Source organism: Bos mutus, chromosome 23 (assembly GCF_027580195.1).
Source record: "Bos mutus isolate GX-2022 chromosome 23, NWIPB_WYAK_1.1, whole genome shotgun sequence".
Lineage (NCBI taxonomy): Eukaryota > Metazoa > Chordata > Mammalia > Artiodactyla > Bovidae > Bos > Bos mutus.
In genome coordinates, this window is record NC_091639.1 from 20,846,977 (window position 1) to 20,990,004 (window position 143,028).

The following is a 143,028-nucleotide window of genomic DNA, read 5'->3' on the forward strand; positions in this document are numbered from 1 at the left end:
GCTCAGATGGTAAAGAATCTGCCTGCAATTCAAGAGACACGGGTTCAATCCCTGGGTTGGGAAGATCCCCTGGAGAACAGAATGGCAACCCACTCCAGTATTCTTGCCTGTAGAAATTCATGGACAAAGAAGCCTGGCAGGCCACAGTCCATGAGGTCACAAAGAGTCGGACATGACTGTGACTAACACACAAAGTCCACTGAGGCTTGGTAGAGAGCATCAGAGAGGAAATAGGATGGCCTAAAGAGAAAATATTTAGTAAATGAGACAAGACTAGGTGAGTATGTAAAAAATGAGAAGGGAACTTTTTTTTTCTGTCAGAAATATTTCATCCTCTAGGACTCCCCTGGTGGTCCAGTTGCAGGGGGCACGGGTTTGATCTCTGTCGGGGAAGTCCACATGCCGCAAGTTGCAGCCCCCAAAAAAGTCATCCTCTGGTCTTCATGCAGACACATTCAAGTAATGGAAAGGGAAAACCAAACTAGCATCTCTGAATTTCTCCTCCTGGGTTTCTCAAGTTGGCCAGAGCAACAAGAGCTGCTTTTTGCACTTTTCCTGTGTCTCTACTTAGCAGGGCTGTTTGGAAACATATTCATCTTGCTGGCCATTTCCTCAGACCATCGCCTCCACACTCCCATGTATTTCTTCCTCGCCACTTTGTCTGTGGTGGACCTCTGCCTTCCTTCATCTACAGTACCCAAGATGCTCCTGGACATCCAAACACAGACTCAGTCCATCTCCTATCCTGGCTGCCTGGTTCAGATGTATTTCTGTATGATGTTTGCCAACATGGACAATTTCCTTCTCACGGTGATGGCCTATGACCGTTATGTGGCCATCTGTCACCCTTTGCGTTACTCCACCATTATGACCCAGCACCTCTGCATCTCCCTCGTGGGTGGACCTTGGGTGATTGCCTTTTTGAACCCCCTCTTGCATACCCTTATGATGACCCGTCTGCATTTCTGCTCTAACAATGTCATCCACCATTTCTTCTGTGATATCAATGCTCTCCTCCCTCTATCCTGTTCTGACACCAGTCTTAATCAGTTCTTGGTTCTTGCTGTGGTGGGGCTAATCTTTGTGGTACCCTCAGTGTGTATCCTGGCATCCTACAGCCTCATTATCTCTGCTGTGATGAAAATTCCTTCTGTCAAAGGAAAATTCAAGGTGTTCTCCACCTGTGGATCTCACCTTGCCTTGGTCATTCTTTTCTATGGAGCAATCACAGGGGTCTATATGAGTTCCTCATCTAACAGTTCAACTGAAAAAGACACAGCAGCATCAATAATCTTCATGGTCATAGTCCCTGTGGTCAATCCCTTCATTTACAGTCTAAGGAACAATGAGCTAAAGGGGGCTTTAAAGAAGATTTTAGGCCAGAGCAAAATCTTCTCCCAGTGATTCATTCTGGCTGAGTTCAACAGGTGGTAAATCCTAATGAGATCATTATTTTCATTCTCATAATTGAAAAGCTGTTACAAAATACCTACTTTTGCTTTATTGACTACACCAAAGCCTTTGACTGTGTGGATCACAACAAACTGGGAAATTCTTCAAGAGATGAAAATACCAGACCACCTGACCTGCATCCTGAGAAATCTGTGTGCAGGTCAAGAAGCAACAGTTAGAACTGAACATGGAACAATAGACTGGTTCCAAATCAGGAAAGGAGTATGTCAAGGCTGTATATTGTCACCCTGCTTATTTAACTTATATGAAGAGTATATCATGCAAAATGCTGGGCTGGATGAAGCACAAGCTGGCATCAAGATTGCCAGGAGAAATATCAATAACCTCAGATATGTAGTTGACACCACCCTTATGGCAGAAAGCAAAGAAGAACTAAAGAGCCTCTTGATGAAAGTGGAAGAGAAAAGTGAAAAAGTTGGCTTAAAACCCAACATTTAGAAAACTAAGATCATGGTATCTGGTCCCATCACTTCATGGCAAATAGATGGGGAAAGAGTGGAAACAGTGACAGACTATTTTGGGGGGCTCCAAAATCACTGCAGATGGTGACTGCATCCATGAAGTTAAAAGATGCTTGCTCCTTGGAAGAAAAGTTATGACCAACCTAGACGGCATATTAAAAAGCAGAGACATTTCTTTACCAACAAAGGTCCATCTAGTCAAAGCTATAGCTTTTCCAGTAGTCATGTATGGATGTGAGAGTTGGACTATAAAAAAAGCTGAGCACTGAAGAACTGATGCTTTTAAACTGTGGTGTTGGAGAAGACTCTTGAGGGTCCCTTGGACTGCAAGGAGATCCAACCTGTAAATCCTAGAGGAAATCAGTCCTGAATATTCATTGGAAGGACTGATGCTGAAGCTGAAACTCTCAATACTTTGGCCACCTGATGCAAAGAACTGACTCATTTAAAAAGGCCCTGATGCTGGGAAAAATTGATGGCAGGAGGAGAAGGGGTCGACAGAGGATTAGATGTTTGGATGGCATCACCGATGCAATGGACAAGAGTTTGAGGAGGATCCGGGAGTTGGTGATGGACAGGGAAGCCTGGTGCGCTGAAGTCCATGGGATTGCAGAGAGTCAGACACAACTGAGCGACTGAAATGAACTGAACTACAGAATACCTAATTAAACTTGACACCTACCTCACTTTGCTACAAACTCTAGGAATGACATGATCATAGGACTTATCCACTTGAGTTCCCTAAGATATTAATAATGTTGGCAAATATTTAAGTCTCTGAAGATCACAATACAAATATGCAATCAGCATTAAAATGAATCATTAAGACATCCCATATGTCTAGGATTAATGCAGGAATATACCATGGGGAAAACATAAAATTTCCCTAGGACTGCCCTAGAGTAGACAGGAATAGGTAATTACATTGTCATTCATGAAAAACAGTAGAGAATAAATGGGCTATGTAATGAAAGTTTCAAACCATGACTACAAGTTGAGGTAAGAAAAACAAAGATATTAATAAAGAGGTCAAGTAAGGCTTCAGTGAAAAGACAGTACTTTAATCTGGGTCTTAACCACAGATGAGTTTTACAAAGGAATAATGAAAATATTCAAAATATATGAGGAAGAACTTTAGGTAAGGAGGACCACGGTGTGTATGAGCAAATGTATTGAATAAATTAACCTTAATGCAGTGTAGGGTCCATATTGGGATTGGTGAGAATGGGGGATGGATTATTTCTCATCCCAATGTTTTATTCATGTTTTACAGCTATATTGCATGCATTTCCTATAATCAGTCTTTATTCCTTTGTGTTAAAAGTAAGATTTATATCTGTTGTCTACATGTATACCTATATATCTTCATGATGCTCTACAAAAAATTACCTGGGTGGCTATTAATTATCAATTTAAATTTTAAAACTTTGTGTGGTTATTAACTCTGATATGCATAGAGTTGCCTATATGAGTAGACCCTGCCAGTAATAGAAAGCATATGCCCTTGTGAATTTTGATTTAAAAATCATATCTGATTTAACATTTTCTGTGTACATAATGTTCCCCAAAGCCCTGCAAAGAGCATTGTTCCATAGGCCATAAGTCCCATATTTTAAGTCATACCATCCAAAATATTTCCTCAAAGCTGGTTTTTAAAAATGTTCAATCATTTTTATGATGTGATCACTGAGAGACAGAAATAAAGATAAAAAGATAAAGATGAGCTAAAGATACAGGTTTTTTTCTTAAAAGACATCCTGCTATAAACATGTATTTACTTATGATAAGAAGACCTTCTATAAATTACCTTTGTCATTTTTACTCCTTTATGATGAGAGATAGATCAGAAAAATTTGTTGGAGCATGTAAAGATCAATGCAAATAGCACTCATGCAAAGACAGAAGCAACAGCAAAAATCAACCAGTTTACAATTCCCTGTCTCTTGAGAGATCTTTGTGGGTACCAGATATACTGGTTGCAAATAAGAAATCAATTATTCTTAATTAAATAGAAAGCTTAATGAAGAAGTACTGTTCATTATGAACTCATCAGGAATTCATAAAATTGCTGGAAGGGTTGGAGAAGCAGACTATCAATATAGGAAACTGAAAGAAATGGAAACATATGCTCTTGGATTGGAAGAATTAATATTATTAAAATGGTCACACCACCCAAAGCAATCTACAGATTTAATGTGATCCCTATCAAATTACCCATGAAATTTTTCATATAAATAGAACAAATAATCCTAAAATGTATATGGAGCCATAAAAGACCCGGAAGTGCCAAAGCAATGCTGAGAAAAAGAACAAAGCTGGAGGCATAACCCTCTCAGACTTCAGAAAAAACTACAAAGCTGCAGAAATCAAAAGAATGTGGTATTGCACAAAAACCATGAGGATGCGGAGAAAACAAAACCCTTGTACACTGTTGGTGGTGTAAATGTAAACTGGTGCAGGCACTGTGGGAAAGAGTATGGAGGCGTCTCAAAAATCTAAAAATTGCCATATGACCCAGTAATTCCACTTCTGGATTTATATACAAACAAATCAAAAAAAAAAAAAAACACTAATTAGAAAAGATACATGCACCTCAATATTCATAGCAGCATTATTTATAATTGCCAAGATGTGGAATCAACCTAAGTGCACATCAATCAGATCAGATCAGTCGCTCAGTCGTGTCCGACTCTTTGTGACCCCATGAATCGCAGCACGCCAGGCCTCCCTGTCCATCACCAACTCCCGGAGTTCACTCAGACTCATGTCCATCGAGTCAGTAATGCCATCCAGCCATCTCATCCTCTGTCGTCCCCTTCTCCTCCTGCCCCCAATCCCTCCCAGCATCAGAGTCTTTTCCAATGAGTCAACTCTTCACATGAGGTGGCCAAAGTGCTGGAGTTTCAGCTTTAGCATCATTCCTTCTAAAGAAATCCCAGGGCTGATCTCCTTCAGAATGGACTGGCTGGATCTCCTTGCAGTCCAAGGGACTCTCAAGAGTCTTCTCCAACACTACAGTTCAAAAGCATCAATTCTTCGGCACTCAGCCTTCTTCACAGTCCAACTCTCACATCCATACATGACCACAGGAAAAACCCTAGCCTTGACTAGACGAACCTTTGCTGGCAAAGTAATGTCTCTGCTTTTGAGGTTGGTCATAACTTTCCTTCCAAGGAGTAAGCGTCTTTTAATTTCATGGCTGCAGTCACCATCTGTAGTGATTTTGAAGCCCAGAAAAATTAAGTCTGACACTGTTTCCACTGTTTGCCCATCTATTTCCCATGAAGTGGTGGGACTGGATGCCATGATCTTTGTTTTCTGAATGTTGAGCTTTAAGCCAACTTTTTCACTCTCCACTTTCACTTTCATCAAGAGGCTTTTGAGTTCCTCTTCACTTTCTGCCATAAGGGTGGTGTCATCTGCATATCTGAGGTTATTGATATTTCTCCCGGCAATCTTGATTCCAGCTTGTGTTTCTTCCAGTCCAGCATTTCTCATGATGTACTCTGCATAGAAGTTAAATAAACAGGGTGACATTATACAGCCTTGATATACTTCTTTTCCTATTTGGAACCAGTCTGTTGTTCCATGTCCAGGTCTAACTGTTGCTTCCTGACCTGCATACAAATTTCTCAAGAGGCCGATCAGGTGGTCTGGTATTCCCATCTCTTTCAGAATTTTCCACAGTTTATTGTGATCCACACAGTCAAAGGCTTTGGCATAGTTAATAAAGCAGAAGTAGATGTTTTTCTGGAACTCTCTTGCTTTTTCAATGATCCAGTGGATGTTGGCAATTTGATCTCTGGTTCCTCTGCCTTTTCTAAAACCAGCTTGAACATCAGGAAATTCACGGTTCACGTATTGCTGAAGCCTGACTTGGAGAATTTTGAGCATTACTTTACTAGCATGTGAGATGAGTGCAATTGTGCAGTAGTTTGAGCATTCTTTGGCATTGCCTTTCTTTGGGATGGGAATGAAAACTGACCTTTTCCAGTCCTGTGGCCACTGCTGAGTTTTCCAAATTTGCTGGCATATTGAGTGCAGCACTTTCACAGCATCATCTTTCAGGATGTGGAATAGTTCAACTGGAATTCCATCACCTCCACTAGCTTTGTTTGTAGTGATGCTTTCTAAGTGCACATCAATAGATAAATATATAAAGACTATACAAATACAATGGAATACTACTCAACCATAGAAAAGAATGAAATTTTTTTATCATTTGCAGTAAGGTAGATAGACTTGGAGAGAACTATGCTAGCAAAATAAGTCAGACAGAGAAAGACAATATATATCTTTTATCAGAGAAAGATAATATATAATATGTATGCAAAATATACATCTGTATATATCACACATGTAAAATCTAAAAAATAAAACGAACTTGTTACTATTGTCATAGCATATATTTATATATATATATATATATATATATATATATATATACACACAATGCTATCCTCACAACTGGAATATTATATAGTAATGAATATGACTTTAACTCAACAATATGGTTATATCTTAATAACATATTGAATGAAAAGAAACAAATATCAGAGTATCTTTGAGACAATGCCTTTTAGATCAAAACCAACTAAAATTAAAAGCATATACTTTTCGTTCATGAGTATGCACCAAACAGAACTATCTTTTCAATAAATCAGATCAGATCAGTCGCTCAGTCGTGTCTGACTCTCTGCGACCCCATGAATCGCAGCACGCCAGGCCTCCTTGTCCATCACCAACTCCCGGAGTTCACTGAGACTAGACACAAAATTTGTAATAGTGATTAACTCAGATCACAGGAGATACAGAAGGAAACAAGAGAAAGAGTTGTTGTAAAAGTTAAGTTACTGTCATATTCTAGTTCTTATAGACTTGATGTATCTGCGTTGCACCCAGGGGGATAAAACAAGGATTCGGAAAAAAGGTTTCCTGTAAATCCAAAGTTTGAACCGTTTGAACCGTTTCCCTGCTGCGTGAGCTTTCATTTCGGGGTCTAGACTGAAATGTCCTAAAGGAGATCAGTCCTGGGTATTCATTGGAAGGACTGATGCTAAAGCTGAAACTCCAGTACTTTGGCCACCTAATGCGAAGAGCTGACTCATATGAAAAGACCCTGATGCTGGGAAAGATTGAGGGCAGGAGGAGAAGGGGACGACAGAGGATGAGATGGTTGGATGGGGCATCACAGACTCAATGGACATGGGTTTGGGTAGACTCCTTAGTTATGGACAGGGAGGCCTGGCGTGCTGCGGTTCATGGGGTCGCAAAGAGTCGGACACGACTGAGCGACTGAACTGAACTGAGACTGAAATGGGCCCATTAAAAAGTTAAGGATGAGGCTCACATGAGATGTAAAGGCAAGCTTACTGCTACAGAAAGGAGAAAAAACATCCCCTCCAAGCTCCGAGAGCTCCAAGACTGGCGAAGACGCCTGGGAAATGGAGTCCCAGACCCTGAGGATACCCGAAGGCTTCTGGGAAGTGCAGTCCAAAGTCAGCCCGTCTCCTTCTGCGCAGCCTCAAAAGTCTCTGTGAAAGGAAGCCTTGAGAAGTCGTGCAGCGCCGTCCTTCCACCGGAAGTGTCCGATCGGAACCAGCCCTGTGGAAGAGGTGAGTCCGGGTCTGGGGACCCAGGTGTCCGGTCCTTTGTCTCCTTTAAACACCCAGTCCCTATCATGTTCCCTTCGGGATTGCAACAGCCCTGTGACACTCTGGGCCTGGGACCTTAGAGGAATCCCGAGGAAATGTGGAACTAGGTTTGGCGTTGGGAAAGCGTTTGCGCCGGCCTATATCTGGAATGGATAGGGGTTTCCATAGTTACCTCGCCGCGCGTGACGTCATCGTGAGCGCTGCGAAGGCGTGGTCTGGGGGACTGCGGGCCTTCCGGCTGGCTGAGATTTTGGGGTCACTGGGAAAAGAAGTGGCTTGACCCAGTTGGGCGAGGCGGGGAAGGGTGGCATCTGTCTCGGGTCGACTGCGTTCTGCCAGAAGAAACTGTCCCAGGGTCCGCCCCAGACTCCTGCTCTCCTTCTGGGAGAAGTAACCCGCCTTTTTGTACGAAAAGTGGGACAGCTCCGGCATCCTCAAGAAATTTATTCACACAGTAAATATTTAGTATTTCCTGTGCATTTCCTGTGTGCTGGGGATGCCTAGAAACTAATATTGAAACGAGTATCGCGTTTTCGAATGAGAGACCAGACAGCAAAACAGGAAAGTTAGTTGGAAGACCGGAAAGTGCCTCAGTGTGAGAAACATAAGGGGCTGTGAGAGCCTTCGTCATTACGCACTGTGAATCCCCTGTTCCACTCTGTGACCTCTACTGGAGGTATAGCCCCCCACACCTCATACTTATAACTCATCGTACACACCCGGAAGCTACCCATCCAACAAGAACCTACTATTCATCCAGCAGGAAACCTCCACTTTACCAGTTCTCCAACGTAACTAATTACTCCTTACTCTCTTTACCAAACCTCCAATGTAACTAATTACTCCTTGAAGTGAAGTCAGTCAGTCGTGTCCGACTCTTAGCGACCCCATGGACTGTAGCGTACCAGGCTCCTCAGTTCACGGAATTTTCCAGGCAAGAGTACTGAAGTGGGTTGCCATTTCCTTCTCCAGGGGTCTTCCCAACCCAGAACGAACCCGGGTGTCCGGCAGGGCAGGCAGACACTTTACCGTCTGAGCCACCAGGGAAGCCTAAATTACTCCTTACTCTGTTGTAATATTTGTTTATATATTTACTTAGCTCCTCTAGGCTGCCGCCCCTGACCTTGGGCGTGGGGTAGTTCCCATCTATTTCTGCTTTATTGACTATGCCAAAGCCTTTAACTGTATGGATCACAATAAACTGTGGAAAATTCTGAAAGAGATGGGAATACCAGACCACCTGACCTGCCTCTTGAGAAACCTATATGCAGGTCAGGAAGCAACAGTTAGAACTGGACATGGAACAACAGACTGGTTCCAAATAGGAAAAGGAGTACGTTAAGGCTATATATGGTCACCCTGCTTATTTAACTTCTATGCAGAGTACATCATGAGAAACGCTGGACTGGAAGAAGTACAAGCTGGCATCCAGATTGCCGGGAGAAATACCAATAACCTCAGATATGCAGATGACACCACCCTTATGGCAGAAAGTGAAGAAAAATTAAAAAGCGTCTTGATGAAAGTCAAAGAGGAAAAAAAAAAGTGAAAGAGGAGAGTGAAAAAGTTGGCTTAAAGCTCAACATTCAGAAAACAAAGATCATGGCATCTGGTCCCATCACTTCATGGGAAATAGATGGGGAAACAGTGGAAACAGTATCAGACTTTATTTTGGGGGGCTCCAAAATCACTGCAGATGGTGATTGCAGCCATGAAATTAAAAGATGCTTACTCCTTGGAAGGAAAGTTATGACCAACCTAGATAGCATATTCAAAAGCAGATTACTTTGCCAACATACAAACATACATACAACATATAACATACATAGTCCATCTAGTCAAGGCTATGGTTTTTCCAGTAGTCATGTATGGATGTTAGAGTTGGACTGTGAAGAAAGCTGAGCACCTAAGAATTGATGCTTTTGAGCTGTGGTATTGGAGAAGACTCTTGAGAGTCCCTTGGACTGCAAGGAGATTTACCCAGTCCATTCTAAAGGAAATCAGTCCTGAGTGTTCTTTGGAAGGACTGATGCTAAGGCTGAAACTCCAATACTTTGGCCACCTCATGTGAAGAGTTGACTCATTGGAAAAGACTGATGCTGGGAGGGATTGGGGGCATGAGGAAAAGGGGATGACAGAGGATGAGATAGCTGGCTGGCATCACCGGCTCGGTGGACATGAGTTTTGGTGAACTCCAGGAGTTGGTGATGGACAGGGAGGCCTGGCGTGCTGTGATTCATGGGGTTGCAAAGAGTCGGACACGACTGAGCAACTGAACTGAACTGAACTTGCTTAGCTAGTCTTTGTAACGCTCCTCCTACACAGTGATTGTAAAGCACTAGATGCTCAAAAAATGTTTACTAGTTTGAGGTTATTAAGACATTTGAAACCCAGCTTTAGGGAGAATATATAAAATCCTTGCAAATTAGATTATTTTTATCTAGAGTTGTGGGCTGTTTTAAGTGGATAAGAAGTGATTAAACATCTGAAGACAAAACTTTCAGCTATCTGAAGGGGTAACATATGTTGTAGAATGAGATAATGCCCATAAAGTATTAGGCCAGTTCAGTTCAGTTGCTCCGTCGTGTCCGACTCTTTGCGACCCCATGAATCACAGCACACCAGGCCTCCCTGTCCATCACCAACTCCCAGAGTTCACTCAAACTCATGTCCATCGAGTCGGTGATGCCAGCCAGCCATCTCATCTTCTGTCATCCCCTTCTCCTCCTGCCCCTAATCCCTCCCAGCATCAGGGTCTTTTCCAATGAGTCAACTTTTCGCATGAGGTGGCCAAAGTATTGGAGTTTCAGCTTTAGCATCAGTCCTTCCAGTGAACACCCAGGACTGATCTCCTTTAGGATGGACTGGTTGGACCTCCTTGCAGTCCAAGGGACTCTCAAGAGTCTTCTCCAACACCACAGTTCAAAAGCATCAATTCTTCGGCCCTCAGCTTTCTTCACAGTCCAACTCTCACATCCATACATGACCACTGGAAAAACCATAGCCTTGACTAGACAGACCATTATTGGCAAAGTAATATCTCCGCTTTTGAATATGCTATCTAGGTTGGTCATAACTTTCCTTCCAAGGAATAAGCGTCTTTTAATTTCATGGCTGCAGTCATCATCTGCAGTGATTTTGGAGCCCAAAAAAATAAAGTCTGACACTGTTTCCACTGTTTCCCCATCGATTTGCCATGAAGTGATGGGACCAGATGCCATGATCTTCATTTTCTGAATGTTGAGCTTTAAGCCAACTTTTTCACTCTCCTCTTTCACTTTCATCAAGAGGCTTTTTAGTTCTTCTTCACTTTCTGCCATAAGGGTGGTGTCATCTGCATATCTGAGGTTATTGATATTTCTCCCAGCAATCTTGATACCAGCTTGTACTTCTTCCAGCTGAGCATTTCTCATGATGTACTCTGCATAGAAGTTAAATATGCAGGGTGACCATATACAGCCTTGACGTACTTCTTTTCCTATTTGGAACCAGTCTGTTGTTCCATGTCCAGTTCTAACTGTTGCTTCCCTACCTGCATATAAGTTTCTCAAGAGGCAGGTCAGGTGGTCTGGTATTCCCATCTCTTTCAGAATTTTCCACAGTTTATTGTGATCCACACAGTTAAAGGCTTTGGCATAGTCAGTAAAGCAGAAATAGATGTTTTTCTAGAACTCTTTTCCTTTTTTGATGATCCAGCACTAGCTGGTAAACAGTTAACACGTCTAGAAAACATAACAAGAAGTTAAATTAGCTCTCTATATCAAAAGAATGTCCCAATAAATTAATAAGAATTGAAACATACATCATAGCTCCAAACCCCACTCCCACTTTCCTCCTCTGTCATTGCTAAATTTTTACCTCATTTACACCCACTCAGACTCTTGTTTTCCAAGATTCAGTCTGAGCCTGTGAGCCTCATTTCATACTCTCGGAGAATTATCCTCAATTTTTATGTTTAACTTCCCTTTCCATGGATCTTATCTAAACTTGTATTTCCATTCCTAACTTCTTTCCATTAAATCTCTTAATATCTTTTGGAAATGTTTTTGTAAGTGGACGTCTCATTAGCATCTAAAATATGCAATATACAAAGCAATAGGAAACTCAAACTTCTTAATTTCCCCTTTTATCCAATAAATCAACAAAAGTGAGAACTTAAGAATAAATATTAATAATGCATGGTCCTTCACTTCATGGGGCTCCAATCCATAAAAAAACATTGAAAATAATACAAGATGATATGTGTTTTATCCACAGATGTTATGTGTTAGGAACCTAGAACTCAAAGTCAAGTTAATGAATTCTTTCTCAGAGGTTTTAGAATTCTTAGTCACTCCAGTTACACCCTGTAAGCTGGTCTCACTATCAATCTGCTGTTCATTCACACTTTCTCAGCTCTTTACTCTCCCTTCCTTTTTGCCTTTCTGGATTTTTCTTATCCTTTATTGTTACAGGTTAAGCCCCACTACCTGTAGGAAATATTTGCACACATACACACACATTCTCCCTCTACCTCGGAACTATTAAGCTATTCAGTGTCTCTACCATACAATCTGTTCAGTACATCAGCTTTCAACATTTATCAAACATTTTCAGTGTGTGTCATGTGAAGCAGGTTTTGTTATTTAAATGTTGCATATCCATATGTGTTTTGTGTCATTTCTTTCCAACTCTTTTGCAAACTCCTTGGAAACTCAAACACTATTTTTAAAATTCCTTATATCTGTACATCAGAATACAGAAAATCCTGGCATATCCCGTATTAACCAGATCAGCATCACCATAGGCAGAAGGCCAAGGAATCTGTTTCTAACAAAGTTCTCACATGACAGGCAGTGAGCCCAGTTCTGAATTCAGACTTTCTTAGAAATCACTGCCATATAACTTCTAGCCCAATGCTTTGCCGTTATAAGGTCTTAATAAAGTATATGTTTGTGCAACAATCAGTAGTCAGCTTGGTGAAATGTTTAGTAGAAGGACCTGAAAGATGGATATTTGCCTTTCACTAGGGCTTCACTTCTGAATTACTTTATTCAGTTTTTCAGTTCAGATGCAAAACAGACCATTCCCAAGTGCTGCTAGGACTTGAGGAACTGATATCTAACGATAAGATTCACAAAAGATTGATAAGCAGGTCTTGGTGCAGTTTATTATGCTTTATTGGTAATCTAATAGGCCTCAATATCTAGGACATGGACTGAGCCATTAAACTCAGAAGGCAGAGAGAATTGTTGAGACAAAAGGAAACAGATTTATCTAAGAACTTGAGAGAAGAAGCTCATTACACTGAAATTGTTAACCTCGGCCTTTAAGGAAAGTTGCCTGATTTTTATTATTTAAGAAATGTCTTAGTAATCCTAGTTCAGTGTTCTGAATAATTATAACATTCTAAGCCTGTGTTTTCCCCACACTTTGAGGGCAGTTGCCTCTTTATATTTCTGTCCTATTATGGTCCATCCTAAAGATGAACAATATATTTATCTCCACAAACAGCGTTTATCAGGCCATTCTGCTCAGAAGCTTTCACTGGCTCCCCAGTGCGTAAAAGATAAACTGAATTCATGAGCTTGACATTTGAATCTTCCTTCAACAGAACCTTTGTCTCTATAATTTATTTATGCAAACCTACTGACATTTTGCCTTCCCACTTGTGTTCCTACCATTAACCAGTTGTTCAAGGTGTTCCTTGCTTGTAATTTCCTGTTTCTCTCTCCCAACATCCTAGTCAAATTCTATCCATTCATCAGAAGTTAGTTTTTTAATTAAGCTTTTGCTGACCATTGAAACCTACTGTGCTGTTTTCCATCCCCAACTTACTGAGCACTTCTGTCATTTTTCTCTTTTTTGATGGTTATTTTCTTTATGAGTAATATATAATTTAATTGCATGTGACAAAGTTGCCTTATATTTATACTGTCTTATATTTAATGTCTGTAATTTAAATTATCTTATTTTTAAAATTAAATTTTAAGCTGGTTTTAGGTGGAAATTATGTAACAGTTGTAAGTCCACAAAACAGGTATTTCAGTGCTTTTAAATGCCCAGCCAATTTTTGTATAATGGAGAATGACTGTTTCTATGATGTGATCTTTTGTCTTCCTGAACAGTAATAGTAATCTTTTTAATCCCTCAGGAGAGTTCTTAAAACTAAAAAAGGCTCTTCACAGAGCAGAAGCGGGATTCTGATAATACAGTTTATTTCAAGATGGCAACTGAATCAAAGAAAGCTACAGCTCAGAACCTTCAGGAGGATGAAGGACTTCTGATAGTGAAGATGGAAGAGGAAGATTTTGTCTGGAGGCAGGGTGCTTGCTTACAGAGGAATGATCCCCTCAGGCAGGAGCTCTGCCGGCGGCTGTTCCGGCAGTTCTGCTACCAGGATTCTCCCGGGCCCCGAGACGCACTGAGCCAGCTCCGGCAGCTCTGCTGTCAGTGGCTGAAGCCAGAAACCCAGACCAAGGAGCAGATCCTGGAGCTGCTAATTCTGGAACAGTTCCTGGCTATCCTGCCAGGGGATCTGCAGGCTTGGGTGCGTGAACGTTATCCAGAGAGTGGAGAGGAAGCAGTGACCCTACTGGAAGATTTAGAGAGAGGCACTGATGAAGCTGTACTCCAGGTACAAAGGGGTTGGGGGATCTAAGACCTCCAGGATGGATGGAGTCCCACATAGGGAGAAAAGGACCTGAGACTGAATATCTAGTGAGCTTTATGAAAAAGAAGTGAAAGTGAAGTCCCTCAGTTGTGTCCGACTCTTTGCGACCCCATGAACTGTAGCCTATCAGGCTCTTCTGTCCATGGGGTTTTCCAGGCAAGGGTACTGGAGTGGGTTGCCATTTCCTTCTCCAGGGGATCTTCCAACCCAGAGATTGAACCCGGGTCTCCTGCATTGCAGGCAGACCCTTTACCATCTGAGGCACCAGGCTCCCAAAGTGAGCTTTGTAGGAACTCTTATTTAGTTTAGTGTTTATTTATGGCTCCTTCCCTCTCTGCTAGATACTATGCTACCTTTTACAATTGAGGCAGACTTAATTCTTCCTTCCCCAGTTTTGTATAACTCTGCAAGATTCTCTTTGGTTTGGGAAGATGTTTAATTCCAACTGGGATTCTCTCATAAGCCCAAATGTACTTTGTTTTTCTCAGATTCCAGTCTGTGGACATGGACAAGAACCATTCAGGAGAAAAGTGGCATCTCCTGGGCCAGCACTTAGTGTCCCGTTCCAGCCAGTGGACACCACGGCCCTTCATGGTTCTTCAGAACCCCAGCTCCTACTGGACTGTGGTAAGGAGCAATACTCTATGTGGTGCATGTCCCTGAAGTGCTAGGACAGTAAACCTCCCTTCTCAGACTATTTTTAGTAACTGTAGATGGTCCTTTCCTTTATTACTTAATAAGAAATAGAGAACTCTTTTCCTTTTGTGTCATTGGCCATCCAAAATAAGAGAGAGAGAACTTTGTTTTTTATCCAGAATGTCTCCTTTTTCATTTGTTCTTTTAGAATATTTCTAAAACATGAGATGTTTTCATGTTATGAGCTAATTAACGGAAAGAAAATGAATGGGTTGAGAAAATGTCAGGGAATGAAAAAAGAAGCAAAATTGAAAGAAACACATGCATAGAAATAAACATGTTAATAGGAAAGCAGATATAATGATAGGAAAAAAGACAAATATGTGATAATACACTCATAAATAGAATATAATTCACAGATACATAAAACAAGATCCATATTATTGCCTTTTTATTTTACTTTTGGTTTCATGAAGCCCTCATGCTTTTATAGAAAGTTGGCCATACTTGAGCTGACTACCTCCATAGACTCCTCTTTGCTGTTCTAAAACTCATTGTTTAAAAGGTTCAAGGACTCAGTATCACTTTAGGTGCATATGGTCCCAAAAATAAACCTAAGAATAAATTACAGTAATTTTTAAGATTACCCAATTTCTGCTTTCGAGTTTGTTCTGGAAACATTTCCATCCATCTCATCTAAAACTGTAAATTTTCCCATCCTAAGACCAGTACTGCCTAACCCCTTCTCCTATCCTAGCTTATTCTAGACAAAGGAAACCCTATAAAAAGAGGGGCAGCTTTAATTCCAGTTTAATATGGTTTAATATAGAGTCATGAGTACAGTATAGATTGATGAGCTAGAAGGTAGGATTTGTGAGAACTAGATCATAAATGAGTCTGAAGAGCTCAGATGTGTTGTAGAGGAGATTAGGATTTCTAAGTAGGGTGTAAGAATGACAAGGTTTAGTGATGATTAGTCTGGTGAGGGTATTTAGGATGACTAGGAAGAATAGCCAGAGAAGGCAATGGCACCCCACTCCAGTACTTTTGCCTGGAAAATCCCATGGACGGAGGAGCCTGGTAGGCTGCAGTCCATGGGGTCGCTAGAGTCAGACACGACTGAGCAACTTCACTTTCACTTTTCACTTTCCTGCATTGGAGAAGGAAATGGCAACCCACTCCAGTGTTCTTGCCTGGAGAATCCCAGGGACGGGGGAGCCTAGTGGGCTGCCATCTATGGGGTCGTACAAAGTTGGACACGACTGAAGCAACTTAGCAATTAACAAGGAAGAATAGCTCTGAGTGAAACAAAAGGAGGCTGTTACAGTTATCTGAATCGGAAGTGGTGAGGTTCTGGAGTAACAGAAATGTAAAGAAAGGGAGGTATATAGGGGACATTTAGCAGAAATGAAAGAATTTGACTATCCATGAAAGATGAAGAAGAAATGCAAAGATGGATTGGATAATAGATGGATGGAGGTTTTCCCCACCACATATGCATACCTCAGAGTCTTTATAATTTTATTTTTCTCTATGCATCTATGTCCTCATATACCTTCTTTAATATGGTGCCTCCCTTTCACCCTCTAACAGTAGAAATATAGACCTAAAGTTCCCCAAGATCCTTCTCAGTCACATTTCATAGTTCTCCTTACTTTGTTCCCCCCACCTCCATTCTTGCTGGTGATGATCCTCTTCCTGGCCTTCTCTACTGTTGTCTGCTCATCTCACATGTCTGTTTCCTCTCTCTGCCAACTACTGCATACATATGCTTTTACCAATTATTCTTTCTCTTCTATCCTCATCCATCACTCCTCTCATTTGAAAGGTCACATTTTTAGAGTAGCCAAATAATGGCTACTATGTAACTATGATTATTTGGCTCCTATGATTATTGTCACTATCTTGGGTGTATCTCCAAGTTTTACCTTCTTTTAGTTCAGCAAACAGGTATTTTCCTCTTTATTTTTTCATCATTTTTTTAGATAACAAGAGTGAAAACAGTGAATCCATGCCAAAGCTGGACATTTATGAGAAAATGGAATCGCAGAAAATTGTATCAGGAAGAATTTCAGAATTTGTGTCAGAAGGATCTGCTGAGCCTCAAGACATCTGTAAGTCTGCAGGCAAGATAAAGAGGCAGCAGGAAAAAGACTCAGGGGAGTCTCAGAAATCATCATCTGCTCAGGATGCTGCTTTCATTAAAATCCTCACCCACAAAAATACACTTAGAGGCGAAATAATAAGCCATGATGGCTGTGAGAGAAACTTAAATCTGAACTCAAATGAATTTACACACCAAAAATCTTGTAAACACAGTACCTGTGACCAAAGTTTCAAATGGAATTCAGATTTTATTAAGCATCAGAGAATTTATGCTGGAGAAAAAATTCACCCATATGGGAAGTCTCTCAAGAACCCAAACCTTATTAAACATGCAGCAGTTTTCACTGGCGAGAAGACCCATCAGTGTAATGAGTGTGGAAAAGCTTTCAGACACAGCTCAAAGCTCATTAGGCATCAGAGAATCCACACTGGAGAGAGACCCTATGAATGTAATGAGTGTGGAAAAGGCTTTGGGGGGAGCTCAGATCTTATTAGACACCAGAGGATTCACACTGGGGAGAGACCCTTTGAATGCAAAGAATGTGGGAGAGCATTCAGCCTGAACTCACATCTTATCCTGCATCAGAGAATTCATACCAGGGAGAAACCCTATGAATGTAGTGAATGTGGGAAAACCTTCAGAGTGAGCTCACACCTTATTCGACACTTGAGAACCCACACTGGAGAGAAACCCTATGAATGCAGTGAGTGTGGAAGAGCCTTCAGTCAGAGCTCACACCTTAGTCAACATCAGAGAATTCACAAGAGGGAAAACCTATTCATGTAAAGAACTTAAATTCATAAGGAAATAGAACAGGAAAAATATTGAGTAAATAATAAATATCAGTTGAGATGAATGACTGAAAGACCAGTATCTCTTTATTTTCTCTCTCATTTTCAGCTTGCTGTTCTGCATATAATCTTTACTGCCATGTGTCTGCTTGCTAAAGTCAAACCAGAAGAGCAAAATTTGGGGGAGGCTAATAAATAAGTCAGGCTTCCCTGGTGGCTCAGTAATAAAGAATCTTTCTGCCAGTGCAGGAGACACAGGTTCAATCTCTGGGTCAGGAAGATCCCCTGGAGAAGGAAATGGCAACCCATTCCAGTATTCTTACCTGGGAAATCCCATGGATAGCGGAGTGTGGTGGGCTAGTGTACATGGGGTCGCAAAAGGGTCAAATACAACTTAGAGACAAAACAATAACAAATAAATTAGTTTGTCTATGGCAATGAAAATAGAAAAAGAGGACTCTTGGGAAATAACCAGAATTACAGTGTGGGGGAAAGAAGATTCAGGTAAAGAGAGCCTGATCATTATTATTAACTCTAGTTAATGATTCTCCATGAGAAGAGGTAGGCCAAGCCTCAAAGTGGAATAGTTTGAGCAAGGTACTGCAGAACAGTGCTTTTAAAGTATTCCTTTAAAAAATGAAGATACAACAAAACTAAATTAGTCATGTCAAAAACGAGGAGGTATGCAATGGTGGCATTCCAATATGTAAGCCAGACTCTATGTCCAGTGGTCATACCAGGAAGCACACAACCAGAAGAGCACTTAAAGCAAGAGGCCATAATCCTGAGATTGAAGGAACACAGGGAGGAAGTAGAAACAAATTAGGCAAGAGCTGGGGTTAGAGGTAAGGAAAGGTGCTCAAATTGAACTAAACCTTTGAATTTGGAGGACAGAGGCCATAATCCTGAGATTGAAGGAAGACAGGGAGGGAGTAGAAACAAATTAGGCAAGAGCTGGGGTTAGAGGTAAGGAAAGGTGCTCAAATTGAACTAAACCTTCGAATTTGGAGGACATACACAGTAGCATAACCAGGACTTTACTGCCATGCTGTGGAGGTTTGGGGCACCTTCCTGGAGTGGGAGGATAGTGTAGTTCTGGGGAGCTCTCTTGGCAGAAATAGGGTTTTCTGGCTACTAACAACTGTGGAAGAGGGCTGAGGAAGTTAATACTACAAAACTAAGTCCTGAAACTATTTCATTGCAGCTAGCTGCTCTCTCCAGAAAAGCCCGGGAGGAGAGTATAGAAAGGGTTGGTATCTGAGAAAAGAGTGGAGAGGAATCTGCAACAAGTTGGAGCTCTATCAATGATTTCAGGATATAAAGGTGAATCCTGCTTTACTTATTTTACCTGTTTGATGAGGTACCTTTTCACTAATGTGAGAAATAAAAACATTTGAGGTCTAAATATTAAATTTCATGTTTTTATATGAAAACTAACTAGAAACAGAACCTTTACATTAGAAATATGATAATCTAAAGAACAAAATTTTCCATAAAGAGGCTTTATAAGAATAGCAATTGTGTTTCAATGACCTTGAACTATAGGATCTAGATAACCCAGTATTTTGTTTTAAGGTAATGTTGAACTCATAATTTCTTTTTACAGGCACTATGCTGATGCATCCTATCACATGACTGTACATGTGGTTATATTTTCTATTTTATTTCCCATTTTATAGTTGAGAAAACTGAGCTGTAAAGTAGCAGACACAGGAATACATAGTAAACAGTGGAAGCAGGATATAAACATATATATTATTCCAGAGCCCTAGTTCTTAACCTTGACTATGTCAATGACAATATGACTATGGATATAAAATCAGAAAATACAGTACTGGGGGATTACCTGGCTGTCCAGTGGTTAGGGCTGGGAGCTGTCACTTGGGGCAGCCTCATTCAGTCACTGGTCAGGGAACTATGATCCCACAAGTCTTGCCGCATAGCAACACAACTTCAAAGCTGGGGGAAGGGGTTTCTATATCATCCTTTTAGAAGACTAATTGGTGATACATTTCAAAATCATGGTGGCAGTGGGGACCTGGTAGCCTGGGCTGACTTTGCCCTGGAGGCCCCAGGAAACAACCACCAAGAGCTTCTTCCTACAGAGGCCAGGCAGTAGCCACTGTGCCCAGGGTTAGCAGGCTTCTGGCGGGCTTGCCAGGCCCAGGCCTGGAAAGGGGTAAGAGCCTGTTTCCCAAGGTTTAACTTCCCTCAGGGCTGCTATAAGATGCTTTGAGATGAGGCCAGCAGCTGTAGGTAGGGGCCGAAACTTTGAATACACAGCCGCTTTCCCACCCACCACCCCAAATCACACACACACACACACACACACACACACACACACACACATACACACATGCACACGTGCAGAGGCTCCTGGGAGAGGAAGGAAAGAAGACCCTCCTCCTTTGCTTCTGTCCTCCTCTCCCTCCAGCAATGGCTATAGGAAGTTCTGTCTTCCAGTGATGTTGGCAGAGGCACCTTGTCAGTGGGGAGTGTGTATTCACACACAAGCATGCAGACCTGTTTATGTTGCTAGCAAACATCTGGACATAATTTGATCACTTACTGATCATGATCAGAAATCTTATCTGTAGATTTATTTGTAGTGGAGAACATCAACATGCTTGATTTGGTATTTTTAATCTCATCACTTGTGGCCAAGCTTCACATTGTTTCCATATTACAAGTTGTAGTGTCTGTCTTACCTAGTTTATGCTTTCTGTCACATGTGACAGTTCACCAGAATTGTCAGTTTTCCTTTTGAATTTACATTTTAATGGTTCACTGAATTAACATTTTAGTGGTTCATTCGGTGGTTTTCAAGATGACTAGTCTTTCACCTCAGCTAAAGATTTCAGTAGGCATTTCTCTAAATTAATAATGATGTATTTCACCTTAGAAATGGCACCAGGGCTTCCCTGATGGTCCTGTGGTTAAGAATCCACCTTGCAATGCAAGAGACACCAGTTCAATCCCTGGTCTGGGAAGGTCCCACATGCCACGGAACAACTAAGCCTGTGCCCCACAACTACCAATCCTACATGCTACAGCTACTGAAGCCTATATGCCCTAGAGCCTGTGCAATAAGAGAAGCTGCATTGGCTGCAGTCTTCTCTATTAAATATCAAAGGGAACAGAAAAGTCTCCGACAGTGAAAGAAGAGGGCAACACTCGGGGCCATGAATATAGGCAACATGGGAGGAAATGTAACAACCAGGAGGTAGCTGCTAGTCAGAACTTAGGCATTTCTGTTACCTGGAGGCACCTTAACACTGTGAGGCTCTGAACCAACTCTGGAAACTTTGCCATCAATGAATGATGCCACACCAGGGAACAGATCCTGGAGCTGCTACTGCTGGAGCAGTTCTAATCAGCCTGCCCCAGGAGCACCAGGCCTGGATGTCAGAACATCAGCCAAAGGATGACAAGGAGCCAGTGATCATATTGGAGGATTTAAAGAAAGAACTTGATGAAACAGGACCGCAAGTGTGATTAAATAGGGGAACATGAGGGAATGAAAGTCCTAGCCAGAGAGAGAAGCATCCATACTACCATGGAAGCAGGTTGCAGAATGCAAGTCTCTACTCACCCTGACTGGATATGATAGTCACTGTGTTTTTACTTCCTCTTGAGGATGGAATAAGACTGTGTTCACTCTTTCTCTATTCTGTGCCCTGGGAATTGTTCTCTAAGATGCCTTTCAACGGTATTAACTCTAGTTCATTCATTAAGTCTGTCACAATCCTACCATATCTTGTTTCCAGGCTGTAACCAGAACCTGTGAATTCCAGGTGAAATTTTTCCCACATTTGTCACCCATCTCTTTGAAGCCTGCTCCACAATTTTCTCCCTTGTAAGGTTCCCCACTGTGTCTGCTAGATGTGTGGTACTAGCTTCAAAGCTGACTTATGCAGTCACACAGTGCCTTAGAGCTCAGAAATATCCTGCTTTCAGAAAGTCATGAGCTTGGTTTAATGCCCTGTTGTCACAGTCTTGAAATTCTTAACTTTATCTTTTAACTTGTAGGACAACAGAGCATGTGCCTGAGCAGAGGATTTGCCCCCATTCACATGTAGCATTTGTAATCCCCCATGAGCACAGAATTCCAGTGGACCCATAATTTGTGGGAATTCAGCAAGACTCAAAGTGAGTATGAACGAGAGAACAAGACTACTCTGAAATGTGCCACTTTGTTGCTGCTGCTAAGTTGCTTCAGTCTTGTCCGACTCTGTGCGACCCCATAGACGGCAGCCCACCAGGCTCCCCTGTACCTGGGATTCTCCAGGCAAGAACACTGGAGTGGGTTTCCATTTCCTTCTCCAATACATGAAAGTGAAAAGTGAAAGTGAAGTCGCTCAGTCATGTCCGACTCTTAGTGACCCCATGGACTGTAGCCTACCAGGCTCCTCTGTCCATGGGATTCTCTAGGCAAGAGTACTGGAGTGGGTTGCCATTGCCTTCTCCTGTGCCACTTTGGAATGTGAATTATTTTGAGTTGAAATCTATCAACCTGGAAGACTCAGGAAATACTTTTACCTCTCCCTTAACTACTTGAAAGAATTTAGATAGGGAGCTTATGCTAAAAAAAAAAAAAAAAAAGAGTTATTACCAGAGATGAGTTTTTAAATCAGAAAGACCTATATATATATGGCACAGCAAACACCGAGTTACCAAACATCTGCTTTTCTTATCCTGTAAATTACCCTCCTGCCCTTTGAAGCCCAGACCCCTATTCCATTCATTAAGTCAGGATGGCATATAAACCCCTCTTATTTTCAGGGCTCCTATACATACAAAATTTGATTTTTCTCCTGAGAATGTTTTATGTCAAGTATAAGACCAACCAAAGAACTTAGAAATGTAGAAAGAAAAAATTTCCCCTCAACACTTATTTCCTACTCCATTTACCAACTGAAAAAGCCTGCAGAGTGGAAGCATTCTGTACAAGTTACATCCCATCAGCTGTTGGATTTTTCCAGAAGATTCTGTTCTCTCCCTGGGGTCCTAATTTTCTTAAAGAAACCTTTTGTGTTGTCTACCAAAGAAGTTTTGAAGCACTCATTCTCTGTGCCACTCACAACAATTAAACTTTATTGTGCAACAAATGAATTGCCACTCTGTTTAAGACAAGGGTGCAGGAATAACAAAAATGAAGAGTCTGACTTTTTTCCAGTAGTTTCAAGGAGTTCACTCACTCACTGCCTAGAATAAAATAATAAGGATTCTTGCCTAAAGGTAAGAAATCAAATTACTAAATGGTTTTTATTGTAATTCTTATGAAAACAGCATGTTACTACATGTTGCATTGTAACATTGCAGTGTAATATTTCCTAATTCGTGACAGGAGGGTTGCCCTTGCTGAAAAGGATACAAACTAGTATCCTGTTCAGTTCAGTTAAGTATCCTGTAGAGACCTCTAAACCCCTTCCCAGACACACCCAGGAGAGCTCCAGATATGCTACAAAATAACCACAGAGATTTTTCCAATTCCTGCACAGTGCCCTAGGTATACAGTGGATACAAACTAACCATAAAGACTTCCTTGAGAAACTTTATGCAGTTAGGGGCCCATTCAGTTCAGTTCAGTTCAGTGGCTCAGTCCTGTCCGACTCTTTGGGGCCCCATGAATCGCAGCACGCCAGGGCTCCCTGTCCATCACCAACTCCGGGAGTTCACCAAAACTCATGCCCATCGAGTTGGTGATGCCATCCAGCCATCTCATCTTCTGTCATCCCCTTCTCCTCCCGCCCTCATTCCTTTCCAGCATCAGGGTCTTTTCCAATGAGTCAACTCTTTGCCTGAGGTAGCCAAAGTACTGGAGTTTCAGCTTCAACATCAGTTCTTCCAATGAACACCCAGGAATGATCTTTAGGATGGACTGGTTGGATCTCCTTGCAGTACAAGGGACTCTCAAGAGTCTTCTCCAACACCACAGTTCAAAAGCATCAATTCTTCAGTGCTCAGCTTTCTTCACAGTCCAACTCACATCCATACATCACGACTGGGAAAACCATAACCTTGACTAGACAGACTTTTGTTGGCAAAGTAATGTCTCTGCTTTTTAATATGCTGTCTAGATTGGTCATAACTTTCCTTCCAAGGAGTAAGCGTCTTTTAATTTCATGGCTGCAGTCACCATCTGCAGTGATCTTGGAGCCCCCAAAAATAAAGTCTGACACTGTTTCCACTGTTTCCCCATCGATTTGCCATGAAGTGATGGGACCAGATGCCATGATCTTCATTTTCTGAATGTTGAGCTTTAAGCCATTTTTTTCACTCTCCACTTTCACTTTCATCAAGAGGCTTTTGAGTTCCTCTTCACTTTCTGCCATAAGGGTGGTGTCATCTGCATATCTGAGGTTATTGATATTTCTCCCAGCAATCTTGATTCCAGCTTGTGCTTCTTCCAGCCCAGCATTTCTCATGATGTACTCTGCATATAAGTTAAATAAGGAGGGTGACAATATACAGCCCATTAAGGGTTCATAAATATTCTGCACATATATACATCTGATTATAACAGACTGAATTATGGGAAGACAGATAAAACAGATGTACTGTTATATAACTTGCAAATGTCAATTGACCTTGAGCATATGCCTATTTGCATTCCTTTTCATTGATTGGTGGCAGGTACAAGTCCTATTTTGCACAGGGCATAACCAAAAGAAGAGACAGGAAATACAAAAGAGGGGAAGCCAAGGAATATGCACTTCCCTAATGGCACAGATGGTAGAGAATCTACCTGCCGTGCAGATTCCTGAGTTAGATCCTTGGGTCTGGGAGATCTCCTGGAGAAGGGAGTGGCAACTCACTCCATTATTCTTGCCTGGAGAATTCCATAGACAGAGGAGCCTGGCAGGTACAGTCCATGGGGTTGCAAAGAGTCAGACATGACTGAACAGCTAATACATAAGGAGTATGTGGAGGCGACCTGCTCCTGTGTTTTGAGAGTTTGTGTCTAATAAAACATCTATCTGCTTGAGCTGAACTGAGCTGTAACTTGCCTGTTGCTTTGAACTCTTTAGTCCGTCCAGAGAAAGAAACCAACCTGACAACAGTACTCCTGCGAATTACTAGTATCTCTAATTTGAGAAGAAATGGGTTTATTAAAGTTCAGCTAATAATCCGGAGAACATAGGATTCCAATACAACTTGCCCAACTCTATATCAGAGGTTTCTAAGCACTAGCTAGTCCGTGTCCCCAGTTGGACTGTAAGCTTCTTAGGCCAAGAACCATCTCCTTCATATACTTTCGCTGTACTCCTGGTGCCTATTATAGTACTGAACAGCTCCTAAGCAACATTACATTGCATACAGCTGAAAGAGCCCTGTAACAGCTTCATTTTTAAATGTCACACATTAAGCCTGAAAACTGTCATTTTAATTTGAGCAGCAGTGGTCTCTGGCTTTGCAGCCCTCACTGTGGCCACGTTGTAGGGATCCCAAGACAGGTCTGGGTCACGCATGCGTGGTGCGCATCCTGTCCCTGGCTGTGCAAACTTGGGCAGATCACTTTGCTCTTTGCTTGTTTCCGGGTTGTAAATTGAACGAACAACACTGTATTCATCAATCAGCCTTAATCCTTCTTTCCTTTCCTCTCCTTGCGGGTCAAGACTGAGCGATTGTGCTGATGGCAATGCTGCGGACACATTCTGGTTGAGCGATGTGTCTGCCTGGTAAATATATTCAAGTTGATGGAGGTCGGGACGGAGTGGCGGATGCTGTCGAGAGAGGTAGGCTGGCAGGGAGGACGCGAGTACTCGGGTCAGTGAATAGGAACCGAGAAGTGGTGGTCGGAGGGGAAGCACGCCTGGAAATGTCCCCGCCCGCCGCCCCGAACAGGACAGGGCCTAGGAACTCAAAGCCGCGGAGCTGGCGTTAAGATCCTCTTTTTAAGAGGAGGAGAGTTATGAATCAAAACGCCACAGACATGGGTGTCCCCATGTGCAGACCTCGCGCGGGTCTCGGCCACACTAAACGGCTCGGACCTTTCCTCCGAAGCCGCCGGAAGCGGGGGCGCACGGCCGGGCAGGGTTCGCGGACGCACTTCCGCTGGCGGCAGGTCTGAGGCTCCGAGGTGCAGGATCGGTAAGTGCGGCCGCCTCCCTTGGGCCGGGATAAGACTGGCGGGAAGACAGCCGGACGTCGCGGCGGGACCCCCAGGTCGGTCGGGCGCGGGTCGGGGGAGTCACTGCCTTGCTCTGCCGGCGCTGGAAGTGCCGGCGGAGACTCCACAGGAGCCCGCCCCGCTGCCGGCCGGCGCTCCAGAAAGTTTGTAAGACTCGGACTTCTGGCTCACTGATGTTAACACGAGTTCTATGGGGGCCATCCGTTTGTCCAACTCGGCCGCCTACTCCCGGAAGCCTTTTATGATCAGCCAGGTCCTTGTGGCTTAAAGGATACACAGACAGTCAACACTTTCCGAGGCTGGGCCACCGTGATGTGCCGGTGCGGTAAACTGGAAAGGGGTTTGTAGTCTGGCTGGTTAACTTACTATATTGTCTTATTCGCTCGAAGATTTAAACTAGTAGAAGACAACAGTTGTAAGCGGGCTCCATATCCTTTATCTTGAGTTATTCCTGAAACAGTCTTTCTCCTATGGCTGGGAAAGTGGAGGTGTTTACCAAAGCTGCCCAGTGAGTAAAAGATGCTAGGTGCAGAGAAGGCACTAGAGGGCCTCCTTGCGTGGTTCTCTGTTATGTGTCCTGAACCCTAGAAGTGTACCTCAGCTCGAGGCGTCATGCCTGGAGCCAGCGGCTGGGTGACCAAGTCACAGTGGTAACTCCAGCACTCTAAACTGAGGTCTTACCAAGTGCCAGGCACTGAATTTAATTTATTCTCAAAAAGACGCTATATAATAAGGTCTGCTGTTTAGTTAATCGCATTGTAACATTTTTCTGGTTTTGGAATTGTGCTGTGGTTATATAAGATGTTAATATTAGGGGAAGCTGAATGAGGGTTATAGGGACCGTTGTGTACCTTTTTTGAAAAATTTTTAGTTAAGTTTAACATTTCAAAATAAAACATTGTTTAAAAGCTTCTAAGGTATTTTTACAGAAGGGAAAAATTTGGAGATGTTAAGCTACCACATATTAGAAAACATGACAGGATTCAAGCCGAGGTCTTTTGGAATCCAAAGCCTATGCTCTTAATCACTGCCCACCATGCTAATCAAGTGTTAGTCCACATTTCCCTAAACCCATAGGCCCTGCTTAAGTCTATTACATGAAAAACTGAAAGCGTCTACACCCACACAGCCTGCTACCTACACTAACATAATTTTAGTATTCAACTGTCTTCCCTAAGTGTGACTTCACTATTCTGTTTCTTTATCAACATAACTTTACTTGCCCGAAAAGAGTTGCTGATAATTATGTGTTTTAACAACTTGCCCCTCAGTCCATTTATGTGAACATCAAACACTTCAACTTTCAATATATAGGATTTAGACTTTTCAAAACCTTCAACTGAAAATCTTCACCTATACTACTTTATTACTATCCTTGCCCAATCCTTATCCTGCCTTGAAAGATCTGCTGTAAGCCCCCCAAACCTCATAAATATTCTGCATTGCCTTCTCCCCTAGGAGGTACTAGCAAGACTATCAAAGTGCTCTCCATCTCTCATAAGAATAAACTTAGCTTGGTCATATCAACTAATTGTTTTGCTGTTATTTGGAGGATATAAGGCATCCAACAATATTCCCAGTATTGTCAAAAATGTTGTCTCTTGACAAACATTCCTTCTCCTATTTAGAAAAAGGTATGAATTGCCTTAAACTTTTATTTTTTACATTTTCTTTATTGAATTCTCTTTAATTTGGGGTTGAGCTTCCTTTTTCTTCTAGAACAGAAAGATTAAACTTAGTGTGTGAGCTCAAATGTTGAATCAGCCTTCCTATTTTTCTTTTTAATTGTGGTTTCTGTAACCCCAGGAGTGTGCCCTAAAGGATAACACTTGTAGCAACAATCCTCCTCTTGGCCCATTGGAGCAATAATGGCCACTGTTTTCCTTCTAGAGGTTCCTGAAGAGTCAGTAAGGGCTCTTTGAAGTAACTAATAAAAAAGGGCATGCTGGGAATAAGAGATCTGGCCCAAAAGAGAGCAGCCAAAACAACCAGGAGTTATTCCACCACCGCTTCCCATAGTTCTGCTACCAAGAGACTCCTTGGCCCTTTGCGGTCTTGTGCCAGCTCTGGGTATTCTGCTATGAGCGGTTAAGGCCTGAGATACCCACCAAGGAGCAGACGTTGGACTTGGTGGTGCTGGCACAGCTCAACCATACTGCCTGAGGAACTGCAGGACTGGATACAGAAGCAGTCCAGAGAGTGGGGAGGAGACAGTTGCTATGCTGGAAAATCTGGAGAGGAAGTTAGATTAATCAGGCCAGCAGATAGGAAAGGGCCCTATGCTCAGTGGGGACAGAGTTGGGAAGTGGGCATCCAGGCTGGTCCCTTTTGGGATCTCTGGGGATCATTTACTCTTTGGGCCCTTCAGTTGCCTAAATGAGCTTGCTTATCCTCAGGTTTCAACCCACACCTGGACACAGGAAGTGCTTTCTGAGACATCGGGTGCCTCTGGATCCAGCTAAGAAAGCAGCATATCTCCAGCCTCACACCATGGAAATCCAGCTTCAGGACCCTCAACACCAACAGGATTGTGGTTAGTGTTGACACATAGGTCATATAGCTCCCCTGAAGACCATAGAATTGTTCATTATTCAGCAGATGTATATTAAGTACCTGTTATATTCCAGGCACTGTACAAAGCACTGGGTGTAATAAACAAAGTGGACATGATCTGTTTTCATGGAGCTTACAACAATCTGATGACAGAGGCATTAAACAAATAACCACACAAATAACTATGCTGTGATAGATTGTATATGGGGAGAGAAGTCAGAGGTCTCTTTAAGAAAATAACACAGTAACTAATCCTAAAAGTAGAATAGGAATCAACCAAGTGAATAGTAGAGGTAGAAAGCATTATAGGCCAGAAGAGCATGTGCAAAATCAAGTGGGAAGGAAATTGGTGGGTTTGAAAGATGGCCAGTGTGACTGTCTCCAAGCTGTCCTTTCCTCCATTTAGCACCTTTGTCACACAAAGCAAACCACTTTTCCCTGCATCATTTCTACATGGTTATAAATTCTGCCCTTTACTCTGGGCCCTAAAAATGTGATTACTGCAGGGAGAACATGGCTTGAATGGGATAATCTCTCACCTATTTTTCAGAAACTATTGATCATTGAGGAAGTGGCCACATCTCTCACCCTGAAAGAGTAGGGGTTGTTGGGACTCTACTCAGAGGAACTTCTGTAGTAAAGACAGGCAAAGGAATTATGGGATCATGCTTTCCTTAGATAAGGTCAGATGGGAGGCTAGGGTCTGCTAAAGAACCTTCTCTGTGTTAGTGCTGTTTTCTTGAGAATCTCAGTCTCAAATAACCCATAGAGTGTAGTTTCAGGTTTGACAGATTCCAGTGTTCTTTGTAAGAAGAGTAATAATGTCTCTGGGAGCTAAAGCAATTTCTGTCTCTTTTACCCTGTGTGTCTAAAGTCTAATCTCCTTGTTCTGCATGTTTGGATGTGTGATACTTCTCTTTGGCTGATCTCTCGTGTTTTAATATTCCTAAAGGTCTTCCCATTATTCCTCAGCACACTCTGCACAAAGTTGTTTCATGGTTTCATCTTGATACCTGCCACTGCTGGCTTCCTGTCTTGTTTTGTTACTGCCACAGTTTCTGCTCTTTCATCCCTCTCTACCCAACTTGTGGCCTCCCTGATGAACCCACTCTTATCTGAGATCTTCTTCTACTGTTTACAGTGATTATTCATTGGATCCTTCTTCATCCTCCCTGATTTTTCTCCACTCTTTTCTTGAATCACTCCCTCCCCATCCAGTGGCTGCTAATCTTCCTTTGCCATCTCCCAATTTCCTCTTCAAATGTTGTGAAATCATTTTGTTAGTATATTGAAGCTGTGTATGTCTAATAAATGTTTCATTTTATTTCCTATATATTTCAGTGACATTTGAATACCGTGTTTTTTACTTCAGGTGATATGATAAGAATAAAGAAAGAAGAACTGGATATAAAGCAGGAACTTACTGTAGATACGGAATCCCAAGAAAAGTTATCAGACCAAATCAATGGAGAGGCTTTTGAATGTGGAGAAACCCAAGAACATAAAGGATGGATGGAAAGATATCAGAGAAACACTTCAAATGAGAGGAAATACAAGTGTGATGAATGTGGGAAAAGATTCACTCTAAAGTCAAGCCTCATTAGACATAAAAGAATCCACCCTGGAGAGAGATCCTATTCGTGTAATGTATGTGGCAAAACTTTCATTCAGAGCTCACAGCTTACTGACCATCAGAGAATACATAGCCAGTTAAAACCACATCAGTGTAATGAGTGTGAGAAAGGCTTTTATTACAGGGCACATCTTGTTCAGCATCAAAGGATCCACTCTGGAGAAAAACCTTTCCAATGTAATGAGTGTGGGAAAGCTTTTCATTACAGCGCAGGCCTTATTCGACACCAGAGGACCCACACAGAAGAGAAACCATACCAGTGTAATGACTGTGGGAAAGCTTTTCATTACAACTCGGGCCTTATTCGACACCAGAGGACCCACACAGGAGAGAAGCCATACCAGTGCAACGACTGTGGGAAAGCTTTCTGTCTGAGCTCACATCTGATACAACATCAGAGAGTTCATACTGGAGAGAAGCCATACCAGTGTAATGAGTGTGGGAAAAGCTTCAGCCAGAGCTCAGGCCTCTTCCATCACCAGAGAAGCCACAGTGGGGAGAAACCATATGAATGTGATGAGTGTGGAAAGGCTTTCAGTCATAGTTCAGCTCTTGTTGGACACCAGAGAATGCACAGTGGAGAGAGGCCCTATGAGTGTGATGTGTGTGGGAAAGCTTTCGGCTATAGCTCGCATCTTCTGGGACACCGAAGAATCCACACTGGAGAGAAGCCATATGAATGCCATGTGTGTGGAAAAGCTTTCCGGCAGAGCTCACACCTCATTGTACATCAGCAAATCCACACTGAAGAGAAGCCCTGGTAATGTCCAGAGTTATGTAGAATTTTCCATCTACGCTCATTCCTATGGGACATCAAAAAAGCACAGCTAGATGTAGGGAACTCTGTGATCACTATTCAATTTCAGCAGTCACTCGGAAATACTTATAGAAGCTGCAATAGACAAGCACCTGACGGTTTACCAAACAAGACACTGATGTTCTGCCACTAAGCACATCATGTGATGAACTAGGACATTGGAAGGGTTCATTTCATTATTCTGAAACTTTTCTTCTCTGAAGCAAGTGGCTCCAGCAATCTAAATGTTCTGTTAGACATATAACGAGATTTTAGAGATTACTACTGTTTCTTTTCTCCTTCCCTTTCCATTCTTCCCCTTTTTTTTGGCTAAAGTATGAATTTAGAATTAATATCTGATCTACACTTTAAAAAAAAATGAGTTTTTTGTTAGCTTGATAAAATGTATTAGCCTATGAATTATATACACTAAAAATATTGTGTACTACAAAAGCCATTTTGTGATATTAGAATGAACTATGACTTGCATGGGTAGTATAGGTTAGGGGTGGTGGAGCAAGATTTATCTTGCAATTTCCCAGTGACCTTTCACATCTTAAACCAGAGAGAGCAAACAAGCCAATGAGTTCTATTTAGCCTGTGCATGGATTTTTCTCACAAAGTATGATTATCTCTTGGTAATATAAAATTATTGCCACTACTTAAAGAGATTTTACATAAAATCTGACTTTCCAGATTCTCTTAGAAAAATGCATGATGTGGCAACACAGGCACCAGATTCCCATGTGAGAACAGTTGACTAAAGCTGACTATTGTCTAGCGAGACATGGTCCCCACTGCCGCACAGCTTCCTGCTGTCTTACATACCTCCCTTCATTCATTTTGCCTGTGTGACCCCTACCACTGCCTTAAGGGTTTCTCAAGGAGGCTTCAGGGCTCTAGGTCCCTTACCAACAAAACAGCTTCACTTTAATTAGTTTTATATATTGGCCTCCCAAATAAGATTTCTCTGAAGATTTTCTGCTAACAGTTTGAAGATTTAGATTAAATAATAAATTTTAAAATGTAACTTTTGAGCACCTGAAGGTAGAGGAAAGCCACTTTAAATTTTTCTTTAGATAGAATTTATAGGTAATCTCAGAGAAGGCAATGGCAACCCACTCCAGTACTCTTGCCTAGAAAATGGACAGAGGAAATGAAAATGCTTCTCCTGCCATGGACAGAGGAGCCTGGTAGGCTGCAGTCCATGGGGTCACTAAGAGTCAAACACGACTGAGCGACTTCACTTTCACTTTTCACTTTCATGCATTGGAGGAGGAAATGGCAACCCACTCCAGCGTTCTTGCCTGGAGAATCCCAGGGACGGCGGGGCCTGGTGGGCTGCCGTCTATGGAGTCGCACAGAGTTGGACACAACTGAAGCAACTTAGCAGCAGCGGCATAGGTAATCTATTGAAAGTCAATAATCATAGCTTCTAAAGAAAAGCTATCACAAACCTAGGCAGCATATAAAAAAGCAGAGACATTACTTTGCTGACAAAGGTCCGTCTAGTCAAAGCTATGGTTTTTCCAGTAGTCATGTATGGATGTAAGAGTTGGACCATAAGGAAGGCTGAGTGCCGAAGAATTGATGATGCTTTTGAACTGTGGTGTTGGAGAAGACTCTTGTAAGAGTCCCTTGGACTGCAAGGAGATCAAACCAGTCAATCCTAAAGGAAATCACCCCTGAATATTCATTGGAAGGACTGATACTGAAACTCCAACTATTTTGGCCACCTGATGCAAAGAGCTGACTCAGAAAAGACCCTGATGCTGGGAAAGATTGAAGGCAGGAGGAGAAGGGGATGACAGGATGAGATGATTGGATGTCTTCACCGACTCAATGGACATGAGTTTGAGCAAGCTCCAGGAGATGGTAAAAGACAGAGAGGCCTTGTGTGCTGCAGCCCATGGGGTCGCAGAGTCAGGCACAACTGAGCGACTGAACAACAAAAACAACAAACCAAATTCTTAGAGACCAGTTAATCAGGTGAGATGAAAAACAAAAACACATATGAAGAGAATCGACATTTAAGTGAAAAACTGAAAAAATGCAGGTCCAAAAGTAGAGATCATTTGGGGAAGAGAACTGTTGAAATGTGAAGCATTCAGTAATAGAAGCAGCTGTGGGAAAGCAGTGGGTTAAGGTCTGAATGGGCAAGTGGGGAGGGGTGAAAAGAAAAAGCAGTTAAAGGAAAAGACAGGGATAAACTGAGAGAAGGAAAGCAGCAAAGAGAAGTTACGGGAAAAGAGGAAAGGTCAGAGACTTTACAAAAATTTCAAACAGGAAATGGAAGCAATGAAAACATAAGTGAAAAAGCAATCTGTAAAGAAACATGAAGGGGAGATTGAGGATTTGCAGAGGCTGGTATACTTGCTTTGATCATGGATCTCCCAGTGACTTTAGAGTAATAATCAATCCTTTATTTCCATGCCATGTAGGCCAAATCCCTCATATGAAAGAACTGAACCTGTATTCACTAATGTCTTTACGAATCACTCAGGATCCTGGCCCTGTGTGGGTCTCTGAGATATGAGACATGAGACACTTCTCTTTTCTTTACCACACTCTAAGCCCCAACTTGTTGAACTCTGCTCAGCCTGTACTGTACTTTCTTAGCAAAACCAACAAAGCAGAAGGATTCTCTTGAAGACCAATAATAAATACTTGGCCTCTCTGGGATGCATTGTTGTTCAGTCACTAAGTCGTATCCAAGTCTTTGGGACCCCATGGACTGTAACCTGCCAGGCTGCTCTCGTCTCTGGGGTTTTTCCAGGCAGTAATTCTGGAGTGGATTGCCATTTCTCCAGAGGATCATCCCAGTTCAGGGGTCAAACCTGCATCTCCTGCATTGGCAGGCTGATTCTTTAGCTCTGAGCCACCAGGGGAGCCCCCCCTCACCTAACCAACCACAAATCATTATCTTGACTCTATTTTCAGACAATATCCAGGATCTTGCCACTTAACACTCCTACTGCCTCCAGGCTTGCCTATTCCATTAAGGAGGAAAAAGCATGTTGAGAGTAATACCCATTATGAATTAAATAATATCTGGAAAAGGAAAAGCCCTTCACAAACTGTAACGATAGTAGCTACCATTTGTTGAACGCCAGTGTCCCAGACACTGTACCAGGCACCTTATTATATATCTCATGTAAACTTTCCATCTCTTCTATAAGCACTATTATATCTCAAACAATGTCTACATATAATTTTTTAAATGAAAAGTTTTATTACAGTTAAGCAGCCTACTAAAATGTTTATAGAATAAGATCACACAACTATTTTAAACATTTAAAATAGCAAAAATTGGAAGTAAATGACAACAAAATGTCAACAGTAACTGCATATAGGTGATGAAAATAGATTCCTTTTCTTTCTATTTCTTTATATTCCAAATGGAAAAGTTAGAATTCATCTATACATGTAAACTTTTAAAAAATTAAAGTGCTACAGAATATCTGAGCCTTCCTGGAGATGATTCTTTAATAGTTTTGTGTTTGTGTTTTTGTTTGTTTGTTTGTTTGTTTTTCAGTTATTTAGTATTGACTTATATTTATAAATTTCTTGAATGAATTTTGGAACTAATGGTTTTTCATTAAGATTTTTAAAAATTTCAGTAGCATACTTATTTCCTCACCTGCTATTATTTGATGAGGAGATACTGATATTATCTGATGAGGAAACATTGATAATTTTTCTCTCAGTTGGATTTACCATGGGTTTGTTGTTTTTATGGGCTTGTTTACAATGATTTCATTCTTAGATTTATTTATTAACATGACTTTTTTCTATTTTCTAATTGATTTACTTCTCCTTTTATTTTGATTTCTTCTCTAACCTTTTCCTTCGGGGTTTCTTCCTCATTCTTTTTCTGATTTCTTGAGTTGAATTCTTAGTTCATTTTGTTTCTGTTTAAACAATGAAAGCAAGTGAGTGTATATATCTACCAAGTACTGATTTTTTTTAGTTGTCAACTATTGTTTTCTCTGGGTTTTTATTTTGCTTTGTTTTGTTTGTTAGTCTTTCTGGGAGATAAACTAGAGGGGGAAGAGGGAAGGCTCTCCTTGTCATACAGAAACTGTCTGCTTATGTCTTGGTAAAGAGGTCAGAGAGGCTTTATCCCAATAGAGGAAGGACATACCTAAGCCAACAGCAGAGACAGGATTTTAACAGGATATCGGTGACAATGGATGGAAGCCTCATTTTGGTGTTCAACCACTCAACCACAGCCAGTGCTCCAAAGGACTGGTGAGTTGATTCTCTGAAGCTGACGAGTGACTGAAGCCAGGGGTATCTGAAGAATACTCAGACCTACTCAGGAAGTTCATGGCCTGAGGTGAGGTTTGTGTTTGAAAACCTGGTAAAAGAATTTGATAGAACAAACATTAAATAAGGAAGGAGAGACATGCTAATAGTCTGTCATGCACTGAAGGGGAAACAAAAATACTTAAGCATTTTCTAGGTTTTCTACTTGCTCAATTGGCTATGCGAGACATATTATGCAGAGCAAGGGTTATCCTTTGTCTAAATTTTATAAAGCTTACCTGATAATTCATTTTACACCCTTTCTAAATGTTCCACCTAGGTTTACTTGATTACTTATATTTACCCTTCAGAAGCACAGGGAAGTTGGATCTGATTTTCATCTTAAAGGAGTTAACGTTCTTTTACAGAATAACTTATCAGACAAAGAGTTTCAGAGAAAAGAGATATTGCAAACAGGAAAATTATTTGTAAGTTGTGAAAAATAAGGTTTTAAAAAATTATCTTTTTCTGTTTACACTAGTATTAGGCTTTTATAAAAAAATTAAATATAGTGTATAAAAAAAAAGTGCTGGTTCTCTGTAAGTTTATCCCAAGTGATAATCATTGAGAACACATTTAAGATGATTATTTTACAAAAATGATCAGATCATATACTGTTTGTTTACTCATATGCCTTTAGCATCTTGTAGTTTTTACTTTTAAAAATGATTGAGCATGTAGAAATTAAAATTCCCAAATGTTAGATGTTTGGGTTTTCCAATATAAAAAATGTTTGTGTACATGTTCAAACATTTGTAAAACTATTTTATATGGATAATTCAAAGCTAAGTTGCTGGATCAAGAGGTATGGACATACTAATTTTAACAGCTCTTGCCTTCCAAAAATATACAACTGACAGTGCCTCTATTTCCACATACTTCTCAATATTGAATATTATCAATCTTTGTCTTTCATAATCTTCAGGATTTTAGAAATCTCATTGTTTTAATGTAAATTCTTTATCAATTTTGAATACGTTTTAACAGTCATTGTTGTCGATCAAAAACTGTTATAAAAATGCTGACTTATGTCCTTTGCCAATTTTTCTATTGGCTTGTTTTCTTTTCTTTTTCAGGGATCTTTGCTTATTAGGAAAATCAGCCCTGTGTCTTTTGAGATGTGTGGCATATTATATTTTATATATATATGTGTGTGTGTGTACACACACACACTGAGCTTATATTTTAGGGGGTTTTTTTCCCCCATTCAAAAATTCTAAATTTTTACATCACCAGTTCTATTTATCTTTCTCTTCGTGACTTTTCAGTTATGTCTTTAGGGTCTTTATGCCACACTTCCCCACTCCAAGGTAGCAGTAGTTTCACACTTACAAGTTCATCTTTAAGACAGCAGGCAGAGAAATCTTTTTAATGCCTAAGTCTGATCATGCTACTCCTCTGCTCAGAAATTCTGAATGGCTTCTCCTTTTGGAGTACAAAGTAATATCCTTAGACTCACCGACAATCACATTTCTCTCTCTTTACTCCCAACACCCTTTTGTTCCTTCAGCTCCAGACACAGAAATCTCCTTCCTGTTCTTAGATTATTTCAAACACAGTTCACTCTCAGCCTTTGCATTTTCTAACCCTCTCCCAGAAACACCTTTGCCTCTGATGGCTCATTTACTCATCTTCCTGAGTCTTTGCTCAGAAGTCAGTGTACTGGTGAGGTCCTTGGTGACCACCCTATTAGAATTGCATTACTACTTCATTCTCATCCCAAACTCCATATTTTCTTTATTTTCTCCTGAGTACTAACATCTACCACCTAACAATATATTTTTCTTGTTTATTGCCTGCCTCACTCCCCATCCTTTCTGCCGCCCCCCCAACCCCCCAAATTATAAATTCCATGAAGTCAAAGGCATTGTTCTGCTTTAAACTAAAGTTCCAGCTTGCAGAACATTGCCTGGTGTGGTAGGTGAATAAGCAATATTTGTGAAAGAAAGAGAAGAAGGAAAAAAAAACACCTAAGCTTTCTTACCCATCATATTAGTAAAGATCAAAATATTTTGTAACATTATGTTGACAAGTATAGGTTAACATCACAAGTGGGTTCCAAGATTAGTAATTTGGCAGTAACAAAAATACAAATGCTCCAACTCTGTGCTCTAGTAAATTCTTAGCTCTAGAAATATATACTATGGATATACCCTTATACACAAGAAGTTATGTGCAGAGTAATTTATTGAAAAAGAAAACAACCTACATAACCACCAACAGGGTCATTATTAATAAATTATGGCATAGTTGAACCCTATGTGATTATTTTTCTTTAAAAGAAAAAAGAGCAAAATGAAAGAAGTCTTTTATGTACAAAATCCAGAATCAATTAGTAGAAGGAAAAAAAGTTGCAGAACTGCTACTGTGTGTGTGTGTGTGTGTGTGTGTGTGTAATTTACAATGTATTAATTTTAGGTGTATAGCAGTGATTCAGTTATTTACATATATATATATATACACACACACACATTTTTCAGATTCGTTTCCACTATAGGTCATAATTCTTTATAAATATTGAACCCCTGTGAATGCATTACATATTCATATTGTTTAATAATTGAGTCAAAAAATTTGAGAGGGAATTTTTTTTTTTTTTTAAAGCGAAGAAAACTTCAGCCAGCGCTGAAGTCCCATAAATCAAATGTTCACAAGTGGGGTCCTCCGCGAGCTAAAACTGACTAGCTCCACCGAGGCGAGGCTTCCTAGAGCGGCCCGGAAGTGCCTGGCTGAAAGCAGCGGAGCGTCGATTGGTCAGTCAGTCTTTGTTCGTGCCGCCCCAAAGAACGCTAGCTGTTCTCCAGGCGTGAGGTGAGTCTCTCCCGGCTCCTGAGGAGGGGACAGGGCACAGTTGTAGGCAGCAACCCCCTCCCCACACCTCCCCCTTCCAGGCTGCCTCTTCAAACAGCTACGAGGGAGGACTAGGGCTTACATGCCCGGAGGACGGAGCTAAAGGGGAACACTGATTGTGAGCTGCTCTGCGAGGGTACTCTTATAACCCTCTTCCTAAATTGGAGCATGTACCCCCACAACCACTGAATCCTACGGACCGGTCCACCTCAGGTTGTGGAATGAAAAAGCTTCTTAACAAATACTCAGCGTTTACTCAATGCTTGCTGCCAGGCCAAGGGCTTTGCCTACTTATTTACACATCAACCCTATGAGAAACCTGAGAATTTTTACAGATGAGGATCTAGTAACTTGCTTTAAATTACACAACAGCCCAGATTCAAATTCATGCTCCTGCTTCAGTGTTCTTATTTACAGCCTCATATCAGACTGTTTGGGCTTCTCTGGTGGCTCAGACGGTAAAGAATTTGCCTGCAATGCAGGAGATCCAGGTTCAATCCTTTGGTAGGGAAGATCCCCTGGAGAAGGGAATGGCAACCCACTCCAGTATTCTTGCCCGGAGAATCTCATGGACAGAAGAGCCTGGTGGGCTACAGTCCATGGGATTGAAAAGAGTCGGACATGACTGAGCAACAGATTGTTTACTCAGTTCTGGTAGCTTCCTTTTATTAGTGTTTGTGTTCACAGCAGTTATTGTCATTTCTCTATGGCAATAGGTTTTTCTCTGAGACAAGATTCTGAGAGATTCCCCTTGACTCAGTCCCAGATAGAGGATTAATCTCCTGAAAAACAGCCCAGAATGACCACATTTCTGGAACTTGAAGAACAAAAAAGACTTCTAATAGTTAAAGCAGAAGACCATTACAGGGGACAGGACTCCATCTCACAAAAGTCCAGTCCTCACAGAAGGGAACTCTTCAGGCAGCACTTCAGGAAGCTCTGCTATCGGGATGCACCTGGACCCCGTGAAGCTCTTATCCAGCTCTGGGACCTTTGCCGCCAGTGGCTGAGGCCAGAATGCCACACAAAAGAGCAGATTTTAGACCTGCTGGTGCTTGAACAATTCCTGAGCATTCTCCCCAGGGACCTGCAAGCATGGGTGCAGGCACACCATCCAGAGACTGGAGAGGAGGCGGTGATTGTGCTGGAGGATCTGGAGAGAGAGCTTGATGAACCTCGAAAGCAGGTGGGAAGGCGGTAATCATTTGCCTATGAGTTTTCAGGGTATATGCACCCAGCGGAGGCAAAAGGCATATGCAAGAATACCTGAAAATATTTTAATATGTTACCCTAGGGAAGAACAAGGCTTAGGGACTGGCACTACCCGTGTCAAATAACTAAAGTGTGACTGAGTAAAAAGAGACACTAGGCCAATTCTGTCAGTTTGGAAGGCTAGGATCAGTGAGAAGCTATAGGAAGGCAAATAGGTGTCAGAGGAAAACAAAGAATTTTCTAATATTCATGGTTACCTATACACAAAATGCTTCCCTGGTGGCTCAGATGGTAAAGAATCTGCCTGCAATGCAGGAGAGACCTGGGTTCAGTCCCTGAGTTGGGAAGATTCTCTGGAGGATGGCATGGCAACCCACTCCAGTATTCTTGCCTGGAGAATCCCCATGGACAGAGATGCCTGGTGGGCTACAGTCCACGGGGTAGCAAACAGTGGAACATGACTGAGCGACTAAGCACAACACATACATAAAATAGGCTACCTTGTAATAAAAAACTCCCCTTTGAGGAGGGGTTCAAGTAGATAACAAGGATATTGCAGAACAGCACTGTCTGTGACCCATTCACATTTAATACCTATAATTAAATATACATTTAATATATGGTAATTAAATATGAGCATATATGTAATTTAAATTTTTAGTACCCACATTTGTGAAATATATTTACCAAAAATATGTAATCATGCAATCAATATTAAACATGAGGTATTTTACATTCTTTTTTTTCAGTTTTCAAAATTTGTATGTATTTTATATATCTCAATTTGTATTAGCTATATTTCAGGTGCTCAGTAACCACATTTGACTAGTGGCTATCATCCTGGACCACACAGTTATAGAAGCTGCTGCTGCTGCTAAGTTGCTTCAGTCGTGTCCGATCCTGTGCAACCCCATAGACAGCAGCCCACCAGGCTCCTCTCTCCCTGGGATTCTCCAGGCAAGAACACTGGAGTGGGTTTGCCATTTCCTTCTCCAATGCATGAGAGTGAAAAGTGAAAGTGAAGTCACTCAGTCGTGTCCGACTCTTCGCGACCCCATGGACTGTAGCCAACCAGGCTCCTCCATCCATGGGATTTTCCAGGCAAGAGTACTGGAGTGGGTTGCCATTTCCTTCTCCTAGTTTTAGAAGGAATGCCCCCATTTGGTGGAAGTTGAGTTCAATGATATTTAAGGTATCTCAAGTCCCAAGACTATGATTCTGGGCCTCTGCAGATCACTGTTAGAGACACTGAATTTTACTCTCCAGTGTCCTGAAGTGTAGATTAGCCTCTGTCTCGTTTTTAGTCATTATTGCCATTTGCAGTTAAATGACAATTTGTCCTCTTTTCTGTGGCCCTGGTTCCTGGCACATTTCTTCTGATCTAGCTCTGAAGTTCTTTCTGTTCTTTCACAAAATCTACTTTACACACCAAACATACTTCATTTTTCCCAGGTTCCAGGCAATTCAGAAAGACAGGACACACTTTTGGACAAGTTGGCCCCCTTGAGAAGGCCACATGAGTCATTGACTATCCAGCTTCATCCCAAGAAGACCTGTCAGGAGCAGAAATCTGGGGAGGCCCAAAGGAATGGTAATGTACAGGCGTTTGTATATATGAAGGAAGAGCTGGTTCCTTAGAGATGAGCTTCTTCATTTTCTTCTTCTCCTTTTTAAGTTTTTCTGCTTGTCCTTCACTTCATTGTGGAAGATTTTATCTCCCTTCCTCCCTTGACCTTATCATTAGACTTAGGTGCTATTTTTTAATGAGTCTTATGGGCAGGGGTTTCAGGAGGTAGAAGCTGAAAGATTCAGACCATTTTAATAAGCTTTAGTAAGCTTAACTTTATGGAATCTTCACTTATGTTCTGTAAGAAGCCATATAATAAGTTTCTCTCCTCACCTTTGGGAGATGACAGGACATGCACTTATAAAATAGTACACAATAATAATTAACATGTCAACATGCTAAATTCTATTGTGTATAACACAGGTTATTATTATGATGATTAATGGCTTGTCTGTGCAAAACTTTAAATTCTAGATGGTCTTTCCTTATGTTTTTATACAAATACTTCTGGACAGTTTCACTCTGCTTCTCATTAGTGTTAAGTCCAGAAAAATACACACTTACTATACCTAAAATTGTAGAGGTTTACGTATGTGCTGCTACCAAAATATTCCATTTCAAGAGAATACTATGCAGTTAAAATATGAATTGTATTTTCTAATTCTAATCAGCTGAAAGATGCCTCATAAAATCTAGCTATCCTGTGAGGCCTGTGGATTCTTAGGGAAGTCCATTTTGTCTGCATTGAACAGTGTGAATATGACTTTTTTCTAAAGTACCACCCTGGCAACTTTTTTAATCTATATACCCCCCAACCAGGCTCCCCACCAAAAAACAGACAAGGGAAGAACAAAACAACTATCACACACACACACACACAAACCCTGTAGAAATCACAGGAAATACATTTGAAGAAATGCCTCTCAACTTTATTAAAATAATATAATATCTGGTCCAAATCCTCATTTTACAGTTGAACAGATATACCCACAGTGGCTATGACTTTTCCAAGTTTCCATAGGAGTCACAGGGAGAGCTGGGGCTCCTGCCTACTAGTCCAGAACAATATTTTAAAACCATCATAGTAATAACCCAATAAAGCCAGTGTCTTTTAAAATAAATTTATTATTAAATAGACCTTTTTATGCAGGATCTTGTTTTAAAATTTTCATTCTATCCATATCAGCAAGATTATGAATATTATCTGTTGGCTAGGATAATGAAACTCAGCTCTGTAAACATAACTTGGAATTATAAGTGAGGTCATTTAATACAGAATTATCTTCATATATGAGAGAACTTGGAGAACTGAGTGTCTTGCAGTTCTTTCTAACACATTGTCAGGTATTTCAAAGGAAACTTTTTGGATATGCTATTAACCCACAACACTGACTCTCTGGTAGAAGTGATAGTCTCCCTAACTTTGTTCCTGTTTCACTTCACTCAGCATTTAACCTTGTCCTTTCCCTCTATACTGTCAACCAAGTTGTACATATGGTAATCAGATGATTTTTATGGACATATCCTCATCCCAGTGACCAGCAGGACTGGGCTCATCTGGAGTGATAAGGCAATTCATGGATGTACCAAAATAAAATTGGAAGAATAGCCCTGGCAGAAGATGCAAAAATGAAATAGTCCTAATCTTGTCTCTGAAACAGGATCACCTTATATCATATTAGCCTGGGATTAGCTGGCAATTAGAAAAGATACATCAACAGAGCCCTGAAATTCCAGTTGGCCAAGTAAACTGCAGGTCCCTGAGATGAGTAAAGTTCACATTTGACAGTTTCCATACAATTTTCTTTACATTGTTTAATTGCAGATATAATGGAGAGGGTTATAATTTGAATTGCTAACCCTATATATTTTTTTGTAATTCTTTTGAAGTCTTGGTGAGGGATTTTCTCCAGACTTTTCTTGAAGTCATGGGAGAGAGATTCATCCTAAAGACTGGTAGATTCCTCTGAAGGTAGTAACTGACCACAGGTGCAAACTCTTTGTGTTCTTTAAAAAAAAAAAAAAAAAAACTCATCTTCATCAGTAAGCCACCAAAAACCAACTGTCAGTGCCTCCAGTATGTAAAAGCAGCAACTGAGCCAAGGTGTTGATGTTTGAAAACACTTTCTTAATGGTATGGTGGTATCTCTAATTTCCATGATTTGTTTAATGATCATTAACCTACTAACTTAGCAATACTTCTGCCACACATTATAATTTTCCACATGCTTTATCATACATTTCCTCATCTAATCAAACAATAGGTAAGGAGGAGGGTACAGAGATGATATGGAACCAAATGGTTATGATCTGCCAACATTTAAAGAGTTTTCAGTAGAGCCAGGACTGAAATCTTGACCTTCTGGCTCTAATCCAGTCCTTTTATTCTAGCCAGAGATAAAATGGTATTTAGATTCCAAAACAATATTATTTTAGAGCAAATAATCAAACTTAAAAAAAAAAATCTATTGCCTGATTAAAAATATGTATTGTAAAGAAGAAGGTAAAATTTGAGGAAGATTTGGTAGCAAGAGGATATTGTGATGACAGTGAAAAGTGGAGTTCACTCAGTCCAGAGCCAGTGTTTTCCATACCCAGCCCAGGCATTGAAATGTTCTGGTAGTTCTTGCTGTTTCTCCCGTCATGCCGAGTGGACCACTGTAAACCATGTGATTAAATGATTGTTGCACAGTTGGGATTCCTAGACCTGTTGAGATGGAGGTTTCAGCATAACCAAACAGATGACATCCAACATTAGACCACATAGGATTACCCCCTCCAAATCATTAAAACACCTACTTACTTATAAAATTTATTGACTACTTGCTGTGTGTCAAGTTCCATGCTAAGCTTGGGATTGAGGATATGGGATTGGGAAGAGGGAAAAGAGCACATCCAATTTAGGAGGTTAGGGAAGACTTCCTGGAGGAGACAGCATTTGAGATGGACCTTGAATAATAGGTAGGTCAGTGGCTCTCAAAGTGTGGTCTCTAGACCAGCAGTATCTATCATACCAAGAACTGCAAATTCCTGGGCTGCACTCCAGCCTTATCAGATCAGAAGCCCTGGTGGTAGGGAGCCCAGCGATCTGTTTTGTTAAGCCATCCAGATGATTCTGATGCACAATAAAGTTTGAGAACCACCAAGCTAGGATTTAGACAAGACGAGATGATAGCGAGGACATCAGTTTCAGAAGAAAGGATTCAACCCAGAACATATGCCAGACCATCTACTGTCACTTCCTGCTTATCTTCCTCCCTCTATTTATCCTGACCATGTTTTCTCTCCGCTTTTAGCTATTATTTATGCACACTTTGCTCCCTCGGTGGTTCCTACTCAGTACATTCCTCTCAAATCCCTCATCCCATTACCCTCTCCAATCACTTTTACTTGGTTTTACTCCCACTTACTACCTATGTTTCAGACTCCTTAAATTTCTCCCAAAGTACCTCCCTCACCTTCTTTGTTTTCTAATCTGTTTATCCTTCTTAATTATCATTGGTGTATCTGGAGTTCCCATTTACCACTCTGCGTTTGCATGTGATTGCCTTGTCCACATTTTTGCTTTTTCTTTTCCTCCTAGTTTATTCCCAAATAATAATTCTGATGTCATTCTTAGTGGCCTCTTTGTAAATTTCTTCCCTATATTGCCCATATATGTTTTGATGGTGCCATTTATCTAATTTGTGCATTGTATGTGATTTTTCATTTTTATAACATTTTTAATATTTACATGTTCTTTATTCCATGGGTTTCTTGCTTCTCAAACCTAGAATAGGACCTATTTGTATACTGTACATTTGTTACAGGTGATGAAACCAAGACTAACACTGAAGAGTTGTCCCAGAAGGAAGATAAATCCAAAGACATGGAATTCTTTGGGAAGATAAATGACAGACTTAACAAAGATATTCTTCAGTATCCTGAATCCAAAGATGCTTTTGAAAGTGAGGGCATTTTCAAGTGGCAACAGAGGAAAAGAAGATGCTATAAATGTGATGACTGTGGAAAAAGTTTCAGTCATAGCTCAGACCTTAGTAAACACAGGAGAACACACACTGGAGAAAAGCCCTATAAATGTGATGAATGTGGAAAATCTTTCATTCAACGCTCACATCTCATTGGACATCATAGAGTACACAGTGGGGTGAAACCCTATAAATGTAAAGAATGTGGGAAAGATTTCAGTGGGCGCACAGGTCTCATTCAGCATCAGAGAATCCACACAGGTGAAAAACCCTATGAATGTGATGAGTGTGGGAGGCCCTTCCGTGTAAGTTCAGCCCTTATTAGACATCAAAGAATTCATACAGCAAATAAACTCTACTAATATGGTGTAAGTAACAAAAGTTCTTTAGCCACTCAGGCCAAATTAGTTATCAGAGAAATCTACCTTGGAGACCTTGAGTATCCTAAATGTAGGCAAAGCTTCAATCATCATTAAAAATTGCTCTGGCATCAAAGAATCTACCTGAGTAAAATTTCCTTTTATTTCTAAATTTGTCTTAGAGTTGTACACCCTCAAAGTCTTAACATGAAAAGTAGTTTGGAGCATTGAGACCATGCTACCCTTTTTCAGTCTGATGCTGATTCCAGATTGTTACCACAGTGTCTACATCTGATCTTGACCAGAGGGCAAGGATAAGAGTCAGGGAGGTACAGAAAGATTTCAGGGCAGAGACAGCCTGGAGTGATAGTGGCAATAAAAGAAAGTCCAGTGGGACCTGAGATAACTGCTGCCATAAGGCAAAGGAGGCATGGTATTAAAGGAGATCTAAGTTGTTAGTACCATGAAGGATTAGTCAGTGCCCTAGTAAGTCTGTAGAAACCCACAAAAAATTGATGAGAGACGACCATTTGGAAAGAAGAGCTCTGAGTCCAATCACAGCCACAGTTTCTGGAAATGAAGATGTTATATGTTAGACACTGTAATCCAGAATCACTGGGTTCTAGCAGAAAGCCATCGTGGAATGATGGCACCTCTTCTAAAAGAACCCTAAACATGGAAGGCAGTTTCTCAAATTGTTGTGAAACATGTATCACTTCTCCCATCATTTTTGGAGGGAGGCAAGAACTTGTAGTTTTCATGAACTAGTAGAACAGACAGTGACAGTTAAGAGGCACCTAAAGGGAATATGGGGACAGTTCTTTCAGACACAGGTGGGGGTGGTGGTTAAACTGGTGATTCTGAATGGGGAAGCAATAGCTATGAAGGGAAGAAATGGTTGACGGTTGGGGAGGAGGAGATGTCAGAGGTATGCACAGGCATTGGTGAAGAGAGAGGAAACAAGATAGAACAGAAAGGGATGGAATGAAAAGAGAATGATAAAAAAGGAATAAAGGTATAAGGAAAGGAACAAAGATAAGAGATGGTGATGGGGAAGAGAAAAGGGTGACAATTCTAATATTGACATCAATTATATTTGAAACTGTGGGGCACATGTCACAAGTCATGCAAAGGTGAACAGATAGCTTATCCCAAGGTCATTGAGTCATACATGCACATGTTATTTATGTTATCTTTATTGAGTCCACAGTCTCATCCTGAGCATGAAATTATTTATAGTCTAACCAAAAAGTCCATCAACAGTGAAAACCTACTAGAAACTTTGAAATGCTTCAAAACAACCTGTTCTCCTCTTAGTAATATCGCAAGAGAGATTAAGGTTCTAAAAGAATAGATCTCTCAGTCTTTCTTACTCAAATCCTCTAGAGCACAGTTTCTCAACCTTGGTTTTACTGACATTTTCACCCAGACGATTCCTTGTGAATTTGTCTCTGCACTATGGGATGTTTAGCAGTTTGCCTGGCCTCTACCCCTAGAGGCCACCAGCAGCCCCAACTTGTGACAAGCAAAAACTTAAGAGATGCAAATATTCCCTGAAAGGCAAAACCTTTCCCCTACCCCACCAGCCTAGTTGAAGAATCACTGCTGTGTAGGAAAATAATCTGATTTCCATGACTGTCCCACATCATATAAGATTCAATTTAGAAATATATATGACCAGCACTGCTAGACCATTTTTCTACCCCACAAAATGATTCCCAGAATACCTAAAATCTATGCAGCACACATGCTAAAGTAGTCTACTTTAGGAAGCCATACCTCACTTAGTTTTGAGCATCAGAGGAATCTCCTCAAATATGACCTGTATAAAGAGCTTACAATTGCATTTTTCTAGACCTTCTTCCCTCTACCATACTTCTGATACTACCCTCTCCTTTGCCCCTTTTGATCCAACAATGAACAGACATTTTATCCTTTAACTATCTGTGCTGTCCAATACATTAGCCACTACGTACATGTGGCTATTTAGCACTTGAAAGATGGCTATGCAACTGAGGAACTAAATTTTTTTTCACTTTAATTTAAATTTAAAAACTGATACTCAATTCAGATATTGGAAAACCTTTAAGTATGTTTAGAGTAATTTGTGTATAGGAATCTATTTTTTCCACTGAATTTTATGCCATCTCAATATAGATCAAGTAGTTCCAATGAAAATTTAATAACAATTGAGATGTGTAATAAGTGTAAACACTGGCTTTCAAAGACTTAGAATGAAAAAAGGTATTAACTTTCATTTATAAGTTTAGATTTTAAAATAATATTTTGGACATACTGGTTTAAATAAAATATAATAAAATTAATTTCATCTGTCTTTTAACATTTTTAATGTGGCTACTAGAAAACTTAAAATTACATAGGTGGATCACATTACATTCCTATTTATTGGAAAACACTGATCAAGATCTCATTCTCAGGGCAGGTCCAATTCACTACTGTATTCCAAACCACCTCAATTCTGTACAGCTAAGTTCTGCTGTGCCAAAGACTATACCTATTTCTTTTTATTCGTTAATCTAATAAGTATTTGCTTAGTGCATGCTGTGTTCCAACCCTCTCTTCTAGGTATTGGGGCTATAGCAAGATAAGATCCCTACTTATATAAGCCTACATTACAGTAAAGGGAGACAAGACATATCAAAGAGCATTAATGGTATGTGGAATATATAACAATGAACTGAAACAGAGTGACTGACTACTACAAGTAATCAGAAAAGGCTTTTCCGGACAGCTGACATTTTAACTGAAATATAAATGTCCAGCCTTGGGAAGTTCTGCAGAAGACCATGCCAGGAAAAGTGAATAACTAATACAGCCTGTATGGTAGGAATGAATCTGATGTGTTTACAGGAAATGAAAGAAAGTCACTGGGTCTAAAGCACTAGCTTATAAGAAATGTATAAAGTTAGGCTAAAGAGGTGAGCAGGGGATATGTATTCTAAGCATGGGGCACCACTGGAAGGGAAAGACATGATCTGATTTATCTTTTTAAAAAACCCTTCTGGCCCTTTAGGGAACCAAGAGTGAGGAAAGAGAAGAAGTAAGAAAACCAGTCAAGAGCCTACTGCAGTAACCCAGATGAGAGAAGGCAGTGGCACTGACCAAAGTGGACATGAAGAGAAATAAACAGATTCAAGGTATATTTTGGAGATAAAGCCAGAACAATTTGCTAAAAGAAAAGAATGGTATACACCCCCTAAATTCTCACACAAGAAGATGTTTAAATACTGGGTTAAACATTTGAAATTCCATTTTTGTACAGTCAAATATCAGCAATTTCAAATGATTTAACTTAGTAGAAACAAAATAAGAACAGAGAAGAATCTAGAGAGAAATGGAACAGGAAAAAGGACTCTGAAATTGTGTAGGGGCCTAATTAATTTGTGAAATGAAAATCTGTATACTTTTCTCCTTAAAACTCTCTGTGGAAGGCACCCTTTGTTAAGCTCTTTGTCTAGACAGAAACTGTCAACAAACCTGATTCAGAACACTGCTATAATAACATGTCTCAGTACAAACTTTCTTCTGGATTGCACATTTCCTAAACTGGTAAAATCAGGTTATCAGTGAAAGGCAGTAGAGCAGAGGTTAAGAGAAGACTGCCTGGGTATGAATCTTTGCTTTTCCTGTTTCTAATTATATGACCTTGGCATATCCATTTTCTGTGCCTCATATCCCCCATCTGTAAAACAGTGGTAACATGCTGTCTACCTCAAAAAGTAGGAATTACACAAGGGACCAAATGTCTTGGGTTTAGAACAGTACCTGCACATAGTAAATACTGTTAGTATTAGGCTAGGCCAATAATACTTAAGTATTCTTAACTATTGTTAAGTCTTTTTGTTCATCAAAATGCATCATGTTCAGCATTTCTTCCCCTCAAAGCTGCTTAAACTAGTTGAGTGGTATTTTATCTTCATGAATTCACTGCAGCAACTGTTGCTGTTGTGTATGTGTTTTCCCGTAATGCTAACAATTACCCTAATTCTGAACTGCTCCTTAAACACCTAACCCAATTCCAGCCCGGACGGTCCCACCCAACGGAGAACATCATCCGCGTCGCCCTCACTTGGGCACTCACCCGCCAGCCCTCGTCTCCCGGCTGTTTCCAGCCCCTGGCACTGGGCCCAGCTCACAGTGCCGTTTACCTGGCCGCAGAAGCCGGCCCCGGGAGCTCTGGAACCTTTAGCTACCGGAAGTGGCCAGGACGCGTGAGAGCTCGAGGAAAGGGGCCGGTCTTTCCCGGATCCAGAAGCACTGAGGGTGGCCTGGGAAGGAGCTTAGGACCCCGGGTGGAGGAAGCGGAGAACTGTCTGAGGGATCCAAGAACTCCGTCATTTAAGTGGGTTCTTGAGAGGGAAAGGAAGTAGGTCATCTTTCCAACATGAACTTGAAATAAGTAATGTTCTTCTATTCCGTACCTTCTCTCATTTTCGCTGTTTTACACACCTCATTTTTGGATTCCTAGAGAAGGCTTTCTGATTAAAGTAAAATCTGAGCCAGACCTTGAAGAATGGACAGAGTTTAGTTAAGTGCAGAGTAGTAGGAAATGTACTTCTACCAGAAGGGTCAGTATGAGCAAAAGTGTGATACTGAGTGAAATAGCAGATAGAATCAAGCCATCTTCTATTAAGTCAGACATTAAAGAGATTTGCAGAAATGTCAAATGATTCCACCCCTTTTACTTTTTTGGAAAATACAGATAAACTTCATAAAATATTAAAGTAACATAAAATATGTTACCTAACATGTAATGGGTACCTTACTGTTACTTTAAAGAAAAACTTTAATTCCTCAGCTTTAATTTCCAACACAGCAAAATCTTGTTTTATATGACCCATGTAAACAAACTCTTTGGAGTCCTCACTAGTTTTTAAGAATATAAAAGGAGTCATGAGACCAAAATATTTGAGAATATGCTATTCCGTACACTATATGAAGTGATGCTTCTGAAACTAAAATGTAGAACAACTATGGAAAATGCAGGAACACCTTGAGGCCCTAGGTGTGGAAAATGTTTGGAGTCTTATTAGAAACATGTCATCTGCTTATACAAACAAGGAAAGTATGAGTGACCAGAGTCTTAACATTTTTTTGTGTTCTGGTGGGTCTTTCATTGCTGTTGGACCTAGTGACTCAGGAAGTTTAAAATATGTTCTAAACCCTGGTGTGGCTAATTCTAGTAGTGATTTAAAAGGGTTAAAAGTTTATTTTTCATAGTCAATAGATAATATATCTGTACCTGAAAAATTCAAGAAATGGTAGTGTTATGTTATTTTTAAATGTGGAGGTTAATAAAAAAGTAAACGGAAGGAGTTAAAGTGGTTGCCTCTGGGGAATAGATATTGATAACAAAAGGGAAGAGTGAGGCCTTGTGTTTATCACACCGTAAGCCTCAGAGTACTATTAATTTTATTTACTTTTTTAAAATGTCTTTTTATTAGCAAAATCCACAAATCAGATGTGCAACTCAATGAATTTTTATAATATGTGCAACCATGTAACTACAACGCCAACCCATAATAAACATTTTTTTATCTTCTGTCACCACAGATATTAATCTTGATATTAATTTTACTTAAATGCTCACACAAGGCTACTTTTATTCAACATGATAGGTAGGAAGTTAGACATGAGTAACTGGAGGGGAGGCCTGGCTGAAAGGGATGCAATCTGATCTCTAAACTCCATCCCAGACACATCCAGGAGAGTTCACAGATATGCTACAAAATAACCACAGAGACATTTCAACTCCTGTACATGGGTCCTAGGTACACAGTGGATACAAATGACCAGAGACTTCCCCAAGTAACCTTAGGCCATTCAGTTCAGTTCAGTCTCTCAGTCAGGTCGGACTCTTTGCGACCCCATGAATCGCAACATGCCAGACCTCCCTGTCCATCACCAACTCCTGGAATTCACTCAAACTCAACATCTATCAAGTCGGTGATGCCATCCAGCCATCTCATCTGCTGTTGTCCCCTTTTCCTCCTGCCCCCAATCCCTCCCAGCATCAGAGTCTTTTCCAATGAGTCAACTCTTCGCATGAGGTGGCCAAAGTACTGGAGTTTCAGCTTTAGCATCATTCCTTCCAAAGAACACCCAGGGCTGATCTCCTTTACAATGGACTGGTTGGATCTCCTTGCAGTCCAAGGGACTCTCAAGAGTCTTCTCCAACACCACAGTTCAAAAGCATCAATTCTTCAGTGCTCAGCTTTCTTCACAGTCCAACTCTCACATCCAAAAACATGACTACTGGAAAAACCATAGCCTTGACTAGACAGACCTTTGTTGGCAAGGTAATGTCTCTGCTTTTGAATATGCTATCTAGGTTGGTCATAACTTTCCTTCCAAGGAATAAGCGTCTTTTAATTTCATGGCTGCAATCACCATCTGCAGTGATTTTGGAGCCCCAAAAAATAAAGTCTGACACTGTTTCCCCATCGATTTGCCATGAAGTGATGGGACCAGATGCCATGATCTTATTTTTCTGAATGTTGAGCTTTAAGCCAACTTTTTCACTGTCCTCTTTCACTTTCATCAAGAGGCTTTTTAGTTCCTCTTCACTTTCTGCCATAAGGGTGGTGTCATCTGCATATCTGAGGTTGTTGATATTTCTCCCGGCAATCTTGATGCCAGCTTGTGCTTCTTCCAGCCCAATGTTTCTCATGATGTACTATGCATATAAGTTAAATAAGCAGGGTGACAATATACAGCCTTGACGTACTCCTTTTCCTATTTGGAACCAGTCTGTTGTTCCATGTCCAATTCTGTCACGACCAAGATAATCATGATGGTGTGATCACTCACCTAGAGCCAGACATCCTGGAATGTGAAGTCAAGTGGGCCTTAGAAAGTATCTCTATGAACAAAGCTAGTGGAGGTGATGGAATTCCAGTTGAGCTATTTCAAATCCTGAAAGATGATGCTGTGAAAGTGCTGCACTCAATAAGTCAGCAAATTTGGAAAACTCAGCAGTGGCCACAGGACTGGAAAAGCTCCATTTTCATTCCAATCCCAAAAAAGCCAATGCCAAAGAATGCTCAAACTACCGCACAATTGCACTCATCTCACACGCTAGTAAAGTAATGCTCAAAATTCTCCAAGCCAGGCTGCAGCAATACATGAACCGTGAACTTCCAGATGTTCAAGCTGCTTTTAGAAAAGGCAGAGGAACCAGAGATCAAATTGCCAACATCCGCTGGATCATGGAAAAAGCAAGAGAGTTCCAGAAAAACATCTATTTCTGCTTTATTGACTATGCCAAAGCCTTTGACTGTGTGGATCACAAAAAACTGTGGAAAATTCTGAAAGAGATGGGAATACCAGACCACCTGACCTGCCTCTTGGGAGCCAATTAAGGATTCATGAATATTCTGCATCTGATTATAACAGATAGAATTATGGGAAGACATAAACAACAGAACTTACTGTCATATAACATAATTGTCACTCAGCCTTGAGTATATGCCCAATGGCATTCCCTTTCATTTATTGGTGGTGGGTACAAGCCCTACTTTGCACTGGGTATAACCAAAAGGAGGAGCCTGGAAGTATAAAATAGGGAAGCCAAGAGGGCTCAAAAGGAAGGATGAGGAGGGTTCCTTTAGGAGTGTTGGACTAATGGAAGGTCTATCTTCCTTTGTCTGTTGTTCTACTTTTTTTGGTCCATTGCTCCAAAAAAAGAAATAAACCAACATAACAAATATTTTTGGATTTATCCATGTTGTTCATCTATCAGTGCTGTACTTAGTTGCTGAGTTGTATCTGACTCTTTGTGACCCCTTGGACTATAGCCCACCAGGCTCCTCTTTCCATGGGGATTGTCCAGACAAGAATACTGGAGTGGGTTGCTACGCCCTCCTCCAAGGGATCTTCCCAACCCAGGGATTAAACCCAGGTCTCCCTCATTGCAGGCAGATTCTTTACCATCTGAGCCACCAGGAAAGCCTTATCTATCAGTAGCTGCTTTCAGTTTCTGACTGTATGATCAGTTTAGTTTCTGTTGTATGATCATAACAGTATTTGATTTTCTGTTCTCCTTTTGATGAACTAATTTGGGCCTACTATGAATAATTATGAATTATGAATAAAGCTGCTATGGACTTATGGTTTTATGTCTTAGGTAAAAACACCCAGGGGTGAAATTACTGGGCTATAATGTAGGCATTATTTAACTTTATTAAAAATTGCTATTTTTCAAACTAGTTGTACCATTTTACATTCTCACTAGCAGTGTATAAGAGTTCAGTTGCTTCATATCCTCACTTCAGTTTAGTTGCTCAGTCGTGTCTGACTCTTTGCGACCCCATGGACTGCAGCATGCCAGCCCTCCCTGTCCATCACCAACTCCTGGAGTTTACTCAAACTCATGTCCATTGAGTCAGTGATGCCGTCCAACCATCTCATCCTCTGTTGTCCCCTTCTCCTACCTTCAATCTTTCTTCAGTGTCTTTTCCAATGAGTCAGTTCTTCACATCAGGTGGCCAAAGTATTGGAGTTTCAGCTTCAGCATCAGTCCTTCCAATGAATATTCAGGACTGATTTCCTTTAGGATGGACTGGTTGGATTTCCTTGCTGTCCTATATCCTTTTTAGCACTCAGTATTGTCAGTCATTTTCATTTTAGCCATTCTAATGGATGTTGACTCATTGGAAAAGACTCTGATGCTGGGAGGGATTGGGGGCAGGAGGAGAAGGAGCAACTGAGCTGAACTGAATCGATGTGTGGTGGTCTTAATTTTATATTCCCTTGATGAATAATGATTTTGAGTACCTTTTCATGAACTTATTGATAATTCATATATCTTCTTTGGTAAAGTGTGTGTCCATAACTTTTGCCTATTTACCATTGTTTTCTTATGATTGAGCTGTAAGAGTTCTTTATATATTCTGAATACCAGTTGTCAGAAATATGTATTGAAAAAATATTTTCCATTCTAAATGGAATATTTTCATCCTAAATATTTTCCATTCCATTTTTCATTTCTAAATGGTGCTTTTTGCTGAGCAGAAAATTTAAATTTTGATGAAGTCAAATTTAGCAATTTTATCTGTTATTATTAGTGCCTTATGAGAAATCTTTGCTTAGGTTACAACACTGTTTCATTTCTACTACCTATGTGTACAACTTTTATTTTAAAAAATTGTTTTTTAATGTAAAAACGAACAGCATAGTTCTAATCTGTTGACAGTTATTTTCAGTTTTCATCTCTGGTGGGAAGCAAAAACTATGAAATAACCAAAGTGTTTTGAAAGAGTTGAAACACTGTAACTTCTGTGTTTATTGTTATTTGTTTTATTGTGATGATTAGCTGACAAAACTCTTACAAGCAAATCAAAACTACTAAGGCTTAGTCTTGAGGACAGACAAGATATTTTTAAGTTAAGGTTGGAGACTGGATAGAAACATTGGTGGTGGTGGCTATCAGCAGGATCAGATAAGGAGGGAAAATTAAGATGAAGATTGGAGGGGCACCTGAAAACCCAGCATAAATGGATAGTTAGAAAAAAATGTTAAAGGAATAAAAGCGGGGGACCAAAACAGCAACAAAAGTAAGACATTTTTCATGTGAAAATAAATCAAGGAAAACCTCCTTTAAAATGGAGTCAGGAAGCCCTGAAGGAGAGCTCTCACCCATGTACTAGTATTACAGCCTGCATAACCAGTAAGAATAAGGAAAATAAATATTTAACAAGGTCCATTTCAGCTTATATGGAATTCTTTGTATAAAAGTCTGTCTGTCGCAACTTATTTATGACAAGAATATAACTTTTCTTCTGATACGAGAGGACATTTTTCACAAGGGAATTTCATCACCTGCTTTTAAGAAGAGCCCTCCCTGCCCCAGTGGCAATGCAGTGACCACCGCTTGAAGCTAATAAGAAACGGCCATAACCTCCTTCTTCTCCAGCGAACTTTTATTCAAGACAGCCCTCCCCCAAACTAATAAAGTTGATCTTCCCTTTGTTTCTTGATCTTGCCTCTGAAACACCACGCTTTGCGTGACCCAAATAGCAATTCTCTGCTTTTCCTGCACAAACCCATTTTGCTGTTAAAATAATTGGCTGTTTGATTTTTTAGGCCAGCATCCACAACCACCGCCCCCAAATCCTATGTAGTCTAAAAAGTTAAAATTGTAAGGGTGTATAAGGAAAGAACATAGATTTGAATTTGGGTTTTTCTAAATTTGTGGTATTGGAAATAGGGTCTACAACTTAAGTTTATGTCATAGATTACGTCATAATCCTAAACTTAAGTGAAGTCGCTCAGTCGTGTCTGACTCTTTGCGACCCCATGGGCTGTAGCCTGCCAGGCTCCTCCGTCCATGGAATTTTCCAGGCAAGAATACTGGAATGGGTTGCCATTTCCTTCTCCAGGGGATCTTCCCAACCCAGGGATTGAACCCAAGTCTCCTGAATTGTAGGCAGATGCTTTTACCGTCTGAACCACCAGGGAAGTCCCCTAAAGTTAATCCTAAACTTAACTCAGTACTAAAAAAGCTAAACTGCAAAGCAGATTTTGTAAGAGACTGTAGTTCATTAAAATAGGAAAGGGTGGAACATACGTAAAGACTCGAAAGAATTCATATTTACTATGAACCATGATAAACTGGAATTCCTCAAGAAATTTGCAGTCTACGTGGGAGGGTTGGATATGTTTATGGAGAGAGAACAATAAAGTGCAGGGATATCTAACCCGGCCAAACGCAAGTCTAGTTACTTAGCATCATAAGGATCCTTGACGTGCATCCTCCACCGCTACCCCAGCTACCGCCTGCTCCCAGCCCTGGCCTCCGCAAGCCCTCGGATCAGCTCTCCGGGGGACCTTTACGTCCCCAGCGAGTGTGCGGAGCGGGGTCGTTGGCCCCAGTGCGCGAGGCGGAAGTGATGCCACAGTCCGTTATTTATCACAACTTTCCCGGCGCCTTAGAGCCGCGGGCAATCCTGCGACGCGTAGACGCAAAAAGACAGCGAGGCCTAGCGTTCGGTTGTGAGGGGCGTGGTGGCCCAGTTGGCTCATTGGTCCGACCATAGAGCTTTCAGACCTCCAGGATTCCTAGAGAGCTCCCGGAAGTGGCTTGGGGCAACATGCATGTTGGCCGGCGGTGTGCCTCTTCACGTCTGGAAGTTAGGGGCTGGAGGGTCCTGGGCCGGCTGCTGCTTTCTCACCTCTCTTCTTGCAGCTGTTCCTGTGGGTCTGTCCACCGTTTGTAGCATCCTTCCCCACCGCGGGCCGCCCCTGGAACTCACGGTGAGTACAGTCCGGCCTTGGGCCGGAGGAAACAGGAACGCTTTGTGGCCAGACCAGGCCGCAGCTGAGGACAAGCCTGAGGGGTCTGGAGAGGGGCCCTGAGCCGAGGTCTGCGCCCCGGGGTGATTCGGTCGGTTAAGGGTCGCTTTGCTTGCCAGCGCAGGCCGAGTCCGCGTGCCCAAACTTTTTCCTAAGGAACCTTCAGTGAAGATACGCTTTCTTCATCGCTAATCGTTTGTGGTGTTATTTGCAGTCAGTCTTATTTGTCTTAAAGTAGAAAACTGTCCCTTTGTTATCTTTTATTGACCACTGTCCACTATTTGAATTGTTTTTATTTAACAGTTTTGCATTTCCGTCACAATTGTCATTAAAAATATATATATATATATTGTTTTTGAAACCCCAGTTGTCCTTGGAAACCTGTTTTTCCTGCTTAGTTTGTTTTGCTTTCTGTAGTGTATTCAGAAAATGACAGTGTGTTGACTGGATAATGTACAATGAAACAGTTTTTGACAACTTTGCGGTAATATAAAATTCAACCTTATTCAGAATACTTTGTTTATTAAAGCTAGTTGAAGCAGATGCCTGAAAACTCTTTAGGAGGGGCCCCATTTCTGAAATTCAGGTGACTCATGAATAACTTTTGTCACTACCACCTCTAAAAAATACATATTTCTGTTGTTTGATTAGTTCAAGTTAAGTATACTTATGCAGTAATCATAGTTTTAGCAAATGCATACATATTTTGAATTTCTGCTGTAGTTAAGTGTAAAATGTGGATGTTAAAATATTCAACTTACACAGTTTGAGATACCTATAAAACACAGTGTTTGCTTCACCTTGATTTTTAAAGCCTGGAAAATACCTTTGCTTGGTTTTATTTCAGCTCCCAAACATCCCAAATTAGACAAATTAGTCTAAAGGAAGAAAGCATTCTTTCTTCATCTATTAAAAAGGTAATGGTGTTAAAACATGTCTTCAGTAGTTCACAATATTATTGCATTAAAAATGAGAAGAAGCTTTAAAGATTTTTTTAATTTCCTAAATCAATAAAGTTGATGAAGTATTCTTAAAAGAGGATGTAAGAAGCAGTCTTTATCCACACGGTGCTTACCAACTTAATTTAAGTACAGGGGCATATACACAAAACTGAGAGAAGGTGTTATATTTATAGTGGACTAATTTTGTAGTACATATCTTTGTACTTGGTTATAGGCTGTAACTTTCAAAAACTGTCTGATTAAAGAGGGACGAGACCAAAACAGGAAAATGAGCTACTAAAAAGAAGAATCAAACGGATAATGGACAAGATTTGTTGGTTGATGTGATTTGAAATATGAACAAACCTAACAGTTAGATGACTCCCATAAGTTTCACTGTTGAAATATCATTTTTAAATATCGTTTAGTACTATACTACTATTTTAACATCAACAATGTAAAGTTCTTGAATGATGCACACTTAACATTGAAACTTTTTATAGCTAATATTAATGAGTATTGATTATAAGGTGGAAGGTGACCAGTAGTTCAGTAGTTAAAGATGAACCTTGACTTTAGGAAATTTGTCTAAATTTCCTAAAACTATGACTATGCATTCAAAACAATTAGAGCTTAGAATTCATGTCCCATAGTAATGGATTTATTAAATTTTTATTGACTTTTTAAGTGAATTATTTTAAAAACCATGGATGTTGGTCCTGTGTGTTCAAAACAAAAGTGTCTCTCTTTACCCCTTGTCTCAAACCCTCCACAAAATCTCAGCCTTTTGCTAAGACAGAGATTTCATTCTTCCCTCAAATCTCTATACCAGAAAATTCCCCCACTTCTCTGTAAAGTTATTATCTATGAATTAAACCCTTTGTTGTTAATCACCATATTTAATTTTATCTCTTGCTCCCTGGTTTCTTCATCTGTACTTTCCTCACCAAACTGTAGTTACCAGTCTGTCTTGATTTTAAAGATAATTTTTCAAATTCTCTTCCTTTTCTGTCCACATTCTCTAAGTAGGGGTTCTTAACCTTCTTGGAGTTCTTTGGAGGATGTTTGATGTACGAACACTGAAAATGTAAACTTTTGTGCATATGGGCTTTTTTATGGAAAGAAGCGCTGTGTTTCATTAGTTTGAGAGACTTTGAGCCAACCCTACCTTACTCTCTTGGCCTCAGATGCCTGAAAGATAGAGACACTGACTTGAAGACTCATGTCAGTAACAATATGTAATCTGATTTCTAAGTGCCGACCTCTTCTTTCCCTAGATGGACTACAGGTCTGTGAATTTATCTTGATATTAGCATTTCTTGCCAATTGCTTTTGGATATGCCTCCTTTAGTTATGCTATTCTCTATTCTCTACAGTGCTGCCTTCAGTTATATTTTCTCCAGGCCCTTGTCCACAGTGTTGCCATTGTGATCTTTCTGGCCTACAAATATGTAATATAAGTTACAAAGAGATACAAAGAAAAAGATCACTGTCACAAAGACCATGACCATGGGCAGACATTTGCAGTACATATTCTATACAATGTGATAAATCCTGTGCGGACACCTTGCAAAAAATAACTTGGCAAAAATGAGCACCTTAATCTTCCAGGGTGGGGGATGTTGGCAGCTGAGGAGTGGGGGCAACAGGGAAGACCTGATTTAAAAGGTAATAGATAAGCTGAGACTTTCAAGTTAGAGTTCAGTGATTTCTGCAACACTAGGGTTTATCAGCCATAACAGTGACACTTTTAACCAGATCATTCTTTTTATGGAGAATTATGTTATACATTGTAGGATGTTTAATCACATCTCTGGCCTCTACCTACTAGCTACTAGTAGCATCCCTTCCCAAATGTTTCCAGACATTGCTAAATATCTGGGATATGGGAGGAATTGAGAACCACTGAGCTAAAGAGCTCTACAGCAGAATGGGGATAGGAGAAGGCCACATTTGGAAAAGGCTGTATGAAGGAGAAAGAAAAAAAAGTGCAAGTGAAGTAGCTCAGTCATATCCAACTCTTTGCGACCCCATGGACTGTAGCCTACCAGTCTCCTCTGTCCATGGGATTTTCCAGGCAAGAGTACTGGAATGGGTTGCCATTTCCTTCTCCAAGGGATCTTCCCAACCCAGGGATCGAACCCGGGTCTCCCACATTGTAGGCAGATGCTTTTACCCTCTGAGCCACCTGGGAAGCCCTGTAAAGGAAAGTTTATAGCAGATAAAGCAAGACAGTTTTACATATCATAAAGGGCCTTACATTCCATGCTGAAGAGTTAAGTTCCTTATTGAAAGATTTTAAGGAGGTGAGTTGTATTACGTATGTGTTAAGACAGTCTCTCTAGCAGTGTATTTAGTTTGATAGGGCTGCCATAACATAGTACCACAAACTGGATGGCTTCCACAGAAATTTATTCCCCATAGTTACGATGGCCAAAAGTCTAAGGTCAATGTGATAGCAGGTTCATACTCTCCTAACTTCTGATCGTTACTGACAATCCTTGGCGTTCCTTGACTTGAAACTGCATAACTCCATCTCTACCGCCCGTAGTTACATGACTGTCTTCTGTCTTCACATGGCCTTCTCTTTGTATGTGTCAATCTCCATGTCTTTTCTCATTATAAATATACTAGTCATATTGGCTTAAAGGGCCACCCTATTCCAATATATAAAAGCGTCTGCCTACAATGCCAGAGACCCGGGTTTGATCCCTGGGTTGGGAAAATCCCCTGGAGAGGGAAATGGCAACCCACTCCAGTACTCTTGCCTGGAAAATCCCATGGACAGAAGAGCCTGGTAGGCTACAGTCCATGGGGTCGCAAAGAGTCGGATATGACTGAGCGACTTCACTTTCACTTTCACTCCAATATAACCTCATCTTAATTTGATTAAAACGGCAAAGAGTCTATTTCCAAATAAGGTCAAATTCACAAGTACCAAGGGTTAGTACCTCAACATTTTTTTTTTTTTTTTGGAGGGACACAGTTCAACCCACAATAAGCAGCTTTATGGAACATGAAGAAAAGCATAACAGGGCAGAAAGATCACTTACCACTGCTACTGCAGGCAAGAGTGATGCCAGATACCAAAGGTGAAAGCCATAGATATATATCCCACAAAGAAACAGGCCCCTGTCATTGAATAAGTGTAAAGACTCGGGCGTTATATGTAAAACTTAACTGCTCAACAAATACAAATACAGTCTGTGTTGAGTATTATAAATAATAGTCCTCTAATCTTCTTCCATTCTATCAATAAGATAAAAGATAAAGATCTCTACTCATAGGAAATATAGAATCAAGTTAGAAAGTCAAAACTCCTTTGCAACTAATAATACACAATTATGGCAAAAATAACATTGAAGTGATACTTGTGTAACAGATATGTAGACTAAGAGGGAAATCATTTCCAATTGGAATCATTAAGAAAGGATTTTAAAGAAGAAAGCATTTTATCCAGTCCTTTGAGAATAGGTAGTTTGAGTACTAATGAAAGAAATTAGAAAACTTAAATAAATAGACAGACATACCATGTTTATGAGATGGGAAACAATACTGTTTAGATGTCACTTGTCTCTCAACTGAACTATAGAATCAACACAAATCCTATTCCAGGAGTTTTGTTTTTTGTTTTTTAGAAGACATTTATAAAATTTATACCAAAAGGCAACAGAACTAGAAAAACTAAAATAATTCTGAAAATGAACAACAAAGTTACAGGACTCTTAGTAATTTATTTCAAGATTTAAAAAGCCACAACTGTCAAGACAGTTTGTATTGGCGAAAGGAATAACATATACATCAGTGGAACAAAATCGAGATTCCAGAAGGAGATCCACACACACAGTCCATTGATTTTTGTCAAAGATACAAAGATGTAAGATACTTCAATACGTAAAGTTTAATCTTTTCTGCAAATAGTGTTGCAACAATTTGATACCTATATGAACCTCCATCCATACTTCAAACTCTGAACAAAAACTAACTTAAAAGCGATTATAAACCTAAAAGTAAAAATTTAAACTATAATCTTTGTGTCCTTGGATTAAGCAAAAACTTCTTAGATATGACAACAATAGTACAATCCCTAAAAGTTGACAAATTAAATTTCAAAAAATTATGAATTTCTGTTCTTAAAAAGGCACTGTTAAAAGAATGGAAAGGGGGAGATATTTGCAAGTCACATATTTCGTAAAGGACTTATATCCAAAATATGTAAAGAATTCTCAAAAGTCAATTATTTTTAAAAATCGAATTCTAAATATAGGAAAAAGTCAAAGAGGATGCAGTTGTCTCTTGGTATCCATGGGGAATTGGGTCCAGGACCCTCTTGGATACTAAAATTTGTTGATGCTCAAGTCTTTATGTAAAATATAATAGTCTTTGCATATAACCTATGCATATCCTCCTGTATACTTTAAATCATCTCTAGATTACTTACAATCCCTAATAAAATATAAATGCTTTGTAAATAGTTGGTGATGTGTGGCAAATTTATGTTTTACCTTTTGGAACTTTCTGGAATTTTTTCTCCCCAAATATCTTTGATCCATGATTGATTGAATCCAGGAACGTTGGAACCCATGGATTGAAGGACCAATTATATGAATGGCAAATAAGCACAGGAAAGGATGCTCAGCATTATTAGTCAGTAGAGAAATGCAAATTAAAACCTTATGAAATACCACTATGTCTTTTAGAATACCAAAATCTATGTGTATGTGTGTCTATATGTGTATGTGTGTGTTTCAAATGCTGGTCAGAATGTAGAACAATTGCAGTTCTCACATATTGCTAGTGGAATGCAAAGTATTATAGCCACTTTGGGAAACAGTCGGGCAGTCTCTCATAAAGTTATCCATATACTTACCTTATGACCCAGCAGTTTTTTTTTCTGGATATTTACCCAGGAGAAATGTTCACACAAAAATTCATATGCAGATACTTATAGTGGCCTTATTGGTAATCATCAAAAACTGGAAGCAACTGAGATAGTCTAAACTAGAGAATGGATGAACATTTATCCGTATAAGGAATAAGAGGGCTTGTTAGGTGGCATTAGTGGTAAAGAACCTGCCTGCCAGTGCAGGAGACGTAAGAGACACAGGTTCTATCCCTGGGTTGGGAAGATCCTCTAGAAGAGGGCACGGCAATCCACTCCAGTATTCTTGCCTGGAGAATCCCATGGACAGAGGAGCTTGGCAGGCTATGGTCCTTGGGGTGGCAAAGAGTCAGACACGACTGAAGCAAATGGTTATAGGAAGTCCACTGGTGAATGCTTGCCATGCTGTGCTATATAAGGAGTAAACTGATACATATACTAACGTTGATGAATCAAGTACAATATGCTAGAAGATATGCCAGACTCAAAAGGCTACATACTGTATAATTTTATTTCTAAAACATTGTGTGTCATTAGTTTGTGGGACTAGGTTTGGGGGTTGCAAGTGTTGATAGGGCATTCAGGTTCCTTAGAGGTACAGAACCTGTGCCCTAGAGAAGACTTTACAAAGCTTGAAATAAAGTCCATAGTAGAAGTTAGTGTGGAGACCAGGGGGTTGGGAATGGGATTGGGGGTGGAGTACATGTGGGATAAGGAATGTTAAGTGGAGAAGAGGAAAGTGTTAGGACCTTTCTTGACAATACCTTTAGCTGTATTATGTGGAAATTAGTCTCATGTTGAGAGTGAGGGGCAGGTTAAGAGCTGCAGTGTGTCAAAACAGTATAGCTGGTATAGCAAATGCTGAAAGGAATCAAATCAGTAGCACTGAGTGTCAGATGAGATTAAATATGGAATTTCAATTAGACCCAGTCTACATGGTTTCCTGACTTTGTTTAGCCATGTTCCATATCCCCAGGAGAGAAAGCAGAAGGAATTCCCAGATGGAATTGGCATGGCAGAAGGCTAAGAAGGCAAGGAGTTATTTCTGGAGAGGATCACTTAAATGACATCCATGTCATGGTAGGGAACTTGTTAAGATATCTCAGTAAATTATTGTGACCTTTGGCTTGCCTTTACACTATTTGTCATTTTCTGTCCCCAAAGAAGTACCCTTAAAGAAGAGGCCCTCAGAAGGTTCTTCTCTTAAGAAGATAAAGAAACATAGTAGAAACGAGTCTCCTGAGCTTTTCTGGCCCTAAATGGCAGCAGAATCAAGAAAGTCTTTAGCCCCATCCCCACCAGACCAGGTTCCTGAAGAGGACCTTGTAATTGTCAAGGTAGAGGAAGATCATGGTTGGGACCAGGAATCAAGTCTACATGAAAATAACCCTCCTGGCCAAGAGCTGTTCCGCCTACGCTTCAGGAAGTTATGCTACCAAGAGACACTAGGACCCCGAGAAGCTCTGATCCAACTCCGCGCACTTTGCCATCAGTGGCTGAGGCCAGATTTGAACACCAAGGAGCAGATCCTGGAGCTGCTGGTGCTAGAGCAGTTCTTGACCATCCTGCCTGAGGAGCTCCAGACTTTGGTGAAGGAACATCAGCTAGAGAATGGAGAGGAAGTGGTGACCCTACTGGAGGATTTGGAAAGGCAAATTGATATATTGGGACGGCCGGTACGTAGAAGGAGGTGGGCATGCTGTGACTGTGAGAGTCCAGGGAGCTGGGTGGAGGGACATTGATACAAAGTGGGAGAATAAATGCTGAGCGTGAGTTTTGTTATAGGAGAATGAAAATAGTTATATTGTGGCGTGGCTTCTATCTATAGAGTTCTTTTTATTCTTGTAAAGGATATAAATCCATTTTTTTAATCCTCATAACATCCCTGCAGTTGTATTATTGTTCTGTTTGCCAGATGGGAAACTGATGCATAGAGAACTTATTTTCCAGGGGCAACCAAATAACTAAAGATAGATCTGAGGCCAGAACTCAGATTTCCTAGTTTCTTATCAAAAATTTTTTCCGCTGAAGAGTACTGCTTTAAGTTGCTGTTTATCATTCTTCTCCTTTCTTGAGAGTACAAAGTATCAGCATTTTGTGCATCAAGGAGGGCATCAGCAGAAATCTTTTTCTTCAGTGCTAAGCATAAATGATGCCTTTCTGTGCGAATCAGCATGTTTGTGTTCCTTACTGCCCCTTTGAAGTAATTAAGATTCTGCTTTTTCCTTCCCCCATATGTATTCCTTTAGATGTGCTTTTTCTTACATTGTTCACTTCATTTCTCAGAGGGATTCTTTGTAATGCAACTGTCTTGTTTCCAGGTCCCAGCTCGTCCACATGGACATAGGGTACTCTGGGAGGAGTTGATGCATTCAGAATCTGCACCGGAGCCTCCAGATACTCAGCTCCAACCTGTGGCAATGCAGCACAAATCTGCAGTTCTCCAAGGGCCACATGATAGAGGTGAGGAGCCAGATTTCACTGCTGAGGAGGGAGGAAGTGAAAAGGAAAGAAAGTACATTCAGGACACCTATCTAGTTCCTTGAACCAAGAACTAGAATCTGCTGTTTACAGACTGGTCATAAGATCTGATTTAAATTTCATCTAAGCTTCAAATACAGACTGTCAGTCCCAGTGGTAAATTCAAGAACAAATGAAAGAATTTGGGGATTTTATAGCTTCGTATGTTTCTGTTACCACAGTGTATTTACTGCATAGGCATAGGCATTTTTAGATTTTGTTGGTATCAGATGCCATTTTATTTGTACTTCAGTATGTCTTTTCTTAAACAAGAGCATTTGCATAGATACCACAATGAATTGATCACAGTTATAAAACACTCACATTTTGCCAGCTGTCCCAAAGTTTTTCCAGAGTCTAGTCCAGGATCACACTTTGCAAATAGTTGTCCTGTCTCTTTACTCACCTTTTACTTGGAATAGTTCCTCAGCCTTTCTTTGCCTTCCATAATCTTGAATTTGTGAAGAGTACAAGTCAATTATTTTGTAGAATGACAACAATTTGAGTTTGTGTGATGTTTTCTCTTATTTAGATTCAAATTGTGCCTATTTGGCAGGAACACCTCACAAGTGATTTTGTATCTTTCTCAGGAATATGACAGGAATTTGTCTATTGTTGGTAGTGTTTTTTTCAATGACTTTTTTAAGGTTGTCCTTGCTAGGTTTTTGTTACTGTTTTTCCCTTTGTAATTAATAAGTAATTTCTGGGGATATACTGTTGAGTCTGTGTATCAGTAAATACCCTGGTCTTCATCAAACTTGTGTTGCTGAAACACTAGTTTTAGTATTTGTTGATGCTCCTTCATTGAATCAATGATTGCTAAAGTGATTATTTTCTATCATTGTTGTTCAGTCGCTAAGTCATGTCCAACTCTTTGTGACCCCATAGAGTTCAGCATGCCAGGCTTCCCTGTCCTTCAGTATCTCCTGGAGTTTGCTCAAATTCATCTCCATAGAGTCAGTGATGCCATCTAACCCTCTCATCCTCTATTGCCCCTTCTCCTCCTTTTGCCTTCAGTCTTTTCCAGCATCAGGGTCTTTTCCAGTGAGTTGGCTTTTCACATCAGGTGGCCAAAGTATTAGAGTTTCAGCTTCAGCATCAGTCCTTCCAGTGAATGTTCAGGGTTGATCTCCTTTAGAATTGACTGGTTTGATCTCCATGCAGTCCAGGGGACTTAGAAGAGTCTTCTCCAGCACCATAATTTGAAATCATCAATTCTTTGGCGCTCAGCCTTCTTTATGGTCCACCTCTCACATCCATACATGACTACTGGAAAAACCATAGCTTTGACTATACGGACCATTGTCAATAAAGTGGTCTTTGCTTTTTAATATGTTGTTTAGGTTTGTCATAGCTTTCCTTCCAAGGAGCAAGCGTCTTTTAATTTCATGGCTGCAGTCACCATCTGCAGTGATTTTTGGAGCCCAAGAAAAGAAAATCTGTCACTGCTTCTACTTTTTTCCCTTCCATTTGCCATGAAGTGATGGGACTGGATGCCATGATCTTCATTTTCTGAATGTTGAGCTTTAAGCCAACTTTTTCACTCTCCACTTTCACTTTCATCAAAAGGCTTTTTAGTTCCTCTTCACTTTCTGCCATAAGGGTGGTGTCGTCTGCATATCTGAGGTTGTTGATATTTCTCCCAGCAATCCTGATTCCAACTTGTGATTCATACAGCCTGGCATTTCAGATGATGTGCTCTGCATATAAGTTAAATAAACAATGACAATATACAGCCTTGTTATACTCCTTTCCCAATTTTGAACCAGTCAGTTGTTCCATGTAAGATTGTAACTGTTGCTTCTTGACCCATATACAGGTTTCTGAGAAGACAGGTGAGATAGTCTGGTATTCCCATGTCTTTAAGAATTTTCCACAGCTTGCCGGATACACACAGCCCAAGGTTTTCACATAGTCAAGGAAGCAGAAATAGGTGTTTTTCTGGAATTCCTGTGCTTTCTGTATGATCCAGTGAATGTTGGCAATTTGATATCTGGTTCCTCTGCCTTTTCTAAGTCCAACTTGTATATCTATAAGTTCTCGGTTCACATACTGCTGAAGCCTAGTTTGAAGGATTTTGAAGCCTAGTTTGAAGCATTACCTTACTAGCATACGAAATAAGCACAATTGTCCAGTAATCTGAACATTCTCTGGCATTGCTCTTCTTGGGGATTGGAATGAAAACTGACCTTTTCCAGTCCTGTGGCAACTGCTGAGTTTTCCAAATTTTCTGACATACTGAGTGTAACACTTTAACAGCATCATCTTTTAGGATTTTAAATAGCTCAGCTAGAATTCCATCACCTCCACTAGCTTTGTTTGTAGTAATGCTACCTAAGGCCCACCTAACTTCACACTCCAGGTTGTCAGGTCTAGGTAAATGACCACACAACCATGGTTATCTGAGTCATTAAGATCTTTTTTGTATAGTTCTTCTGTGCATTCTTCCTTTCTCTTAATCTCCTCTGCCGCTATTAGTTTCTGTCCTTTATCATGCCCATCCTTGCATGAAATGTTCCCTTCATATCTCCAGTTTTCTTAAAGAAATCTCTAGTCTCCCATTCTGTTGTTTCCTCTACTTCCTTGCATTGTTCATTGAAGAAGGCCTTCTTACCTCTCCTTGGTATTCTCTGGAACTCTGCATTCTGTTGGGTATATCGTTCCCTTTCTCCCTTGCTTTTCACTTCTGTTCTTTTCTCAGCTATTTGTAAAGCCTCCTCAGACAACCATTTTGCCTTCTTGCATTTCTTTTTCTTTGGGATGGTTTTGGTCACTACCTCCTGTACAATGTTTTTGTATTTATTTGTTTACTGTAATGGAGAGTGTTCCCTCCTTCCCCCATTTTATTTTACTCATTTTTTATTTATCAATATGTACTCATAAATTCATTTTTTTTCTTTCTGTTATTCTCTTTATTTTGATGCTTAAATTGTCTCAGGGTTGGCCATAGGAGGCCTCTTCCATCTGACTCCTGCGTCCTATTGACTTTTCTCCATAATTTTTGTGATTTTTCTTACTTTTTTATAGAACAAGATGTTCTAGTCTCATATCATACTTGCACTATGTTTCTTATTTTTTTATTTATGTGGTTTCATAGTTTGTTTTAAATTACTAGATTTTTAATGTTTCTAAAACAATTCTTATGTAAAATTCTAATACCTGTTGTGCAAGACACAGTAGTCCATTTTGATTTTTTTATTACCCTGTCTGATATCTATAGGAAGCAGATACTGGCAGTCATAGTAGACATTTCAAAAAAGTGATAGAGTTAGTAGAGATAGATTGGTTCCCATATTCAGTTTGACAAAAGATTAGGACCTAAAGAAATACTGTGTACAAGCACAAGAATGGACTATAGCTTTGATGGTAGAGAAGAAATTGTAAAGCAATTCCTGTTAGGAAACCAGTAAACATTCTAGTTTTTGACAGGTAGCTTCAAGCTGAGTGGACCATCAAAGTACAGGTGTTTTGTGGGCAACCATAGGTATGGACACGTAGTCCAAGACTAACAGAATTTCATATGCAAAATCTCTGGCATGCATATCTGCTGAAATATACAAAATTTTGGAATATGTTAGTGCTGGTTCCTATAACCATAGAACAAGGCTGGTCTCATTCATATCTCCTTTCTCCTCTCAGCCATATCAGTTTCACAGAGTCCTACCCCTTCCCAGAAAGGAAGTCCTCGAGACCAGGAGATGACAGCTACACTGCTTACAGCAGGGTTCCAGGTGAGTGTGCTTCTTCTCACTGAAACCTCATAGCTCTACTCAGAATGTTTGTGGCATCTACCCCATGTCTAGACTGTCTGTAGCAGTACTCACTTAAGAAATTGCTCCACATCCTAATGCATAGAGACAGATTGATCCTTGATTCTACCCCCCCACCCCCAGTAAATCTGATGCATTTTCCTGCTCTTCCCAGCCAACTTCGCAGATCCCTTTACATGGTACTTTCTCATGTCATGATCCTCTCCACCCCTGATGGGTCTCTCTGATACTCTGGGTTTAAGCTGTGGAACAGTCCCAGTCCCCAAATGAGCATCTTGTTTTGTTTCAGACTTTAGAGAAGATTGAAGACATGGCTGTGTCCCTAATTCGAGAAGAATGGCTTCTTGATTCATCCCAGAAAGATCCGAGTAGAGATAACGGGCCAGAGAATTATAGAAACATGTTCTCCCTGGGTAAGGAGAGCTCTGGTTGTTATTGTTAAAGATCTTTTGTTTATGTGTACAGTAGCTTTGAGCTTTCTGAAACACATCAGATCAGATCAGATCAGTCGCTCAGTCGTGTCTGATTCTTTGGGACCCCATGAATCACAGCATGCCAGGTCTCCCTGTCCATCACCAACTCCCGGAGTTCACTGAGACTCACGTCCATTGAGTCAGTGATGCCATCCAGCCATCTTATCCTCTGTTGTCCCCTTCCCTTCTTGCCTCCAATCCCTCCCAGCATCAAAATCTTTTCCAATGAGTCAACTCTTCACATGAGGTGGCCAAAGTACTGGAGTTTCAGCTTTAGCATCATTCCATTGAGTTTAAACTCAGGATCCAACAGAAAAAGAAAATATTGAGACTTCTGGAGTTCTGAAAGGAAAATTTTGTGGCCACTATGGAAAATAGTATGGGGTTCATTAAAAAACTAAAGATAGAGTTACCATATGATCCAGCAATCCCACTCCTGGATGTATATCCAGAGAAGACAGATGCTTTAATTTAAAAAGAAATGCACTGCCATATTCAGTGCAACATTATTTACAATAGCTAAGACTTAGAAGCAACCTAAGTGTCCATCAGCAGATGAATGAATACAGATGTGGAGGTTGGGTAGGTGGGGGTGTGAGTGTATAATGGAATATTACTCAGCTGTAAAAAGAATTAAATAATACCATTTACAGCAACATGGATGGACTTAGAGATCATCACACTAAATGAAGTAAGTCAGAGAATCTAAAAATAGTGAAATCCAAAAAATAGTACAAATGAACTTATTTACAAAACAGAAACAAACTTACGCTTATCAAGGAGGAAGGTGGGAGGAGGGATAAATTAAGAATATGGGATATATGGGTTTAAGATACACACTACCATATATACAATAGATAAACAACAATATTCAGAAACTATATTCAGTATCTTATAATAGGCTATAATGAAAAAGAATTTTTAAAAGAGTATATATATACACATATATGTGTAACTTAATCAGTTTACCATACACCCGAAGCAAACAATATTATGAATTTCCTGTACTTCAATAAAAAAATAACCAGAAAAAATTAATTTTAAAAATAAAAGGAAACTTTTTTACTCTCTTATCTAGGACTTATCTTACAGTTTGTAACTGAGTATTTGTCTCATGTCCAAGTACTAACCAGGCCCAACCCTGCTTAGCTTCCAAGATCAGACGAGATCGGGCGCATTCAGGGTAGTATGGCCGTAGACTGGGTATTGGTCTCTTTGCCAGTTGGATACTGAAATCTTTTGGTGCTCTCTGCATTCATATACATCTCCCATATCATACTTAGACCCACTGTGCTCCTCCCTTTTAATGACTGGGGCGTTTTTCATTCCTACTCCACTTATTAGATCTTTTTGTAGTTCCATATTCCTTCTCACTCCCCAATTTCTGCTTCTCCTCAGGGGACCCCCTTCTCTACTTTAGTTCTCCTTCCAACAACCCTGTTTATTGATGGCAGTTATTCCGTAGTTGGCGTATGTGGTACTTCAGTTTGTCCCTGCTCCTTTCTCCCCATATTAATGAAGGCATTTTGGAGACAGATGGAAGTTTCCATTTATTCTTAACCTCCATGTGTATTTTTCTTTCCTCTATTTGATTTCTTTTTCCTAACATAAAGACTAGGAAGTGACATTCACTTGATGTTTATTACATTTTTATTCCAGGTGGTGAGACCAGGAATGAGAACAGGGAATTAACTTCAAAACAGGTAATATCTACTGGAATCCAGCCACATGGAGAGACAGCTGCCAAATGCAACGGGGATGTTATCGGGGGTCTTGAGCCTGGAGAAGCCCGAGACCTTCTGGGCTCATTAGAGAGGCAGCGGGGAAATCCCACCCAAGAGAGACGACATAAATGTGATGAATGTGGGAAGAGCTTTGCTCAGAGTTCAGGCCTTGTTCGTCACTGGAGAATCCACACTGGGGAGAAACCCTATCAGTGTAATGTATGTGGTAAAGCCTTCAGTTACAGGTCAGCCCTTCTTTCCCACCAGGATATCCACAACAAAGTAAAACGCTACCACTGTAAGGAGTGTGGTAAAGCCTTCAGTCAAAACACAGGCCTGATCCTGCACCAGAGAATCCATACTGGGGAGAAGCCATATCAGTGCAATCAGTGTGGGAAAGCTTTCAGTCAGAGTGCAGGCCTTATTCTGCACCAGAGAATCCACAGTGGGGAGAGACCCTATGAATGTAATGAGTGTGGGAAAGCTTTCAGTCATAGCTCACACCTCATTGGACATCAGAGAATCCACACTGGGGAGAAGCCCTATGAGTGTGATGAGTGTGGGAAAACTTTCAGGAGGAGCTCACATCTTATTGGCCATCAGAGAAGCCACACTGGGGAGAAACCCTACAAATGCAATGAGTGTGGGAGGGCCTTCAGTCAAAAGTCAGGCCTTATTGAACATCAGAGAATCCACACTGGAGAAAGACCCTATAAATGTAAAGAATGTGGGAAAGCTTTCAATGGGAACACTGGCCTCATTCAGCATCTGAGAATTCACACAGGGGAGAAACCCTATCAATGTAATGAGTGTGGGAAAGCCTTTATTCAGAGGTCAAGTCTTATTCGACATCAAAGAATCCACAGTGGAGAAAAATCTGAATCCACAGGAGTTTAGGGAAAAACTTGAGTCATAGATTGGGCATTAATTCAACATTAGAGGAACCGTGTGCTGGTGAGAGGTCTTTCACTGTAAAAAAAAAAAAAAAAAATGGCAGAAAGTTCAACATATTACAACCTTATCTAGGGTCCGATTGATAGGGGTGGCAAAGTTAGAATAGCTCTTCAGTAGTTTGGGTCCAGTGCCTTGATACAAATTAATTAGCTTGACTATCTTAGGAGGTGTCTGATAGAATGGAGCTCCTGATGGTCTGATCCTTTAGAAGCTTAAAATAGCATTAGAGAAAACTGCTTGTGTGGCTTGAGGCACTTAACTTTGTCTTTTTGGTGAGTAGCTGTAGGTTTGAGAGTAGCTACTCCTAGTTCCTCTGCTTCTTCCGATCTCCTGTGATCCCTGTCTCCCATTTATTCCCCTAAAGGTGCATTTTGTGCTCCTAATCTGATCTAAGAAGCTGTTTTAGAGTTTGAAGCAGCCTCTGTATGAGACTTACACTTATATTTAACTTTCTGAGCTCCTAGTTCTAGGGAAATTTTTATAAACACTTAATGTATTTATGCTTAAGTGTACATTTTATTTTATTCTAATGCTCCTGATAGTGGAAATCCATATTCCCATGCAAACTCAGAATGCTATATTTTTAACAGCACTCCAGCATTTTTCTTCATATATCACCTTCACTGACTCCCCTGAGTCCCTGAGCATCCATACGTATCCTTCACCACCCCCAGCCCCAGTACCTGTGTCAGCAAAGGAAGTGGACGCATTAGTGATGGTTGTGGGAATGATGCAGAGAAAGAGGTGAGTGGAGACTCAGCAGCAGCAGCTCAGCTGCTTTTGAGCTTGGATGGCTATACCTTTTGGTAATTTGACTCTCCTTTCCACCTTCCCACTGTACACTGTGGTACAAATAGGTATTTATACTATCCTCAATAAGACATCACATGGGGGAAAAAGACAGGTGCTTGAAGAAGTCTTAAAAATCCTGCAAAGAATGTACACTCATCTCTTTTGGTCCATCACAGTACTGTTCTCTCAGGTTCCTGTCAGTCTGTACAGACCCCCTGACTGGATGGTTTGCCACTCTTGCTTGACCTTGAACCCACCTCCTTAGATGGCCTCAGCACCTCACTCACTCTTTATCTGTTTCTTGCCATTAGCTTTACATATCTTCAGTGTTCATTGGTTGAGTATCTCACCTAACAATTCCTCTTTCTTCTGAATTCTGGTACATTCCCTCTATAATCCAGCAAAGACACAATATTAAACTCATCATCACCAGGCACTATATTTCATATTTGAAGTTTTCAGTATACCAAGGGATACTGTATAATGAGGCTGGTTTAAAATTACCACCAATAACTTACAGAAGAATCCAAATTTGGGTTGTCTTTTTAAATTGGGCAGTTCTAGCTATTCTAGTAGTACTGTTATTCCCAGTACTACCATTCCTCTAGATATTTGGAACACACTCAAGATTCCCATTTAATACACCATTCAAGAAAAACACTCTGTTACTCTTCGAATTTCATCTCATCTCTGACCATCTGGTTATGCACTTATTCACCATATTTGGAATTGAGTAACTTTTAGCTATTTCCAAAATCATCTTTCAGAATGGGAATTGATTCCATTAATCTTATTCAGAAGAATATGAAATGAAATGAAAGTAATTTCATACTTGTAATGAAAGTTCCAAGAGAAATTATACATTTTCACACTGTGACTATCCTGAACAAGGACTGCACTTACTACTACTGTTTTATGATTGATGTTTGTAAAAGTCAGTCATAAAATAATACATCATAGAGGTCTGCCTTTTGGATCATTAATTCCTTCTCTATAACATCCCTTCTGTACCCCACTATGGCACATATTGATTACTAATCACATCAGAGTTATCTACACCTATTTCATTGAACCATTGATATCCACTTGTCATTTGTCATCCTGGTTTCCTTGGTTAACTTTTTCAAAACAATGCTTTTCTTATCTTTTATTTTCTTCTCTTCTCTTTTCCCTCTGCTTCTCCCTCTTTTTAGCCTATAGATTACTATTCCTAACTCCTTTGTACTTGAAATTACAAGAAACCAGAAACAAATCTAGTTGTCTCTAGATCTTTGCTCTCTGCTTCAGTTGTGCCTTACTTTCCGTAAAATACTAATTCTGCCTGAGGCCAATGTTACCTGTGTATAAATATTATACAAGATGGGTACGTTGTCAGAGGGAGAGTGTGTGTATGCATGTGCATGTATGCACACAGTCCTCGCAAATAGTTCAGAGGAACAGTAGTCTTCCAGTGAAAGCTGTTAGCAGAGCACCGTGGTATTGAAATGACTGTAGATGTACCAGCTAACATCACTTTACATTACTCAAAGTAATGTAATTACTCAAAGTAAAGTAAAGCCAGATTACTTAACTCTTAGAATTACTGAGCATCTGGCAGAAATTTAGAGAAAAGAAAATATGACCAGAAAGATGAGTATTATACTGGAATGCATGTGAGAAAAGACTATGACTTGACAGAACAATATATGTCAAGGCTGATTCAGCACACCTATAGATGTAGCCAAATAGTTTAAGACAGCAGAAAAGGGCTGTTGTTTCTTTGTGGGCATAAGTAGAAGTCCTTTCTTGGTCTACAGTTTTCACTCTTAGCATTGATCCGTCTGTATGACCTTACTTTGAGCTCCTAACTATGAGTGACAGCACTAAATTCCTTTATCCTGCAGATTCTATTTTTATACTTGTAATCTGAAATTAACTGTTCACCAGTACTTTCTTCTCCCATCCTCAACTTTTTAAGACCTGGCATAATAAAGTGGTTCTTCTGTAACAGTTGCCATCCAACATGGTCCTAGGAGAGACATCTTAGGTTTCAAAGACTTTTTGCATTGAGTAAGGTGGTCGTGGTTGATTACCATATAGAACAGTTAGTTTTATTCTTGGTTCTGAGGGTCTAGCTATTGCTTTTATTTATTGAGCACTTACTGTGTGCCAAACCCTAAGTTATGTATTTCTCGTGCTTATGATAGATATTTTGATATCTTATGATATCCTCCATTTTATAGATGAGGAAACTGAGGCTTAGCTGAAAAGTTACTGGGGAAGGAAATATGCAGTATAGTGAAAATCCATTACAATTACTGGAAAATTGGTTGAAAATGTCATTTTGGTTTATTATATCATCTTTAAATGTTGATAATTTTGGTGCTTTGTAGTATTAGAAAGTTAAATTCTACAAGTAAAACATGTTTAAAACTTGGGAGGAAAAGCAGTAACTTATAACTCAAAATATACTTCTCCTTAAACTGCCCCAGGGAAAGTGGCATTATGGGGGAAAATGAAATATCCTTGTCTTAGCCCAAGCAAATGGACATTTAGGATGACAACAGTAAGTTCACCTACAGCATAAGATGTGTAAAAGCTTCAATTTTAGTGCTCATTTCCAACTACCATTTTCTTCTTATTCTATCATTCATGGTTTTTCAAACATGTCGTCTGTTGTTAAACCCCATTTCCTTATTAATGCATTCTTAAAACTCGTTTTTGGCTTTTGTACTCACTCCACTGAAATGTCCTCAGAATCACCAGTGGATAAATATTAATGCCTTTTCTTAGCTCTTATCCTTTTTTTTTTTTTTTTTTTTTTTTTGGTCAACCCAGGTAACGTGGGACCTTAGTTCCCTAACCAGTGGTTGAACCTGTGCCCCCTGGGATGCAGAGTGGATACAGAGTCTTAACCATTGGATTGCCAGAAATGCCGCAGTTCTTGTCCTTCTTATATTTCATAATTTTTGAATTGATCCTGCATCTTGGGAATTCTCCTTTGAGAATTGGTCGCTTTTCTTCACTTTTAGCTTTTCTCTATGCATCTTTTTTTCCTCCTGTCCACTGAAAAAAATATCCTTGTCTTAATTTTATTCACTACTTTTTCTATACTCCTCTTTATCCATTTGGATTATTTATACTTCTATATTTCAGTAACTTAATATTTTCTACCCTATGGGTTGTCTCTTAACTTGTGAACTTTTCCACGGGTACTTATATAACTTGGTATTTGGAGACAGAACTCATTACTGTATCCCCATTTTCCTTTTAAATAGGCATCTTTGGTTAACATCTTTATCCTTAACAGACTTACCACCCTTCCTATTTCTTATCCCAGAGTTGGAGTGGTCTTTTAGTCTTTTTCTGGTTTTCACTGTTCATGTCCAATATCTTGTTAAGTTGTTCCAATTCTTAGTTTTCTCCTTGAGGCTGAATTTTTTTTTTTTCCTTCCCATGTTTCTGCCATTTCTTCGTATCCTTCTCTGCAGATCCATATCATCTGAGGCCCAGGGTATTGTAATTCTTGCTTTTCAGTTTCCTTGCTCCCAAGATCCCCACCTTGTTTGCTTCCAAGATTGTCCTCCTCAAACTCCATTTTTCTGATGTCTCATTTCACAAGATAATCAAGATAATTTTCACATCAGGTAATTCCTATCAGAGCAGTGATAGAACCTTGTCCTCTATTACCTTGTCCTCATGTTTAATCCACCTGAGCCTCATTTCTCTCTAGCATATTCACCTTGATTCATCATACTCACACTTCTGTGACCTTCCACTGATGTCTCTTATAAAGCTCTTGCCTCTGTGCCTTTTTCATGCTGTTCCTTTTGCTTAGATTTCTCTTTGGCCCCAGCTCATGTTCATTACTCCCTTCAAAGCCTAGCTTCCATTATATCTTCTGAGTGAGCTCTCCCTGATGATTTCACCTCACTGAGACCTCCCTTACTCTGTGCTGCCTCAGCACTGATCCTTTAAGTTTGTAGTGTGGTCCATGCACTTACTAATATGTTGTTTTGTAATTATTTTCTAGCACTCTGTATTGTAGTTTCATGTTTGTATTTATTTCCAAAATTAAATTGTAAGCTCCTTGAGGGCAGGAATAATAACTTTTACATTTGTATCTCTGCACCCCTTAGTGCCTAGTACAGTGCTGAGCACATAGTAGGCGTTTAATAAATGCTTGTCAAATTATTGTGTGCATTATTTATGGTGTTCTATCTACAGAAATATTTACACTGCTTTCAAGGACATATGTCTTTTCATTTTATGCACAGACCCATTTCCATTATACATCAATAACTGCATTGAAGATGGAAGACAAAAAAATTTAATGTTAGGGTATGTGTGAAAAGTTGAAATGTGAAACTTTTCATTTGTTCACATTTGTTTGTTGGTTAAGAAGGAAAATAGGAAACTCTAAAGATTACTGCTTATCATTGCAAAAGTGCTTGAAAATAGGCTTTTTGTGTCTCAGGTAGACCATTGGTTCCTAACTGGAGAAATTTAACAATGTCTGGAGACAGTTTTGGTTGTACTATCAAGGGATGGCTGGGATACCACTGGCATCTAATGGATAGAGGCTAGAGATGTTGCTAAACGTTCTGTGTGCACAAGACAGCCCCCACAAAAGAAAACATTCCCAAGTTCTATATGTTTCATAGTGCCCGAGAAACCCTGGTCTAGGTATATTTAAGGTATATAGCAAAAGGGAGAGAAAATACTAGATTTTTTTTACAATTAGAAAAATCAGCTATGCCAAGCTTTATGAGAATCTGTTTATATATTTTATAATCTGTAATATTATGAAAGCCTTAATGTTTGGAGTTCACAGCAACATACATGTATGTTTTAAGGTTGCTCTCAGCATCAGATCTGCCTTCCAAAGTGGAAGGTGTTGTAGGAGTACAAGTCTAGTTTTAGCCTTCTGTATCTTGTTTTTTCCCATAAAATGAAAGATAAAACACTGGGGTCTATCTCTTTAGCAGGGAGCCTACAAATCAAAGATTTAGCTTTGGGGACAACACGTGACCCTAAACCACCCCTTGGGCAGCCACTAGACAGGAATGACTGCTAACTCCTAAGGAAACCCCAAGCAGACCCACATAAAGTTTTTAACATACTCTTAATCCTGCTTAAGAAGACACATGTAGGGGGAAATATGGCTAGTCAGAAATACAATTAAGAAATTAAGTAGTGTAAAAGACAACTTTTTAAAAACTAGTCTCTTTTTGCAACTCAATGGTACTTTTGATAGATGTTAAAAGGATCAATCCCAGAGTTAGAAAAATAAGTATGTAATACATCAAAGAAATAATTGTGCTCTGATGTGTTTAATTAGTCTGTAGAATGCTAGGTTTGGAAGTGACTTGAAATCATTTTCCAGTCCATTATTCTGTAAGGGAAGGTCCTAAAGAGGTCATGTGGCTTGCACCAGGTGATGCATTAAGTTAATGGTACAGGTGGAAACAGAATCCAGGCTTCCGGAGGCTTTGCTTCTTTGACCAGTTATGACCCTTGTTTTATGTTCTTGATTCATACAGTGCCATAGAATGTATTCATACTTAGTGCCGCCTCTTGTAGTGTTTTTATCAGCTTGTATGTCCAAACCAGTACACTGGTGTCCTGAAGTTCTTTAATGAACGCCTGAGTAGTCCAAGGGATTTTGCATTATTGCAGCCCTTTTGAAGGTCTTGCTCTCTCAGGTCGGCCCGTAATCTTGGAGAAAGCACATAGGATGTGCAGCATTGGCATTCAGAACACTAACGATGAAAACCGGAGCTCCTGCCGTCCAGTGTGTCGGTTTTAGGAATCCTGTAACACTGGAGATGTCCTTTCCCAGCTGAAGTCTTTAAATTCCAATATTCAAGGCTGGTTCTACCCTGGGTAAAATCAGGAAGTAAAAAATCACCTTTGTGACGGGTGAGGCAGGGATTGCGAATCTTGGTAAAACTCGGTTTAGGTGCTCTCACAAAAATAAGCAGGAACGAAACCTGCAGCCAGCCCCCGAACCCACGACTGGCAGTCAGGATGCACGTGAGGCCCCGCCCCGGAAGTGCTGAGAGACTTCCGCCCACGAGGAATTCTCGGAGCTGGTTGCTTCTCTGGCTGCAGTAGGGTCCTTTGCTCTTGGACTGTAGTGTGGTGGGCACTGCTCAGGTGCAATCCCTTGGATTCCCTCTCCCTGGGCGGGCCGGGGTGGATCGTGGGCGTGAACCTCGAGAGGCGGGACGGTGAGCAATAACCCCAGATGCAAACTCCAGGGGAAGGGTTTTTCTTAACGATTTACTGCTGCTGGAGTACACATTTGGAACTACTCTTGGGATTAAACTCCAATCTTTCCTGAGGTCTTCAGAGTTTTATTGAATCACATTAACAACGTGTACACCTGGTAGATTTGGAATCAATGACCACGAAATCCCTCAGCTTGCCATCCCAAACAAAAGGGAGAAACAGCAAATGTTTGGAAATAAGTACTAGGAGATCTGAATTTAGAAGGTTTCCTCGTCCACAACTGCATTCTGTGTCCATATTTCCCTTAGAATGCAGAATACATCTTTATTTCAGCTTGGCGTTCCCCTTTAGCAGTAATTTTTACGTCCACACCTGGAAAAAAAGGGCAGACCCGCCTTCCATCAAGGGCGGTGCTGTTCTCTCCTGACACACCTCTCCATCTGCTCTCCCAGTAGTGCTCCCAAGGAGATTCCTGTGGAGCAGGGCCGCGCATGCTAATCCCAGTCTGTGATCAGATAGCCCTTTGCAAGTTAGCCCCTTATTTGACATGGCTTTTTACCCCCCTTCCATAACCCACAGTAATTAACAGCCTAACAGCTATGGCAGTCTGCTTTCTCTTTGAGTAAATTAATGTTTCTTTTACAGAAGTATTGCAGAAAAGGGAGGCCCTCGCGAGGAATCTTACTGAATTGCAGACTGTCCAGTTACAAGAAAGCTGCCTGTCTGAATTTTTAGAAGAGCTGCTTTTGTTGGTTCCAAGGATTCTGTTACTAGAAAACTCTGCTCTGAGCTGGCTCCTGCAGCTCCTTTGACAATGACTGAGCCCAGTTCCTGACTCTTCTGCTGAGTAATACCAGGTCTGGGAATGGGAGCCACATTGTGGGAAGCAGGTGGTGGGAGAGGGTTGGGAAGGTGGCTAATTTGGAGGACCTCAAGAGGGAGTTGGATAAACCTAGAAGATAGAGCAGCAAAGGAGAGGTATTTATTGTTATCTTAAAACTTTTAGCCTGTTAGTGATTCTTACTTTTCCCTACGTTTTAGGCATGCAAGTCTAAAGTTGGACTGTCTATGCTTCCATTTCCTCATCTGTAAATGAGGATGATAAAAGCACCTGCCTTTTACATTGCATGAACATTACGTAGTACATAAGAAGTGCTATCTAGATATTTGTTGTACTTATTTCTTCCTCTCCTTACTTTCCTGGAACTTGCCCTACTCTGCTGATTTATTTGCTTATACAGTGATTCTCTCATAATTTCACGTGTTTTTTTCTAGGTCCCATGTCTTGCACACAGTAAAGAAGTGCTCTATCAGTAAACGTCAACTCTGGCAACAGAAGGAGAACCACTGTCCAGATCCTAGCCAGGAATATACCATTGAAATATTAATTATAGGGGCCCTTCTTCCTATAGTAATCTCCCTACTGGAGAATCATTAAGTGTTAAACTTTGACATTCTGCAGTTTTCTGAAGATCTAGATGTAACATCTCCCTTACATCTATCTTGCTCACCAGTGCCACACTGTTTAATTACTGAGGCTTTGTAATACATGTTTAAAATTCTTTAGAGCAACTGCTGATAGGGCCCACATAGGGTCTCATTATTAAGGTGGCTCATTATGTTGACCTCACAAACAAAGAATAAAATCACAGTGATCCTTGAGACTGACCAAATTGCCCAAACAACATACTGATTTCTCACTGGCGCCTACCTTCTCAAAGCTATGAGACCACCAGATTCCAGACCTCCGGCTATGACCACAGGACTCAACTACAGGCTAAAAATTAACCATCCCTTCAGAGAATTTTTCATTGGCAGGGTATAAGAGAGACCCTGTCAGAAAGGGAGGACACTGGTTCTCTTTAAGGGCCAGTCACTCTGTCATTTCCCTCTAATAAATTTCCCTCTTCTTGCCTGACTTCCCAGCTTACTCTCTTTTTCTCTGCACTTGCCTTATAACTGCCCCTTCATTGCCCTTCTTCAGCTTTTCCATGCAGAGTCTTGCTTGTTTCGTTTTCTATATTAACTTTAAAATCTACTTATTAAAAAGTTCATATTTTATTGGAATAGTGTTAAATTTACAAACCAATGTAAGAATTACCTTCTGAGACCTAAGCCTTGAAGATCCATTCACTGGTTGCCCTGGGTGGCAAGTGAAAAGAGTAGAGTAAACAGATCTAGGTTCAAATTTCATCTCTGCTCTCTTATTAGTTGCCCAACCTCAGAAAATTTATCTGTTTCTCAGATTTCTTATACATGAGAGGATGACTGTAATGTCTGCCCTGCAAGTTTGTGTCTGTGTGTGCGCAGTAGCTCAGGTTTGTCCCACTCTTTGCGAGCCCATGGATTGTGGCCCGCCAGGCTCCTCTGTCCATCGTATTCTCCAGGCAAGAATATAGGAGCAGGTTGCCCTCTCCTCCTCCAGAGGACCTTAGCCACCCAGGAATTGAACCCAGTCTCTTGCGTCTCTTACATTGGCAGGCAGTTCTTTACCACTGTGCTACCCAGGATTAAAAGAGCTAAAAAGCCTAAAATGCTTTTTTTTTTTGTAGATAAATAGAATCGTTTCCTCTCTTGCTCCTTTCAGAGATTCCTCTCACGAACCACTGAGAGGGAAGCCTCCAGGATCCTAGAGCGGACGACTTGATGTCTGGGGCGGGGTTCTGCGGAAGTCGACCTCTGGAGGCCACTGCAGGCATCAAAGGCCCCTTGGTTCGTCAAACCACGGTTTTCCGGGTGAGACTTCTTCGACTTTCTCCTGGGTGTGGAGTAAGCTCTTGGGCGAAGGGCCCCGTAGGTGGGTGGTTACTAAGCTCTCCACCTGGTTGCCTCAGACCTGCCCCTCACTCTGCCGCCCCTCCTCTCTCTGCCTCTTCTTCGCACACACCTCCCTTTTTTACTCCCTTTTCCTTTCCCTCGTCCTTTTTTTCTGTCCTTTCCCTCCTCCCTGTCCTCTGGGTCGTTGCCATACTGGCACTGGAAATTCCCCTACAGTGTCTCGGAGTCCCGGAGGACTGACAGTCGCTGGAGTGCCCCTTCTCGCTTTTCTGGCAAAGCCCTATTTTGGGGTGTGAGGAAGGGGAGTCGGAGAATGGAGACCTTTTCTCTTGACCCTGTGTCCCCAGCTCTGCTTTGTTGTGATAACTTCAGTAGCTCACCGACACTCGACAGTTTTATTTGGATGTTCTTGAAATATTTTCATTTGCCTCAAAGAAAAAAAACTCAGTTTAGCTGAACATTCATGAAAGCTCCTTTCTTTTGATATCTACATTGCGTTTCCCCTCCGCCTCCAGCCGTTTTCTTCTGTTTAAAAGATGAGAGCAAATGTCCCTCTTTTTTCTTGATACCTTTTCTTTGACATTAAAAATGTTAAAGTAACTGATAACAACATCAGAGAGGTACTTTATACATATTATAGCCTTAAGATAATTCAGAAAAGTATTGTATATATTGTCCTTTATAGTTGCTTAAGTCAATGTCAGCAATTTGGGGCTCAGAGGAAAAAGCGCACTGAAGCAGCCACAGGAAAGGCTAATTCAGGTGTGAGCAAGCTACAGACCAAAGGGGCTTTGGGTAGGACTAGAAGTTCTCCATGTTTTGCTAAGGACAAAGCAGCTTGCACCATATGCTCCATGGTAACCACATTTCTGGACTTTGGGCAAGGGTTCATTTGTTTGTGAACTGTGCACCAAGTGAGCCTTTTTCAGTATTGCCAAAGAGCTTACTGTTCAGAGAAACTTGATAAAACAGCATCACTTAGAAATAAATGGCACAGTTCCTAAGCCATGTGGAATGTAGTGTCCATGTGACAATAAACTTGTGACTGGTTTGTAGGTCTTGAATCTGAATTAAGGAAGTTAGAGGCTTAAAATATACGTGTTTGTGTAAAGAAACATTAGAAAGATGCAGGAAACTAATAAAATTGGCTACCTGTGGAGGTGGCAAACTGAGGGGGAATCAAGGTGGAAACAAGTTTTCTCTGTACTTTTTAGATCATTTTAACTTTTGAATTGTATATTACCTGTTCAAAAACATAGACAAATTTTTTAATAAAACTTTTGGAGTAGATTCTGAGATCTGGTCATTTTAGATTTACAGAAAAATTGTGAAAGTAGTACAGAGAGTTCTTATATCCCCCCACATTTAGTTTCCCTATAGTTAACATCTTACCTTATGTAATATATTTAACACAACTCTTGAGTTACTATTGCATATTATTATTATTAAAGGCCATACTTTATTCACACTTCCTTAGTTTTTACCTAATGTCCTTTCTCTATTCTAGGATCCCATCCAGCATACCATGTTACATTTAATTGTCATGTCTCCATATGTTCCTCTTGGCTGTGACACTTTCTCACACTTCCCTTGGTTCTGATGACCTTGACATTTTTGAGGCATACTTGTCAGGTTTTTTGTAGGATGCTACTCAATTGAAATTTGACTGGTGTTTTTGTCATTACTATACTGAGGTTAGAGATTTGGGGGAGGAAGACCACAGAGGTGAAATGCCATTCTTATCAAGGGTTCACACTGTCAACTTATGACATTGACACATAAAACAACTTGTAAAATGGAAAAAGGCAGAGGGTGATAATTTGTGGAATTTGAGTTTGAAGCAAAAGTTTTATTAAGTTTGGAGATAGAATTGATAAAGTATTGTCAGGGTATAAGAGAGTGGGAACAATACAACAAGTTATCCACACATTGGTCTAAATTACAAAGATGGAATGGACCCTTCTTTGGAGAGATGGAGGATCTATTCTGTCACAATTCCAGAGGAAACAAAACATCCCTGTTTCTAAAATACTCTCTGCCGTAGCCTCATCAGCTGCAGCAGTAATAGTGGTAGCAGTAGACAGAGCTTATTTAATCTCCATCTCTCTCTTCTAACACAAATAGTGTGGACTTGTGAGTGGTAAAACAATGATGATGTTATTGTTGTTTTCCCAAATTAATTCAATATCAGTTGAATTTCTAATTTTTTGCCTTCTCTATTCCTGTGCTCCTTCATCTGTTCTACTATCTGCAAATCTCTTCAACTCCTATCTTGTTTCCCAATTTAATTAAATGTGACAAAAAGTCTTTTTAAGTAGAAACTATGTTATTTTATATACTCACTTACAGCCCAGATTTCGTGTTTGAGTTGCCCTTTTAAAGTATATATTTAAATAGTATATTAGTCAGGTGTTCATTCCAGGAGTTTAGTGGTAGTACCAAATAATTAAACATTTGATTTGACTACATTTGATCAGTGTGTCCTAGGTTTGTGGAACATGTGTGAGAGTCCTAGTTAAGTCTTTATCACATCATATTGCTTTTTTAAGTTGCTCAGACATATCTGACTCTTCCAAACCCGTGAACTGTAGCCAACCGGGCTCCTCTGTCCATGGAATTCTCCAGGCAAGAATACTGGAGTGGGTAGCCATTCCCTTCTCCAGGGCATCTTCCCACCCAGGAATCAAACCCAAGTCATATTGCTTTAGCTGCAGGGAATAAATCGCATTTGAAAGGTGTGTTTATTGTTTCAGGAATCAAGGCCAAAGGTATGAACAAGGTGTTAATTCTGAAGGGAAGATTTTTGTAAGGATGGATCCACACCAGAAGGTCCCCAGCACATATAATGGGTATACTTTACAGATTCCTGAGAATGAAAAAGCTTCTTATAACTGGTATGAGGACCAGTTAGAAAGTCATGAGGCGAGGTCTGCAGAAGAAAGACGGTATACATGCAGTGAATGTGGAAAGAAGTTTGCTCAGAGCTCAGGCCTTGTTCGACATCAGAGAATCCACACTGGAGAGAAACCCTATGAATGTGATCACTGTGGAAAAGCCTTCAGTGTACGCTCAACTCTCACTGTGCATGAAAGAATCCACACTGGTGAGAAACCCTATGCTTGTAATGAGTGTAGGAAAGCTTTCAGTGTGAGGGCACACCTGATTATACATCAGAGAATCCACAATGGAGAGAAACCCTATGAATGTAATGAATGTGGCAAAGCATTTAGTGTGAGCTCAGACCTTATCAAACATCAGAGAATCCACTCTGGTGAGAAACCTTATGAGTGTGATGAGTGTGGGAAGGGCTTCAGTGTGAGTTCAGCCCTTATCAAACATCAGAGAATCCACACAGGAGAGAAGCCATATGAGTGTAAGGAGTGTGGGAAGGCCTTCTATGTGAACTCAGCCCTTATTAATCATCAGAGGATTCATTCTGGAGAAAAGCCCTATAAATGTGGAGAATGCAGAAAAGCATTCAGCCAAATCTCAACGCTTATTCATCACCAGAGAATCCATACTGGAGAGAAACCATACGAGTGTGATGAGTGTGGGAAAGCGTTCCGTGGGAGCTCTAATCTTACTAAACACCAGAAAATACACGCTAAAGGAAAGTGTGATCAATGACTTACATGGTGAAGACATTACAAAGGCCTTTTTTTTTTTTCAAGTCAGAAGTTGTCACCACAAGAAGGGTATGACAAAAGTTAATGCTTTAGTTGACACTTCAATTTCTTGGAATATCAGAGAAATGAGAAGTCAGTGAAAAATGATTTCACCATTATAATGATCGACTGAGTCTCTATAATCATACCCACTTCTGAGAATGCAGCTTTACAAATCATAAGGTAAATAATGTAGTTTGTTGTGTTTTAGTAAGTGCAACCTCAGTATTTCCAACATAATTTTTACTTTTTTATGTGCAAACATTTTGTTGTTATTGTTGGTACCAGTTTATAGATGAAACATTAAATTTTGAAATTGGAAGTGATGTTGGTTGGTGGGGACTAACATGTCCTCTTTGAATCTGGAAATATTGGAGTCTTTTTTGGTGCTGTCTTGGCAGTGAGACAATCCCCACACCTGTCCTGATTTCACATGACCCTTGCCTGCCACTATTCCATGGATGAGAATAAAAAGCACTGCAGGAGCCAGCACTTTTTTCTTGTTGGGCCTCTTGCTAATGCTATTGCAGTAAGTAATTAAAGGCTTGACTGTGTTTCGTTTTTGCTTGTGTTATAATGCAACACATTCTCACTGCTCTAGGATCCAGGCCAAAAGAATATTTCTGCCTTGAATATGCTATACTTTTTGGCAAAAGAAAAACAGATAGGACCACATGATGACTTTAAAAACATCTACTCAGGAGGAGCATATGTCATTCCCCTTAGGTTTTGTTAGGCAAAGCAAGTCAGCTAACCAAGCTTTTTTCCCCCATCCATATGGTTGAAAAAAAGTAAAGCTTATATAGAGGACAGGCAATACCTAAGGAAAGTAATATAATCTATCGTTGAAATAGTGTATCCACCATATTGGCCAATGTTTATGCAATGTTTTCTGTGCCCAGGCTTTCTCTGAGTGCCTTATATGTGTATTTTTCTCAATAAAAACATGATGATATGACATACATACTACTATATAGTAAGTCCCCTACATATGAACCTTCACGTTGTGAACTTTCAAAGATTCGAACATGCATGCACATGTCCAGTTGATAGCTTACAGTGAATGGTGTTGGATTCATGATCTCTGAAGAAGAAAATTTAGCTTCAGGATCAGGGACCAGGGTTGACCACTCAGGGCTTTTGTGTGGCAGAAGTTTTATTACAGAGAAAAAGGACAGAGACAGCTTCTGACATAGACATTAGAAGCAGGCAGAGAGTGCCCCCTCACTAGTCTTAGCAAGAGAGCTATATACTTTTTCAATTGTTATTACAGTAAATCAAAAGAATGTCTCCAATATTGTAAAGGTCATTCCCACAACTTACATTTTAAGATGACAGGATTAGAACTAACAATAGAAAGGTCTTACTAGACCCACTCCCACAATTTACATTTTAAGATTACAGGATTAGTCAGAAGGTTCTCAAGAAGGAGAAACATGACTCCTCAAGAACTCCAGACCTCTTTCTCTTCCTCCCCTCCCCCTCCCCTTCCTCCTCCTCCTCCTCTGGGAGCCTGGACTCCTTATCAACCTACCTAAGCATTGACTTTCTCCCAGTCATGTAAGTTAGTTCACCTGTCTGATGTACATTGTCATGTATGTGCATCCTCTACAAGTGGTTATGCTTTTGTGTACTTTACAGTACTGTATAGAGTACAGTAATATAGTATCTTTATTTCAAGCCCAAAATGTCCAGAAGCAAGCATAAAAGCAACAGTGATGTAACTGTTGCTGTACTGTACTTTTCAAGATACTTTACTATAATATTAAAATGTTCTATTTTTTGTGTTTGTTTTTATGTATTATTTGTGTGGAAGGTATTATAAACCTATTACACTACAGTATTATATAGCCGACTGTTAGTCGGATACCTAGGCTAACTTTGTTGGACTTAAGAACAAACTGGACTTAGAAACACGCTCTTAGAATGGAACTCATTTGTATGTAGGGGACTTAACTATACTCCCATTTTACAGCTAAAGAAATTGAGAAACAGAGACATTAAGTAATTTGTCCAAGGTCATGCAGCTAGAAATGGTAGAGCAGGGAACTGAAACCAGAAGTTTAACTTGACAATCTTTTCTCTTAACCGCTGTGCTACAACCTGAATCTGAAAGATGTTTGCATACTACAGTGGGCCTTAAAAGGTTGGGAACATCCCCTGCAGAAGCAAATGGCAACCCACTCCAGTATTCTTTCCTGAGAATTCCATGGACAGCAGAGCCTGGCAGGCTGCAGTCCATGGGGTTGCTAGGAGTCAGACACGACTGAGCGACTTCACTTTCACGTTTCACTTTCATGCATTGGAGAAGGAAATGGCAACCCACTCCAGTGTTCTTGCCTGGAGAATCCCAGGGACGGGGGAGCCTGGTGGGCTGCCGTCCATGGGGTCGCACAGAGTCGGACACAACTGAAGTGACTTAGCAGCAGCAGCAGTCTCAACCTGTCTCTATCTCTAAGTAACTTTTAGAGGTAATCCATTTAGGATTACTTAGGCTAATCCACCTGGCTGGGTCTCAGTTTTACATCCTTAAAAATAAGGAGAGAGGCCAGGTATTCTCTGATATCCCCTACAGCTTTGAGATTTTTATAATCTCTCCAAATAGATTGTAAAATGCTTTGTTATGTGATGACTTCTTTTTTAATCTACTACTTTATGTATTGTTATGTTCACAAGAGCTCTTGAATAAATGAGTCTCTACACCAGTTCCTCCTTTCTGCTTTACATTAGTGATAATACTAATAATGAGTAGTTTGCATTTATCTAATCTGTTGCAGGTACTTTTTCAGGCTCCTTAGGTTAAATTATTTCATTTAAAAGTTTAGATGCTATATTTAAAGTAAAAGCAAAGCTGAAAAAAAGAAAATTGCTCTAAACATCCATTTTGAGATCTTAGAGCACAGTAAAATAAACCCAAGAAACAGAAGAAAATACTGAAAAGCTGCAATTAAAGGAATAGCAAGTGTATTTTCTTACTTAGAACTTAAGCACAGAAAGAGTTTTGTTTTTTGTAACTTCTCTCTGTAGGCTACTCTCATATATGTTACATTTGACACTTTTTCTGCTCTGGGAAAAGGTGCTAATATCATGATCAACCTGTTCTTTCAGATGGTAACTCCTGGCCTTAAACAAGGAGTCTGTTTCAAAGCAGAATTTTCCAGAAGTCTAACACAGAAGGAGATGTTCAGAAGATCAAATGGGAGCATCATCAGGGGCTCCACATTGGACAAGTTCATAAGCTTCTGAATAATTTACCCAAGTGAGGGAGGAGCCCGTTTGTGGACACACAATTTACTTTGCCTCAAACCAGGGAGAATAGTACTCAGATAAAAAGGCCTAAGAACACCTGGGAGAATTTACTCTGAATTTCAGTCCCTTGTGGCTCAGGTGGTAAAGAATCTGCCCACAATGTGGGAAATGGGTTCAATCCCTGGGTTGGGACAGTCCCCTGAAGAAGGGAAAGGCTACTGACTCCAGTATTGTGGCCTGGAGAATTCCACAGACTGTATAGTCAAAGAGTCAGACATGACTGAGTGACTTTAGCTTCACTCAGTCTTGTCAATGCTCCGGGTGTGGGAAATTCTCCGTTCAGCTTGTGTAGAGTTTCCAACTTCAACTGTAATAAAAGTAGCAGCCACTCATTGTAAAGGGAGTGGAAATCAGTCATTCAAAAATACCCCCTCCCTAATAAAATGAACCCTGGCACCCCAGCAGCCCTGACCAAGCACCAGCATGTCCAAAGTTAAAGAAAGCCTTATAGATCCTCAACTTGGAATGACCTTTGTGTAATCCAAGTCTCATTAAACAACAGAGAAGCCATCCTGAGAAGAGTTTCATGAGAATAAAGAATGTGGCAAAATCTTCAGACACTGGAATGATATTGTCAGACAAGAGAAACTTTAGGGATATCTTCAGTGTCAGAAGCCTTCTGTATGAGCTTGCTGCTGCTGCTGCTAAATCATTTCAGTCGTGTCCGACTCTGTGTGACCCCATAGACGGCAGCCCACCAGGCTCCTCTGTCCATGGGATTCTCCAGGCAAGATCAATGGAGTGGGTTGCCATTTCCTCCTCCAATGCATGAAAGTGAAAAGCGAAAGGGAAGTCGCTCAGTCGTGTCCGACTCTTAGCGACTCCATGGACTGCAGCCTACCAGGCTCCTCCGTCCATGGGATTTTCCAGGCAAGAGTACTGGAGTGGGGTGTCATTGCCTTCTCCGTATATGAGCTTATACCTCATTAAACGTAAGCAAATTCATTTTGGACAGGAGCCTTATTTGTGTCATGAGTGTGGCAAAGCCTTTAAGTTCTGTGATAGCCTTGCTAAACATCAGAGAATCCACACTGAAGAGAAAACTTAGCGGTGTTAAAGAGTATATGGATTCATTGTGTTTTAAGTCTGGTCACTCACCAAAGAACCCACAGTGGAGAACACCATTATGAATATAGTGAGTGGGGGAATGCCTTCATTTGGAAGCCAGAATTTATTACCAGAAAACCCATCAATATTAAAATGTGAGAAGACCTTCACTTAAAAACTTTATGTTATACACTGGAAAATCCATACTGGAACAAAACCCTATGTATATCTTATATACATTATTTTGTATGGATATGTATATAACTGAATCACTGTGCTGTATACCTGAAACTAAATATGGCTTTGTAAATCAACTATAATAAAATAGAAAAAAAAAAAAAAAAAACCTGGAGGACTTAACTTGTGGTCAATGGTTAGGATTCCACCCTTCCAACACAGTGGGCATGGGTTTGATCCCTGGTCCAGTAACTAAGACCCCACATGCCATGCAGTGCAGCCAAAAAGAAAAGAAAAGATACTGGCATCTGAAATACATAAAGAACTCCTAAAACTGAACAATAAGAAAATAATTCAGTTGTTTAAATGGGCAAAAGATCTGAACAGACACTTTACCAGAGAAGATACACAAATGGCAAATAATCATGAATAGATGCTCCAAATCATATGTCATTAGGAAATTGATTTGGATACCACCACACATGATTAGAATAGCCATTTGTGTATCTTCTGCTGCTAAAGTGTCTGTTCAGTCATGTCCCATTTAAACAACTAGAATTAGCCCACCATTCCCCTGTTTTGGGAGTTCTCCAGGCAAGAACACTGCCAGTATCTTTTCTTTTTCCTTCTCCAATGCATGTGGGGTGAAAGTTACTGGTTGCTCAGTCTCAAACCCTCTTTGTGACCCCATGGACTGCAGCCTACCAGGCTCCTCCATCCATGGGATTTTCCAGGCAAGGGTACTGGAGTGGGGTGCCATGGCCTTCTCTGAGCTGAAGTGCTAAACAGTGACAACTCCAAATGCTGATGAGGATGTGGAGCAACGAATTCTCATACATTCTTGGTGGGAATCCAAAATGGTAGTCACTTCAGCAAACAGTTCAGCAGTGTCTTACAAAAGTAAACATACTCTTTTACTCAGCAGTTTTCACTCCTTGGTATTTATCCCAATGAACTGAAAACATGTCCACAAAATAACCTGCACAAGGGTGTTCTTAGAAGCTTTATTCATGATTGTTAAAACGTGGAAGCAAGCAAGGTTTCCTTTAGTAGTTTCGTGAATTAACAAACTGGTACATTCAGATAATAGAATATTCAGCAGTAAAAAGAAATAAACTATCATGCCATGAAAATCCATGGTGAGAGACTTCCTTCCCTGGTAGTTCAGTGGTAAAGACTCCGTGTTCCCAGTGCAAGGATTCTGAGTTTGATCCCTGGTCAGGGAACTAAAATCCCACATATTGCATGGTGTGGCCAGAAAGAAGAAAACTCACGGGAAAAGGTTATATACATTTTGCTAAGTGAAGGGACCAGTCTGAAAAGGCTACAAACTGATTCCAACTATTAATACATGACATTGTAGAATAGGCAAAAGTATGGCGACAGTAGGAAGATCAGGGGCTGTTGGGGTTGGGGAGTGTGGGAAAGATCAATGTGTGGAGCATAGGGAAATTTTAGGACAATTAAACTGTTGAGTATGATACTTGTAACAGTTGATGCATGTTGTATATTTTCCAAAACCCATAGAATGGACTACACAGTTGATATTAAACTTAATATTAACTATGGACTTCAGTTAATAATACTTGATCAATATTGGCTCACTAAGTGTAACAAAGATACCTCACTACTGCAAGATGTTAATAATAGGGTTTGTATGTAGCCAGGAAAGGGGTTTGGAGGGGACATACGGGAAGCTTTTTCTATAAACCTAAAAGTACTCTTTAAAAACTATAACGTTTTTTAAAGCTATTTTTCAGCAAAAAGACATAACTGGGAATAAAAAGGGAAGTGGGAGCCAGTATCTGGTGTTCATATAACAGCTCATACCCAGAATGTAAAAAGAACTTTTCACTCATCAATAATAAATACACTACAAAAAGGGCTGGTAGCTAACCCGCAGCAACTTTGTGGGTGATTTAACCTTTATGCATCGGCTCGGATTTCTTCAGGAGGCAGTGGGAGAGAGAAGGGAGTAAAAATTCAAACTGCCAGAGTCAAGTGCTGCCTCCACCTTGGCCGAACCAGGAGAAGGTAGCAAAACCCGCGATCAAGAAGATCATAGAGAGGACCACGCCTCCGTATTCCTAGGCCGGCCTCGGAAGCGGCCTCGTGGTTCTGGGCGCCTTTTGCTGCGGTTCTGGGTTCTGGTTCCTGGTTGGTCCGGCGAGATGGTGATTACAGTTTTCTCTTAACTACTTGCCAGGGCTAGTCTCTGGGGAGCTCCAGCCATCCCCTGAGCTGCGGGTGAGCGGTCGGTCGTACTTCTCCCCAGCCAAGCTGAAGAATTTCCAATCTCTGTTGTCCCGAGGGGCACAAGTGGGACAGGGAGGGCTCTTTGCAGCGTGGGTGTCCTGTTCTCCCCCCAACAAGTGTACACGGTGCTTGGTAATGAGCTTCAGTGACGATTTGTCTCTATCGTTAGATTTGGATTTGTAGCTGTTTTTTTTTTTTTTTTAACTTTATAGTGTAGCACAAACGACTCAGATTTTGCTTGCTAATTCTCATTATTTCATACACTATGGATGCTGGGGGTGTCTCATCCGACGGTGAGGTGCTTATTGCTTTACTCCCTGAACGAAGAATATAACCAGTTTATGGAACTTGTGTTTTACTCCTCTGTGTAAGTAACTTGATTCCTCTAAAGATGATAAAGGTTTTACCGGAAAAATAACTTTGACTCTGCTCATGTGCTTTGACTCTACAGGAGTGTCCCAAAATCCATCCCTTCCTGCTGAAGCAGTTCTAGGAAGGGATGGTAGGTTATGAATATTCATGGAAGAAAGCCTTGGCAAATGGCCTATGGTGATCCCACAGCCTCTGGCTCATGTGCTTTTCTTCCTGTAATGTAGTTTTTATAAACTAAAAAGTCTTTAAATTCTAAGAATGTGGCCTTATTTCCCATAATAGAAGTTCTGATACTAATATTTATGTCGCATTTTGTATATCAGCAGCAAAGTGCACTTTCTCAATAATTACCTGTTTTTGTGGGTCTCAGGAATATTGTCTTACAATAGTTCACTACTCAGGAGTATCACCTTGGCAGTGAGTCTGCATTACTAATAACATAGGTTCTTGACTGCTCTGGTTATTTTGCTGTTTTAATAGTGGGTTCTTCTCCCACAGGAGTTATGTGATTCTAAGGTTCTTCCTGATTCCTGGGATGTAAGCCAAGTGAATCCTATCCTGAGCCGTTGCAGTCTAAGATGTCTACCAAGTTGAGAGAAGATCCAGTCTTGACTCCTGTGGTCCACACTCCAGAGGAACCAGAGGGTCTGAGAATAGTGAAGGTAGAGGAAGAGGAGAACCATACTTGGGAGCAGAAGCCTGGACGACTAGGGAATGTGCACACTTATGAGGAGCTTCTCTGTCAGCGCTTCAGACAGTTCTGCTATCAAGAGGCCCCTGGACCTCGAGAGGCACTGAGATGGCTCCAGGAACTCTGCCAAAAGTGGCTGCAGCCTGAGAGGCACAGCAAGGAGCAGATCCTGGAGCGGCTGGTGTTGGAGCAGCTCCTGAGCATCCTGCCAGAGGTGGTTCAGGCCAGGGTATGGGAGTATCATCCAAGGAGTAGAGAGGAAGTGGTGACTATGCTGGAAAATCTGGAGACAGAACTTGAAGGCAAAGAACAACAGGTGGGAAAAGGGTAATCCATTGTTCATTTGTGAGCTCACCAGAGGTCTACCAGCAAAGACAGGGGCCATGAGTAAGCAAGAGGAGAAGGACTTATGACCATTATTTTCTGGGCTGAAGCATTATCTTTCTGTTTTCCCTTTAAAACTCTGCTGACTAAGACACTGGTTTCTTTATTCTACTTTCTATACTTGTATGAAATTGTATTTTTAATCAAACTCTGAGGTTTAGTTAGCTATTGCCATCTTTCTGGTCCTTTCGTAAAACCAGATCTATTGGTATGTCCTTAGGTCCAAGCCAGTGCACGTTGCAAACAAGAAGCGCTCTGGAAGGAAGTGAGACCTGCAAGCCTTACAAATCAGTCACTGATCGTCCAGCTAAAGTGTGATCCTTGGGAGCACTTTCCTCTGCAAGAGAATGGTAATCTTTACACCATGAATCTTTGTGATCTTTTAGAAGCACTGAGCATAGCATCTGCTAAAAGTAGTATTTCTGGTGGGGGGAAAAAAAAAGTGTTATCTAGAAATAGCAGAATAAATTTAACACCAAAAGGTTATTTACAAAGTGAGCATATCTAGAGTTGATTTCACTTTGAATTGGGCTATGTGGTATTTTTTAACTGGGCTGTTATAGTGGTTTACAATTCTGTGAATCCAAATCATTATGGAACTGTTTAAGAAATACTGATGCCCAGATCTACCATAGATTTACCACAATGGGCCCTAGTATTATATATTTTAATTAGCTATTATAGAACAATAATGGTAGTTTATATTTTAAAAAGTCAAGTACTGTAGAAAGATATAAAATGAAAATAAAAGTTCCATTCCTAAGAATTAACAACTGTGGGCCTTTCATATACAATCCAGCCAATCCAGAGCCCAGTCCCCTAATTATCTCCTTTATCAAGCTTTCACACACCAATCTTATCAGTAGAGTTATTTTATTCTTTTTAATGTTTAGTTTTCTGTTGCATACATGTATTGTAATTAATTGTCTCCTACTGATGTACATTTAGACTTTTTCCAGTATTTTTGTTATTTTAAACAATGATCAGTGGATGTCTTTATGTAAAAATCTTTTGGCCATTGTGTGAAAATATTGAAGGAAAAATATTTTTATAAATGCAGTAAGAAATTAACAGTCATTAGATTAAAATAGGCTATTTATTACATAGGCAACAAGGTTATAGTGATTACACAAGGTGATGGAGAAGGAATTGTGATTTGGGCTTTCTACTTTTATGCCTTTTATACTGTTGAAATTTTTACCTTGAGTATCTATTCTTTTTGTAATAAAAATAAAGAGCACAGTCTTTAGATTCAGATTAACTCCAGGCCAGGCTAGTCATGTGATCACGGACCAGTTATTTAATTTCTGTGTTTCAGTTTCTGTTTCTATTACCTAGCTTATTGTGTTGCTGTGAGCACCACAAACTGACTGATCACTTGGTGTTTTAGCTATCTATTTCCATGGAACAAACCACTCCAGAACTTAGTGGCTAAAAGGAACAACCATTATGTTATCTCTTACAATTCTGTGGATTGATTGGGATTAAGAGGGTGGTTCTGCTACTGTATGTGATATCAAATGAAGCTGTAGGTATTGAGGACTTGCCTGGACTGTGATGCTCGAGATACTTCACTCACATCTCATAGCTGATCAGGAGATGGCTAGAAAACTGGGCTTAGCAAGATTATGAGATGGATGGGCCTCAGGCTATCTCATTCTCTCAGTCTCCATGTATCTCTTTAGTGGAGTAACTAGACTTCTTAACATGGTAACTCAGGGATCTCAAAAGCATCTTTTAGAATCTTAGTCCTTGAACTGATATATCATCACTTTCACCATATTCTGTTGGATAAAGCAAGTCACAGGCCAGCCTAGATCTTATGTGGGAAGGGGTTGGACTACACAAGGGATGAATACAAGAGGGTATGTTCATTAGGGACCCTTTGAAGACTCTTGGGAAATTTACATTTCATTCCTGCCATTCTGAGTTTTTAGATCTGGACTGAGGCCCAAAAGCCTTTTATTTATTTATTTTTATTCTCTAAGACTCATAAGTACAGTAACTGTCAAACCCTTAGGATGATAGTTCTTGATTATTTAGCATAATCCTTGATGTTAATAAGCATTTAGTAATGTTATCAATTATTATTACTAACCTTACTTTCAAACCCTTATGTGGGATATGCAACTCTTAAATAATCGACTTGCTCTTTCAGCTGATAAGGCCAGGAATACAACTGGTGAATTTGCCCCAAAGCAGATTTCTGCAGAAAGGAGTTCACTGGATTCTTTCCAGGATCCAAAGTGTGGAGAAACTTTTCAATATAGGGGTAAATCAGAACACCAAAAGGTCAACCCCACAAGAGTAAAACGACACAAGTGTAAGGAATGTGGCAAGGCCTTTTCTCAGAGCTCAGGGCTTGTTCAACACTGGAGAATTCACACTGGAGAGAAACCTTATAAATGCAATCAATGTGGAAAAGCCATCAGTTATAAATCAGCCCTTCTTTCACATGAGGAAATTCATAATAAAATAAAATGCTATCAGTGTAATAAATGTGGGAAAGCCTTTAGTCAAAACACAAGCCTGGTTCTTCATCAGAGGATCCATACTGGAAAGAGACCTTATGGGTGTAAAGAGTGCGGAAAATGCTTTAGTCAAAGTTCACATCTTATTGGACATCTGAGGATCCACACTGGAGAGAAACCCTTCAAATGTAATGAGTGTGAGAGGCCTTCACTCAGAGGTCAGGACTCATGGAACATCAGAGAAGTCACAATGGAGAAAAACCCTACATGTGTAAGGAATGTGGGAAAACTTTCCGAGGGAGCACCAGTCTTACTCAACACCTGAGGATCCACACTGGGGAGAAGCCCTACCAGTGTGAGGAGCGTGGCCGAGCCTTCATTCAGAGGTCAAACCTTGTTTGTCATCAGAGGATCCACAGAGGGCAGAAGTCTGTGTCTATATCCTAAGTGTAAGAAAGCCTTCAATCAGGCCTTACTGAACACTTTAGAAAGCTATGCTGAATACAGACTTAATCATTTTGTAATAAATTGAAGAAACTGGGGATGTGGTGTCTTCATTATCATTGTTATTCTAGGTAGTCAAACTAGAAGACATTTTGGTATTATCCATCAGATTGAAAGAAGCTGGTAGCTTGTCACTGGAGCAGACCACACTTTTGGGCTGAGTCTTTTATGGATGCTGCTATTTCTTTCTCCCATTCTTTTGATCCTTCTCCTTTGTGGTCCTTCAGCACTTTTGTTCCTTGAAGTCACTGTCATCACATACCCTGAATATCCTGATGACACAGTGGCTCTCATATTTTGAACGGAGGACCACTGAGACTGTTAAGTGTGTATACAGTGCAAAGGAGAACTTTAGCAGGATGAGTGAGGAGACTGACATTGTTTTTAAAGTTACCTAAATTAGGGGTAAGCTAGGTACTTATTTAACTAGGTAAGTTAAGTTTAAAAGCAACTACTCAATGACATAGCTTGCTGTTTTGTTTGCCTCCTCTTCACCCTATTGGTGAGAGAGGAAGTCCCACCCTAAGATTCTGGGGATGGCCAAACACATGACACCTGACTCTGGACAGACGGGATTGACAAGAGTTTATTAGTCATGTGTACTCACAGCCTAGGGGAGGAGGGCCACTTGGGAGCAGAATAAACAAACAGGAGCTTTGCAATACAGGCTTCATAGTAATAAGATGAGGTGATGCCTGGTTTCCTTGGGAGGATGTGGTTGGCTTGTTTAAATAATTTCATTGTGGGGGTGGGCAAGGTGGTGAAACCCAGTAGGTTGAGAACCAAGTAGAGTGTAGCTAGTCCAGCTGATGGGGAACTAGCCAAGTGGGGTCACTTCCTGCTGGGTGGGAGGCATATACAGCAAGAGTGGAGGAATTGATGGTTAGGCTTTTGGTCCCTCTGATGCTCAAAGAGGGCTAGGTGGCTCAGTGGGAAAGAATCCACCTGACAATACAGGAAATGCAGGTTTGATCTTTGTGTTGAAAGATCTCCTGGAGGAGGAAATGGCAACCCACTCCAGTATACTTGCCTGGAAAATCCCATGGACAGAGGAGCCTGGTGGGCTACAGTCCGTGGGTCACAAAGATTTGGACACGACTGAGTACACATGCATGAGGCTCAAAGATGTCAAGGCAGCATATGAAGTTTTAGGCCTTGCTGCTCCCTTTGTCAACTTAGAAAAAAGGCATAGTGTTTAGGAAAGAGTTAAAATGTATATCTGTGCCCTCAAATTCTACTCTTTATTGATATGTCCTCTTTTTTCTCCCTTTCTTTCTTTCTGAATCCCAGTGATACCCACTCCTCCAGTTACCTCTAGCAAAAAATCTCAGAAATACCTTTGACCATCCAGCATGACAGTTGGACTTGATTCCATGTTGGTAGTAGGATTGAAGAGACATCAGGTAGCAGAGTATCTTTACTGCTTTTCCTACATCTTTCTGATTTATGCTAAAAACCAGTAGTTATCTCAAGCTCAGCTCCATCACTGTCCTTCACACATAATCATCTGGATGTTTATGTCCTCACTATGCTTTGGTTTAACTTTGCAACCTTTGGAACAGGCAGTCTAAAAAACATTCGTATTGTCTTCTTTGAATGAAATATACTTTCCACTGTTGTGAGGACTTGAGAAACTGGAAAGTTTATAAGGTAGAAAGTGTATAAATGTGAGATATTTACTATATTCATATTTTTATGAGGATGGTATAAGTAAATAGCCACCCAAGAAAAACTCTGGAGGTGCTAGTTGTTCATTCTTACTACCATCATACCACTTCTATTTTATTCTGCCTTGTTTCGCGGCTCAAGTAGGAAATACCTGAGAGCTATGAAATTTTTCATAAACTGAAATGGCATAAAGCAGAGGGAGTTACCTTAGGACACATCTTGCTAACAAATGGACAGAATCAAGGTAAGGCACAGACACAGTTCAAAGCTATAGTGGCTTAATGCTGAGATGCTGAGTATAGTTCCCAGAGAAGGAGCCAGTGACATCACTCTTGCTGCTTGAGGTGCATGATGCCTTTCTACAAGGATGGGCAGCAACGCAAATGCTCAACATTGTTTTCACTTTTCACTTTTTTTTGGTAAAATCCTCTTCAGCTTTATTTAGCAAAAGCAGATACTAATGTAGGTCTTTATTTGTAAAGGCAAAGTGGCATAATGCAGATTTTCAAAAGGCAGGGGATACTTGTATTTCTTAATTTAGTTTAAATACAAATACTAAAAACATACTTTAAATGTCAATAATTTGACCTTTGTGGCCTTCCTAACCTTAGAGTTAGGGACATTTTACAAAAGATGTGTTATATTTATACTGTGTTTAAAGAATGGTTATTGCCTACAAATGTGTCATGCATTTTAAGCGTATATACAAGAAAAAATAATTATAATACAAAACAAAAAGGACAGATAAAGACAAATCAAAAACAATTCTGCCTGGGAGAATTAGGAAAGTATATAAAGGTGGACATTTGTTGGACATTAAGGATTAGTAGGATTTTGGTATTTTAGTCAATATTCTCAGAAAAAAAAAAATATATATATATATATTGACTCAGACAAAAAATATATATATATATGTATATATATTTTTAAGAATTGACTCAGACAATTGTTCAGTTCAGTTCAGTTGCTCAGGTGTGTCTGACTCTTTGCGACCCCATGAACCGCAGCATGCCATGCCTCCCTGTCCATCACCAACTCCCAGAGTCTATCCAAACCCATGTCCATTGAGTCGGTGATGCCAGCCAACCATCTCATCCTCTGTCATCCCCTTCTCTTCCTGCCCTCAATCTTTCCCAGCATCAGGGTCTTTTCAAATGAGTCAGCTCTTCCCATTAGATGGCCAAAATATTGGAGTTTCAGCTTCAACATCAGTCTTTCCGATGGATACCCAGGACTGATCTCCTTTAGGATGGACTGGTTGGATCTTCTTGCAGTCCAAGGGACTCTCAAGGGATTCTCCAATACCACAGTTCAAAAGCATCAGTTCTTCGGCACTCAGCTTGCTTTATAGTCCAACTCTTAACATTCATACATGACTACTGGAAAAACCATAGCCTTGACTAGACAGACCTTTGTTGGCAAAGTAATGTCTCTGCTTTGGCTCAGACCGTTAAGCGTCTGTCTACAATGTGGGAGACCCAGATTTGATCCCTGGGTTGGGAAGATCCCCTGGAGAAGGAAATGGCAATCCACTCCAGTACTATTGCCTGGAAAATCCCATGGACAGAGGAGCCTGGTCGTCTACAGTCCACAGGGTTGCAAAGAGTCAGACACAACTGAGCGACCATTTTTCTAGGTTGGTTATAACTTTCCTTCCAAGGAGTAAGTGTCTTTTAGTTTCATGGCTGCAATCACCATCTGCAGTGATTCTGGAGCCCCAAAAAATAAAGTCAACCATTGCTTCCCCATCTATTTCCCATGAAGTGATGGGACCGGATGCCATGATCTTAGTTTTCTGAATGTTGAGCTTTAAGCCAACTATTTCACTCTCCTCTTTCACTTTCATCAAGAGGCTTTTTAGTTCCTCTTCACTTTCTACCATAAGGGTGGTGTCATCTGCATATATGAGGTCATTAAAATTTCTCCCAGAAATCTTGATTCCAGCTTGTGCTTCTTCCAGCCCAGCATTTCTCATAATGTACTCTGCATAGAAGTTAAATAAGCAGGGTGATAATATACAGCCTTGACGAACTCCTTTTCCTATTTGGAATCAGTCTGTTGTTCTATATCCAGATCTAACTGTTGCTTCCTGACTTGCATACAGGTTTCTCAAGAGGCACGTCAGGTGGTCTGGTATTCCCATCTCTTTCAGAATTTTCCACAGTTTATTGTGATCCACACAGTCAAAGGCTTTGACACAGTCAATAAAGCAGAAATAGATGTTTTTCTGGAACTCTCTTGCTTTTTCAATGATTCAGCGGATGTTGGCAATTTGATCTCTGGTTCCTCTGCCTTTTCTAAAACCAGCTGGAACATCTGGAAGTTCACAGTTCACATATTGCTGAAGCCTGGCTTGGAGAATTTTGAGCATTACTTTACTAGCATGTGAGATGAGTGCAATTGTGCAGTAGTGTGAGCATTCTTTGGCATTGGCTTTTTTGGGATTGGAATGAAAACTGACCTTTTCCAGTCCTGTGGCCACTGCTGAGTTTTCCAAATTTGCTGACATATTGAGTGTAGCACTTTCACAGCATCATCTTTTAGGATTTCAAATAGCTCAGCTAGAATTCCATCACCTCCACTAGCTTTGTTCATAGTGATGCTTCCTACGGCCCACTTGACTTCACATTCCAGAATGTCTGGCTCTAGGTGAGTGTGAGTGATCATACCATCGTGATTATCTGGGTCATGAAGATCTTTTTTGTACCATTCTTCTGTGTATTCTTGCCACCTCTTCTTCACATCTTCTGCTTCTGTTAGGTCCATACTATTTCTGTCCTTCATTGAGCCCATCTTTGCATGAAATGTTCCCTTGGTATCTCTAATTTTCTTGAAGAGATCTCTAGTCTTTCCCATTCTATTGTTTTCCTCTATTTCTTTGCATTGATCACTGAGGAAGGCTTTCTTATCTCTCCTTGCTATTCTTTGGAACTCTGTATTCAAATGAGTATATCTTTCCTTCTCTCCTTTGCTTTTTGCTTCTCTTCACAGCTTTTTGTAAGGCCTCCTCAGACAGCCATTTTGCTTTTTTGCATTTCTTTTTCAGACAACTGGGGAACTACTAATTTCAAAATATATAAGGTAGGCTGGCAGGGAATGCAAGCAGGATTCCTATGTTACAGTTTTAAGGCAAAATTCCCTCTTGAGGATATCTCAGTTTTGTCTCAAGGACTTCAGCTGATTGGATGAGGCCCACCCATTATGGAGGGTAATATCCTTTGCTTAAAGTCAACAGCTTGATGATGGGAAGTCCCAGAGCAGACCTTTGATAGCCTTCATGCAGACTGTGCCCTGCTGGTGATCTCCTCTATCTGGATGGCCTCTGGCCAACTGCTGTTTGCCAGCCTCCTCACAATAAACTGAGGAAAATTCTGAAAGAGATGGGAATACCAGACCACCTGAACTGACTTAAGAAACCTATATGCAGGTCAGGAAGCAACAGTTAGAACTGGACATGGAACAACAGACTGGTTCCAAATTGGGAAAGGAGTACATCAAGGCTGTATATTGTCTCCCTGCTTATTTAACTTACATGCAGAGTACATTATGAGAAATGCTGGGCTGGAAGAAGCACAAGCTGGAATCAAGATTGCCGGGAGAAATATCAATAACCTCAGATATGCAGATGACACCACCCTTATGGCAGAAAGAGGAACTAAAAAGCCTCTTGATGAAAGTGAAAGAGGAGAGTGAAATAGTTGGCTTAAAGCTCAGCATTCAGAAAACTAAGATCATGGCATCCAGTCCCATCACGTCATGGGAAATAGATGGGGAAACAATGTCAGACTTAATTTTGGGGGGCTCCAGAATCACTGCAGATGGTGATAGCAGCCATGAAATTAAAAGACGCTTACTCCTTTGAAGAAAAGTTATGACCAATCTAGATAGCATATTCAAAAGCAGAGACATTACTTTGCCAACAAAGGTCCGTCTAGTCAAGGCTATGGTTTTTCCAGTGGTCATGTATGGATGTGAGAGTTGGACTGTGAAGAAGGCTGAGGGTCGAAGAATTGATGCTTTTGAACTGTCGTGTTGGAGAAGACTCTTGAGAGTCCTTTGGACTGCAAGGAAATCCAACCAGTCCATCCTAAAGATCAGTCCTGGGTGTTCATTGGAAGGACTGATGCTGAAGCGGAAACTCCAGTACTCTGGCCACCTCATGCGAAGAGTTGACTCATTGGAAAAGACTCTGATGCTGAGAGGGATTGGGGCAGGGGGAGAATAGGAGGACAGAGGATGAGATGGTTGGATGGCATCACCAACTTGATGGACATGAGTTTAAGTAAACTCCGGGAGTTGGTGATGGACAGGGAGGCCTGGAGTGCTGCGATTCATGGGGTCGCAAAGAGTCGGACACGACTGAGCAACTGAACTGAACTAGTTCAATTCACAAACCTCTTTTCCATTTCTTGTTCTAGGATGGTTTCCCCAACTCCTGAACTTCCCACTGCCTTCTGAAATTTCCATTGCTTTCTGGCCCAAGCTCTTTCCCACATCTGTACTTATTTCTTCTCTACCATCTCTATTTTCTTAGTGTTTCTTCTTGGTTTCAGCATATTGACGAGGTCCTAAAGGATAGCCATCATGTTCCTTCCTTAGAGGGAAGGCACAGTTCCCTCTTTGAGGGAAGCCCTGTTCTGGGCGCAGGACAGAGGAGATGAAAACACCCAGGAAAAGGCAGAAGGGAGACAAACTGGTAGCGATGCCGACTGCCAATGGCCTACCTCCATTAAGGAAGAGGGCAATCATTTTTTTCTATGTCATCACCAAGCACTCCTCCCATACACTTTCAGTTAAGAAACGTATCCTGCCGGTTTCACAAGAGCGAGTGTCCAAAACTTTATTTTTTTTTTTTTAACTCTCAGAGATTCAGTAACTGCTAAGCTGCTAAGTCGCTTCAGTCGTGTCCTACTCTGTGTGACCCCATAGATGGCAGCCCACCAGGCTCCGCCGTCCCTGGGATTCTCCAGGCAAGAATACTGGAGTGGGTTGCCATTTCCTCCTCCAATGCATGAAAGTGAAAAGTGAAAGTGAAGTCTCTCAGTTGTGTCCGACTCCTAGCGACCCCATGGACTGCAGCCCACCAGCCTCCTCCATCCATGGGATTTTCCAGGCAAGAGTACTGGAGTGGGGTGCCATTGCCTTCTCCTCCAGTAACTGGGTTTAGTGGTATCCGTCAACGCCTTTAGTCCTGAACCGCTAGAAACGAACATGTAGTGTCCTTGCACTGCAAGGTAACCGGGAGACGCCGGGCACGTGCGCGGAGGCAGGTCACGGGGGCAAACTCAGGGACGTGACCTCCTGGAGACTCCGGAAGCCGGGCGCATCTGAGCGTCCAGTTCCGGGAGCCGAGTTCCAGCACTGCTGTCTGGTGAGTGTCCTGTGGCGTCCTTCCGCCTTGTTCTCGGGTTCAGCACTGTGAGACCCCAGACTTACTGGGCTGCCTGGAACAGCCAGCACCGGCCCTGGTTCCAGCCCGGGGACACCCGGTGCCCGGAGAGGCTGGCAGCAGGCATCTGTCTGAGAGACTTTGGAAAGGCTGGCTCCAAGCCCCTCATACAGGACCCTGTCCTGGGTTTGGGGGTCCCCTTTTTGGCAACCGTGCTTCCCACGCTCTGACGAAACCAGGGCCACCACTACTGTATGAATGAAGTAGAATTTTGCTATTTTGCAAGATTAGCACGAAAACATTAGTAATTTTCTGGCTGTGATTCGTAACTTTTCCTTTCCCACAGGTTTGATCGTATGTACTCAAATGTGGAGAAACTGTGCCAAGTGATTAGAAATTTTTGTTTTAGGCTGGGGCCACATCCATGTACTTAACGCCGAATTTTCGAGAAATGTTCCATTAAGTGCAAGTCTTCATTCTACTCTACCCCCGGCAATTATATATTTTTACTTATCTCCTTCACATATTATACACTTTTCATATTGGTTGTGTTTATTTTACTGTTTCAACTAGAATGGACTCTCTGCTAATGCATTTCAAATACCTTGAACAGTTTCTGTGCAAGGTACGCTTCTAAAAAATATTTGTGGATTTAGTGAATTAATAAAACTAGTTATCTTGGTTACAGGTCGTCTTCTTTCTTGTGTGGGTTCTTTGAAGTATTTGCCATGTATCACTTTATCACTTAATTCTTATTCCCCAGGGTGCCCTCAGAAGCCTTCAGTTGAAACTCCAGGCATGATGGCTGTGGACACAAGAAAGTCTACTGGTCAGCTGTTCCAAGCCCCATGGGGTCAGCAGGGCCCTATGATGGTGACAGTGAAGCTGGAGGAAGACCACCCCAGGAATCAGGGTCTCAGCCTTCCAGAGAACCAGCCTCCTGCCTGGGAGATCTTCAGGCAGCCATAAAGTTTAGGCACTTATGCTACCAGGATTCCCCTGGACCCCGGCTGGCCCTGAGCCGGCTCCAGGAGCTCTGCCATCAGTGGCTCAGACCAGAGACACACACCAAGGAGATCCTGGACCTGCTGGTGCTGGAGCAGTTCCTGTCCATCCTGCCCCAGGAGTTCCAGGTCCCAGTTCGGGAGCATCATCCAGAAAGTGGGGAAGAGGCAGTGACCATACTGGAGAATCTGGAAAGAAAGAGAAATGTACATATAGGAAGGGACAAGTGTGATGTGGTTGTGGGGAACTGGGAGCAAAACTTTCTCAAGTGTGGAAGCTCTGAGAACAGTGGGAAAACCTAGCATTCAGCAGGGAACTGAGCTTCTTCCTAAGCCAGTCCTGTAAGGAGGGGAAGGGTGGGAAACAGGAGATTCGGGGATGGAGTAAAGATGCTGAAGGCATTCTGTAAGTATCATGCTGTGTACTCTACTGGTCATTTCAACATTCACAGCAACAAAGAACTAGGTGGTATCACACATGGAACTAAGTTCAGAGAGGTTGTGTAACTTAGCAGAGGAGACATAGCCAATAAATGAAGTGATAGAGACAGGATTTGATTAGACTTTCTGATCAAAAGGTAAGCATCACTTACCTTTCTGGCTACCCTTTAGCACCCTAATGCCCTGGTTTCTCTTCTAGTCTCTCCAGGGATGTTTCTTAGAAACTCCTCTCTGAGGTTTAGTTCCTGTTAAATTCAGGCCTAATGAGTGCCACTTGTCTCTAGGTTTCAGCTTGTTCTCTGGAACAGAAGATACTTTTGCAGACAATGACCCTTCAAACACTAGATGAAGAATCTTCATATACCCGAGCTCAGCCCCAGCAGTCCAGTTCAAGGGCGAAAGACCTGAGCCCCAACCATCAGAGGAAACAGGTGAGGCAAGAATTTCTCTAGGAAATTTGGAGTGAAATGAAGTCCCCCATTGGTTTTTTTTGTGAAGTATGACATGTTAATTCCTTGTAATGAGAGTTGTTAAAGGATATGACAAAGCTGACATTTTAGGTAATAATGATTAAAAGGTGATAAGTCATCTCAGAACAGCTTCTGTAGTATGTTAATTTTAAATATCCGTAGTTGAATTTTCTGCAGATCGTCTGTAGCAAGTGTTACTTTCAAGTATTTTGATGCTTACATCCTTTAGTAGACTCTGATAGGACATTAACATTGTAAAACTATATTGACTTTTTTGAAAGTTACCTCTTATTATTACCAGAGAAGTATATATGCATTGTAGAAAGTTAGAAAATACAGTTGCAAAATAAGAAAACAAGCATAATATTCTATCATCCAGAGATTACAGTGACTTTTTATTATATATTTGAATATCTTTTATGTGCATGTATGTGTATACACACATTCCTTTCACTGAAAAGAGATCATTTCTATGTGCTATTTTGTAATCTATTTTGTTCAGTTAATAATTTCCCTTTTCCCTGGCAATACATTTTAATGTTATCTAAACTCAATGCAAATTCAGATTGTCCATTTTTTCCAAAATGTCTTTAAAGCTGATTTGTGCAAACCAGGATAGAATCCATGGCTGTGTGAGACATCTGGTTGTTGTGCCTTTTAATTCTCTTTTACTTTAGAACAGTTTCTCTTTCCCATTTTTCCTTTCATGGCCCAGACATTTTCATGACCCTGGGCCAGTTTCTTACTCTGTGAAGCTTTCTGGTTGCTTCCTCATGGAATCATTTATTTTGCTGCCCATGTATGCTGTATTTCCATAAAATGGAAAAAAGATTGAAAGACATGGCAATATGATCCCTCCATTGAACAGCTAATTTTTCCCCTTTATAACTGTGTGGTGTCACTTTGGCAGTATGTGATTGGCTTGTTTCCCAGCAACAAAATACAAAATGTTTGAGAATTCTTCTATGGGTCAATCATTTTATTAAGTGTTGCAGAATGATTTTGTGACTCTTTCATTCCTTCTATGTTATTAACTGTTAGTCTTCTTTATAGTGAAGAAATCATCAAATCGTCTGTTTGATCACTTCATATTAGACAGACAAGATTGATGCTTAGTTTTCCCCCTGTATTTACCAATTTTCAAATTCAAAGAATAGTTTAATAGGCACCTCAAATGACAACATGGGATTTTAGGACTTTCTTTGTGTTAATATAATATCATTATGGTTTAGTAATTTTCATTGAGTCAGTGTGTTTCAATCTACCACAGTTATTACTTATTTTAAAGCTCAGATTGATACATCTTTGCCTAGTTTGGATGTCTTCCACCCTGTTCCTAACTCTTTTTGCCATGACCCTATGAATTTTGAATCCTTGCTTTCTGAACAAAATTAATTATTCCATGCTTACCGTGTACTTTCCCTAGATCCAGATTTGGTATCAACCCTTTCTGAAGGAGCTTCAGTTTTTCATAATGGAGAACGCTATTGAAGTACAAAATCTGGATGCTGGGAGTGTTCTTTTTCCCTCGGGTAACGATACTTCTAGCACATTTTATGGGTGGAGCTAGATGTACTTTTTTTTTTTTTTCTAAAAATTATGAGTTCATATTGGTGTATTCAGTTTTGTTTTACCACTACAATGTTCCATTATTTTTCTATATCATGTTTTGTCCCTGCATTTACTTTAGTTAATTCCATCCTTACGTTCTCCCTTGTTTTTAAAATTTATTTATTTTAGATTGTAGTAGTTTGTATCGGAAGTGTTCCCAGGAAGCATAAGCAGGGGGAATGAGACAGAAGAGAGAAAAGTGTTCCTAAATGAGCAGATTCTCTTGGTTAATTAGTTGTCCTTTTTTAAATTTTGAGCTGGCTGTATCGATCTGTATATCTATTACTAATATAAATATTTGATGCTACAAATATTTCATTGAACACTGGTTTTGATGAATCCCAAATGTTTTGAAATGTAGCATTTTAGTTATTTTCTAGAAAATCTGAAACGTATTTTTCCTTTGAACCAACAATTGAAAGTTATAAAATTTTCAGATGGGAGGGCTTATTTTCTGATTTTGTTACTAATTCTAGATTTATCGTTATCAGAGAATGTTTGTGTTGTTTACACCTTTTGGAGTTTATTATGGTTTTCCTATGACCCCAAAATTAGTTTTCATTAAAGGTCACTGCACATCTGAGAAGATGTTCTATTTTCCAGATACAGAACTTCATATACATGTTTATCCATAGATTTAATAATCTTGTAAATCTTCTGAATGTTTATTTTTTGGTCCATTTGGTGGTTTTTTTCTAGACAGAAAGAATGATTAAAGTCTGTTATTTGTTTTGTCTCTTTATCTCATCTATAATTTCTGCTCTAGAAAATTTGTTCCTTTGTTATTTTCTATATAATTATTCAGGTCTGATCCATGATCACTATAAATTGTAATGTTTATTTATCGTTATATTTTTCTTTGTCTCATTTCATGCTCTTGGCTTGAATCTCACCTTTTTTCTGAAATTGAGATCATGATGCCTTTCTTATTTGCATTTGCTCAATTTTCTCTTGCTCATCCTTTATTCATAACTTTACTCAATCATTTTATTTTAGATGTGTCTCTTGTATATTTAGTGTAGTTGAATTTTTCTCTGCTTGATTAATGACCACAAAGTTAGCAATTAAACCACACGCATTTATTATATCATAGTTTCTATGGGTCAAGAGTCTGGGTATGTGGCTTAGCTGGATCCTCCACTTCTGGGTCTCTTACAAGGTTGCAGCCAAAGATAGGTTCTCACCTGAGTTGTGACTGAGGAATGATCCACTTCCAACCTCACATGGATGTTGGCAGGACTCAGTTCTCTGTCAGTCACACAGACAGAGGGCCTTCCTTACTTCCTGGTTGCTGACCAGAACCCAGCTTCAGTTCCTTGCCGCATGGGCTTCTCTGTATGGTGGCATTCTTAATCAAAGCCAGCAAACCAGGAAGGAAGGATGTCAATAGAGAAAGTCTTATGGTAGGTAGAAATTATAGTCTTGGGTAATCACAGAAGTGACATCCTATCAATTTTACCATATTGTATTGGTAAATCAGCCATGCTTTATTCTATCTCACTCCCACACCTGTATTACTCCCATTCCTTTTACTTGGCTCACCTATTTCTCTGAATCCCTGACACTAAATAAAGATAGAAAGTCCTCTGTTAAATCTGAAATACACATTAACCCTCCTAGCACTCTGTCTGTTAAATCATTTTTGAGTTGCCTTTTCTCCTCAAATTGTGTGGTATATTGTTTCAGATGGTGAGATGAGGACTGAGAATTTGACATTAGAAGTGAAACAGGAACCTTGTGAAGAAACAGAATGGTGTAGGGATGGACATCATGAAACTATATGTCAGCATGCCATACAGAGAGGAGACAATGAGCCTAGTGAAAGTTTGGAAATGCAGAATGGGGATGCCACAGGTGAGAAAAATACACGAATGTGATGAATGTAAGAAAATCTTCACCTGGATGAGAGGCCTTCATATGCACAAAAGGATCCACAATGGAAAGAAACCATACTCCAGTACAGAATTTGGGCTTCACAGCAAGGAAAAGCCTTATCAGTGTAAAGAGTGGCAAAGACTTCAGTCAGAAAGCAGGCCTCTCTCAACATCTCAAAATCCACATTGTAGAAAAGGCTCATCAGTGTAATAAATGTGGCAGATGTTTTAGTCAAAGATCAGTTCTTTCAAAACATCAAAGTCTCCACACTGAAAAGAAGCCTTTTGAATGTATATACTGTGGGAAAACCTGCCATAGTGCAGACCTCACTGAACATAAACAGTTGCACAACAGAGAGAAGCCTTATGAATGTAGTGAATGTGGGAAAACCTTCAGGCAGCGTTCAAATCTTAGTGAGCATCAGCGAATTCACAGTAAAGAAAAACTTTATGAATGTAAAGTATGTGGAAAAGCCTTCACTCAGTATGCAGGACTTAACCAACACCAGAGAATCCACTCTGGAGAGAAACATTTTGAATGTCTTGTATGTGGTTGAGCTTTTAGCCGAAGCTCAGAACTTATAATACATCACAGAATTCACTCAGGGGAAAAACCTTATGAATGTGCTGAGTGTGGAAAAACCTTTAGAGTGAACTCAACCCTCATCATACATCAGAGGAGTCACACTGGGGAAAAGCCCTATAAATGTGATGAATGTGGTGAAGCCTTCAGTCAACACTTAGGCCTTAACAAACACAAGTTAGGAGGAAAGCACAGAAACCGTCCTAAACTAAGAAAATACACATGTGATGAGTATGGGAAGACCTTCACACAGTTAACTGGCCTGAGAAACCACAAAAGAATCCATACTGGGGATAAGACTTCCCAGTGTCCTGAGTGTGGCAAGGCCTTTACAAGGGGAGAGCATCTTATTGAACATCAGGGGATTCACCTTATCAATGTAAAGAGTGTGGCAAAGCCTTCAGTCAGAAGACAGGTCTTAGTCATCATATCAAAATCCACACAGGAGAGAAACCTTTTGAATGTTCTGAATGTGGGCGAGACTTCAGCTGTAAATCAAATCTCAATAAACATAAGAGAGTCCACTCTGAGGAAAAATCCTATACATATAAATAGTGTAGGAAGGCCTATTAGGCAGAGAGCATTGCTAATCCAACATCAGAGAGGCCACATCCTGCTAAGCCTCAGCAGTGGCGTGAATGAGGTAAAGCCTAGAAGCTCAGCTTTGATTAGTCACCAGAGAATCCACCAAATGACTCCTTGCCAAGATGTCTGGTGACAACTTCAAGTAGAATTCAGAATTTTTTTCAATTGAGATGAAATGTTTCTTAAACTTCATTACTTAAAGAATGTCAGAGATACTGTGTTGAAAAGTTGTTTAAAAGTCATAAATGCTGGAAAAGTTGAGAATTTGGGAAAATTAACATTAGCAAGAAATTTACCTGTTACTACCTTTGTTAAATGCAGTGAAGTGTCAGTTAACACCATGAAAAGGTAAATAAGGGCTTCTGTTAAAAAATTATTTTTTATACTGAATTCATGAGTTTTTATGTTTTGCTTTTTGAAATCATTTTGATTTCTGAGTAGCCTTACCCTAGTCTAATGTTGAAATTGCTTTTCACGGTACCAGTTGCAGTCACTGGAGTATCCAAGAGCTTGGAATGTGTGAGATCAGCTGTCTGTTTCTCTACTACCTTGTCTTCCTAACCAAGCCTCTGACCAGAATTGAGTGACTTGCAGACCCTTCCTGATCGTGACCTCTTCCCCGCAACCCGCCCCCCCCAAACTAGCATTTCCTGATGGAAAAAAGATGTGTTACCTTCTAAGTGATGTGGAGGGCATAAAGGTTTGGGCCCACAGTACATCAAAATCTAGTGTGGCCATCATGGCTAAAGCCCAGAGCACACATTTTTTATTGTGAACACAGCTCCTTGAGCTCAAACAGAGGACAGAAGAGAAGAGGATAAAGTAAGCCTTTCATTTCAGCATTTTCCATCTCTTACAAATTACATTAACACAACTGAAATCTCCTTCAGCTTCAGCACTGCCTATCTCCCTCAGTCAATGTAGTGAGGAACTTTGCTGAAGCTGGTAATAGCTTTCAAGCACTGGAAGAATATGTCCTCGGTTTTGTGACTGCACTTGACTTCTGTTGGATTTTATAATATTTTTAGGGCAATAGAATTCCCTGTCAAAAGCAAGAAAATCTGGCCCAACCATGGTAAAAATACTGGTTTATTTAAGTCCCTCTTAAGCTACCTAGTTTGCTGATTTGTCATTCTGTTGCTTTTTCGCTCTACTGCCTTTAATCCTCTGAAAATAAGACTCAAAACTTTCCTGTTCACAGAGAATGTTTCCCCTTGTCTCTTTTTGTAGTTACTACCTCACACTTCCAAGGTGAATAAAACTATCATTTCTCTTTTAGGCCAATGATATTTAACTATCTTCAGGCTCCAGCCTATTCATATAAATACAGTGTTTTCTTAAATGGCAAATATGGAGCATTAAAAGTTATTAAAATGTGTCAGTCCTTGAAGCCCAAGTCAAGTGTGACTCACTAGTCCAACACTTTTTTTTAGGTGTAATTTGCATATTCAGATCTACAACAAAATTATTCAATATTCATATATATTATGAAATAATAATCACAAAAATGTCTAGTCAATATCCATTAATATCCATCAACATGGATAACATTTAATATCCATCAACACAGATAACAAAATTTTCTTCTTTTGATGAGAACAGTTAAGATCAACCCTCTTAGCAACTTTCAAGTATGCAATACAGTATTAACTATAGTCACCATGTTGTATATTACATCCCGATGACTTTATTTTATAATGTAAGGTTGTGCCTTTGACCGCCTTCACCCGTTTCACCCCTACCCTCTCCCCCAACTCTGGCAACCACCTACCTCTTCTCTGTGAATTTTATTTTTTTCCTGTTGTTTTAGATTGCATGTAGAAGTGAGATCATATGGTATTTGTCTTTCTCTGACTTACTTCACTCAGCATAATGTCCTCAAGTTGTTGGAAATGGCAAGATTTCCTTTTTCGGAGGAGGAGCGCGGGGGCCGGCGGCGGCGGCGCGGTCGGGCGGCCTGGGTGGCGAGAGGACAGCGCGGGTCGGCCTATGTGACTGGGCGGGCGCCGGCGCGGCCTCCGTCTGGAGAGGATTCAAGATGACCAACGAAGAACCTCTTCCCAAAAAGGTTCGACTGAGTGAAACAGACTTCAAAGTTATGGCACGAGATGAATTAATTCTAAGGTGGAAACAGTATGAAGCCTATGTGCAAGCTTTGGAGGGCAAGTACACAGATCTCAACTCTAATGATGTAACTGGCTTAAGGGAATCTGAAGAAAAACTAAAGCAGCAGCAAGAATCTGCACGCAGGGAAAACATTCTTGTAATGCGACTAGCAACCAAGGAGCAAGAAATGCAAGAGTGTACTACTCAGATCCAGTACCTCAAGCAAGTCCAGCAGCCTAGCGTTGCACAACTAAGATCAGCAATGGTGGACCCAGTGATCAACTTGTTATTCCTAAAAATGAAAAGTGAACTGGAACAGACTAAAGACAAACTGGAACAAGCCCAAAATGAACTGAGTGCCTGGAAGTTTACGCCTGATAGCCAAACAGGCAAAAAGTTAATGGCGAAGTGTCGAATGCTTATCCAGGAGAATCAAGAGCTTGGAAGGCAGCTGTCCCAGGGACGTATTGCACAACTTGAAGCAGAGTTGGCTTTACAGAAGAAATATAGTGAGGAGCTTAAAAGCAGTCAGGATGAACTGAATGACTTCATCATTCAACTTGACGAAGAAGTAGAGGGTATGCAGAGTACCATTCTAGTTCTTCAGCAACAACTGAAGGAGACGCGCCAGCAGTTGGCTCAGTACCAACAGCAGCAGTCTCAAGCCGCAGGCCCGAGTACCAGCAGGACTACATCTTCGGAGCCTGTAGGACAGGCAGAGGCCACAGGTAAAGACTGCAGTCGTCTGGCCAATGGACCAAGTAATGGCAGTTCCTCCCGGCAGAGGACGTCTGGGTCTGGATTTCACAGGGAGGGGGACACAGCCGAAGATGACTTTCCTTCTCCAGGGAATGGGAATAAGGCCTCCAGCAGCTCGGAGGAGAGAACTGGCAGAGGAGGTAGTAGTTACGTAAACCAACTCAGTGCGGGGTATGAAAGTGTAGACTCTCCCACGGGCAGTGAAAACTCTCTCACACACCACTCAAATGACACAGACTCCAGTCATGACCCGCAAGAGGAGAAACCCGTGAGTGGGAAAGGTAACCGAACTGCGGCTTCCTGCCACGTTCAGAATGGCTTGAACTCAAGTGTAAATGTACAGGGTTCAGTTTTGTAAAAACCCAAAAAAATTTCCAGCAAATTTTTATACAGTGTCATTTAATTTGGAAGAGGATACTGTGCAGTTAATTAACACATACTTTTGTCACAATTTGCCTTTTTTGTGGGTGGTTTTTTTTTTTTCCTTTTTTCTTTGTTTCAATACCTCTGCCACTTTGGAAATTGTAACAGTTAATTACTTTGAATGTTGCTAAAAGGACATTTTGTGTAGGGTCAGGTTATTTTTATATGAGTTAATGTGAAGTTGTAAATGGAACTTTTTGCTTAAAGTATAACACAGTGATGTCTGTGTGAATCTGTGTCTACCCTAGAACCTGTGCTGTGTGAGGGCATTCTTACTCATGCTGTTACTATGCTTATGCACCATTCAGACTTGTCAGAGTAGATGTGGGTTTATGACTGCCAAGTTTGCCCAGTACAGTAGTTTTATCACTAAAAGTTGGACTTGTTGAAGGAGTCCTATAGTAGTTTCAGTGTTAGATACAGTTTTTCCCACCATACATCTGTGCATTTTCTCTTTAGGTGATTGAATGTTTAAGAAATTTGTGTGCTTAGTTACTCAGTTTTTATGAATTGTTGTATCCTGTTAATGCATATTGCTCTGTGACTACAGTATATCTTACCTGTACTGACCAAACTTAAATAAAGATTTTTATTGTAACTCCTAAAAAAAAAAAAAAAAAGATTTCCTTTTTCTTGGCTGAACTGTATACACCCACATTTTCTTTATCCATTTATCTGTCGATGGGCACTTAGGTTGCTTTCATCTGTTGGTTATTGTAAGTAATGTTGTAGTGAACAGGGGGGTACAGGTATCTTTTTGAGTTGGTGTTTTTGTTCATTTGGGTAAATACCAAGGAATAGAATTGCTGGATCATGTTGATGAATCTCCATACTGTTTCCCATAGTGACAGTACCTATTTACATTCCCACCAGCAGTGTACAAGCACTCTCTTTTCACCACATCCTCACCAACATTTATTTCTTGTCTCTTGGTAATTGCCACTCAAACAGATTTGAGGTGGTATCATTGTGGTTTCAATTTGCATTTTCCTAATGATTGGTGATACAGAGCACCTTTTCATGTTATCTGTCAGCCATCTGTATGTCTTCTTTGCAAAAATGTCTATTCAGATCCTCTGCACATTTTTTAATTGTTTTTTTTTTCTTTTGAGTTGTATAAGTTCTTTATACTTTTCAATACTAACTCCCCCATCAGCCATGTGGTTTTGCAAGTATTTTCTCCCATTATGTAGGTTGGTTGCCTTTTCATTTTGTTGATGGTTTTCTTTGCTGAGTTCTCAGTTCAGTTCAGTTGCTCAGTCGTGTCCGATTCTTAGTGACCCTATGAATTCCAGCATGCCAGGCCTTTGCTGAGCAAAAGCTTTTTTAATGTAATGTGGTCTTTTTTTTTTTTTTTTTTTGGCATTTTTCATCACCAAGACCAATATCAAGTAGATTACCCCTCATGTTTTCTTCTAGAAGTTTTACGTTTCCGGTCTTAATGTTCAACTCTTTAATCCATTTTGACAATTTTTGTGTATGGTGTAAGAGAGTGGCCCAGTTTCATTCTTTTGCTTATGTTCCAGTTTCCTTAACACTGTTCATTGAAGGGACTGTCCTTTCCCCAATGTATACTCTTGGTTCCTTTGTTGTAAATAAATTGACCATATATGTATGGGTTTATTTTTGGACTCTGTTCCATTGATCTGTATGTCTGTTATATGCAAATAACATACTGTTTTGATTATTATGGTTTTGTAATATAGTTTAAAATCAGAAAGTGTGATGCTTCCAGCTTCATTCTTCTTTTTCAACATCACTTTGGCTATTTGGGGTCTATTTTGGTTCCATATGAATTCTAGGATTGTTTGTTCTATATCTGTGAAAAATATCATTGGAATTTTGGTAGGGATTGCACTGAATCTCCAGATTGCTTTGAATTGTATAGTACAGTGTCAAAATCTAAAGTAGCTTCTCAAAAGATCTTACCTCAGTGAAAATATTGGTTCCCAGCCTTCAGCACTGGGTTATCAACCAACACAAACCCTTGATAGGCACAGCCTGACCCATGGACAGTAAAATCTTGTAAGGGATTCTGAAGACCCTCAATAAGGATAACTAGTCACTTCCAGAAAATGGAAAAAAGGATTTGAGGGGGATTCTGTTTTTTAACCCTTGGAAGGCTAGCTTATATTCTCTTTAAAGTGATGATAAAGATAAATTTCAGGAATGTTTGTAATTTGTTTTAAAAGTAAATGTAGGGGAAAAAACAAGTACTGTATTGATTCATCAGACTCTGAGAAAGCAAGACTACCATATGACCCAGCAATTCCACTCCTGCATATATACCTGAAAAAAGTTAAAACACTAAGTCAAAAACATAACATGCACCCCAATGTTCATATTTACAGTTGCTCAGATATGAAAGCAACCTGAGCATCAACAGATATGTGCTTGCAGCAACATGGACCTGAAGGATATTAAGCTAAGTGAAATCAGAGAAAGACTATGATATTACTTACATGTGAAATCTAAAAAAGTAATGAATATAATAAAAGGAACACAGAAATAAAGAACAAACTAGCTGTTACCAGTGGGGAGAGGGAAGCAGGGAAGGGTAATGTAGGGATAGAGGATTAAGAGGTACAAACTATTGTGTATAAAATAAGTTACAAGGATATATTGTACTGATTTTATAAGTATTGTGTATAAAATAAGTTACTTATTTTATAACTTACTTATAAATAAGTTATAAAAATAAGTTACTTATCAAATAAGATACTTATGTACTTATTTTATAAGTATTGTGTATAAAATAAGTTACAAGGATATATATTACTATAAGATATTGTATCAATATCTTATAGTAACTATAAATGGAATTTAAAACTTTTAAAACCTTTAAAACTTTTAAATTGCTGTATCATACACCTGTAGCAACATTATACATCAACTGTACTTCAATTATTAAATAATCTTTTTTTTAAAGATTGATTCATCAGAGCATTGATTCATTAGAGACTCTAGGAAAGCAATTCCTTCAACCACAAAGGTCTCCCTTGGCAGAGGGATAGGGGACTTAATCTCAAGGTCCAAGCAATACCCAGGCAGTGTTCCAGCACTAGACCAGTTTCCATGAAACTCTTTCTGCATCCAGCTTCTTAGGATTCCCTGGTAAGAGGAAAAGTCAGCCACACTCCCCACCAGATTTTCCCAATATCTGGTCTGGAAACAGGAGGGGGGCAATCTGAAAGAAAGGTCTGTGGCCTTGGGAATGGCTGAAAGCTACTTGGATGGGTGAAAATTATGACCCTGCTAGGATCCAGATCTTAACATGGGAAAATGTTGGAACCTCTTCCTGTCATTATCCACCCTAATACCCCAACCTTGAGTTTGTCATCCCAGTATTGTCTAACACCTTGTTTATGTGGCTTGTTTACCTACTGACAGAAAGGGAGGGTATACAGCCAAAGAGAGGCTGCTTGCCTGGAATTTCTATAGACTCAGAAACTCAAGCGTGCATCCCAGTGGGAGCGGAAAAGGTTGCAACCGTGTTACCACAGCCTAAATTTCATACAATTCACACCGCCTTGCCTTTTCTTCTCCGTGCGCCTGGGGACACAGTTCTTGGAGAAAGTGAACAGTTCCTGGTCCCCTGATTGCTCCAGGATGCAGAGAGGGCAGTTTTGAAATATTAGCTAAGATTCTCTTTCAGATGGGAAAGGTTCAACTCTGGGCAGCTGATTTGAATGGACGTGGGGATTGTGAGCAGGGATAGAAGAGCCAAGAGAAGCGCGTCGTAGAGCTAGTTGTAATCACGGCTTTCCCCATCTAGAGAACCGAAGTCCAGAGCAACATCCTTCAAAAGCCTCCAGGAAAATCGAGGGAAGACTTCACCTGCGCACTGAGCAGATTTTGTTTCCCGGCTTTTGGTTTGGTATTTGGCAATTTAGGTCCTAAGAATGGCTTCTGGTTTTTCCAGCGTTCTGTTTCTTTTGAAGACTTTTGACACCACTGGTTTCACCTTCTCCCTTGCTTGTCAAGCCTAAAACAAACCAGTCAATGAAACTTGATCACGTCTCCACTGGATTTTAAGGGGAAATAATTTGCAACCTTCTCGTTTGAAATACTGCATGAGAGGTAACAGCATTGGGCTGTGGAGACAACAGTGCTCCGTTTAAACCTCGGCCGGGCAACTCTGCGTGGGACCCTGGGCAGGCACCCATCTTGAAAGGGTGGTACTGGGATTGCCTTAATTTTTTTTTAATTTATTTTACTGAAGTAAGGTTGATAGTGGCTCAGCTGGCAAAGACTCTGCCTGCAATGCGGGAGACCTGGGTTTGATCCCTGGGTTGGGAAGATCTCCTGGAGAAGGGAAAGGCTACCCACTCCAGTATTCTGGCCTGGAGAATTCCATGAACTGTATAGTCTATGGGGTCACAAGGAGTCGAAGATGACTGAGTAACTTTCATGATTGATTTACCACGTTGCATTAATTTCTGCTGTACTGCAAAGTAATGCAGTTACACACACATATATTCTTTTCTTTTATGCCCTATCACAGGATATTGAATATAGTTCCCTGTGCTGTACAGTAAGACTGTTGTTTATACATTCTATTTATAACTTTGCATCTGCTAGGAATTCTCTTATTTAATAATGTGTGTAAAGCACTTAGGCTAGTGCTCCGCAGAGTAGGAGCTGTGTAGGAGTTTGCCATTATTATCATTACCCAGCTATAAAGAAGGTGGAAACCAAAATTTTTTAAACCTAGAGAGAGGTCCCCACCTCCCCCAATAAGAAGCATGACAGGTTTAATGCCACCAACTTGTGCTCCACGACCGACGGTCTGCACTTCCAGGGAATAAGTAAAAGCTGAAGCTTAGAGCGTGGGTTGGAGGGTGGGGCGGGGAAGGGGTAGGGGTTTTTGCTGGCGAGGAGTCTACACTGTCGTTGGATGGAAAAGTTTGGGGAATGTGGGCGGGTGAGTACTTCTCACGGAGCTGTCAGCCTGTGGACCGCAGATGTTTTTCAATTTCGCACTTTTACCTACATGCCTTTAAATTATGGATAAGGAATTTCCTACAAATAGGGTATTAACCCCTATTTCATCTTTTCTTGTCAACACAGTTATATGTGTCTTTGCTTATTTACTTATACGCTCCCTGACCGTTGGATGGCATGGTCATCCCTGATGGCATGGTTGAATGGCATCACCAACTTGATGGACATGAGTTTGAGCAAGCTCCAGGAGTTGGTTATGGACAGGGAAGCCTGGTGTGCTGCAGTCCATCGGGGTCGCAGAGTCAGACACGACTGAGCGACTGAACTGACTGACTCTGACTCCCTGACCGTTGCATTAATTCTTCCTTGCTTATTCAATAAAGTGAGGTTAAATATATTATAACTTTTATAATGGACATTTAAAAACACAAAGAAAATATAACGTAGTCTAATGTGTTCATCACCCAACTGTAAAAATTAGTATTTTTGCCAATCTCTCTCTCTAAATATATATGTATGTGTATATACATATATGTATTTCCCAACCTTTTTCCTCCTGTATTTTAAAGAAAATCAAGGCATAATATCATTTTATCCATCAAGACTTCAATACATAAAGGAGACAGAATTTTAAAATATATGTCCTGCTCATTTATTTATGGACATGTCTAGTAGGGGGAAGATGGTTTCTTCAGATTTTTTTTTTTTTTTTTTTGCTTCATCTCACTTTATTTTCATCAGTGTGTTAATTTTCTTACAATGATCATTTTGTTTTCTCCACAAGACTGCCAAGGAATTCCATCATGAATATTTTGGGGGGTTTTCCCCCCACTGGGTTTTATTTTCTACTTGAATACAATTTAATGTAATTATTAGTTTATTATTTATTTTGCTAGTATTACATCTACCATAATATCAAATGATTTACACAGCAATAACTATTTGTAAAACAAGTTTCTAAGCATTTCACTGATGTTAACTAATTTAATGTTAACTAATTTGATGTTTCACTAATTTAATACCATAATTTTATGGTTTAAAAAAACTAAGATTATCAACCCAAAAGTTTTAATTAATTAAAAATATGCTTTCTAGTTACCTTAATTCTAATGCTTATATTTGTTATTAAATTTGTTAACAATAGTTATTGTTTACTTACACTGACATTGGTGTAATAAGACCAAAACAAATACATTCCTTGACCTCTTGCTGCAGGGAGAGTGGTTTAAGTTAAACTTCAGTGAAACTCTTAGTTAACAGCAGAAATCCACCCTCACCCCTGAGCTTCCACTAGGAATAGTTCTGAAGTCACTGGTGTGAAATAAGGTTGCCTTTGAGTCTCTGAAAGGTAGGTGTGAGTGGTAGCCGATGACGCAAAGGGTAACAATTTACTCGCTCCACTCAAAGGAATAAATAAGATGGTTTTATTTGGTATTTTAGATGAAGTACCTCTAAGGGTTTTGTGCCCATCAATGGCATTTGGAAATTCGGTGAATCAGTTGAGAAAGGAGTTCCTCCCAACAAAGCTAAGGGCTGAGCTAAGAAATTTAATAGAGAGGAAAAAGGGACCAACATTTTTGGTAGAAAAGAACATTTCAACCTTCAAACTTCTGCACTACATTTTGTTTTTCGTTGTCTAGTGTCTGACTTTTGAGACCCCAAGGCTTGTAGCCTGCCACGCTCCTCTATCGGTGGGATTTCTCAGGCAAGTGTGGGTTTGCCGTTTCGTTCTCCAGGGCATCTTCTTGACTCAGGAATCGAACCTTCATCTCCCGCATTGCGGGCGGATTCTTTACCGTTAAGCCACCTTTAAAAGTACACGAACTCCTATGAGTGGAAAAGGTTTCTTGATTGTCATTTTATCTCAGAGGTTGTCAGAACCAGAAGGGACATTAGGGGCTACTCAATCCGGCCCGCACTGTGGGGTTTAGGAAAGAGCCACAACCGGGACCTGCACCTTGACTCCCGCATCAGGGATTATTTGCCCACCCCACCGTTGGTTGATAGGAGTCAGGCTAAACCAATCTTGTGCTACGATGCAAACGACTTCCCATTAGGACTCTCGCTCTTTTCTCCTTTTTTTTTTTTTTTTTTTCCAAAACACGTTCTCCTGCGTTGCTGATTTTTCAGACTGATCAATGCCAAGAGAGTAAAACAAAAGACAAATGAGGGCATCTCCTGGCTGGCGAGCATATCACAAAAGTAAATAGAAAGGAATCGGGATTCTGGTACCACGTAGAAAACGGGAATCCTGGGAGTTCTGATCAAGAGGTGGGGAAATCTGTCCCTTCAATGCGAAATGCAGCGGTCGAGGGACCTTGTGAAAGTCGGTTGAGTGTTTCCCCGGGGACGCAGAGCTGAGTTGACAAGACAGTGTTGGCCTGTGTCCAACAACGTGTATTATGCTTGGTTTTACCTGTTATCAGGTATTTGCCAAGTAACTTCACCACTCCAAGCGCTGTCAATTACTGTCCGTTGTGAAATTTACTTTAAGACACCTAACTCACACTGTGGTTGTGACGATTAAGCCGGGAAAAGAACGATTAGATGCATTACTATAAAACGCCTGCCAGAAGATGTTGAAAAAGGAAGACTTAACATGCGACGAGGTGGCCGAGTGGTTAAGGCGATGGACTGCTAATCCATTGTGCTCTGCACGCGTGGGTTCGAATCCCATCCTCGTCGACTGGCTGAGTTTGTGAGGGGTGGTTACTTGTTTTCGCGAGGTAATTCGTAACTGAGTTACTCATTCAGTTGAGTGAAGTAAATTAATTCCTTCTATTCCACCTACCCCACCACCCCCACCCCCGCCCCGCCCCGTTCCCGACTTCCTTGGTAGCATTTTGTCATAGCTGTGAACTTTGTTAAATGATACGTTTGATTAGTGTTTCATTCTCCCATTCTCCCGTGAAATTTTCATTCCAAGTTTTGCTTAGCAGAGATTTTCCACTGAGGAAATCACTGAAGAATTAATTGAAGACCATAGAAAAACATTGCCTAATAAATTTAGAGGAGCGTATAAAGTTGTTTATAGAGAAGTGTACACAAAATTATGGGTTATTTAAGGCATTATCAGGTTTATCTTTAGAGAATTTTTGTCTACTATCTTTTAACTTTAAAAGCAACCATTTCTAAGGATTCCTATCATTGACAAGGAAGAAGAATATGTATCTCTTAGAGATATGACAAAACTAAAAAGTACACACTACAATATTCTCAGTTAAAGCTAAGTATTTCTCCCTGAGAAAAGGTCATAAAAATCTGGGACTTCCCTGTTGGCCCAGCAGTTAAGACTCTTCACTTCCACTGCAGAGGGCACAGGTTTGATCCCTGCTCAAAGCACTAAGATCCCCGCATGCCCTGTGATGCACTCCCCCAAAGTAACATGCAGTTTCTACTTGTGACCTCCATCTTGACAGACTTTGGGAGGAAAAAATATAATGTACTTTTTCATTTTATTACTTATTTTATTTATTGCCATTTTGGAGTAAGTATTATGTTCATATGATTCAAAAACTATAAAAATCTATATAGCAAATTTTGTCACCAATTACCCTTCCCACCAGTAGGACATTATTGGCCCCAATGTGTCATTCCAGAAACACAGTATGCATATATAGTACTAAGCTCCCCAAGATACATTTTTATTGAAGTATAGTTAATTTACAATGTTGTATTAATTTCTACTATACAGCAAAGTGATACAGTTACATATCTATATTCTTTTTATTCATATATTCTTTTCCATTATGGTGTATCACAATATAGTTCCCTGTACTGTACAGTAGGACCTTGTTTTTAACCCTTCTATATATAATAGTTTGCCTCTGCTAACCCCAAACTCCCAATCCTTCCCTCCCCAATCCCCAGCAACCACAAGTCTGTTCTCTATGTCTTTGAGTCCATTTCTATTTTGTAAATGAATTCATTTGTATCATATTTTAGAGTCCACATGTAAGTGATGTCATATAACATTTGTCTTTCTCTTTCTGACTTACTTCACTTATGATAATCTCTAGTTCCAGCTACGTTGGTCCAATGGCATTATTTTATTCTTTTTATGGCTGAGTAGTATTCCATAGTATATAAGTACCACATCTTCTTTAGCAATTCATCTGTTGATGGACATTTAGGTTGTTTCCATGTCTTGGCTATTGTGAATAGTGGTGCTTTGACCATATGAGTGCATGTATCCAAAATATAATGTTCAATGAAAAAGAGCATAGTGCAAGACAATGTATATAATGCTACTTATTTTAAAAGGTAAATATATCTGCATCTAAATTTATACACCATTTTGCATATGTGTCTATAGCTGTAATATAAATGTCTAGGAGATAAGCTGTGTTCTAGGGTGTAGTCATTTGTAAGATATTTTCCAATTTCCTCCATAGGGATTATATTAATTTATGCACGTGTGCCATCTATGGGATCGCACAGAGTCGGACACGACTGAAGCAACTTAGTAGCAGCAGCAGTGCCTGCTAAGTCACTTCAGTTATGTCTGACTCTGTGTGACCCTATGCACTGTAGCCTGTCACGCTCCTGTATCCATGGGATTCTCAAGGCAAGAATACTGGAGTGGGTTGCCATGCCCTCCTCCTGGGGATCTTGCCAACATGGGGATGGAGAACGTGTCTCTTACATTTCCTGCATTGGGAAGCAGGTTCTTTACCACTAGCCCCACCTGGGAAGCCCCCCAACCAAATAAGTAGAAAGGAGACCAGACCACATCTGCTCCTGCAGCCCTATAAGGGGAATTTTTATTTCAACTAGCATTGTCACAGATCATCTAAATGGAAGCACAAGCACCCGCAGTGAGAAGGAAATAGGAGTCCTGATTTCTCATAAGCTTGGTGGCTTTTGTTTATTACAGATTTTCTGGATATCCAGTGGCAGTTTATAAATTGGACTGATTAATGATTTAATGGATTTTAGGGACTGGTGAAATTGAGCCTTCTGTGGTTTTAGGGTGGAATTCATTCGATTGTTTTATTAGAATGAAAATTTTAAATGTCTGAATCAGAGGTCTCATGTTGGATCACTGGATTAACTCCTATGCAATCCAAGAGATTACTCTAGTTCAACAGTTCTCAAAAGTGTATTTCTCCCAAGCAACACCTGCATCATCGTCACCTGCAAACTTGTTAGAAATACAAACTCCAGGACTGGGGCCCAACAATTTGTGCTTGAACAAATTCTGGGGTAATCCTGATAAATGCTGAAGTTTGAAACTCTAGTTTTATTCTGTTTTGTTTTGTTTTAAAACATGGTTATCCTAGTTGCTGTCCATCTTGGTAAAATCTTTTTTCCTCAAGACCCACATTTCTCCTGTCATTCCAGCATCAACATGAGTGTCTATCCTGATTTTTTCCCTGCTCTGCCAGGATTAATTGTTCTAACCCCTCCTCTACCCACACAGCTAGGACTCACAGAGCAAGCTAAGGTGGTGTTAAAGACACCGGCCAAAGACCACCAGGAACAAACCTGACAAAATCAGTGTAATGAATTAATACAGGGACAGGATACTCCGGGAAACACCGCTCAACAAGAGAAGTGAGAGAAAACCTCCTTTATTAAGAACCTAGTTACTTTCAGTTCAGTTCCGTTCAGTTCAGTCGCTCAGTCGTGTCCGACTCTTTGCGACCCCATGAATCGCAGCACGCCAGTCCTCCCTGTCCATCACCAACTCCCGGATGACTCTAAAGAGGCTCTAAAGGGAGCGAGAAGCGGGTCTGGGTTGATAGCTATTTCTGAGGAGGGATTAGAAGAAGCGCAGATTATCTGGGGATTAGGTATAGTCTTGAAAAGAGGGTGGTTTTAGGTATTCCAGTAATAAATGGGACGTAGCCGAGTGGGTCTGGGACATCGTAAGAAGGCAGTAATCACTCAAAGAGCGGACCGTGGTGGCTTTTCACAGTTGCTGCTTGATCTTGGAGAAAACACTGATTCTTGTTTACTTTGTAGCTGGCATTACCTGTATCTTTCCTCCCAGCCTGATAACAGCAGCCATCCCCACCCTCCTCCTTTTTTTGTTGTTGTTCTTTTTCAATCGGAGTAGGTTTTCTTCCTTTCCATCTAGACAGGCTTTTACTCTTTCAGGGGAGGTTGCTTTGACTGTGGACTTTCAGGAGACTTCGGAGAGGAAGCAGGCCGAGATTTCCTCCTTTTAACCCCAGTCCAAAGCACCTAAGAGAGGAGGCGCGGGAGAACGGCCTGCAGAGGGGGACGAACTTGCGCTCCCGCCTTCTCTGCCTGCTGCTGCTTTGAGGTCTTTCCAGGCTAGGGTTGGGGTGGGGGTCGGTAAGGAAAGCAGAACCGAAGGCCGCCTCTCGAGAATTATCCCAGCGAACAGGGAGGTCGCTTCCCGCACATGCCCCGCGGAGAAGAAAGCGCCCCCCGCTGGAGGTAGGCGATAGGGTGCCAGATGAAATACAACGCCCAGCTATATGTGACTTTCAGATAATGAGCAATTTTTTTGTATACAGGTGTGGAAAACCTAGATAGTGGTTGCACATCTGTGAGCAGCCTTCAGGGCACGGCGGGCGGCGAGGAGGGTTCTTGACGATTCTGAGGCCAGAGAGCGTCTTCATCTCAGGAAATCTCACTCACCCTTCCTTTTCACCGGCTCCCCAGGAATTTGTAAACTTCCAAGAGAAAATGCTCGTTTCTGACTTCTCCAGGGCTCGGGCCACTTGGGAATCACAGAAAGAGGCATTAAATGATGACTTGAGAACTCCTTCGCTTTGAAATATAACTCTCTCGTTGAAACTAAGCGTATTGTTATGTCGGAACGGGGTGTTACTCAAAAAGGGGGGAAAAAATAAAAAGCGGGGTGGGCTGGCGGGGGAGGGGCGCAGAAACGAGCTCGTCCTAGTCACTTACCCGAGAGCCAAAGCTAAACTGGACCCAAAGGTCGCTTCGAGATATGATATGGAGGATATGAACTCCGATCGTCAGATTCAAAGACCAGAACGCTGTTACACAGTAGGACAGTTATCAGGTGGTGTTTGTGATGTTTAAGTGAAAAGGACTGGCAGCCTTGGCTGCGGCTCCTGCTCTCCCACTGCCTTGGAGGAATCCCCTGACCTGCGCCGTCTGCTCTCTCAGTCCCCCTTATTTGCTCCAGTTCTTTGGGTTCTTCATTCTCTTGCATCTCCAGCTCCCGCGGATCTTCAAATAACCTGGCTGGAACGGCGCGGGCATTGAAACGGTGTGAGTCTAGAGGAGATGCGTTGCCCCGTCCACTCCAGTTTCATTCAGTCCAGAGGTTCGCTTTCTCTTTGGGGAGAGTTTCTGCAACTCTCTTGGTCGCAGGGCACAGTCCAGTGTGGAAAGAATGTTCATAATTTCAAGTTCAGGTAAAACTAAAAGATACTACCCTAATCAACGCTATGCAGAGTAATTTTAAGAACCTGGATATGTGTATTTCTGGAAAATAAAACATACGGAAATGACCCTAGAAGAAATAAAAAATCCGAACAGACCAGTTACAATTGAAGACATAAAGCTGTCAACAAACTACCCTGAAAAAATATCAGACATAAGTTTCACAGATGAATTTTAATAAACTATTACAGAACAGATAATTCTAATGCATTTAAAACTGTTAGAATATAAAAGAAGAGAATATTCGATCTTGGATGGGGATGGGGAACAAATAATGATCTTTAAACTAAAACTGATTACCAATAAGAAAACCCACCTAGTTCTCCCCTGGTGGTGCAGTGGATAAGAATCCGCCTGCCAATGTGGGGACACAGTCTTGGGAAGATTCCACATGCCAAAGAGCAAAGGCCCGTGGACCACAACTATTGAGTAGAGACAAGACCCATGCAACCAAAAATCAATTAATTAAAAAAGAAAACCACATATTTTTATTTATGCTGAATCCTAAATAAAATCAGAGTAAACAGAATCCAGCAGCACATTAAAGGAGTAAAATTTTTTCTATGGCAAGATGGAGATGAGCATTAAAATTGTTTAAAATTTTAAAACTTTTAAACACAATTCACCATATTAGCATATCTCACTAGAAACATCTACATTTAGTAGATATGGAAAAGGCATTTTATTTTGTTAACATCCATTTTGATAAACATTTAAATAAAAGAATAGATATTTCCTTACTTAACTGTGATAAACATATCTAACTTACATCAACACCATCCTGCTTTCAGAGGAAACATCTTATGGCTTCTCTTTGAAGTTAGCAACATGTTAGAAAAATGTCCATTCTGATTACTATTATTTTATATTGCTCTGCAGGAACTAGACAATGCATTTAATGAGAAATAAGTTAGAAAAGAGTTAAAATTATATAAAGGTATCCAAGGATTTGTTTATAAAGCTAAATATACTTATAAAAATAAACAAGAGAAATCAATTGCCTTCACACACACAGAATAAAAGAAAACATCTCTGCTTTCAATAGCAACAAAAGAGATAAAACAAATAATTTTTTTCTATTTTGTTATATTTATTCATTTGGTTTCTTTTTAAGTTTCCATATATAAGTGATAATATAAAGTATTTATCTTTCTCTGTCTAACATTTCACTAAGCATAGTAGCATCTAGGTCCATCCACATTTTTGAAATAGCAGAATTTCATTCTTTTTATGGCTAAATAATATTCCATTGTGTATATATACCACATCTTCTTTATTCATTTACCTGTTAATTGATACTTAGGCTGCTTCCACATCTTGACTATTATAAATAATGCTGCTATGAACATTTGTGTGCATGTATATTTTTGAATTAGTGTTTTTATTTTGTTTGGGTATATATCTAGGAATGGAATTGCTGGATCATATGGTAGTTCTTGTAGAAGGAAATGGCAACCCACTCCAATATTCTTGCCTGGAGAATCCCATGGACAGAGAAGCCTGGCAGGCTACAATCCATGGGGTCTCAAGAGTCAGACATGACTTGGTGACTAAACCACCACCACCATGGTAGTTCTATTTTTAGTTTTTGAGGCACCTCCATATTGTTTTTCATAGTGGGTTCACCAATTTACATTCCCACCAACTGTGAAAAGGGTTCCTTTCCTCCATATTTTCTCCATTTGTTATTTGTACACTTTTTGAGGATAACCATTCTGACAGGTGTGAAATATCTCATTGTGGTCTTAATTAACAATTCCTTGATGATTAGCAAGGTTGAGCATCTTTTCAGGTGCCTGTTGACCATCTGTATGTCTTCTTTGGAAAAATGTCTCTTCTGGTCTCCTGCTCATCATTTAATCAGGTTGGGTTTTTTGGTTTCTTTAGTTTGCTTTGAGTTAAATGAGCTACTTATATATTTGGGCACTGACCAGTTATCAATCACATCATATGCCAATGTTTTCTCTCATTCAGTAGGTTGTCATTTTGTTTTGTTGAGAAATAAATTTAAGAGGAAAATACCAGGTCAATAATAAGAAAACTTAAAATCTTGTTTACTGAAGCCAGATATGGAGAGAAAGTCATATCAATTTTCTCTACATGTTAGTGAAAGGGTTAACGGCTAGGCAAGTCTGCCTAGGGAGGCCTGTGGTCCCCAAGCCCCAGGAGGAGACAAACTGGCAAGCCGCCAAACTTTTTTTCCCTGCATTCCTTTGCTCCCACTTCAACTACTTAGCAGGGGCCTTTAGTTCTGTGTTGCTATAAGGAGGATGGGTTCTGCCTGAAAGTAACTTTTTTCCAACCTTGAGCTGCTAATTGCCCAACAAAATAGTACATCTTACTCTGGAAAAGTTTTTCTTAAGTTATATTAATGAAACTATGTATCTTGTTTAAAAGTCTGTTTTCCTTCAAGACTTATACAATGTATCTCACCCACAGAGGACTCCCTTTGTGCAAATATGTATGTTGTGGGAGAGAGCTGCACCTGGTGCAACTCTGTCAGCCTTGAGGTGTTTATCTATGATCAACTGCTTGCTAATGAGTATAAGATGCCTTGCAAAAACTGGCAGGGGGGTGGGTACTCTCCTGCCCCCTATTGTTGGAAGCTTTCTTTATCCCTGTTGCTTTAATAAAATCTACCCAAAGCTCTGAGTGACAGAGACCGTCTTTGGTGCCAGAGTTAAATCCTCTTCCAAAGTCACAAATCCAGCAGCACCATTCACGTAAGCTATCATCTTGGGGGTTCATCCGGGATCCCAAAACAAAATGTCAGCTTTCATCTATCATTAGTCTAGGTGTTAATACAATGCCAATAAATATTAACATAGAATTTTGTTTTCAAACTGGATAAATACCTTCAAAAGTTTGTGTGAAAAGTAAACAAGCATTAGTAGCCAGGAAAATTCAAGAAGAATAACAAGAAAGAACAAGCCTTTGGGGTTTTAAAACAAACTTCAATGAAAAAAACATTATAGTATGAACAGGATAGGAAATTCAGAAGTAAGCACAAATATTTAAGAATTTGATAAAAATGGTATTTCAAGTCAGTGGAGAAAAGACAGATCACTCAATAAGTGGTACTGGGACATCTGGGTAGATCAGTTCAGTTCAGTCGCTTAGTTGTGTCCTACTGTGTGACCCCATGGACTGCAGCATGCCAGGCTTCCCTGTCCATCACCAACTCTGGAGCTTGCTCAAACTCATGTCTATCAACTCCATGATGCCATCCAACCATCTCGTCCTCTGTCATCCCCTTCTCCTCCTGCCTTCAATCTTTCCCAGCACCAGGGTCTTTTCCAGTGAGTCAGTTCTTCACATCAGGTGGCCAAAATATTGGAGTTTCAGCCTCAGCATCAGTCCTTCCAATGAATATTTGGACTGATTTCCTTTAAGATGGACTGGTTGGATCTCCTTGCAGTCCAAGGGACTCTCAAGAATCATCTCCAACACCACAGTTCAAAAGCATCAATTCTTCAGTGCTCAGCTTTCTTTATAGTCCAACTCTCATATCCATACATGACTACTGGAAAACCTTAGCTTTGACTAGATGGACCTTTGTCAGCAAAATAATGTCTCTATTTTTTAATATGTTGTCTAGGTTAGTCACAGCTTTTCTTCCAAGGAGCAAGTATCTTTTAATTTCAGGGCTGCAGTCACCATCTGCAGTGATTTTGGAGCCCCCCAAAATAAAATCTCTCACTATTTCCATTGTTTCCCCATCTATTGGCCATGAAGTGATGGGACCGGATGCCATGATCTTCATTTTCTGAATGTTGAGTTTTATGTCAGCTTTTTCACTCTCCTCTTTCACTTTCAAGAGGCTCTTTAGTTCCTCTTCACTTTCTGCTATAAGAGTGGTATCATTTGCATTTCTGAGGTTATTGATATTTCTCCCAGCAATCTTGATTCCAGCTTGTAGTTCATCCAGCCCAGCATTTTGCATGATATACTCTGCATCAATGTTAAAAGAGCGGGGTGACAGTATACAGTCTTGATGTACTCCTTTCCAAATTTGGAACCAGAGTGTTGTTCCATGTCCAGTTCCAACTGTTGCTTCTTGACCTCCATACAGATTTCTCAGGAAGCAGGTAAGGTGGTCTGGTATTCCCATCTCTTTAAGAATTTGCCACAGTTTGTTTTGATCTACAAAGTCAAAGGCTTTGGCATAATCAATAAAGCAGAAGTAGATGTTTTTCTGGAATTCTCTTGCTTTTTCGATAATCCAGGGGATGTTGGCAATTTGATCTCTGGTCCCTCTGCCTTTTCTAAATCCAGCTTGAATATCAGGAAGTTCACGGTTCATGTATTGCTGAAGCCTGGTTTGGAGAATTTTGAGCATTACTTTGCTAGCATGTGAAATGAGTGCAATTGTGCAGTAGTTTGAACATTCTTTGCCATTGCCCTTCTTTGGGATTGGGATGAAAACTGATGTCTGAGTAGACAAACATCTGAAAAAAAAAACAGAGTGCAATCCACATCTCATATTTTACAACTGAGTTATTTCTAGGTGGTTAAGAATTTAAATAGGAAAAAAATAAAGCTGTAAAAGTCCTAGAAAAAACCACATGAGAATTTTCTTTTATAGTCTTGGCACAATGGAGGCCTTTCTTGGCATCACAGAAAACATAAGGGATTAGTATATTGGCAAAAATCAAAAAGTTTGATGAAGATTGGGGGTGATATCACTTTCAGATAGTGTTGGAGAGCTGGAAATTTTCATAACTACTTTTGAAAACAATTTAGTAGTCTATAATAAATGAAAATTCTTTGACTCAGAAATTCTACTTTTAGGAATTTATCCTACAGATATACTCATATATGTGTAAGATGATGTGTATATATATATATATATATATATAAACATTTAGTACAGTATTTATAAATAGAAAATATTTGGAAATAATCTAATTGCTCATCAATAGAGGACTGGCTAAATGAATCTATATAATAGAATATTATTCAGCTGTCAAAAACAAAGAGATCTATGCCTATGGCTATGGGAAAAACTCCAAAATTAAACAAGCAAACAGAGGAGCTGTGTGCATAATGTCCTACTATCTGTATAAAATAATGGAGTTAAATTATAAATAAATAATTGCTTCTACATATATAAAATATCCCTGAAAACCTACAAAAGAAATCAAGAGCTTTGGCTGTTTCTAGGGAGTGAAATTAAGTGACTAGAGGTAGGAGTAAGATGAAATTTTTTATTAAAAATTTCTTAAATTTGAAAATGTTTAAATAGATGAGAGACTTTAGTACATATCCAGGATCTCTTATCCACAGTTCTACTGCTGCTGCTGCAAAGTCACTTCAGTCTAGTCTGACTCTGTGCAACCCCATAGATGGCAGCCCACCAAGCTCCCCCGCCCCTGGGATTTTCCAGGCAAGATCACTGGAGTGATCTTCTCCGTCCACAGTTCTAAAATCCATACAATTCTGAACTCTTTCCCCCCCACCATAAATTTGGCAGTAAAACTCATCTGAGGCAAATCTCAAGATGAACTGAACTGGGATTTTTTAATAGTCTTAAAAAATCTGAATTTTGAAACATAGTTACTCCCAAAGGTCTATGTGTGATTATATAATGAACACCATATCAGATCAGATCAGATAAGATCAGTTGCTCAGTCATGTCCGACTCTTTGCAACCCAATGAATCTCAGCATGCCAGGCCTCCCTGTCCATCACCAACTCCTGGAGTTCACTCAGACTCAAGTCTGTCGAGTCAGTGATGCCATCCAGCCATCTCATCCTCTGTTGTCCCCTTCTCCTCCTGGCCCCAATCCCTCCCAGCATCAGAGTCTTTTCCAATGAGTCAACTCTTGCATGAGGTGGCCAAAGTACTGGAGTTTCAGCTTTAGCATCATTCCTTCCAAAGAAATGCCAGGGCTGATCTCCTTCAGAATGGACTGGTTGGATCTCCTTGCAGTCCAAGGGACTCTCAAGAGTCTTCTCCAACACCACAGTTCAAAAGCATCAATTCTTCGGTGCTCAGCCTTCTTCACAGTCCAACTCTCACATCCATATATGACCACAGAAAAACCGTAGCCTTGACTAGATGGACCTTTGTTGGCAAAGTAATGTCTCTGCTTTTGAATATGCGATCTAGGTTGGTCATAACTTTCCTTCCAAGGAGTAAGCGCCTTTTAATTTCATGGCTGCAGTCACCATCTGCAGTGATTTTGGTGTCCAGAAAAATAAAGTCTGACACTGTTTCCACTGTTTCCCCATCTATTTCCCATGAAGTGATGGGACCGGATGCCATGATCTTCATTTTCTGAATGTTGAGCTTTAAGCCAACTTTTTCACTCTCCACTTTCACTTTCATCAAGAGGCTTTTGAGTTCCTCTTCACTTTCTGCCATAAGGGTGGTGTCATCTGCATATCTGAGGTTATTGATATTTCTCCCGCCAATCTTGATTCCAGCTTGTGCTTCTTCCAGTCCAGCATTTCTCATGATGTACTCTGCATAGAAGTTAAATAAACAGGGTGACAATATACAGCCTTGATGTACTCCTTTTCCTATTTGGAACCAGTCTGTTGTTCCATGTCCAGTTCTAACTGTTGCTTCCTGACCTGCATACAAATTTCTCAAGAGGCAGGTCAGGTGGTCTGGTATTCCCATCTCTTTCAGAATTTTCCAGTTTATTGTGATCCACACAGTCAAAGGCTTTGGCATAGTCAATAAAGCAGAAATAGATGTTTTTCTGGAACTCTCTTGCTTTTTCCATGATCCAGCGGATGTTGGCAATTTGATCTCTGGTTCCTCTGCCTTTTCTAAAACCAGGTTGAACATCAGGAAGTTCACGGTTCACATATTGCTGAAGCCTGGCTTGGAGAATTTTGAGCATTACTTTACTAGCGTGTGAGATGAGTGCAATTGTGCAGTATTTTGAGCATTCTTTGGCATTGCCTTTGTTTGGGATTGGAATGAAAGTGGATCTTTTCCAGTCCTGTGGCCACTGCTGAGTTTTCCAAATTTGCTGGCATATTGAGTGCAGCACTTTCACAGCATCATCTTTCAGGATTTGGAATAGCTCAACTGGAATTCCATCGCCTCCACTAGCTTTATTCGTAGTGATGCTTTCTAAGGCCCACTTGACTTCACATTCCAGGATGTCTGGCTCTAGGTCAGTGATCACACCATCGTGATTATCTGGGTCATGAAGATCTTTTTTGTACAGTTCTTCTGTGTATTCTTGCCATCTCTTCTTAATATCTTCTGCTTCTGTTAAGTCCATACCATTTCTGTCCTTTATCGAGCTCATCTTTGCATGAAATGTTCCTTTGGTATCTCTAATTTTCTTGACGAGATCCCTAGTCTTTCCCATTCTGTTGTTTTCCTCTATTTCTTTGCATTGATCGCTGAAGAAGGCTTTCTTATCTCTTCGTGCTATTCTTTGGAACTCTGCATTCAGATGTTTGTATCTTTCCTTTTCTCCTTTGCTTTTCACTTCTCTTCTTTTCACAGCTATTTGTAAGGCCTCCCCAGACAGCCATTTTGCTTTTTTGCATTTCTTTTCTATGGGAATGGTCTTGATCCCTGTCTCCTGTACAATGTCACGAAGCTCATTCCATAGTTCATCAGGCACTGTATCTATCAGATCTAGGCCCTTAAATCTATTTCTCACTTCCACTGTATGAATCATAAGGGATTTGATTTAGGTCATACCTGAATGGTCTAGTGGTTTTCCCTACTTTCTTCAATTTAAGTCTGAATTTGGCAATAAGGGGTTCATGGTCTGAGCCACAGTCAGCTCCTGGTCTTGTTTTTGCTGACTGTATAGAGCTTCTCCATCTTTGGCTGCAAAGAATATAATCAATCTGATTTTGGTGTTGACCATCTGGTGATGTCCATGTATAGAATCTTCTCTTATGTTGTTGGAAAAGGGTGTTTGTTATGACCAGTGCATTTTCTTGGCAAAACTCTATTAGTCTTTGCCCTGCTTCATTCTGTATTCCATGGCCAAATTTGCCTGTTACTCCAGGTGTTTCTTGACTTCCTACTTTTGTATTCCAGTCCCCTATAATGAAAAGGACATCTTTTTTGGGTGTTAGTTCTAAAAGGTCTTGTAGGTCTTCATAGAACCGTTCAACTTCAGCTTCTTCAGCGTTTCTGGTTGGGGCATAGACTTGGATTACTGTGATATTGAATGAGTTGCCTTGGAAATGAACAGAGATCATTCTGTCGTTTTTGAGATTGCATCCAAGTACTGCATTTTGGACTCTTTTGTTGACCATGGTGGCCACTCCATTTCTTCTGAGGGATTCCTGCCCGCAGTAGTAGATATAATGGTCATCTGAGTTAAATTCACACATTCCAGTCCATTTTAGTTTGCTGATTCCTAGAATGTCAACATTCACTCTTGCCATCTCTTGTTTGACCACTTCCAATTTGCCTTGATTCATGGACCTGACATTCCAGGTTCCTATGCAATATTGCTCTTTACAGAATCAGCCCTTGCTTCTATCACCAGTCACATCCTTATACTCACCTACATTTATAAGTGTTCTTTTTGCCGTATTTGTGCTCTCTCTCACACAGTCTCTGCCGAAGTACTTTATAGTAAATTATAGACATCATGACATACCACCCTTGTTCTTCAGTTCTCATCTTTAATAAACAAGAACATTCTCCTGTGGAACAACGATACCATTGTCAAGCTCAACAGAAGAGAAAAATCAAAGGGAAATGTTTCAATGTAGTCTCTTCTGCACTTTTTGTTCTTTGAAACCATGGCTCTATAACTATTTCAATAGATAATGCAATTTTAAATTAGAAACAAATTGGGATGAGACCTTTAATAGAGAAAATTAGCCAGAAAGCTATGGGATCTGTCAAACTATCAGTAAAGGACAAGAAAGGATTCACAAATACCCAATTAAAAATAGAGATTGGGGGAAAATCGTTTCATGTTAATACCCAACTAATTTGGGGCTGGCATGAATAGGGCTTTCATCAGGTCAGTACTGACAGAAACATGGCACAGAAAGCCAATAGACACCTGACACAAATGTCTACTGCTTTGAAGTAAAATTTTGTTTTCTCTGTCACAGAGTATGTTCTCAGGTATTCAGTTGTGTCCGACTTTTTGAGACCCCATGGACTGTAGCCCACCAGGCTCCTCTGTCCCTGGGATTTTCCCAGCAAGCATACTGGAGTGGGTTGCTATTTCTTTCTCCAGGAGATCTTTCCCACCCAGGGATTGAACCTGCCCCTCCAGTGCCTCTTGCATTGGCTGGCAGATTCATAGAGAGTCCAGTGTAATCAGTTTGACCCTAGGTGACTGGCTGTTCCTACTGGGATATTATACCATACTGTGGTTGCAGCTCAACAGTGGTGATGTCTGGATTAGCTTTAGTGAAATAAAGCTTCTTTCTTTTTAGTCTATGCACATCTTCCATCATGGCAGTCAAGGTCACCATGTTCAAAAGTTCCTTGACCAAAACCTGAAGTAGCTAAATAAGCAGTTGCTGACATCCATGGGGAGATCAGCTTCCCTACTTCTTACTGAAACCTCTCACATGGTGGGTTAGTGAAGATTCATATGGGACACAAATATTTTTACACTTGAGTCTATTCACCTGCCAGCTAGTTCCTTACTTTTCTTTGCTACCAATCCTCCAAATATTTTCTCTTCCTTCTCATTCTTCTTCTTTTTGAACTTATGATAAAACACACAGTAGAGTCAGTATCCCAATATGCCTGTTTCCAGGTTCAGATGACCCTCAATGTTTTTGCTAGCTGAGTAATCAGCATTTCTTCTTGTCCTTAAGTTAAGTGGCATTTTAAATATTTTCAGTAGAGATTCCCAATTCTAAGTTAAAAATAATCCCTTCTGTCCTAGGATACTCATCAAGGTACTGCTGCAGGCCAATCTTCCTCCAGACAGAAAAGCAGGAGACAGACATTCTCCTAGCTGTTTAACTACAAGGAAGTCCAGCATGCTGTTCACTTGACCCTAAGTCGAATTGGCCTGAGTCCCATAGTGTATCTACTTAAAAATCACACAAACCAGTTATAGAGCCTAATCAACTGTCAATGAGATATTTAAGCATATGGTAACTGTGCTTACTTGTTGCAGATGGGCATAAAAAATGGAAGAGAATAATATATTTAAAGCCCAAGAGAAGGTGAGCATTTATTCTCATTATATAGTTTTTAGGAAAGTTGTACTGAGGGCTTTGCACGTGAGGTATATTGGAGAAAGTGATCAGAATTTGGGGCAAATTTTCTTCATGCTGGTGCTCTTAATGATTACACTGCTGCTGCTAAGTCACTTCAGTCGTGTCCGACTCTGTGCGCCCCCATAGACGGCAGCCCGTCGTCCCTGGGATTCTCCAGGCAAGAACACTGGAGTGGGTTGCCATTTCCTTCTCCAATGCATGAAAGTGAAAGTGAAGTCGCTCAGTCGTGTCTGACTCTTAGCGACCCCATGGACTGCAGCCTACCAGGCTCCTCCATCCATGGGGTTTTCCAGGCAAGAGTACTGGAGTGGTGTGCCATTGCCTTTTCCAATGATTACACAGTTATTGGATATTTGGAAGAAGTCAAAGTAAAGGATGAAGCCTGAGTTTATTTAATGCCTTCAGGCGGCAACATTGAGGAAAACAACTAAAGAAATTTATACAGCTGCAGTTTTGGAGTTAAAACCCATCATGGAACCTCCATTACATGCATGCAAGATGCTTTCTTACTGCTGTGATAAAATAAATAATGAGGTCCTGTTAAAACAAAACATAGTTTAATCTATGAAATGCCGCTGTTCTAGTTGGCATAATAAAATTGAAGAATGACTAACTACTTATAATTGTACTCCTTTGTACCAGTAAACCTAATGTAACTGATTTTGGACTGATTTTGTATTTGTTGCATTGGCCAAAAAATTTTTTCGGAGCCCAATACTTTTTGGCAACCCAACACTACTGAAAATCCAGACAACTGTTGGGGGTAGGGGGAGGGTGCGGCGGGAGGAAGGAAAGAAGACCTCTATCAATATGTAGGGGTCTGGGCAAATAAATTGGGAGGCAGGTGCTTGATGTACTATTACACAGCCACTAAATGAGCTAGACCAACATGACCCATAAAGATGTCTGAGATACATGACACGAAAACGTTAAAGTAAGTGATGGGGGTGGGGGAAGCTAATTGTAAAATAGCTTAATGCCTATCTATCCATCTATCTCCTAATGTATGTGAGAAATCAGAACTATATATGAAAATTCCAAGCTAACGGCAGTTGACTGTTTACCTCAAGGAAGTGAGGCTAAAGAGGGACAGGGGGGATTCCCACCCTTTATTAATTTTGGCATTGTCTTAGGTTTTTTAAAAACCGTAATTCGTGTATTACTTTTTTTAATGTTGTTGGTTGTTTTTTTTTAATCATGTTCAATAATTATGGTCTGTGCTTCCTCTCTGTTTTCAGTTTAAAACCTAACTGGGGTCCACACACGTATGGAATTCTGATTATGTGATTCACCATTGATACCACATGGATGCTCAGGAAATTGGGGGAGAAGGAAATAGCAACCCACTCCAGTATTCTTGCCTGGAAAACCCCATGGACGGAGGAGCCTGGTAGACTACAGTCCATGGGGTCGCAAAGAGTCGGACACGACTGAGCGACTTCACTTTCACTTTTCCAGGTGAGGCACGCACAGGAGGTAGGAAATGAGACTCGGAATCCTAGACAGACCGGAGGTGCCTGTGCGCAGTGGGCCCCGAGGCGGGCTGGCTTCTTCCCCGCCGGGCTGCTGTTCCCGGCGTGCTCCTCCCAGTGCTGGGGCGGGACACCCCACCACCCCACCCCCTCGCCTTTTCCAGGTCTGCAGAGACGGTCCGGAGAACCTGGGTGGAGTGGGTGTGGCTGAGAAAGGGATGTGAAAAGTGAACCTCGGCTCGGGGAGGCTGGAGGGGAGCGGGCGGTGGTCGAGGCTGGAGACCTAGAGCCGATCAGTCTCCCAGGCTGGGAATACCTTGCGCGGGAGAGGGTTGCCGGGACGAAGGGTCTTCCCTGTGAATAACCGCAGCAGGATTAGGACTCAGGACAGGAAATGCCTGAAGTCTGGGAAAATATCTGGGTACAAGGAAGTTGAGGACAAATTTGTGGCCTTCCTCTTGGACAGCCGGTGTGTAATACTCTCACTCTTTGGTTCTAAAAGCAGATAAAGGGGCGTTGAATGGACTGATTTTCCAGTGAAGAATGTGACGTTTTCCAATTCCCTTTCCCATGGTTTACTGATTCCCAAACCTTGGAGTGCATATAAATCCCTGGGGAGCCTAGGGATTAAAGATACATTATCAGGGCTCCCTATCCTCCCCCTCCCACCGCTTAACCCTGGATTCCGATTCCCCAGATGTCTGCCCCAGGGCCAGTAACGCTGAAATTCTGCTGCTGGGCTGCTCTTCCTGACGTTTTGGAGACAGCCCTCTTGGGAATCAGGCCCTGCCTGGGTGTGAGCAGACTTCTCCCTTGGGCTTCTGTAGATTCCTAGGACTGTCCTGATAAATAATTTAACCATAAGCAACCTCCTTAACTTCCCTTGGCCCCCATTTCTTATCTAGTGAAATAGTGGTTGTAATCAAACCTCAGAGGGTAATTGTGAGGATTAAATGTAGTCTTGTATCTGAAAGCATGTTGTAGGGTGTTGTGCAGTGTTGGCTGTTACTCTGAGAATCAGCGGAGCAGTGTGGAAAACTTAGAGAATTTGCAGTCTACCTAAGCTTTCCTTTCTGTAAATTTAGTGAAAATGAAACTGTCCTTAGTGGTTGTTTTGAAGATTAATTTTAAAAACTCATGTAAAGATTTCAGTAAAAGTAAGTTCATTCATTTAGTCTAAGACAAGAAACAGTTTTCTTTTTTTTCCTCTCTCTCTAATTTAACTTTTTTACAATGAGTCTGAACTTTTTAACCATTCTGAGTGATCTGTTTGGTCCCTAATTTCTCCAGGAACTCTGTAAGATATTATTGCTATTTCTTTTTCACATTAAAAAACTGAGATAGAAAGAAGATAAGAAATTGGCACAAGATTGCACAATTGGTAAAAGAATCAGAATAAAACTGAGGTCTTGGTAACTTGAAAGTCTGCTTTTTGTACATTATGACCTTATTTATCCCATTATTTCATTCTTTGGTCAGCAAGTCACTACTTTCAGTGGAGAGGTTTAGGTCTATAACAATTGATTATAAGTTTCTATCATTAACTGTTGCCATTTTTCTACCTAAACAATGACTTTTACTGATTAAAAGGAGGGAACTTCCAAAGGTGTTTCTAACTCATAACTCCAGCTAGAGGGTGCCTTTTAAGCTATTCAAGGTCAAGATGAATATAGACTTCAAGGAGATTTTATGCCTGGATATGCAAGCTCCCAAGGTTTGGGAGGAACTTCTGACAGAAAAAGTGGAGGCAGAAAGTCATCCTCAAAAACAGGAATCCAGACTGAAACGCAGTAATCCACTGGCAAGAGAGATCTCCCGAAGGCACTTTCGACAGCTCTGCTACCAGGAGACTCCTGGACCAAGAGAGGCTCTCACTCGACTCCGGAAACTTTGCTACCAGTGGTTAAGGCCACATGTGAGCACGAAGAAACAGATCCTGGACCTGCTAGTGCTGGAGCAGTTCCTGTCCATCCTGCCCCAAGAGCTGCAGGGCTGGATGCGGGAACACTGTCCAGAGAGTGGGGAAGAAGCAGTGATTTTGCTAGAGGATCTGGAGAGAGAGCTCGATGAACCGCAACACGAGGTAGGAAGGGAGATTCACCAGGGAAAGAATATGTGTCGATCACCAAGGATCTCTGTGTCCTCTGCTTTGTATCCCCTTGACTTTGGTGATTAAATAAGACCTTGCTTTCTGTGTCTTTCTGAAAAGTGTTTCTTTAGACAGTTAATTTCTTCAGAGTTCAAATCTTATATCTTAAAAAAAATAAATCTTGTTTCTTTGTTTCTAGATGGTAGCCTACAGACAGGAACAAGAAGTCCTTTCTAAAGGGCAGTGTCTCTGGAAGCACATATGTCACTGGCCCTTCAGTCCCAGCCTAAGGAGCCCCAACTCACACTTGACTCTGCTCAGGAGCCCCACCCTATCGGAGAGACAGGTGAGGGAGAGGATTTATCTGGTGTTGAACATATCCCACCTGGTCAAGCACAGATGGACAGAAAAACCAGAGCTGGGAAACCAGGGGGTGACAAAATGCTCTACCAGCAATGCTAAGAGTTTCTGGAAGCTGCTTTTACTTGGGCAGGTTACTTAACCAGTTCATCAAGGTTTCTTCATCTGCAAAAAGTCTGCTCAGGCTGCCATAACAGAATATCACAGACTGACTGGCTTAAGCAACAGAAGTTTATTTTCTCATAGTTTTGGAGGCTAGAAATTCAAGATCAGGATGCCATCAGAGTTGATATCTAGTGAGACTTCTATTCCTGGACTGTAGAGAGCTGCCTTCTTGCTATGTCCTCACATGGGCATTTCTCTCTACCCATGCCTGTGGAGAGAAGAGGAGAGAGAGAGCAAGAACGTACTCGGGTATCTCTTCTTCTTATTATAAGGACATCAGTCCTATGGGATTAGGACCCCACCTTTAATTACCTTAATTACCTCTCTGAAAACCCTATCTTCAAATACAGTTAAGGCTTCAATAGATGAATTTGGGGTAGGCATGACACAGTTCAGTCAATAACAAATATGTACCTCTAAAAGGTCGCTGCTAACATTGAACACAATTTTTGAAAAACACGTGGCACACATTATGCTTAATATATTGTAACTGTTATCAGAAATTACCAGGGCCACCCTTGTCGATTTGGGTTTACATTTGCAGTCAAGAGATATGAGATATACTTAGTAGGTGGCAGACCGGATGAGAGAATCCAATGGAATAGACCTTGCCATTTTTTTGGTATGTAATCTTCTTAGTGGCGTCAGCACTGGGCACCAGTGGGTATAGAACTAGGTACTTGGGGCTGAGTCAGTTGCCTTCCCATTCTAACTCTCCCTGCACAATTGGCTCCAAATCCAATCTAATTGCCCACATATAACATCACAGCCTCTTACTGACTTTTTGTTATCCTTCTGGTAATCCATCCACAGCAGAGGTCTCCTGTTTTCATTTTCACATTACCCCATGTGTATCAAAGCAACAACTTCTCTTGTCATTCTGTTTCCAGCTTCTATTTATTTCATTTACCCTAGCAATCACACAGTTATGATTTTGGAATACATCTCTTAATTTAAATTAAAACTATATTTGATGAGTAATTCTGTGCCTGCTGCAGACCTTCCTCTGACTCCCATGACCTCATCTTACTAAAATTCCTTCTGGTTTCATCTTCCTCCTTAATGGGCATCTTTCCAGTCAGTTCCTTTGTTACTTTCTTCTTCCTCTCCCCATGAACTTGGACTTCTCATTTTTCGGCCATTTTTTCCTTTCTTCTACCTTCCAAGCCTGCATCTAGAACCCTGCTGAGAACCCTTCTTCCACAGCACATCTGAGTAAGTCCTTCATCCATCTATCCATCCATCCATCCATCTGGTCATTCATTCATTCAACTAATATGTGTTAAGCATCTACAGTGGCTACAGGAGAGTATCCAGAGGGCTTCTACAGATCAGAGAGTGCTCCCTACAGCACTGTCAGTACACACGTGTGTTGTACATTCAGGAAAAGCCCATTTTGTAAAAGCAATGTAGGAAGTACTTCAGATTACAAGGACCAAATCCAAGTTCCAGCTCTTCAGTTTTTTAGCCAAGCAACATTTAAAGTTACTTTATATCATTGAATTTGAGTTTCTTTTAAAATGCGTACAGATAGTAAAGAATCCCCCAAATACACAAGTTTACATAGTAAAAGTAAAAGTTCTCCTTCAAGTCCAACTCAGCAGGAGTAAATATTCTTGTCAAATTGCTGTGTGTTTTCCAGATTTCTTTCTAAATATAGTCTGTCTAGCTATAGACAGACTCCTTTGCATATCTTTAGTTCTTTTAAGAAGTGGGATACTAACATGAACAGGTTTTGTGGTTAGTTTGATAATATACATGAAAGTGCTTTGTAACTCATGGAACACTGTATAAATGATAATTATTAAAAAGTGGGAAATGTCTTGGCTTTTATATTCTACCCAGTCCCCTTGTACATTTCAGATGTAAATGTAAAGTTTGAGCAAAAGGGCAGTACTGGTCTCACTTGTGGCCCATTTCTTCTCTGCAGACACATTTCTGTTTTGCAAACCTGTTGTCATCTCCCAGCTAAAAGGAAGTGGAGAACCCTGGTCTCATCCCAGAGGAGTCCTAAGAGGTACCTATCCAGGAGTGTGAGGGACAGTGCAGTTAGATGTCAAAGAAAGAGTCTAATGTTTTGGGTTTTTCTGAGTTGCAAAGTGGTGATCACATGTGGGGAACCCAAGACATCCTAAGGATTCACAGCAGCCCTTCTCCATCCTCACCTTCAACTCATCTAAATAGAGGGGGCTAATTAGGTTGGTTGACTATTGTCCATCGTGAACCAGTTCTGTGGAACAGCCTTTGCCTCAGCACCAGCCCCTGGGTCAGTCAGTTCAGGCCATAGTAGTAACATTGATTTTAATCATTTCTCTAAATATTCAACAAATATTTATTGAGCCACCACTGTGCACCAGCCAAGATTCTCAGGGAATAAACCAGAAAGATCTTGTTCCCATGGAGATAAGATTGTATATAGCAAGGGGGAGACAAATAATAAGCATGTAAATAAGATGATATAATTTGTTAGAAGGTGGTGTTACAGAATAAAGCACAAATAGAGCATACAGGGAATTTGACTGCTATGGATGGGGCACACAGAGTGTAGTTTTAAGTGGAAGAATTGAGAAGGTGAGAATTGAGTGAAAACTTCAAGGAAGTGAGAGAATGAGCTCTGAGGTCAGAGTTTCCAGGAAGAGAGAAGCACTAGAGCTGAGGCTTTGTCCTGGGGATGCACCCAGGATGATTACAGATTAGAAAGAGTAAAGTACTTCCTACAGCACCTAGAATAGGAGAAGCTCAGCACTTTTTCCATAAATGACCAAATGATCGGAGGTCTACACAAAATAACTTTCTTTAGAAAGGGTCACTGTGAGGCTCCCTGCATCACAGTGTGGAGGGAATTCTCAGGGAAGACTCCGGAGAAGCCACTCAGATCCTGACCATTCTCTTCTTGTGAAGAATATTTAAAAAATTTCTTCAGGCCTCATCCATGTGGGGACACCTAGCTGCATTTTGCCAAAGAGGGCAAACTTCCCTCGTTTGTAGGGAAGAAGGTGTTGCCACACTGGCCCCTCAGTTTGTAACCTCCTTCCAACTCTGTGACATCAGAATAGAAGTACCTCACTTGGGACTTCCTTGATTGTCCAGTGGCTAAGATTCTGTGCTCCCAATG

At 40.5% G+C, this 143,028-nt stretch overlaps 8 protein-coding genes and 1 non-coding gene across 18 annotated transcripts in view; all 9 read left to right on the forward strand.

Annotated features, from left to right (window-relative positions):
- Window positions 1–462: 462 nt before the first annotated feature.
- On the forward strand, window positions 463–1,404 carry LOC102267818 (putative olfactory receptor 1F12P). Its single transcript, XM_005906142.2, has one exon. It carries the CDS (start codon window positions 463–465, stop codon window positions 1,402–1,404), a length of 942 nt encoding a protein of 313 aa, XP_005906204.2.
- Window positions 1,405–7,419: 6,015 nt separating this feature from the next.
- On the forward strand, window positions 7,420–17,880 carry ZNF165 (zinc finger protein 165). 2 transcript variants are annotated; one of them, XM_070361097.1, is made up of 4 exons: window positions 7,420–7,549; window positions 13,722–14,204; window positions 14,729–14,867; window positions 16,862–17,878. In XM_070361097.1, exons 2-4 carry the CDS (start codon window positions 13,794–13,796, stop codon window positions 17,767–17,769), a joined length of 1,458 nt encoding a protein of 485 aa, XP_070217198.1. In that variant the 5' UTR covers window positions 7,420–7,549; window positions 13,722–13,793; the 3' UTR covers window positions 17,770–17,878. The 2 variants fall into 2 exon arrangements, with proteins under 2 accessions (XP_070217198.1, XP_070217199.1); XM_070361098.1 differs by lacking the exons at window positions 7,420–7,549; window positions 14,729–14,867 and having other exon boundaries at window positions 14,065–14,204; window positions 16,862–17,880.
- A 7,384-nt stretch (window positions 17,881–25,264) lies between these two features.
- LOC138985013 (zinc finger protein ZFP2-like) lies at window positions 25,265–34,355 on the forward strand. Of its 3 annotated transcripts, none has more exons than XM_070361111.1 (3): window positions 25,265–25,513; window positions 28,305–28,441; window positions 29,834–34,355. In XM_070361111.1, the coding sequence occupies exons 2-3, from the start codon at window positions 28,399–28,401 to the stop codon at window positions 30,856–30,858; spliced, it is 1,068 nt and encodes a 355-aa protein (XP_070217212.1). In that variant the 5' UTR covers window positions 25,265–25,513; window positions 28,305–28,398; the 3' UTR covers window positions 30,859–34,355. The 3 variants fall into 3 exon arrangements, with proteins under 3 accessions (XP_070217212.1, XP_070217211.1, XP_070217210.1); XM_070361110.1 differs by lacking the exon at window positions 25,265–25,513 and adding an exon at window positions 25,742–25,868; XM_070361109.1 differs by lacking the exon at window positions 25,265–25,513 and adding an exon at window positions 25,840–25,943.
- Window positions 34,356–34,503: 148 nt separating this feature from the next.
- On the forward strand, window positions 34,504–51,370 carry LOC106701340 (zinc finger and SCAN domain-containing protein 16). 3 transcript variants are annotated; one of them, XR_011462252.1, is made up of 6 exons: window positions 34,504–35,229; window positions 37,803–38,009; window positions 38,765–39,234; window positions 40,713–40,851; window positions 48,189–48,312; window positions 49,198–51,368. XR_011462252.1 is itself a non-coding variant. In XM_070361112.1 (5 exons), the coding sequence occupies exons 3-5, from the start codon at window positions 38,848–38,850 to the stop codon at window positions 48,200–48,202; spliced, it is 540 nt and encodes a 179-aa protein (XP_070217213.1). In that variant the 5' UTR covers window positions 34,504–35,229; window positions 37,803–38,009; window positions 38,765–38,847; the 3' UTR covers window positions 48,203–51,370. The 3 variants fall into 3 exon arrangements, 2 of the variants coding, with proteins under 2 accessions (XP_070217213.1, XP_014337077.2); XM_070361112.1 differs by having other exon boundaries at window positions 48,189–51,370; XM_014481591.2 differs by lacking the exons at window positions 48,189–48,312; window positions 49,198–51,368 and adding an exon at window positions 44,637–48,182.
- Window positions 51,371–56,150: 4,780 nt separating this feature from the next.
- On the forward strand, window positions 56,151–76,697 carry ZKSCAN8 (zinc finger with KRAB and SCAN domains 8). 3 transcript variants are annotated; one of them, XM_070361095.1, is made up of 7 exons: window positions 56,151–56,428; window positions 63,267–63,370; window positions 63,455–63,966; window positions 64,612–64,753; window positions 68,450–68,541; window positions 68,870–68,993; window positions 70,713–76,697. In XM_070361095.1, exons 3-7 carry the CDS (start codon window positions 63,550–63,552, stop codon window positions 71,672–71,674), a joined length of 1,737 nt encoding a protein of 578 aa, XP_070217196.1. In that variant the 5' UTR covers window positions 56,151–56,428; window positions 63,267–63,370; window positions 63,455–63,549; the 3' UTR covers window positions 71,675–76,697. The 3 variants fall into 3 exon arrangements, with proteins under 3 accessions (XP_070217196.1, XP_070217197.1, XP_014337075.2); XM_070361096.1 differs by lacking the exon at window positions 63,267–63,370 and having other exon boundaries at window positions 63,458–63,966; XM_014481589.2 differs by lacking the exon at window positions 63,267–63,370 and having other exon boundaries at window positions 56,152–56,428.
- A 130-nt stretch (window positions 76,698–76,827) lies between these two features.
- LOC106701343 (zinc finger protein 665-like) lies at window positions 76,828–96,428 on the forward strand. The gene is given in 8 exon segments (XM_070360952.1): window positions 76,828–79,593; window positions 81,324–81,472; window positions 84,377–85,130; window positions 91,919–92,031; window positions 92,883–93,347; window positions 93,636–93,765; window positions 95,574–96,089; window positions 96,092–96,428. Coding segments are annotated over 7 exon segments (2,310 nt in total). The 5' UTR covers window positions 76,828–79,593; window positions 81,324–81,382; the 3' UTR covers window positions 96,334–96,428.
- Window positions 93,636–113,883, forward strand: LOC106701342 (pre-mRNA-splicing regulator WTAP-like). Of its 3 annotated transcripts, none has more exons than XM_014481593.2 (6): window positions 93,636–93,765; window positions 104,211–104,658; window positions 105,177–105,323; window positions 106,789–106,894; window positions 108,660–108,827; window positions 111,884–113,883. In XM_014481593.2, the coding sequence occupies exon 6, from the start codon at window positions 112,054–112,056 to the stop codon at window positions 113,236–113,238; it is 1,185 nt and encodes a 394-aa protein (XP_014337079.2). In that variant the 5' UTR covers window positions 93,636–93,765; window positions 104,211–104,658; window positions 105,177–105,323; window positions 106,789–106,894; window positions 108,660–108,827; window positions 111,884–112,053; the 3' UTR covers window positions 113,239–113,883. The 3 variants fall into 3 exon arrangements, with proteins under 3 accessions (XP_014337079.2, XP_070217208.1, XP_070217209.1); XM_070361107.1 differs by having other exon boundaries at window positions 108,660–112,849; window positions 112,970–113,880; XM_070361108.1 differs by lacking the exon at window positions 93,636–93,765 and adding an exon at window positions 102,362–103,429 and having other exon boundaries at window positions 108,660–112,048.
- Window positions 113,884–120,850: 6,967 nt separating this feature from the next.
- On the forward strand, window positions 120,851–120,932 carry TRNAS-GCU (transfer RNA serine (anticodon GCU)). The gene has a single exon. It is a non-coding gene; the product is annotated as a tRNA-Ser (tRNA).
- An 18,030-nt stretch (window positions 120,933–138,962) lies between these two features.
- The window catches only part of ZSCAN9 (zinc finger and SCAN domain containing 9), a 9,032-nt gene continuing 4,966 nt past the window's right edge, over window positions 138,963–143,028 (forward strand). Inside the window, 3 exon segments of the mRNA XM_005906154.2 lie at window positions 138,963–139,382; window positions 139,588–139,624; window positions 139,627–139,734. Of these exon segments, the coding sequence (XP_005906216.2) occupies window positions 138,963–139,382; window positions 139,588–139,624; window positions 139,627–139,734 (565 nt within the window).

Coding starts and splice junctions, on each gene's coding strand:
- LOC102267818 (XM_005906142.2), top strand. CDS start 463: ATGGAAAGGGAAAACCAAACTAGCATCTCTGAATTTCTCCTCCTGGGT.
- ZNF165 (XM_070361097.1), top strand. CDS start 13,794: ATGGCAACTGAATCAAAGAAAGCTACAGCTCAGAACCTTCAGGAGGAT. Junction 14,205..14,728: donor CTGATGAAGCTGTACTCCAG/GTACAAAGGGGT, acceptor TGTTTTTCTCAG/ATTCCAGTCTGTGGACATGG. Junction 14,868..16,861: donor CCAGCTCCTACTGGACTGTG/GTAAGGAGCAAT, acceptor TCATTTTTTTAG/ATAACAAGAGTGAAAACAGT.
- LOC138985013 (XM_070361111.1), top strand. CDS start 28,399: ATGGAAATCCAGCTTCAGGACCCTCAACACCAACAGGATTGTG. Junction 28,442..29,833: donor TCAACACCAACAGGATTGTG/GTTAGTGTTGAC, acceptor TTTTTACTTCAG/GTGATATGATAAGAATAAAG.
- LOC106701340 (XM_014481591.2), top strand. CDS start 38,848: ATGACCACATTTCTGGAACTTGAAGAACAAAAAAGACTTCTAATAGTT. Junction 39,235..40,712: donor TTGATGAACCTCGAAAGCAG/GTGGGAAGGCGG, acceptor CATTTTTCCCAG/GTTCCAGGCAATTCAGAAAG. Junction 40,852..44,636: donor TGGGGAGGCCCAAAGGAATG/GTAATGTACAGG, acceptor CATTTGTTACAG/GTGATGAAACCAAGACTAAC.
- ZKSCAN8 (XM_070361095.1), top strand. CDS start 63,550: ATGGCAGCAGAATCAAGAAAGTCTTTAGCCCCATCCCCACCAGACCAG. Junction 63,967..64,611: donor TTGATATATTGGGACGGCCG/GTACGTAGAAGG, acceptor TCTTGTTTCCAG/GTCCCAGCTCGTCCACATGG. Junction 68,542..68,869: donor TGCTTACAGCAGGGTTCCAG/GTGAGTGTGCTT, acceptor GTTTTGTTTCAG/ACTTTAGAGAAGATTGAAGA.
- LOC106701342 (XM_014481593.2), top strand. CDS start 112,054: ATGACCAACGAAGAACCTCTTCCCAAAAAGGTTCGACTGAGTGAAACA.